This window comes from Pelophylax lessonae (genome assembly GCF_965119305.1).
Source record: "Pelophylax lessonae genome assembly, chromosome: 8".
Taxonomy (NCBI): Eukaryota; Metazoa; Chordata; class Amphibia; order Anura; family Ranidae; genus Pelophylax; species Pelophylax lessonae.
Genome location: NC_138775.1, coordinates 150,662,565 through 150,806,743, shown reverse-complemented (window position 1 = coordinate 150,806,743; position 144,179 = coordinate 150,662,565). Strand labels below are relative to the sequence as shown.

The 144,179-nt window shown below is 43.3% G+C and overlaps 1 protein-coding gene across 2 annotated transcripts; it reads left to right on the top strand.

The window, feature by feature from the left end:
* The first annotated feature begins 25,662 nt into the window (after positions 1 to 25,662).
* Positions 25,663 to 142,633, top strand: EDEM3 (ER degradation enhancing alpha-mannosidase like protein 3). 2 transcript variants are annotated; one of them, XM_082265425.1, is made up of 21 exons: positions 25,663 to 26,007; positions 37,431 to 37,476; positions 52,341 to 52,441; positions 58,436 to 58,475; positions 58,660 to 58,772; positions 60,548 to 60,701; positions 66,293 to 66,427; positions 72,730 to 72,835; positions 73,963 to 74,060; positions 82,289 to 82,414; positions 84,710 to 84,793; positions 90,080 to 90,163; positions 90,276 to 90,400; positions 91,093 to 91,258; positions 96,727 to 96,881; positions 97,288 to 97,441; positions 119,449 to 119,643; positions 125,641 to 125,806; positions 128,099 to 128,284; positions 132,943 to 132,990; positions 141,532 to 142,633. In XM_082265425.1, exons 1-21 carry the CDS (start codon positions 25,877 to 25,879, stop codon positions 141,906 to 141,908), a joined length of 2,790 nt encoding a protein of 929 aa, XP_082121551.1. In that variant the 5' UTR covers positions 25,663 to 25,876; the 3' UTR covers positions 141,909 to 142,633. The 2 variants fall into 2 exon arrangements, with proteins under 2 accessions (XP_082121551.1, XP_082121552.1); XM_082265426.1 differs by lacking the exon at positions 132,943 to 132,990 and having other exon boundaries at positions 25,665 to 26,007; positions 141,532 to 142,631.
* Positions 142,634 to 144,179: the final 1,546 nt, after the last annotated feature.

Sequence of the window (144,179 nt, the reverse complement as noted above, 5' to 3'; positions counted from 1 at the left end):
GGTTCAGATAGGCCACAGTTGTTGTGTTGTCTGATAATATCAGAACCTCTCTGTTCCATATGAGTTTCCGAAAGGCTTTTAGGGCTTTTCCTACTGCCTTCAGTTCTCTGAAGTTGGATGAGGCTTGTGCTGTTCGTTTGCCCCATATTCCCTGGGTTTGTGCCCCCTCTAGGTGGGCTCCCCAGCCTCTGGTACTGGTGTCTGTGTTAATCCTTAGTGGGTCCCACTGATCCCATGTACAAAAATTCAGCCTAGCGCTCACTTCGAAGGGGAAGACTGGCGTGCTGCTCTCCTCAGGCAGGGAACTCCAACATGGGTACATAGAAAAGAAAGGAAAAGGAGGCGCAAACACCTAGTGCATTACCCGTGGTCAATATTTGCAAATTTTTAATAAAAATGCCAAATGCATACTCACAGACGTAAAGATAAAATCATGTTACAAGCATCCACCATGTGTGAACTGGAACAAGTCCTTCAGTCAGGACCGCTAACGCGTTTCGGGGGTCAGGCCCCCTTCCTCAGAGCTTAGAGGAAGGGGGCCTGACCCCCGAAACGCGTTAGCGGTCCTGACTGAAGGACTTGTTCCATTTCACACATGGTGGATGCTTGTAACATGATTTTATCTTTACGTCTGTGAGTATGCATTTGGCATTTTTATTAAAAATTTGCAAATATTGACCACGGGTAATGCACTAGGTGTTTGCGCCTCCCACTGACCCCATGGCCTGCCTTCCGCTAGGTTGTTTGAATTGGTCCACCATTCCAGGGAGGTCTGGACCTGTGGAGTGAGGACAACCATTTCGTCTAGCGACTCTATTCTTCTGTCCCAAGAGGACAGATGGAAGAACAGTAGTTCTCTTGCATGCAGCTGTGCCCACACAATGGCTGGGATACTGGCTGACATAAGGCCTAAGACTTTTAATACTTTTCTCCTGGGGCAGGATTGAGCATTCTTTAAGTCTAAGACTGCTGAAACTATTTATTCCCTCTTCTCTTTGGGAAGAAAGAGTTTGTGACACCTAGTGAACCTGAAATCCCAGGAAGGATTGTACCTATGTTGGCACCAGGGACGATTTTTCCCAATTTAGAAGCCATCCTAACTCTTGTAGGGGGGTTATTACTTGCTGGGTGTCTGTCTTTAGTTGGGCCTCTATTTTTGCAAAAACCAGCAGGTCATCCATGTAAGGGATTAGAGCTATCCCTTGATCGTGTAACCAAGCCACTGCTTCCGCTAGGATCTTGGTAAAGATTCTTGGACTGGAGGTTAGTCCAAATGGTAGTGCCCTGAACTGCCAGTGAGAGGTTCCTTTCTCTGTCACTATTGCAAACCATAGAAACGGCTGATGATCCTGGTGAATAGGAACATGCAGGTACGCATCTTTTAGGTCCAGGGTGATCATGAACACATCTTTCAGTAGGTTTTTTCTTACTAAGTAGATGGTCTCCATATTGAATTTTTTGTATAAAAGGAACTTGTTGAGGTTTCTCAAGTTTATTATCAGGTGATGTTTCCCTGAGGGTTTTGGGACCACAAACACGTGGGAGTAAAACTCTTGGAAAAACTGTTCCTTTGGTACTGGGATGATTACCAGTTGTTCCGCCAGTTCCTGAATCTCTAATAGTAGGGCTTGCCCTTTTTGAGTTCCCTTGGGGACATGTGTAAGGGTTACTGTTGGAGGGGGTATTGATGCAAATTTCAGTCTGTAGCCTTTTTTATGGTGCTGCAGATATATGGGGAGACTGTTATCTCTTCCCAGCCGGAAAAAAATTTACTCAGTCTGCCCCCTACTTTGACTTTTAAGTCATTTTCTATCCTTTACAGCTGAGGTGGAAGGAAAGGACGCACTGTTTCTTGATCTTTCCTTCCGAAAATCCCAGATCTTTGAAGGTTCCCTTTTCCTTCTTTGCTGTTTATTATCCCTGGGGCCACGAAAAAAATTCCTGTTAGCCTCTCTAGGTTTTGTGGGAAATTTCTTCCCTTTTTCTGAAGATCTGGAAAGGATATCGTCCAAACCTGAACCAAACAAAAGGGTCCCCTCAAATGGAAAACCACAAAGCTTGGTCTTGGATGTGAGGTCACCTTCCCACTCCTTAAGCCAAATAGCTCTTCTGGCTGAGTTCAGGAGAGCTCCTGTTTTGGCAGATGCTTCTGATTCTAGTGCGGCATCTGCCAGGTAGGCCACTGCCTTACTTATCACCGACAGGGAGTCCTGGATTTCTTGGGTTTTTGTCTGAGACAGACTTTTACTGAGTCTATTCACCCAGGAAAATGCATTTCTGGCCACACAGGAGGCTGTTAGACCTGAAGCCATAGTAGCTGCATTGGCATCCCAAGCTTTTCCCAGTAAAGTTTCTGCTTTTCGGCTCATGGCATCCTTGATGCTACCAGCATCTAGAAAGGAGAGATCTGATTTTAACCACTTGCCGCCCGCCCCCCGTCAATTGATGGCGGAGCGGTGCGGCCATTATCCTGGGAAGACGTCATATGATGTGATCCCAGGATACAGGGCAGGCGCGCAATCGCGTGCGCGCCGCCCTGCACTGCCGGTGTCGGGGTGTCCCCGGGACACCCCCCGTCACCGGCAGGGGGGAAACAGCCAATGGGCGTGGCTGTTTCCCACGTGATCGGCGGTGTTCCAATGACACAGCCGATCACAATGGAGGCGCCCACAAGATGACCTCGCATGCGCGATCGGGAGCACGCAGCGCGGTCATGTCGGTGGCACTGTGTTCCCTAGGAACACAGCTGTCACCGGCGGTAGTAAACAGTCCCTGACAGTGACTGTTTACTATGTGATCGGCTGTGAATCCATTCACAGCCGATCACAAAATGTAAACAAAGAGCAGTAACTGACTGTTACTAGCTCTTCTCCCCTCATACAGCTTCCAGTGTGAGGAGAGCAGAGCTAGAAACAGTGAGTTACTGCTCTGTGTACCTGTCAAAAGTAAAATAACACTAATAAAGGTCCCCACACAGTCCTCAGCCCCCCCCCAATGTCACCTGTCACCCAACAGTCACCTCATCAGTGCTCAGAAATTGACACCCATAAGGCTACGTTCACATGTGAGCGTAGCGATCGCGGGCAGAATCACTGCGATTCTGCCCGCGATCCGGAAATCATTGCAAATTGCGGGACGCCTGTGCGTTGCCCGTTTTTTGCAATAGCACCCCAAAACGCTGTGCGATGTTGCAGCGATTTCCACCTGCCAAATCGCGGTAACATCGCGCAAACAACGCATGACGCCCAAAAAAGGTACAAGAGCTTCTTTGGGGCGTCACGCGTTGTTTGCGTGAAGTTACCTCGATTCGGCAGGCGGAAATCGCTGCAACATCGCACAGCGTTTGGGGTGCTATTGCAAATCACGGGCAACGCACAGGCGTCCCGCCATTTGCAATGATTTCTGGATCGCGGGCGGAATCGCAGTGATTCTGCCCGCGATCGCTACGCTCACATGTGGACATAGCCTAAAGTTCACCGGTCACCAGAGACTGCCATCAGTACCGCCGTGCACCATCGCCCGTCACCTGTCACCCATCAGTGACCATCGCCCGTCACCTGTCACCCCATCAATCACCGTCACCTGTCACCCCATCAGTCATCGTCATCTGTCACCCTATCAATCATCTTCACTTGTCACCCCATCAGTGATCGTCATCTGTCACCCCATCAATCATTGTCACTTGTCACCTCATCAATCATCGTCACCTGTCACCTCATCAATCACCGTCACCTGTCACCCCATCAGTCATCGTCACCTGTCACCCCATCAGTCATTGTCACCTGTCACCCCATCAGTCATCGTCACCTGTCACCCCATCAGTCATCGTCACCTGTTTGCCATATACATGCAATCACTTACTGACCGCCTAACGACTATATGCGTCGGCCATTAAAAGCTAAATAATGGGGTTATGGCAGCAGATAGCCCCCATAACCCCGGTAGTTTTTGAAACGGCGGGCGGTCGGCTTTCAGATAAGGGTGGTCCCAGTGGTGGATTCGCCACAGAATTACCCTTACGGTGCAGGGGAAGAGGTGCCCCCCCCCCCTCCTGTCGCGTCCCAGACGTTTTCCCAGCTTACCGGACCCGCCGGCAGCGGGGAAAACTATCCGGTCCCGGATCCTCAGAGACAGGAAGTCGAGTGAGGGCAAGATGGCCCTCACTCGACTCTATGGTCTTGGAGGACCGGAGCTACGTCAAAAGACGTTGCCTAGCAACCGGTTTAAAGGGCCGCTTTTTTTTTTTTCCTCTTTCAACAATTTGTTTTTTTTTTCTTTTTTAGTGTAGTTGTGAGGTGTGAGGTCTTTTTGACCCCAGATCTCACAATAAAGAGGACCTGTCATGCCTATTTCTATTACAAGGGATGTTTACATTCCTAGAATGCCGGACAGTACTACTTGGATGTTAGGCCTCTGTATGTGGCCAGGCTGTGAAAAAGTCTCACACATGTGGTAGCGCCATACTCAGGAGGAGTAGTAGAATGTGTTTTGGGGTGTAGTTGCAAGTATACATATGCTGTGTGAGAGAAATAACCTGAATACCTCAATTTGTAAAAAAAAAAAATCTTCATTTTACAAAGAGTTGTGGGAAAAAATGACAACTTCAAAAAACTCACCATGCCCCTTATTAAATACCTTGGAATGTCTACTTTCCAAAAAGGGGTCATTTGGGGGGTATTTGTACTTTCCTAATGAGATAGGCCTTCAGTACATCAGGTGTGGTCAAGTGTGATCAATTTTCAATGATTAGCACCATAACTTGTGGACTCTATAACTTTCACAAAGACCAAATAATATACACTTATTTGGGTTATTTTTACCAAAGATAAGTAGCAGTATAAATTTTGGCCAAAATTTGTGAAGAAAAATTACTCATTTGCTAAATTTTATGACAGAAACAAAGAAAAATGCGTTTTTTCACAATATTTTCAGTCTTTTTTTATTTATAGCACAAAAAATAAAAAACCCAGTAGTAATTAAATACCATCAGAAGAAAGCTCTATTTGTGTGAAAAAAAGGACACACATTTTTTATGGGTACAGTGTTGCATGACTGAGTAATTGTCATTCAAAGTGTGAGAGCGCTGAAAGCTGAAAATCAGTCTGGGCAGGAAGGGGGTGAAAGTGCACTGGAGGCAAGTGGTTAAAGGGGAATCTCCTCTTCCAGGAGCTCCCTTTATTTAACCTGTTCTCAGGTGATTGCCATTGCTGAAGAATCAAAGTCTTCAGTGAATGGTGAACATGAAAAAACTCTAGAGGGACACTTCCCTATTCCTTTGTAGAGTTTATCCTGTGCCGTGGGTTCTCTAGGCAAATCAGGTATCTCTTCTGAGGCATATGAACCTGCATATTTTCTAACCCAAAAAGGTTTTTTGCCGACTCTGCCTCGTCTGGGGCATCTGAGTCCTTATCCCCTTCAGCCTCTGAGCAGGATGGGGAATCTGAGCGGCTCTCCTCTGGAGATAAACCTTCTGTCCTGACTCGAGTTGGGGGAAGGTTTTCTGTAGTTTGGTGTAATACCTGACTGTCCTGCTCTAGATAGAGCACTTTCCTGAGAAGAAGTCCCTTCCACTGAAGAGGGATCTATAGGGTCCACTCTATTAGCTCCTAGAGTGGACCTAACTCATCATAGTGGACAGCATTTCCTCCTGCATTGTCTTAAAAAAAGTCTTTCATCATTCCTGAAGTTTCCATTGCTGTCATTCTATAAAGGCATTTATAGCAAAAGGCCTTAGTGTGGGAGCTGGGCAACTTATCTGAGCAATTACCACACTTCCTATGAACAACGTGCCCCGACAATGCTGGTGTAGAGACAGAGGTTTCTTGTGGACCGCTCAAGGACTCTGGAAGACAGGATACAAGATAGTATAAGTATCACCCTTCCTATAATAAATTATGACATGAGGACCATAGAAATAACATGGTGGGTTCGACTAAGTTCAAGGAAATTACACAACTTCCAGGTATTTGTTGGTAACCAGCAGTCTTAAAAAATGCATAGACCCAATAAGGGTTACATGTTCAGCACTTACCCTGCTCAGGCCTGGGTTTGGCTGCCGACACCTGGAGCTGCCTCTCCTCTTCCTTCCCCGGAGGATGAGTCGTGGAGGGCTTCATTTCCACAGCAGACATCCGAGCTCCGATAGCCTTAGATTCTGCTTTGCCGCTCGTACGTGGCTCCGGCGTCTCCTCCACGTTCTTCCGCTTTCCCGTGTCGCGCGTGTATGACGTTGCGCCAGAAGTTCCGGTTTTGAAGATGAGGATTGAAGTGCCTGTCCGGTGGGAAATTCAAAAACCTTTGGTGGAGGAGAGCTGCTGGCGCCGGATCGCAAGACCTGGAAACATCCCCCAGGTGACCGAGGGCTTGCACCACATTGGGCGACCTGTGAGAAGCCTGGATGGGGCAGCAGGCAAAGCCCTGCTCGTGGGGTCCCCCAGGGGGAACCCGTGGCCTTCCGCTGAACCTGGCTCACAGGGTTACCTTTCGACTCCAATAGTCTGTAGGTTAGTAATAACACACGTTTCTTGTAGGAAGAAACACAATCTAAACTGAGGGCCTGAGGGAAGGGTGGGGCCTTTTAACTAATCTTGATTGTGTTTCCGGTAGGAGGAACCTCTCATCTCTCACTGTTGGGCCGTCCTGGAAGACGAGGAGAGAAAAACGTTTTTAAAGGGACAGTGTAAAAAATACAAGAAGAAAAAATAAGAAAAACAAAAACAAAAAGCACCTCGTCCCTCTGTGCTTGCGCGCAAATGCGAACACATACACAAGTCGCGCCCACATATTTATATGGTTTTCAAACCGCATGCGAGGTATCACCACGATTGTTCAAGCGAGAGCAATAATTCTAGCACTAGACCTCCTCTGAAATGCTAAACTGGTAACCTGTAGAAATTTTTAAAGCAACGCCTATGGACATTTAAGTACCAAAGTTTGTTACCATTCCACGAGCGTGTGCAATTTTGAAGCATGACATGTTAGGTATCAATTTACTTGGCGTAACATTATCTTTCACATTAGAGAAAAAAATTGGGCTAACTGCTGTTTTCTTATTTTTTTTTTTTATTCACATAAGTGTATTTTTTCCAAAAAAATTGCATTTGTAAGACCGCTGTGCAAATACGGTGTGACAAATATTGCAACGATCTCCATTTTATTCTCTAGGGTCTCTGCTAAAAAAAAAAACAAATCTAATGTTTTGAGGGTTCTAAGTAATTTTCTAGCAAAAAAATATTGATTTTAACTTGTAAACAAGTGTCAGAAATAGACCTGGTCCTTAAGTGGTTAAGATTGAACTAGACAATGTCAATACTAAAAGGGCAGCACTTTTTTTTCCATAAATAATGGCATCCATACCTGACTGTATTCTGTGATATTAGACATGTATTATTGTACGCACTTTTATAGGTAATACTTTGGTACTTTGGTGCTTTGGTGGGGGGGGGGGGGGCTCCCATGGAAGAGCAATAGAGACTAAGATAAGAAGGCAGCCAGCATCACACAGATGCTTTCATCTTTCACAGTGCTGGAGCCTTGAGACGCTTAAGGGGGGAGGTGGGCGAAGCCAAAACTCACTAGGCGTGCGGCGGAAGAGGAAGGTGGCGGCTCCGCTCAGTTTGGACTCGGTACTGGGAGTAATACTTTGAGGGGCAATTGCCCAGTTGTCCCCCCCCCCCACCCTGGATTCGGCCCTGGTTCAGCAGGAACCAGCCAAGTTTCGACCCATGTAAGGGCGGGTTGGTTTTACAATAGCCTATTCGAAAAAGTCTGCACGATCAACACTGAAGTGACATCCGGCAGTGCTGATCAGTGTATTTTGACAGCAGGGAGCTTTCCCCACCATCAGAATACAATACCTCGGCAGGAGTGATTTCCCCATCCACATTAAGTGTGTGGGAAGAGTTGATCGAAACAAATAAAATAAATCATGTATGGGCTGCTTTATTCTGATGGATTAAATGGTATCTGGTGCATGCATCTTAATACTACGATCCAGGTTAGAAACACCAAGAAAAAATGGGAAGACATAACTAAGGTTTAAAAATCAGGTCAACATTTATTTTTTAGCTATATTCAATGACTCCATGTTATAAAGAATGGTAGAGGACAGTCCTTCAAGTCATCAGAAAGGGGCTACATCTTTTTGTTTACAAAAGATTTTATTAGAAAGTCATAAAAATTTAACACAGGTCAACCATGTATCATCGTACAAAAAAATTAACATTGCATATAGAAAACGAGGAAATTGCAAGTATCAGAAGAACATTGGTCAAAGAAAAATACAGCATATCAAATAGACCGTTGCCAGCATCGGGTCAAGACCTTCATATAAGACACACCATAAATCTTTTGAAGCAAAATAAAGTCTATATACATTCATCCCAGGGATCCCATTTAGCATGGAAAATCATCATTGAACCATGTAGGGAATGAAATATCCTTTCCGTTAACTTGATGCATTCCATTCTGGATAGTACCTGAGGCCATAATAAGGTGTCTGATCGCCAGTTAAGGACAATCATCCAGTGGATGGAACACATCAATGTGTGGATCAGATTGGAGGTAGAGTAGGGGACATCTGGAACTTTCACAAAAAGTAGACAGATCTTTGGTGAGAGAGAAACCGATGAACCTACCAGTCTAGATACAAGCCTTTGTGCCTGATCCCAGATGGGCCGCAGGAGATTGCAGCTCCAAAAGAGATGGAGTAGATTACCTTCTTCCGGACAGCCCCTGTAACAGTGAGGGGAGACTGATCTGTAGAATGTGTGAACCAGGGAGGGGGTCAAATACCATCTGGTAAAGAGCTTAAGAGGAGTCTCCCTGCATGCACTAGATCGTGAGCATTTGCGCATGTTGGAAATCATATGGTGCCACTCAGGGACAGAGAAAACACAGTCAAGGTCTTGCTCCCATTTAATCATATATTTGTGTTTATCTGGGAGAGTGAGGGCTATTAAATGCGAGTATAATAATGATATCAACCCTCTATTTCTGGATGAGGAAATACATATGTTCTCAAAAACTGTAAAAGGTGGGTTCAGTGATAGAGGACCTTGCAATTGAAAAAATGCTCTCAGCTTAGTATAGTTGTCCTTTTCAGAGCTGGGGAGTTTGTGCAGGTCCACCAGTTGTTCAAAGGTACAAAAAATGTTGCCCACTGAGAGTTTTTTAAAGTTCACCAATCCTCTGGTTATCCATGCAGATAAGTCATCTCTGCTCAGCGGGAGTGAATGGGAACCAATATGTCTCAAGAAGGACGTCAGGGGAGAGACTTGAGACATTAGATTAAGGGGGGGTCTTCAGTTTTAACCACAACCGGTAAAGATGATTAATTATTCGAGAGGGAGCACGGGGAGACCGAGGCCTGTTCAAAGGAGAGCCAAGGAATTCTGTCTGATTCTGCAGTCCATTGTGCAATTTGTATGAGCTTAGCTGAGAGGTAATAGGACCATAAGTCTGGGATACCCAGACCACCTAGGGATTGGGGGGCATAGAGAATGTGATTATTAAATCTAGATCTCTTACCATTCCAAATAAATTTAGAGATCTCCCGCTGAAAAGAGATAACATGAGATCTAGGCACATTGACCGGCAGAGTTCTGAAAAAAAACAAGACCTTTGGCAGAATAATCATCTTCGTGGCCAAGACTCTGCCCAGAAACGAAATGTGGTACGAAGACCATGTCTTTAACAACAAGCCCAGTTTCTTAAACACTGGAGGGAAATTTGAAATGAAAAGTGACTCATAATGAGGAGTGATTTGAACCCCCAAGTATCGAAATGATCTCGTACACCATGTGAATAAAAAACTCTCTCTTATGGAGACCTGCATCCAATTTAGCAAATTGAGAGCATAAGAGAGCATTTAGAAAGGTTCACCCCTAAGCCCGACATGGAACGAAATTTCTCCAACTCGGTTAGCAAATGAGGCAATGAAACATGAGGTTTGGACAGGAACAGTAACACATCATCCGCATAAAGACTGAGTTTAAATTCCTCCCCCCCTTGTGGTACCCCGTAATATGGGCATTTTTCCTGATGGCCATTGCCAAAGGCTCGATCGCCAGGGCAAACAAAAGGGGGGAGAGAGAGGACATCCCTGTCTCGTGCCCCTTTGCAACTGAAAAAAGTTGGAATTACACCCAGGGAGGCGAACTCTAGTCTGCGGGGACTCATACAGAGCTTTGAAGCCGTGAATGAACCTGTCACCCAGACCGTATTTGGGTAGAAGGTGTTCTAGATAGGGCCAGCTAACGCTGCCAAAAGCCTTGTGAATATCTAAACTCACAAGGCAGGTAGGAGATTTGCTAAGATTAGCATCATGGACAATATTGGCGACCAACCTAATGTTGTCTTAGAGCTGTCTCCCTGGTATAAAACCCGTCTGATCTTGGTGAATCAATTTATGAATAATAGTGGACAATCTGTTAGCTAAAAGACGGCCAAAGAGTTTAAGGTCGTTGTTCATGACCGAGATGGGTCTATAGTTTTGAGGGAGAGAATGATCTTTATCGGGTTTTGGAATGAGGGACATGTTAGCGAGGAGCATTTCCTCTGGAAAGCTTCCTCCCTGAAGGACGTAGTTAAATAGCTTTGTTAATCTAGGGGCTAGGATTGGGGCAAAGGATTTATAATAAGAAGAGGAAAACCCATCAGGGCCGGGGGCGGTGGACGTTTTCAGTGATTTGATCATTTCTAAGACCTCATCGACCGTGCAAGGTGCTTCCAGTAAATCTTTTTGGGTATCAGAAAGGGACGGGACCGACAAACCATCAATCCAGGGGTGAAACTCGTTTAAAGGCAGCGTAGAAGGCACTGAAAGAAGATCTTTATAAAAGTTTGTAAAAATATCTAAAACTTCCTTAGGGTGTGAAACGACCCTTCCATCAGGCCTTCTAAGCTTGTATACGTGAGTAGGTCTAGTTGTTTGAGTTAATTTTTTAGCAAACATAGTAGATGTAGAATTGTTGTGAAGGATAAAATTGGCCTTGGACCACCTAAGAGCCTTTTCTGTATTATTGGAGAGGATATCATCCAGGGCCTTTCTTTTCGTGTAAATCTGGTCTAATAGGGTAGAGGAGGGAGAGAGACTATGTTGGTTATATAATTGATCTAATTCTTTCGTGAGAGATTTAATGTCAGAGAATCTAGACCTGTTCTTGGCTGAGGCTAGTGCAATCAATTTACCCCATTCATTTGATCATCAGTTTTGCAGGTTAGAATGCCTGTGACAGTATGAAAAAATGTAAAAAAAAATTATTTTTTTTTAATTGCTTTATTTTTCAAAGAATCGTGACCAAAAATTACAAACTCGCTATGTCTCTTACTAACTACCCTGGACTGCCTACTTTCCAAAAAAAAGTACTTTTCTGGCATTTCAGGTCTCAAGAAATGAGATAGGCTGTCAGTACTTCAGGATTGATCAGTTTTCAGATATATATATACCATAGTTTGTTGACCCCTTATCTTTCCTGCAGACTACAGTAAATAATAAACACTGATTTGGTTTATTTTTACCAAAGAAATGTAGCAGAATAGGTTTTGGCCTAAATTTATGAAGAAAGATTATTATTTGCAAACATTTATAACAGAATCTAAAAAAGAAAAGTGTTTTTTTTTCCCAAAATATTCAAACTTTTTTAGTTTGTTTTGCACAAAAAAAAAAAAAAAAATGCGGTGATTAAATACTACAGAAAGAAAGCTCGATTTGAGTGAAAAAACTGATAAGAATTTCATATGGGTACAGTATTGCATGACCGCTCAACACAGTGCTGAAAGCTGAAAATTGGCCTGGGGCAAGAAGGGGGTAAAAGCTTCCAGTATTGAAGTGGTTAAAGCGGAACTAAACCCTCCACCTACATTAATTATTAACTGCGTGACAAAAATTGAAAAACCCACCAATATATTCTCTAGGGCCTCTACTTTAAAACATATATAATGTTTACGGGTTCCAAATAATTTTCTAGCCAAAAAAAAATGATTTCTACATACAAAAAGTGTCAGAAAAAGCCGGGTCCTTTCCGCATTAAGGCTGTCAGTAGATCGGCCTCCACAAATTCAGAAGTGCCTAAAAATGGAGAACAACTGAGCATGTGTAGAGCAGGGTGAGGCAGTGTAATACTGGATTCTAAACTGTATGGGCACTTATTTTGATTTTTTTGCAACAGGTCAGCATGAAGTCATCTTCTAGCACGACTTAATTTTTTTACTAATGTTCCACTTTAAAGCGGAACTAAACCCTCCTATTCTTTTCAACCAAGAAGAGCTACCATCTTAGCCTCTGTTACCACTTGGAACAAACGCTATAGCCAAAAGATGGCAATAGCCTTGGGACTCAGCTAATATCAGATTGGGGTAAAGGGCCAATCACAGCAGGCCCTTTACCACGTGATCAGCTGTCAGCCAATGACTGCTGATCACGAAAGTAAACAGAAGCCGGTTCTCTGCTTTTTTCTTCCCCCATGCTGTCAGCGTGAAGAAAAGAAGAAAGCTGTTAACCAGTGCTGCTAATCAGTGCCCTCCAGTGCTGCTAATCAGTGCCCATCAGTGCCTCATTATCAGTGTCACTTATCAGTGCCCATCAGTGCCACCCATCAGTGCAGCCTCATCAGTGCCTCCTGATCAGTGCCCACCAGTTCCGCCTCATTAGTGCCCACCAGTGCCACCTATTAGTGCCCATCAGTACCACCCATCGGTGCAGTTTCATCAGTGTCTCCTGATCCGTGCCCACCAGTGCGGCTCATCAGTGCCACCTATCAGTTCCCATCAGTGCAGCCTATTAGTGCCCACCAGTGAAGTAAAAAATGTACCTGTTTGCAAAATTTATAACAAAACGTGAAAAAGATTTTTTTTTTTCAAAGTGTTTGGTCTTTTTTGTTTGTATAGCAAAAAATAAAAAACCCAGTGGTAATTAAATACCACCAAAAAAAGCTCTATTTGTGTGAAAAAATGCAAAAAAATTCATATGGGTGCAGTGTTGCATGACCGCGCAATTGTTATTCAAAGTGTGAGAGCGTTGAAGCTGAAAATTTTACTGGTCAGGAAGGGGGTATAAGTGCCTAGTAAGCAAGTGGTTAAATGGGCAACTTCCATGGTGCTGCACACGTGATCAGTTATGACACCAGTCATTTGATGGTTTGACAGTTTGGTCAAGAGCACAAGTAAACATGACAATTACAATCCAAGCATGCCGGGAATGTAACCGTTTTTTCTTTTTTTACTTTTAAATCAATGGGTTTCGTTCCGTTTAATATTTGTAACTATTTTAGGAAACCATTAAAGCTGAATTACACCCACTGATTTAACTGTTTCCCAAAATGATTACATTCAGGGCATGCCATGCTGTGAATGATTAAGCTCATTTCACACTGGGGCGACTTGTCAGGCGAAGTTGTGCTCCATTCAGTGCAATGGAACCGTTCTAATCAGAGCGACTCAAGTCGTTCGGACTTAGAAAAAGGTTCTTGCACTACTTGGGGGCGACTCTGGAGCGGCTTGCATTGACTTCTATTAACCACTTCCTTCCGCTGGACGTCATATGACTTTAAGTGGGAATATCTGAACAACGCCTGCAGCTGCAAACATCATTCAGATATAATTTTTTATGGCCGGCGATTTCCTGCACCATAAGAACAATTATTATAGCGGCTGTTATCCCCCCCTTCCCACCGCCCTCTGGTGCTTCTACTGGCTCGCCTGTGCGATCGGCAAGCTGGAGAAGGAATCCGCCAGCGGTGGAAGTACACCATAGAGTCTGCTGAGGACCAGATGGTCCCCGGCATTCTCTTTGACTCTTGGAGGCCTGGCAGTTGTCAATACTGCCGAGATCTCGGCTCTATAGCTGAGATTGTTTTTTTATTTTTTTTATTGCAGGCTTTCTAGCCTGTAGGAGAGATCTGAGGTCTTATTGACCCCAGATCTCCCCATAAAGAGGACCTGTCATTCACTATTACAAGGGAAAGTGTAAAAATAAAAAAATAAACAATAATAGAAATTATTTTTCTAAATGCCCCCTGTCTCTGGGTCCTCGCACGCAGAAGTGAATGCATGCTTATGTTCCGGCCAAATACATAAACGGCATTCAATCCATACATGTGAGATATCGCCCCAAACGTTAGAGCGAGAGCAACAATTCTAGCCAAAGACCTCCTCTGTAACTCCAAACTGGTAACCTGTAAAAAATGTTAATGCGTTGCCTATGGAGATTTTTAAGTACCGAAGATTGAGGTTATTCCATGAGTGTGTGCAATTTTAAAGCGTGACATGTTAGGTATCTATTTACTCAGCGTAACATCATCTTTCACAATAAACCAAAAAAATGTGCTAACTTTAGTGCTTTTTTTTAATTCATAAAAATGTTTTTTTTTTTCCCATAAAAATTGCGTTTGAAAAATTTCTGCACAAATACCGTGTGACATAAAAAGTTACAATGACCGCCATTTTATTCCCTGGGGTCCCTGCTAATATATATATATATATATATATATATATATATATATATATATATATATATAATGTTTGGGGGTTCTGAGTAATTTTCTAGCAAAACAATTATTATTTGTACATGTAGGAGCAGAGTGCCAGAAATGGAACTGGTTAAAGAAGTTGTTTCAAGCCCTGCAGAGTTGGGCGACTTTGAAGCCGCCCCAGTGTGAACCGAGCCTTACTGTCACATTTACCTATGCTCCCAGCCATCAGATGAAAGGCGTCATGTCTGATCACATGTGCAGCACCATCAGTGGCGGTTCTACATTAAATTGCTCCCCGGGCAAGACTCCCTCCCGGCGCCCCCCCCCCCCCCCCCAAAAAAAAAAATAACATGACAACATAACAATAAATGCAGAGTGCCACAGCATTGTTGCCCCCCAATAAATGCAGAGTGCCACAGCAATGCCCCCAATAAATGCAGAGTGCCACAGCAATGCCCCCAATAAATGCAGAGTGCCACAGCATTGGTGCCCCCAATAAATGCAGAGTGCCACAGCAATGCCCCCTTTAATGCAGAGCGCCACAGCAATGCCCCTTTTCAATGCAGAGCGCCACAGCAATGCCCCCTTTCAATGCAGAGCGCCACAGCAATGCCCCCTTTCAATGCAGAGCGCTACAGCAATGCCCCCTTTAATGCAGAGCGCCACAGCAATGCCCCCTTTAATGCAGAGCGCCACAGCAATGCCCCCTTTCAATGTAGAGATGCCACAGCAATGCCCCCTTTCAATGTAGAGATGCCACAGCATTGCCCCCTTTAATGCAGAGCGCCACAGCAATGCCCCCTTTCAATGTAGAGATGCCACAGCAATGCCCCCTTTCAATGTAGAGATGCCACAGCAATGCCCCCTTTCAATGTAGAGATGAAACAGCATTGCCCCCTTTCAATGTAGAGATGCCACAGCAATGCCCCCTTTCAATGTAGAGATGAAACTGCAATGCCCCCTTTCAATGTAGAGATGCCACAGCAATGCCCCCTTTCAATGTAGAGATGCCACAGCATTGCCCCCTTAAATGCAGAGCGCCACAGCAATGCCCCCTTTCAATGTAGAGATGCCACAGCAATGCCCCCTTTCAATGTAGAGATGCCACAGCAATGCCCCCTTTCAATGTAGAGATGAAACAGCATTGCCCCCTTTCAATGTAGAGATACCACAGCAATGCCCCCTTTCAATGTAGAGATGAAACAACAATGCCCCCTTTCAATGTAGAGATGCCACAGCAATGCCCCCTTTCAATGTAGAGATGAAACAGCATTGCCCCCTTTCAATGTAGAGATGCCACAGCAATGCCCCCTTTCAATGTAGAGATGCCACAGCAATGCCCCCTTTCAATGTAGAGATGCCACAGCAATGCCCCCTTTCAATGTAGAGATGAAACAGCAATGCCCCCTTTCAATGTAGAGATGCCACAGCATTGCCCCCTTTAATGCAGAGCGCCACAGCAATGCCCCCTTTCAATGTAGAGATGAAACAGCATTGCCCCCTTTCAATGTAGAGATGCCACAGCAATGCCCCCTTTCAATGTAGAGATGCCACAGCAATGCCCCCTTTCAATGTAGAGATGCCACAGCAATGCCCCCTTTCAATGTAGAGATGAAACAGCAATGCCCCCTTTCAATGTAGAGATGCCACAGCATTGCCCCCTTTAATGCAGAGCGCCACAGCATTGCCCCCTTTCAATGTAGAGATGCCAGCGTTCCCCCCCCCCCCCCCGCGAGACCCGTCCGTGCCCTTACCTCACTTCTCTTCACGTCTCCTCAGTCCTCCCGCGGCGCCTCCTCCTCGGCCAATGGCGTGGGGTTTGCCTTTCGGCCAATCAGGAAGCGGGAGGACCCGCTCCCTGATTGGCCAGGAGGAGGATCAGTGTGACAATAGTCATTCGCTATTGTCACACAATGGGCGGGCTCGGGGGAGCAATGCTCTGCTCCGCGGCCCGGGCATGCCGCCCCCCACGTGTTATGAAAAAATGCTGCCCCGTTCGCCCGTGCCTAAAACCGCCACTGAGCACCATGAAAACAGGTATTTCCACTTCAAATTGGTGGGTTTATTTCTGCTTTTAGAACTTGTTCACACCAGGTGTGGCTCAGCATAGCGTGTGAATTTACGTTTTCGCATGCTGCATTAATAAACGCGCTGCCTGCTTCACATATGCACCTGTTCTATAAATACTTAATGTCACCCCCATGCTTGTAGCAAATTAAATCAAAGGGCTGCCCTAAAACGTGACTCTTGATACTGGGGAAAATGCAAAAAAAAATGTCCTTTCATAGTGTGAACCAACTCTCAAGCTCACTACACACATTACAATTTGATTGTACAATCTCCTTTAGATCAACCAACAACTATGTAGAGCCAGTGGTGTATTTAGGTTTTTGTGCTGCCCTAGGCCGGACTAAACTCGTGCACCACCTATGTCCTGTCAAGGCCACACCCCTTCCTGTTTCAGACCCGCCCTGTCATCTGTAAACCACACACCTTCCTCTTTAGGCTCCACCCCTTCCTCTCTGTACATTAAAAATGGGTACAAAGTGCCTACTTGTATATTTTGTTGTTTTGTATGGGAACGTCTGTTCATGGGAGCCTCCTGGGGGCCCCCACTAGGCAGCGGGGATGCCAATCCACAAGGCCGCAATTGACGCTGGGCACCCGCGATCGTTCCGCGGTGAGAGAGAACGACGGTCTGCTGTTGTAAACACAGCAGACTGTTGTTCTCTTTGAAATTTCACAAACCCCCTCCCCCAGTTAGAGTTAGAAAACACCCCCTAGGCTTACACTTAACCCTTTTATCACCCCCGGGTTAACCCCCTTCCTTGCCAGTGTCCTTATTACAGTAACAGTGCATATTTGTAGCACTGATTACTGTAGTAATGTCACTGGTCCCCCCAAAAGTGTCAAAAATATCAGTTAGGGGTCCAATCTATCCGCTGCAATGTCGCAGTCCTGCTAAAAATCACTGATTGCCGCTATTACTAGTAAAAAATAAATAAATAAATAAAAATTACAAATCTTTCCCCTAGTTTGTAGAAGCGATAACTTTTGCGCAAACCAATCAAAATACGCTTATTGGGATTTTTTTTTACCAAAAATATGTAGCAAAAAACAAATTGGCCTAAAAGAATTACATTTTTTCGATTTTTCAATTTTTATTGGGAATGTCATATATCAGAATGTGAAAAACAATATTTATATTTATATATTTTTTCTGAATTGTTGCTCTTTTTTTGATTATAGCGCAATAAATACAAATCGCACAGGTGATCAAATACCACCAAAAGAAAGTTCTACTTGTGGGAAAAAAAGGACATTAATTTTTTTAGGGTACAGCGTCGCACGACCATGCAATTGTCCTTTAAAATAATGCAGTCCTGAATCGCAAAAAATGGCCTGGTCATTAAGGGGGAAAATCTTCCAGGGCTGCGGGCATTGTGCAGGAGATGCAGGGGCCGTGGGCATGGTGCAGGGGCTGCAGAAGATGCAGAAGATGCAGGAGCTGCGGGCATGGTTCAGAAGATGCAGGGGTTGCGGGCATGTGCAGAAGATGCAGGGGCTGCAGACATGGTAAAGGAGATGCAGGGCTGTGGGTATGGTGCAGGAGATGCAGTGCTGCGGGCATGATACAGGAGATACAGGGCTGTGGGCAGCATGGTACAGGATATGCAGTGTTGCGGGCATGGTACAGGAGATACAGGGCTGTGGGAAGCATTACCGGAGACGCAGTGCTGTGAGCATGGTACAGGAGATGCAGGTATGTGGGCAGCATGGTACAGGAGATGCAGGAATGTGGGCAGCATGGTACTGGAGATGCAGTGCTTTGGGCATGGCACAGGAGAATCTCCTGTACCATGCCTGCAGCACCTGCATCTGCTGCGGAGGAGTCTCACTTACCTTGAGGCGCCTTACATTTAAATTGGCACCATTACATCACCGCGCATGCGCCACCTGCCCAGGAATAGCCAAACGTGTACCGGCTTCCCGAGCGGCGGCGGCGCATGCGCAGTATGCATGTCGGCCGGCCGCGGCCATTTTTTTTCTAGCAGCCAGTGCAACGGATCTGGGAGAGGAGAAGTTTTTCATCTGAAAACAGCCAAGATCTAGTTATGTATTTTATATATACACTGAACAAAATTATAAATGCAACACTTTTGTTTTGCCCCCATTTTTCATGAGCTGAACTCAAAGATCTAAGACTTTTTCTATGTACACGAAAGGCCTATTTCTCTCAATTATTGTTGACAAATCTGTCTAATCTGTGTTGGGGTCCTTTCACACAGTCCGCCTCCATAGGCAGACTCCGTGCTGCTCAGCGGGGGATCGATACACTGATCCCCGCTGAGCAGGCAGGTGACAGCTCCCTCTCTGCTCTGTGTGTGGAGAGGGAGGTGTCAGAGCCCCGCTGCTCTCTATGGGGAGATCGGATGAGAGCGGACCGCCTGTCCGCTCTCATCCGATCCCATCTGATCAGATCCCCTGGACGGATGGAAAATAGGGTTTCCGGATTTCACGGACAGGATTAGATGAGGATGGCAGCGGGTTTCGGCGGACATGTCACAGCTGCCATCTGCTGCCCCATAGGGATGCATGGAGGATCCGATCAGATCCGTCTAAAAAACTGACAGGCGAATCTGATCGGATCGTTCGTGTGAAAGGACTCTAAAGCCCCATACACACGATCAGATTATCGAACGATCTGTCGTCCGTGTTTTGTGGCATGCTTGTCTGATGTGGAAAGTGAAGAGGTTATTTTCATACGAATTTTCCCGTACGACAGAATTCTACTTCAGAAGTGATGTCATGTGCTGGATTGTTTTTATGTATGTGTTCTTTTGTCTCTGAGCATGCCTAGTCTTGCTCTTAAGATTTTTTTCCGTCGAAATCTGTACTAATGAGACGAAAATCAGACGTTGTTTTGACGGACGACAAAAACTATATAGCCTGCACATCAGGATTTTCTCACCCGAAAAGTCGGAGACGGCTGTCGAAAACACCATACTAACAATCCGAAAATCGGCAGATCGGTCGTCGGACGAATTTTACCTACAGATTTTCTTATCGTGTGTACGGGCCTTTAAGCCCCGTACACACGTACCGATTGTCGGCCGCAAATATTCGGCCACCGAACGATCGGCCGATTGTCGGCTTGTTAGTATGATGCTTCCAACAGCCGACAGTGCATTTTCGACCGAACAGAATCTGTCCTGCAGGCATTAAAATTTTTGTACGCCGACAACAGAACGGCCGATTGTGCGTCAGTCAGTACAGATTTCGGCGGACAATCAGCAGATTTGCAAGACTGGGCATGCTCAGAGAAGAAAAAACACACGGAAAGTAAACCATCACATGACATCACTTCTGCAGTCGGCTGTTGTTGGCCGACAAAATTTGTGTGCAGTCTTTTGCACTTTTCAGCGGACAGGACAGCCCTGGACAAAAGACGGCCGATCGTTTTCAGCCGACGATCGGTACGTGTGTATGGGGCTTTAGTGAGCACTCCTCCTTTGCCGAGATAATCCATCCACTTCACAGCTGTGGCATATCAAGATGCTGATTAGACAGCATTATCATTACACAGGTGTGCCTTAGGCTGGCCACAATAAAAGGCCACTCCAGTTTTACCCCACAGCACAATGCCACAGATGTCGCAAGTTTTGAGGGAGCGTGCAATTGGCATGCTGACTGCAGGAATGTCCACTAGAGCTGTGTCCCGTGAATTGAATGTTCATTTCTCTACCATAAGCCATCTCCAAAGGTGTTTCAGAGAATTTGGCAGCACATCCAACCGGCCTCACACCCGCAGACCACGTGTAACCACACCAGCCCAGGACCTCCACATCCAGCATCTTCACCTCCAAGATCGTCTGAGACCAACCACCTGGACAGATGCTGCAACCAAGGATTTGCATAACCAAAACATTTCTGCAAAAACTCTCAGAAACCATCTCAGGGAAGCTCATCTGCATGCTTGTCGTCCTCATCAGGGTCTCGACCTGACTGCAGTTTGTCGTCATAAACCCACTTGAGTGGGCAAATGCTCACATTCAATGGCATCTGGCACTTTGGAGAGGTGTTCTCTTTGCAGATGAATCCTGGTTTTCACTGTACATGGCAGACAGGGTGTATGGTGTTGTGTGGGTGAGCGGTTTGCTGATGTCAACATTGTGGATCGAGTGGCCCATGGTGGCGGTGGGGTTATGGTATGGGCATGCGTATGTTAATGCATGTTCCCATGTTGCAAGGTTCTTGTAAACAATTCCTGGAAGCTGAAAACATCCCATGGCCAGCATACTCACTGGACATGTCACCCATTGAGCATGCTCTGGATCGGCGTATACGACATCGTGTTCCAGGTCCTGTCAATATCCAGCAACTACACAGCCATTGAAGAGGAGTGGACCAACCTTCCACAGGCCACAATCAACAACCTGATCAACTCTATGCGAAGGAGATGTGTTGCACTGCATGAGGCAAATGGTGGTCACACCAGATACTGACTGATTTTCGGACCCCCCCCCCCAATACAGTAAAACTGCAAATTTTAGAGTAGCCTTTTATTGTGGCCAGCCTAAGACACACCTGTGCAATAATCATGCTGTCTAATCAGCGTCTTCATATGCCCCAACTGTGAGGTGGATAGACTATCTTGACAAAGGAAAAGTGCTCACTAACACAGATTTAGACATATTTTGAACAATATTTGAGAGAAATAGGCCTTTCGTGTACATAGAAAAAGTCTTAGATCTTTGAGTTAAGCTCATGAAAAATGGGGGCAAAAACAAAAGTGTTGCTTTTATAATTTTGTTCAGTATATGTACAGTATCTCACAAAAGTGAGTACACCCCTCACATTTTTGTAAATATTTTATTATATCTTTTCATTTGGTAACACTGTAGAAATGACACTTTGCTACAATGTAAAGTAGTGAGTGTACAGCTTGTATAACAGTGTAAATTTGCTGTCCCCTCAAAATAACTCAACACACAGCCATCAATGTCTAAACAACAAAAGTGAGTACATTCCTAAGTTAAAACATTCAAATGGGGCCCAAAGTCTCAAAATTATGTATGGCCACCATTATTTTCCAGCATTGCTTTAACCCTCTTGGGCATGGAGTCCATCAGAGCTACACAGGTTGCCACTGGAGTCCTCTTCCACTCCTCCATGATGACACACGGAGCTGGTGGATGTTAGAGACCTTGCGCTCCTCCACCTTCCATTTGAGGATGCCCCACAGATGCTCAATAGGTTTTAGGCCTGGAGACATGCTTAGTCAGTCCATCACCTTTACCCTCAGCTTTTTTAGCAAGGCAGTGGTCATCTTGGAGGATTGTTTGGGGTTGTTAGCATGTTAGAATACTGCCCTGCGGCCCAGTCTCCAAAGGGAGGGGTTATGCTCTGCCTCAGCATGTCACAGTACATGTTGGCATTCATGGTTCCCTCAATGAACTGTAGTTCCCCAGTGGTGGCAGCACTCATGCAGCCCCAGACAATGACACTCCCACCACCATGCTTTACTGTAGTCAAGACACACTTGTCTTTGTACTCCTCACCTGGTTGCCGCCACACACGCTTGACACCATCTGAACCAAATAAGTTTATTTTGGTCTCATTAGACCACAGGACATGGTTCCAGTAATCCATGTCCTTAGTCTAATTGTCTTCAGCAAACTGTTTGCATGCTTTTTGTGCATCATCTTTATAAGAGGCTTCCTTCTGGGAAAACAGCCATGCAGACAAATTTGATGCAGTGTGCGGAGTATGGTCTGAGCACTGACAGGCTGACCACCCCCCCCCCCCCAACCCCTTCAACCTCTGCAGTAATGCTGGCAGCAATCGTACATCTATTTCCCAAAGACAACCTCTGGATATGACACGGAGCATGTGCACTAAACTTCTTTGGTCGACCATGGTGAGGCCTGTTCTGAGTGGAACCTGTCCTGTTAAACCGCTGTATGGTCTTGGCCACCGCGCTGCAGCTCAGTTTCAGGGTCTTGGCAATCTTATAGCCTATGCCTTCTTACAGTGCCTTGCCAAAGTATTCGGCCCCCCTTGAACTTTTCGACCTTTTGCCACATTTCAGGCTTTAAACATAAAGATATAAAACTGTAATTTTTTTTGTGAAGAATCAACAACAAGTGGGACACAATCATGAAGTGGAACGAAATTTATTGGATATTTCAAACTTTTTTAACAAATAAAAAACTGAAAAATTGGGAGTGCAAAATTATTCAGACCCCTTAAGTTAATACTTTGTAGCGCCACCTTTTGCTGCGATTACAGCTGTAAGTCGCTTGGGGTATGTCTCTATCAGTTTTGCACATCGAGAGACTGAAATTTTTGCCCATTCCTCTTTGCAAAACAGCTCAAGCTCAGTGAGGTTGGATGGAGAGCGTTTGTGAACAGCAGTTTTCAGTTCTTTCCACAGATTCTCGATTGGATTCAGGTCTGGACTTTGACTTGGCCATTCTAACACATGCATATGTTTATTTGTGAACCATTCCATTGTAGATTTTGATTTATGTTTTGGATCATTGTCTTGTTGGAAGACAAATCTCCGTCCCAGTCTCAGGTCTTTTGGAGACTCCATCAGGTTTTCTTCCAGAATGGTCCTGTATTTGGCTCCATCCATCTTCCCATCAATTTTAACCATCTTCCCTGTCCCTGCTGAAGAAAAGCAGGCCCAAACCATGATGCTACCACCACCATGTTTTGACAGTGGGGATGGTGTGTTCAGGGTGATGAGCTGTGTTGCTTCTACGCCAAACATAACGTTTTGCATTGTTGCAAAAAAGTTCGATTTTGGTTTCATCTGACCAGAGCACCTTCTTCCACATGTTTGGTGTGTCTCCCAGGTGGCTTGTGGCAAACTTTATATGACACTTTTTTTATGAATATCTTTAAGAAATGGCTTTCTTCTTGCCACTCTTCCATAAAGGCCAGATTTGTGCAGTATAAGACTGATTGTTGTCCTATGGACAGAGTCTCCCACCTCAGCTGTAGATCTTTGCAGTTCATCCAGGGTGATCATGGGCCTCTTGGCTGCATCTCTGATCAGTCTTCTCCTTGTATGAGCTGAAAGTTTAGAGGGACGGCCAGGTCTTCGTAGATTCGCAGTGGTCTGATACTTCTTCCAATTCAATATTATCGCTTGCACAGTGCTCCTTGGGATGTTTAATATTTTTGTATCCAAATCCAGCTTTCAACTTGTCCACAACAGTATCTCGGACCTGCCTGGTGTGTTCCTTGTTCTTCATGACACTCTCTGCGCTTTAAACAGACCTCTGAGACTATCACAGTGCAGGTGCATTTATACGGAGACTTGATTACACAGAGGTGGATTCTATTTATCATCATTAGTCATTTAGGTCAACATTGGATCATTCAGAGATCCTCACTGAACTTCTGTAGAGCTGCACTGAAAGTAAAGGGGCTGAATAATTTTGCACGCCCAATTTTTTCAGTTTTTTGTTTGTTAACAAAGTTTGAAATATCCAATAAATTTCATTCCACTTCATGATTGTGTCCCACTTATTGTTGATTCTTCACAAAAAATTACAGTTTTATATCTTTATGTTTGAAGCCTGAAATGTGGCAAAAGGTTGCAAAGTTCAAGGGGGCCGAATACTTTTGCAAGGCACTGTATTTAGAGAAACTATTATTTTTTTCAGAATCCCAGAGAGTTCTTTGCCATGAGGTGCCATGTTGAACTTCCAGTGACCAATATGAGAGAGTGAGAGCGATAACACCAAATTTAACACACCTGCTCCCCATTCACACCTGAGACCTTGTAACACTAATGAGTCACATGACACCGAGGAGGGAAAATGGCTAATTGGGCCCAATTTGGACATTTTCACTTAGGGGTATACTCACTTTTGTTGCTAGCGGTTTAGACATTAATGGCTGTGTGTTGAGTTATTTTGCAGGAACAGAAAAATGTACACTGTTATACAAGCTGTACACTCACTACTTTACATTGTAGCAAAGTGTCATTTCTTCAGTGTTGTCACATGAAAAGATATAATAAAATATTTGCAAAAACCTGAGCGATGTACTTACTTTTGTGAGATACTGTATATATACATAAATATGGCAGGGGGACATTTTTACTGTCTTGGGGGTTATATCACAACGTAGAGAAAGTATGGGTTTTAAGGGTCAATTGGAAAAAGGAAAACCAAGAATCCATATTTTAAAGTAGAACATTTTATTGAATTGATTCCATAAAAAGTATAGTGTGTACATGAGGGATCACTGAAAGACACGAGAATCCCCCATATATTCACCAAAAACATTAAAAATAACAGCACAGAAATATATCCCTGATAAGGGAATAATACATGCTTCAAGCTGATGTTGGTGCAAGAAGTCTTTGTTGATATTCGGTTTGAATGTCCCAATGAGCCAACGCGTTTTGCATCGGGCTTCGTCAGGGCCAGAGAGACCGAGCAATACCGATATTTCTTGCTGTGTGTGGGGATATTGATAGTAGGCTGGATATATAGACTTCTATATTAGTAGATATCTTGTGACAACGGCTGGTGATGTAGACCAGTCTAGATATTATTTCTTCAGCTGATATAGATCACCCGTATTGAAGCCGTAGTCTTTTTCACTCTATCTAGGTACCCCCTCCTAGTGGCTAATACTAATCAAGGCAACGCTGTGTTCTGGCTAATTAGTTTAGTGTCAAAGGTATGATTCTCTATCCCATAATAGGGGTCCCCCCATTCTGTCTTCTCTCCCCGATTCTCCACCTTTGGGCTGGTGAACCTATGAGTGTGAATTCTGGCACACTTTGCCAGTGAAGTGCTCTGCAGAGATCGCAGCTTCATAATCTGTCAGTGACAGATTCTCTGTGTGCAGAGATGATCAGCAGAGAACATGTTCTCCATCATCTCTGTTTTATAAACCAAAAATGATCCAAGGTAAGCTGTGATCATCATGGTCGCTGCTCTTCTCGGTTCCATAAACGGACATTATATACAGTCACACTGTAGCCTACTGATCCGTGTATACTGCTCTCTGACCACCTCCACATCCATCCTAGCCCGGCCCACACACTGCCCAGGAATAAACATACTCCTGCTCCAATAAGAATCCTGCCTTCTTTGTGTCACCGCCCACCGGATCTCCGGCTCCACGTCACATCTATGACTCCAGGCAGAACGCTGGTCTCTGATTGGATCACGCTCGTCCCGTCCCCGCACGTCATGAGAGCTGCTGAAAGCCGGAAGCAGCGGGCAGCTGGTGGCAGAGAGTGACACTTGAAGCTGGGCGACACTCGGTTGGCCAGGCCCAGGATACACAGGCCTCGGAGACACTCAGGCATCTCCTTACTGGACAATGCGCTCACTACGGGCCTAGCGGATACGGACAGCCTGGACTCCAGTATGAGCTTCTCAGCGGAAGAACCCCGGACATGGGGCACCGTGTGGAGACATCTGCTCCTTTACCTCATGTGCCAGGTGTTGGTGCGGACGGGGCATGCTGCTATGACCAAGGAGGAGAAGTCACAGCTCAGGTGGGAGAATGGTGGGGTGTGTGTGTCAGTTTGGGAGGAGGTGGTATTGTTATTGGAGGAGATCACATCTGTACTGATTTCATCATTACCAGGAGCAGCTTCCGGGTACCTCACACTTCCTGACTCTCACATCCCTATGTATGATATCTTATTATAAACTTTTTTCTGTTTTATAGTGGAGGGAAAATACCTCAGTGTCAGTGATCATTATGAGGGGAAAATATCTTGGGATCAAAAGGAGGGGAACTATCCCATCATCAATATGAGGGGAAAAATGAGCTGGGGAGGGGGGGAAGTACCATGGTGAGTGGTCACTAGGAGGAGAAAATCCCGGCGCCAGTGGGAAGGGGAAACGTCCCGGCGCCAGTGGGAAGGGGAAACGTCCCGGCGCCAGTAGGAATGGGGGAAACGTCCCGGTGTCAGTGGGAAGGGGAAACGTCCCGGCGCCAGTGGGAATGGGGGAAACGTCCCGGCGTCAGTAGGAATGGGGGAAACGTCCCGGCGTCAGTGGGAAGGGGAAACGTCCCGGCGTCAGTGGGAAGGGGAAACGTCCCGGCGTCAGTGGGAAGGGGAAACGTCCCGGCGCCAGTGGGAATGGGGGAAACGTCCTGGCGTCAGTAGGAATGGGGGAAACGTCCCGGTGTCAGTGGGAAGGGGAAACGTCCCGGCGCCAGTGGGAAGGGGAAACGTCCCGGCGCCAGTAGGAATGGGGGAAACGTCCCGGTGTCAGTGGGAAGGGGAAACGTCCCGGCGCCAGTGGGAATGGGGGAAACGTCCCGGCGTCAGTAGGAATGGGGGAAACGTCCCGGCGTCAGTGGGAAGGGGAAACGTCCCGGCGTCAGTGGGAAGGGGAAACGTCCCGGCGTCAGTGGGAAGGGGAAACGTCCCGGCGCCAGTGGGAATGGGGGAAACGTCCTGGCGTCAGTAGGAATGGGGGAAACGTCCCGGTGTCAGTGGGAAGGGGAAACGTCCCGGCGTCAGTGGGAAGGGGAAACGTCCCGGCGTCAGTGGGAAGGGGAAACGTCCCGGCGCCAGTGGGAATGGGGGAAACGTCCCGGCGTCAGTAGGAATGGGGGAAACGTCCCGGCGTCAGTGGGAAGGGGAAACGTCCCGGCGCCAGTGGGAATGGGGGAAACGTCCCGGCGTCAGTAGGAATGGGGGAAACGTCCCGGCGTCAGTAGGAATGGGGGAAACGTCCCGGCGTCAGTAGGAATGGGGGAAACGTCCCGGCGTCAGTAGGAATGGGGGAAACGTCCCGGCGCCAATGGGAAGGGGAAACGTCCCGGCGCCAGTGGGAAGGGGAAACGTCCCGGCGTCAGTGGGAAGGGGAAACGTCCCGGCGTCAGTGGGAAGGGGAAACGTCCCGGCGTCAGTGGGAAGGGGAAACGTCCCGGCGTCAGTGGGAAGGGGAAACGTCCCGGCGTCAGTGGGAAGGGGAAACGTCCCGGCGTCAGTAGGAATGGGGGAAACGTCCCGGCGTCAGTAGGAATGGGGGAAACGTCCCGGCGTCAGTAGGAATGGGGGAAACGTCCCGGCGTCAGTAGGAATGGGGGAAACGTCCCGGCGTCAGTAGGAATGGGGGAAACGTCCCGGCGTCAGTGGGAAGGGGAAACGTCCCGGCGCCAGTATTCACTAGTAGAGTTATATGCCCTGGTGTCAGTATGAGGGGAAACTGCATGCCTCTGTGTCAGTGGTCAGTATGAGGGAAAATGCCCCAGTGTCAGTGGTCACTAGAAAGGGAAAATGATCTGGTGTCCCTACCAGAGGAAAATTCCTCAGAGTCATTCTGCAAGTGTTATAAGGAAAAATTCCCTGGTATTGCTATGAGGGGAAAATGCCACGTCGTCAGTAATCACTAGGAGGGGAACCCCCCCCCCCCCCCCCCGGTGTAAGTGGACAGTAGGAGTTAAAATGCCCTGGTGTTTCTATGAAGGTAAAATGACCCAGCGTCACTATGAGAAGAAAATGCCCTGGTGTCAGTGGTCACCACTAGGAAGGGTGAATGCTCTGGTGTCACTATCAGTGTTAATTTTGGCAGCAAATTTCAATTTAGTTTTAGTCTTAGTCTTAGGACTAAAATGGCATTTTAGTTTTAGTCCTATTTTAGTCTTCTGCAAGTGTTTTAGTTTTAGTCGTATTTAGTCGACTAAAACTCCAGTATATTTTAGTCGACTAAAACGCCCTACATTTTAGTCGACTAAAACTCATTTTAGTCATCTATAATCAAATGGGTGTAGTTCAATTGTAATTTGCAATGCATTATTTAAGCATTTCTCTACAATTTCCAAACTCATTATATACTACTGCTGGTCCTGGAGTGAAAAATCTAATATGTTATTATTTATGCTTTGAGCATGCACCAGTGTTAATTTTTGGCAGCAAATTTCGATTTAGTTTTAGTTATAGTCTTTTGACTAAAATGCCATTTTAGTTTTAGTCGTATTTTAGTCATCTGAATTGTGTTAGTCAACGAAAACGTTTTAGTCGGTTTTAGTCGACGAAATTAACACTGGTCACTATGAGACGAAAATGCCTTGGAGTCAGTGGTAAGTATGAGGGGAAAATGTCTCGGAGTCAGTGGTAGGTATGAGGGGAAAATGCCTTGGTGTTGCTATTAGGGGAAAACCTCCCCCCCCCCCCCCCCTTGTCAGTAGAAGGGTAAAATGCCTCAGTGCCAGTGGTCAGTATGCAGGGAAAATGCACAGGTGTTGGTGGTAAGTAATAAGAAAGGCATTCCATGCTCAGGAATAGGAGGGGTGCTCTGTGGGAGAAATGCACTAGGGGCTTTGGATAGGTTTGAACTGTAGTGTGTCATTGTGGGGGATGGGGGTACTTAGGGGGGCTGGGGGAATATGTAGCAGGCTGGCTGGCTCATGGCAGAATGAAGGACTGGAGGTCACTGTGGAAGAGTGTCTTCAGTGGATTTTCTTTCCCCACTTACTTCAGACCCGCTAACAGTGAAGTGAACCTTCTTCCCCGAAGGCACCTGTACTGATAGCAATGTTGCAGCTGCTGTACATCTGAGGAGGTTTTTATCAGTGATCCTTCCCTGCGAGATGCCTAATGTAACAGTAATGAAAATATAAGGCAGTCTGTGAATGGGCAAGGGGAGAGGTGGGGTGGATAAATGAAGTACGGCTTCTGTGTATGGAGGCGTCTGCTCTGGAAGTGTAGTGTGAGCTATACTGTCTGGCTTCAATGGAAGTGTAAATTGTAAAGAAATGGTAGCAGTAAGATACACCTCATTGGTTAACTTTTTTTTTACACAGCACATTTTATTTAGAAAACAGATAGCTTGGACTTCAACATAAAGTCAGTCGCTGCCCCACCACACCCGTACCTTCTATTACCTGCCATAGGCTTCATGCAAAATGTCATATAATTCACTTTATTTTGCCATTGTTGAGGTTTTTTATTCTCATGTCACATTTTTCTTGCACAAACTACAGTAGCTGTCAACCTTGTCCAGTGAGCAGATAATGCATCATTACTTTTCAGAAGTTCAGTTGGATTTTCTTTCTGATGAATCCCAGATCATTGTTTAAAGGTTGCAGATAGTTAGTAAGCCACTCTGTTGTACAGGTAACCCTAATAATGGCTAGCTAGTCATCCTACTACTGAGCATGGACTACCACTAGTCCATGTATAGCACAGTGGAGTACATAGCACTACCCCCCAGCCCCCACCTTCACTGCTGCAGCCACCTAAAATAAAAAAAACTTCCAGGTCTAGGGCAAACAAAAAATCAGTCCTCGGGGACATGCTGTATGTCCAGGTTTGAGCATTGTCACATTGGGTATTGAGTCTAGTCCTATGCAAAAACACTCTCTATTGCGAAGGATTTTGGGGAAATTGTAAACGAATTATCTCTCTCCAAGCACAACATTTCCAAAGCTCCCCATTACAATGCTTGCCTGATCAAACTTTCTTGTTTTCAGTAGTGTCCATTTGTGCTAGAACTTCGGACACTTCTCTCTGCCACCATAAGTGTTGTCTCCACCCCAGACACCATCATCTGCTTATCAGCCATATGTTGTGAAATTGTAAAAAACTTCCTTCTTTCTACTACTCCTAAAGTAATTTTAAACCCTCAGTTTGTAAGCACTTTTTTGCGGCTGATTTGATCACTTACTGGGTATGCAGCTTCTTTATCTTTTAATCCTTTCCTTTGTTCCTGTTTGTTTTAAGCTGGTGCCATGATCACTGCACTCGTTTTCCAGTTTCAGGGTGGTTTCTTTTCCTCACAGCTTCTTATGGAGTCAGCTTTGCATGCAAGAACTGGAGTTGTCACTCTACATTGTGTTCATTAATAGAAACACACAGCCCTATAGCCTAGGAGAGTCACTTAGAGGGATTGTTCAGGCTGAAACCCTCTTTATCCTCATGTATGGTGATATACTGTATATGTGGGTTGTAGTGTAAAGTTATTTACACCCTGATGCATAGTGTCCAGCAGGAGGGATTCTTCCATCCACACCTTTTTTTTATGTAGGCTGAACGAAATAATTCTTTCTATTCGTTTATGGCTAGCTAGGTATTTACATGTCTCATTCTATCACATATACCAAAAATGAAAGGAATATTGCTCCGTTTATGACAGAAGATGGAGCCATGCAAATCATTCCTTTCCATCCAGTGTCTAAATGGTCAATTCAGAGCTGTTGGCGTGTAGTGCAAATCTAGGCTGCCATTATGGAGCCATTTATTTCATATCCATGACTCAGGTTTGGGACCCAATGAGTAAATATAACCATTAAAGCAGTAGTAAACCCTAGAGCAGTGATGGCTAACCTTTGGCACCCCAGATATTTTGGAACTACATTTCCCATGATGCTCATTAACTCTGCAGTGTAGCTGAGCATCATGGGAAATGTAGTTCCGAAACATCTGGGGTGCCAAGGTTTGCCTTCACTGCCCTAGAGGGACAGCTCAACTCAGTTTCAAACAGTGTAGACTAACTTACTATTTGGCGTCTTTAAAACATTTTCAAGACATGCCGCTTAGGAGATATTGCTCTCTCCATCTGTCCATACCGTCACTCACTCATGCGCACCAATGATGGCACACGGAGTGTTCTGCCTATCTGTACATCAATGTTCTGTCTTTACATCATTCTGTTTCCTTAGCACACTTGTGAAATCCCACAAGACTTATTTACTTACTTTCATTCCGCATGAGAATTACCAATACTTGGCTTACTTTCATTGCGCATGAGAATTACCGATACTTGGCTTACTTTCATTGCGCATGAGAATTACCGATACTTGGCTTACTTTCATTGCGCATGAGAATTACCGATACTTGGCTTACTTTCATTGCGCATGAGAATTACCAATACTTGGCTTACTTTCATTGCGCATGAGAATTACCGATACTTGGCTTACTTTCATTGCGCATGAGAATTACCGATACTTGGCTTACTTTCATTGCGCATGAGAATTACCGATACTTGGCTTACTTTCATTGCGCATGAGAATTACCGATACTTGGCTTACTTTCATTGCGCATGAGAATTACCGATACTTGGCTTACTTTCATTGCGCATGAGAATTACCAATACTTGGCTTACTTTCATTGCGCATGAGAATTACCGATACTTGGCTTACTTTCATTGCGCATGAGAATTACCAATACTTGGCTTACTTTCATTCCTCATGAGAATTACCAATACTTGGCTTACTTTCATTCCGCATGAGAATTACCAATACTTGGCTTACTTTCATTGCGCATGAGAATTACCAATACTTGGCTTACTTTCATTGCGCATGAGAATTACCAATACTTGGCTTACTTTCATTGCGCATGAGAATTACCAATACTTGGCTTACTTTCATTGCGCATGCGTGAAATTCCCACACTGACATTTGCAAAATGGAGAAAGTGCAGGAGGATAAGGCTTTAGGAGGTTTCAGCAAAAATGGCACCAGCTTTGGCCGGAACAGACCGATATAAGAAGCTGCAGAAATTAGTAACCGGAATTATGACGTTCTAGCTTATTTCTCTGTTTATAACTACATTATAATTTGGTATTCTGCTATATACAGCTTGAAATCAATAGTTCTATAGTAGTATAAGAATCACTGGTGTATTCTATACTATACACCAGTGGTTCCTGGTGTGCATTTGGCTGTTTGGGGTGTAAAGGAAAAAATTGGCATGGCTCCACCCATTGTCATGTGACTGTTCTAAGAAGGATTTACTGTGCTATTAATGGGTTCAGTTTGAGGGCCTTTTTTGATTTATTTGAGGATAAGGAGAAAACAGAAAAGCACCTCCTAAGTGCAATATTTTTTTAGCACAGGATGGGTGATTTAAACAATGAAACCCTCACAAGAGGGAGAAGATAAAAGGCTCATAGATCAGAGTTGGCTTCCCGGTGGAGTACATGCACGTCAATTCAAGTAGCAACAACCGCGATGCAACAGGGAGGAAAGACCGGCTGCTCCGTATCGTTATGGATGACGGAGGTGGAGTGCAGCGTCAAGGGAGGCGATTGTCGTAGTCAGGACACTGAAGACACAACGTGTTTCTGAGCATACGCACTACTTTTTCAAGTGCCTTAGAGGCGCTGTTCTGTTCCTTATCCTTAGCTTTACAGAATCGGCTTCTACCTCCTGAAAAGAGCTTCAGCCCTAAGTGCCAAGCGTGCCTTTAGTCCTTGTACTGTCCCTCCCTTGTTATCCTTCCTTTTCCCCCTACATTGAATTTCATGACCGAAATCCTAAATGGACGTCTCTTGTAGTGCTGCAACGACTCGTCTACGTAATCGATTACGTTGACTACAGAATTACGTTGACATGCGTGAAAGGCGTTGACATGTCGCACGTGATGTCAATACGCCCCCTGCTCGTGCCGGCCGTTCTCCTCCCCCTCCTCGGAGTGCATGAGACTGACACTGAGGCGTGAAAAGACTGGGAGATAAGGTAATCATGCAGGCATCAGTTTACATTGTTCCCACATACCTCAATTGTATGCCAAATCATTTAACTCTTGCCCGCCTGCCTGAGGAAATCCTATCGGCAGCTTCTGCTAAAATACTAAACGAGGCTTCCCGGAGGAGCATGCGCGGGTCACCGTCCGTTATCAGTCCTGCCCGGCTCCTCATCCATTGTTCTATACCAGTGTCATAATGGGGGGGCTTCCTGTGTCCTGGCTGCGGTGGGGATTGCATGTTCCTGCAGCTTTCTATACATGAGGGACAAGCTGAGCGGTTGCCATCATTCCCCCCCCCCCCCCAAATAACAGAAAAGTCCAGCAGTTACCATCAATCCCCAATAACGGAAAAGTCCAGCAGTTACTACCATCACCCCCTCCCCCATAAATAAAAAGTCCAGCAGTTACCATCATCACCCCCGTACTAGAATAATGGAAAAGTCCAGCAGCTTCCATCTCTCTCTTCCCCAATAAAGAAAGTCGAGCGGTTACCAACATCTAACACCCCCCCTGAGGAATGGAAGGTTACCCCCTCTCCCACACTGTAAAATGCAGACTAGTCTGGTGGGATATGATTAATAAATCCTGTATAATGGGGGGGCCAGAAATTGTTCCCTTTTTTACATTTTATTTTTGCCACTTCATTTTTGTATACTGTAAAAACTTCAACCACATTGAAGTATTTCTTTGGAAAAAAATTAAAAAAAGTTGAAATATTATATTAGAAGTTGTACGTATCATGTAAAGTTATTCAAAGGATTAATTAGCTAATCAAAAAAGTACACTCCGATTTAAGCAAATAAATAAAATAAAAATAATCGTTAGATTAGTCGACTAATCGGAAAAATAATCGCTATGATTAGTCGACAGACAAAATAATCGTTATTTGCAGCCCTTGGAAAGCACTTTACTGGCTAAATTTTAATAATCCATCAGTCAGTTTGCTGCCCCCCCCCCCCTTATTCTCCTTCCCTCCTACAATCCTTTTATTGTATAGTATATTTTATATGGACATTCCTTTGAATTAACTTTTATGGACTGTCGCCTTTTTTTTTATGTAGTCCTTTTTTTAAGTCCCCTCTCTTTATAACGTTAGTGGTTATAGGTTGGTCTTGGGTCTTAAAGTGGAACTAAACTTAACTTGTAGAAAACTGCAAGCTTGCAGCTCTTTATTGCAGAAGAGACATGCTATGCTTGCAGTTTTCTATTGAAGGTACACTGAGCTGCACATGCACAGCTCAACGTGCATTTCCGGCTATGCCAGAATGACTGACTGCCATGTGCATGCGAAGGGCGACGTCATGCCCCGCCGGCCAATCAAGAGGCCAAAAACCCAGCAGCTGGGGTGAAGATGATAACCGCTGGCAAAGGGAAGGTTGCATCGCTGAAAGGTTGTGATGAGTATGTTCTGAAGTTTAGTTCTGCTTGTCAGGACAACTGTAATGTGATATGTAATGGCTCCTATTTACTGCATAGAGCTTCTATCACCGGACTCCCAGATCTAGTGCAGGTTCTAGGATAAGCCTGTCTTGCTATGTAATGCTACAGTGGTTTGCTCATATTTTTAGGAACTGTTTTGGGGATTTTAGTAGGGCTAGGTTCATACTTGCAAAAAAATCCTAATGCTGACACCAATGTGCACCAACGTATGTATAACTTTAATGTCTTTAAGGTGCGTTACAAAACGCACTCCAAAAGTCTTCCAAGTGATTTCAGCTGACTCCGCCTCCTGAAAGTACATCTCTCAGCTTCTCTATATTTCAGAAGGCAGGCCCTGGGAATTTCTGTGACACAGCAGTGCCTACTCACCGGTCATGGTGACTATGTGTCACAGAATTAAAGGAAGTAAATGTTTGAGGATCTTAAAGTAAATTTATAAACTTGAAGATTGTTCAGATAATTAGGAGTAGGCTAGAAATAATTGAAATATAAAGTGCAAATGAATGACCATAGATAAACTTTAACATAGTGGGCAGTGGGTCAGTGACGATCTATAAAGACAATGCAGGCTCTTTAAACCTTCAGTATGGCAGATAGGAGACACAAAGCTGGTACTAAGCTGCAATATTAGCATATGACATTTAGGATGCTCAGTATTCCCGGGTTACTGCTGGAGGAATTGGGATGCCACCCTCTCCAGTGGGGAAGCCAGGTGCAAGGAAAGGATATGTTTTTTAGGTTTTTTTTTTTTTCTTTCTGCTTGGTAATTGAAGATGGTGTTGTATGCAATAAAAGGCATAGACCACTTATTGCAAGGTCCACTTTAACCAGAATATGCAGTGGTGCAGTTGCTGACTTAAGCAGGCCATAGACGATTCGAATTTCGTTCGAAAATCGTAAATGGCAGTGTTATCAAACGATTTTCGTATCGTTAGTGTGGTATGTAAAACGTTCGATTTTTCGTACGACAGCAAAAATTCACATATCCAACATGTTGGGTTTTTTTGCGAAAATCGGCCGAATTTCGTATCATTAGTGGGGGAGTTGTATGATTTCGCCTAACAAAACACAGAACAGTAGGGAGTGTGTCCGGTAGAGATGTGGTTAAAAGGCACAAAAAATAGTGTTTTGTCGTACGATTTTCGGCTCACATTGATGGTACACTCGATGATGTGCACGAGTGCCGCTTTCGTTTATCGAACGATAAATCGTACGAAATTCGAATCGTCTATGGCCTGCTTTAGTTACAGAACATGCAGAACAATATTGTAGATTGGTTAATGAAAAAAATATTTCCAACAAAGTGTATTGATCAGTTGTTATTATCAAAAGGTAAATGCACTTCTGTTGGTTGTTTTTTAAACCATTTTCTGCTGTACCCAAAAATAGTTTTGGTTTTAGATCTACGTTCTGTTGTGCATTTAGCTGATTGCTGGTTTTCAGCTTTTACATAGCAAATAGCTGTGGATCAAAGTTTCTTATCTAGTGGTACTGGGTATTTGGCAAGGTAAAATGCACTCTGTGATTGGAGGATGGGTTGGTGAATGTCACAATCTCTCCTTTAATCAGAGCACGTTGCATCCATTGAAAAGCATTATAATGTGTAGTGCGCTAATTCTGTGAAACCTATAAACATAAATATGTGAACAATAGTGACACCAATATCATAAATAAATAGGGTTACATATAAAACATAAAAGTCCATGAAATTCATAAAAGGTCCATATATGCAACAGTTCACATAAGTCCTTGAATGAAGAGATCCCAATACCAAACAAGTGATTTCAATGAAAACAAATAAGGAAAAGGTGTTTCAAGGTGCAGGTATTCCCCTTACCAGACGGGTAAAAAATAAGGTGCAATACATCTCCAAACAAAAAGATGCGTGCAGTGATATAGAAAGCCCAGCTCTGCCCACCTCGTGGCCGGTTTGAGAGTAGATAAACTCTTACCAGATGACCTAAAACTTAAGGTGTATGGATAACTTCTGGATATCTTTCAGCTCAATGGTAATGACCGTCCCCCAAGCTTGCGGCTCCCTGTTGTCCCTTTCACCTGCGAACACCTGGATGAAGTTTCACTTCCAAGGGACAACAGGGAGCCGCAAGCTTGGGGGACGGTCATTACCATTGAGCTGAAAGATATCCAGAAGTTATCCATACACCTTAAGTTTTATGTCATCTGGTAAGAGTTTATCTACTCTCAAACCGGCCACGAGGTGGGCAGAGCTGGGCTTTCTATATCACTGCACGCATCTTTTTGTTTGGAGATGTATTGCACCTTATTTTTTACCCGTCTGGTAAGGGGAATACCTGCACCTTGAAACACCTTTTCCTTATTTGTTTTCATTGAAATCACTTGTTTGGTATTGGGATCTCTTCATTCAAGGACTTATGTGAACTGTTGCATATATGGACCTTTTATGAATTTCATGGACTTTTATGTTTTATATGTCACCCTATTTATTAATGACATTGGTGTCACTATTGTTCACATATTTATGTTTATAAGTTTCACAGAATTAGCGCACTACACATTATAATCATTTGTACACTTAATTATCCTCACTGGGTAATCAGATTTTAGTTGCAGCTTTTTCATCGATTTATTTATCAGCGCTCCCTGATGGAATGGAGGAGCTGGAGGGCGAATGACCCGCAGTGCCCGATACTCCGATTGCCGCTGACCGCACTGTACAGGGTAGAATGAAAGTCAGAGTTGTACATAATGCTGCAGCCTAGACACATGGGATATTCGTAATTAGTGTGGATTTATTTTTACTTTGCACGTGTCAAAATAGTTTTTGGCCAGTGTTCGTTAAGGTGTTGGTGTAAAAATGTTGATATTCGATTTTGAATTGATCAAGACTGTAAGCAAAATGAATTACTTAGACTTCAGTACATGCAAAGTTTAATATTTCTTAAATCCTACTAGTTTTTGTTTACAGTAACTTTAAGCATGCAATTGTATAATGATGTTTTATACAAGGTAATGGATAAGCAATGCACACATTTTGTTTGTACATTTGAGTTTTTTGCATTTTTTTTCAGGGCTCAAGTGCTGGAAATGTTTGATCATGCATATGGCAATTATATGGTATGTATACAAGATCACTTTTATTCCATCCAAACACTTGGTCTGTATTATTTAAGCACAGTAAATGAGTGTTTTTATCATGGGAAATATACCACCTGTTTAAAAATAATGAAGGTCATCTCTGAGTTCTTTGAACTTTAGATCTACAGTATGTCACCTGAAACCTCATTTCCTATCAGAATTGGGAGAAATGGGAGACAAACGGGCTTATGGAGCCCGTACATAGAGACTTGCAGACTGGTCTACTGCAGATTGACCTCTGGCCAAAACATTCAGCCAGTACATACCTAAAGTCTGGCTCAGCAGAGAATTTGAATATTCCTGTTACCATATAGTAGAGGAGGAAGGAGTAGTGGTAAAATATCACTCATATGAAGGTGGGGCAGTGGAAATATGTTTAACCAGTCAAAAACAATTTCTTTTAGACTGGTCAGCCAGTCAGAGTCTGCCTTTGTATATAATCATGAGCTTGTTCCCAGGAAGTGTCAAATCTCGTGAATTTCGGTTTTGTGACCCCCCCCCCCTTCTTCCTCTTTCTTCTCTCTTTCTTCTCTCTTTCTTCTCTCTTTCTTCTCTCTTTCTTCTCTCTTTCTTCTCTCTTTCTTCTCTCTTTCTTCTCTCTTTCTTCTCTCTTTCTTCTCTCTTTCTTCTCTCTTTCTTCTCTCTTTCTTCTCTCTTTCTTCTCTCTTTCTTCTCTCTTTCTTCTCTCTTTCTTCTCTCTTTCTTCTCTCTTTCTTCTCTCTTTCTTCTCTCTTTCTTCTCTCTTTCTTCTCTCTTTCTTCTCTCTTTCTTCTCTCTTTCTTCTCTCTTTCTTCTCTCTTTCTTCTCTCTTTCTTCTCTCTTTCTTCTCTCTTTCTTCTCTCTTTCTTCTTTCTTTCTTTCTTTCTTTCTTTCTTTCTTTCTTTCTTTCTTTCTTTCTTCTTCTTTCTTCTTCTTTCTTCTTTCTTCTTCTTTCTTCTTCTTTCTTTTTTTTTTTTTTTTTTCTATAAAAAAAAAAAAAAAAAAATGGCTACTGCATTACTTATAGTAAGCTGTCTAAATCCATCTTGTATCTTGCACTGGATTGGCTTCATGTAACAACTGTGGGAACAACAAAATTTATAATGAAGGTATAATGGACAGCCACTGAAATATCTAGTGAATATTAAGGCCTCACGCACAGTGTCAGATGTTTTTTTTGCAGCTTAAAAACGCCCCTCCATGTTATTTCATGGCCTCATGCACACACAGACATTTTGAAGCTGTAAGTGGCATAGGCGTTTTTAAGCTGCAAAAAAAGTCCCAGGGCCAGCACATTCTGATTACCGGAGTTACAGCTGTAAAAACGTCTGACGCCGCTAAAGGCTGCTAAACGTTGCTTATACAGCATTAGGCCGCGTCATACATTTTTTTTTTTTTTTGTTAAAATCAATGGGTTCCCATGTGTGTTGAGTTATTTTAAGGGGACAGAAAATTTACACTGTTATACAAGCTGTACACTCACTACTTTACATTGTAGCAAAGTATAATTTCTTCAGTAGTGTGACAGGAAAGATATATAGTAAAATATTTACAAAAATTTGAGGGGTGTACTCACTTCTGTGAGATACTGGATATAAGGAAATTGATAAACATTGAATTTTGCACACTTACCCTTTGCTGGGCTATTATATTCTGACAGTCCCTAGTGCTGGCTGTCAGAATACCTAAACAGTGGCTGCAAACGGTTGATAACTTTTGGACCTACTCTTTTGTAAGGGTGATTGACATCTTATGCTGCTCTGCACCAAAAAACCTGCTTTTGTGCCCAAAGATTGATTTTTTTTTTTCTGAATCTCCTGGTGCTCCTATTTTATTTCTATTTTTTTTAATTTCAATAAATGTTCAATTAAATTTTACTTTATAAATTTTTAATACTTATTTAATTTAAATATTATTTAAGCACAATAACATTTCATTTTAGGTGCCCAGGGCTGCCCTAGGTCTGCTGTGCTCAATTATGAAAAAAAAAAAGACTAGTTTTACCACAAAAATCATTTGCCCCCTCCTTCCTTAACCTAAAACAGCAGTCTGAGGGTGTTGTGCACATGTCGCGGCTGCAATAATTTGCTTTTCAGCCCAAATTAAAGCCACTGTCATGCTCGATGGCCGATATCGTCATCAAACATGACATATTCAAGTGAATAGGGTTGTGTTGCAAACACCCAGTAAAGCACGTGCAATGCATGCACATGCAGTGCAGCAGTGGGGGCTTTCCATAGTTAAAAAAGGGAGCGAGTTGGTGACCATCTCCCTCCTGCCAATCAACTGCCATCTGAAATGTGATCCATGATAGATCACTTTTCAGGAGGTGGCAAGAGCTGCTACCAGTGTAAATGAGCCCAGTCTATGAAAAAAGCGATGGCATACAAAATGTCACTAAATATTTAAAGATGGAGACATGCATGAAACAAACCACAACAAACATCATATTCCAAACTACTGTATACAGTTAAAGAAGATGGGACAAAATACTTTTAGTGCTTTGGGGTCAAATCACTAAAGATTACTCATTTTTCAGAAATCATTTTTCAGAAATATTGCATAAAGTAAGTAAATTCATCAAAGTAAAATATTAGATATGAAGTAAATGGCGCACATTTGTTAAAATGGTGAGATCAATAAAGTCAATTCACTAAGAAACACATTTGTTTTATCACCTGGTTTTTGCTGGTTGTATTTTAGAAATATATAAAATAACAATTAGACCCCATTCACACTGACGCGACCAGAAAGTCTCCTCATAAGGGGCGACTTGTTATCGCGACTTTCATTGCAACTTTGCGCGGATACAGCGCGACTTGTATGATAGACGACTTTGTACGACTTTGTATTTGGCCAATCAGAATATGATGGTTCTGGGTCATGCTCAATCACACCAAAAAAAGTTCTTAAAAATTGTCGTTTTTGATAGAGAGCCAATTATTGAAAAAAATGTTGGAAAAAAAAATTAGATTTCTTTGGATTTAGTGTCGGGGGGGGGGGGGGGGTCTAAAAAGTGTACCTGTGAAGTTTCAGCACAGGGATGGGGCTCCGCTCCACCTGGGCATTTTTGTTGCAGGCATTTATCGGGCATTTTTTAGGCGTCTTTGGAGGCAGGCATGACTTTTTTTGGATTTAGTGTCTGGGGGGGGGGGGGTCTAAAAAGTGTACCTGTGAAGTTTCAGCTCTGTAGCATGTCCATAACCAGAAAAAAAGATCATTTTTCTTAGAATTTTTAGTAGCACAGGGATGGGGCTCCGCTCCACCTGGGCGTTTTTGTTGCAGGCGTTTATCGGGCAGACACTAAATCCAAAAAAAGTCATGCCTGCCTCCAAAGACGCCCGATAAATGCCTGCAACAAAGTATTTTTAATAAATATATATATATATATATATATACACCAATTTTTTCTCCATAGCGTGGATATTATTGTCAATCACGTATCTCTAATTTTTATTTTTGGTAATATTTTTATTATAAAAGTTAGAGGGCACGATAAAATTAATGTGATATTTGAATTCTCAAGGTGCCTTTGTTTTAGCCCCCGTTCACACTGGGGCGACCTGTCAGGCGACCTGGTCACCTGACAGGTCGCCGTAGGTCGCCTTGCATTGAGAAGCTATGGACCCGTTCTAATAGGAGCGACACAAGTCGCTCCGACTTAGAAAAAGGGTCCGGAGCTTCTTTGGGGCGACCCGGAGAGACCTGCATAGACCTCAATGTTATGAAGTCTGTGCCGGCCGCTCCGAGGTCGCTGTGCGAGCAGCGCGCCGCGACCTCGGAGGTCTCCCCGGGAAGTAGCGTCGCCCCAGTGTGAACGGGGCCTTAAAGGTAATTCTACATGTGGTTTGATACACAAACAAATACAAAACTTCCCAGTACACTTTCCAACTAGTCAGGAATTTTAGGTTAAAAACAGATTTTTTGTTGCATGTATTTGAAAAAACAGGTAAAGCCAAGGTAGCAGGTACCTACCATGTTTCTCCGAAGATAAGACCTACCCTGAAAATAAGACCTACTGTGATTTTCGGGGAGGGCTGCAATATAAGCCCTAGTTTTAAAGTGTTTGTAAAATCCTAGAATCCACTCTATTACTGTATTATATAATGTCCAATGTGCGTGTTTCTGTAATATAATTCTGTCAAATACCTTGGGTACAGGGCTGCTCGGCACTCTAGCTGATCTCCCGCTGCTCTCCTCCTCTTCTCCCAGCTGTCAGCGGGGGATCTCAGCCCCTCCCCTCTGCAGTGCTCAGAGCGTGCAAGAGCGCTCCGGCGGGTACCGGAAGCACCGAGCGGCGCTTTAATGAAGGTATTCGGCACAATTATAATACAGGAACACACTCATTGGACATGATATAATACCGTACTAAGAGAAGAGTACTCTTGCGGGTCACGAAAGCGCTGAGCGGCACTGTAATGTAGGTATTTGGCACAATTATAATACAGTCAGGAACACACCCATTGACATGATATAATACTAAGAGAAGAGAGCTCTGGCGGGTCACGGAAGCACCGAGCGGCTCTGTAACTAAGGTTTTTGGCACAATTATAATACAGGAACACACACATTGGACATAATATAAAATAATAAAAGAGTGGATTCTAGGATTTTACAAACAGTTCACACAATGGATTCCTGGCAGGCAGGGAGGGAGAGGGGAGAGTAGACCGCACATTGCAAGTTAAGATTTGTCCCAAAAATAAGCCCTACTGTGTCTTTTGGTGCCAAAATAATACAAGACCTGGGCTTATTTTCGGGGAAACATGATAGAGTTGTCTACACCACTCAGCTTTGTCTGCATACCGAGGAGTTCTGATAAAGTAAGCTCTGACAGTTAGTGCTGGAGCTCAGCTGCTCCCTCTTGGCTCCCATCCATTTTCTACTGGGCCATTACTCATTGGTGGTGTGCCTCACTAGCCAGTAGAAATGTGTGGGAGGTGGAAGGGGAATCACTGTCAGAATGTGAATCTTTCTTTACATGCTAACAGCGGCACGCCAACTGGGGGAAGGCAGTGGTACTAAAACCCTGCTTATATTTGGGCATCTCTGGGAGCCTGCTCTTCATACTGAACAGCAGCTTTAACATGGCCGAATGTGAACACCCCAAAAAACAGGTTACTTCATAGAATAATTCACCTTTTAGCTTATCAAATGGTAAACCACATGTTTTTGCTGGATGTTCTTATACCCCCTAGAGTTGTTCTTGCTGACACTTTGTAGTGAATCACCAGAGGTTTGGGGACATGACAACTTGCAGAGGACATTCTTCACAATCCACATCCACTGTTTGTCCCTCCTTTAGTCCATCTCACCTCTGCCACACTGTTGCTGGATCCTGTGCATCCTCCCCCTGGGAAATTTTCTACTTGTGCTCTTTTCTCAGCTCTTTACTGTTACTTGATGCTGCCCATGTTGCTGTAAAGGACAGTTATGTTGGGCTAACATAATGCAAAGCTTAAAGAGTAACTCCACTTTTGTTGAGGAAAAAAACATTGCCCTCTGGGTGATCTGTGAACATTGCAGGGTTTTTTGTAAAAAAAAAAAAAAAAACTTTGTTGCAGACCCAAACCTTTTTACTCTGAATGAATAGCTGTTTGTCTGTTTCCACGTTCAGAGTGAATCTGTATGATATAGTGGTTTTATAATTATCAATCAGCTGTTGCTGCACCTGCAGAGCCCTGAGGTCTCCATCTCTTTAGATGTGATTTTCCTTTTGGAGAATGACCTTTTTCTTGGGGGGATACTCAAAAGCTGACTTGTATTTTAGTACAGACTTCTGGGAAATTTAGTAAGCCAATCACGCAAGTAAGAAATGACATATCAGGTGAGGAGGTGTTTTGTGTAGGGAACGCCTCCAGGTAGCCATATTGCATTGCATTTTACAGAAAATTACAGAGCTGCAGATTGAAAAGGAAAGATCTGTGTTTTTTTTTTATTTTTTTTAATCCATGAAAATATGACTTGTTCTGCAATGCTTTATTTTTTATTTGCTCATTTTTTCCCCCGCAAAAGTGGAGGTAACCTTTTTTTAAGGTTAACTGTAAAATATTAATTGGATTTCTCTGAACAGAGGATATACTCAAAAGTCAAACTGTGTTTTTGAAGGCTCTCCTAGTAAAGCCCAACACCTACTTTTGGGATGCAATAAAAAAAAAAAATGTAGAGGTTGAGCATGTGTAAAAATGTTATTTTTAATGGAGAGGAGGTAATATTTATCACCTCCCCTTCTCCCCCATAACCTCTTTCTGATAGCTCAGGGATTTATGTACATTGGCCCTTGGGGTGCATCATCGCTAACATTGCTTTTACTGCATGCAATGCTTTTGGCTCAAACAATGCTGTTTGAAATGTCACAATATCCTACTTCCATCAAGCTCTGACTTCATGTATTTATTTTTGAGGTGTTGCTTGCAGTAGCAGAACAATGCAAATATGAGCTGCCCTTGTGTGTCATGTTCCAACTTGGAAACCCATGTTTGTTTTTATCTAGGACTAATTTGTTCATGCAATTTTTTGTTCTATTACTCCCTGATGTTCCTTAAGCCCCGTACACACGCAGCGATTGTCGGCCGACTGATCGGCCGTCTTTTGTCCAGTGTTGTTTTGTTGGTTGAAATGTGCTCTAGACTGCACACGAATTTTGTCGGCCAACAACAACCAACTTCAGAAGTGATGTCATGTGCTGGTTTACTTTCCGTGTGTTTTTTCTTCTCTGAGCATGCCCAGTCTTGCTCATCTGATGTTTGTCAGCCGAAATCTGTACTGACTGAGGAACAATCGGCCGTTCTTTGTTGGCTAACAAAAATTTTATAGCATGCAGACCAGATTTTGTTCGGCCGAAAAGTCGCAGTCGGTTGTCGGAAGCATCATACTAACAAGCCGACAATCAGCCGAACGGACGTTGGCCGAACATTTACGGCCGACAATCGGTACGTGTGTTACGGGGCTTTATTCATCAGCAAACTGGCCTGCATTCTCTGGGAAATCCAAAAGAGTGTCTGCTGATTAAACACTGCAGTAGCTCATCAGGCAGAATTTAACCATTACTGGACCACATACAGTTAATTATTGGCATTGTCTTTGAGTTTAAAGCTGAACTCAGAGCAGTTATTAAATAAATGCATCTCTGTATTTATTAATACATTCTTATTTTTTATTTAGACTTGGTATCAGCCTTTTGAAATCCCATGTACAGCTGCACTCTGGGAGAATTTTCAGACTGAGAGAAGGAATGGCAGCACCAGCAGCCAATCAGCTGTGCTGACTTGTTAACATAGAACATATTGACAGAAGGAGAGTAGAGTGACAGGGAGATGAGCTCATCAGTCTGCCGCTTCTCCATCACTGCTCATTCACAGGCTGGGGGACAAGGCCTAGTTTTATTGTGTGGCAGAGAAGTGTAAATCTTAGACCCTTATGGACAAGAATATAGATTATTTGCCAGGCAGAACAGCTTAAATACCTGTAGTCTATCTTCTGAAATGTATTTTAATTTTTTAAAAATTTTGAGTGTACAAATAGGGTGATTTATATACACCTGGAGAAAATAAAATCTTCAAAAAAAAAAAAACACATACCTACACTGACTGAATAAATGTTTTGTTTTAATTACTGGGAGAATAAAGGGAGAGCTGACCAATCACTGTGGACACATTTTTCATCTCCAATTTGAGCACTTTTCTTCTAAATTTTGCACCATTGTGTTTATATAGGATCATCATAATATAAAAATTCTTGTGTATGTTAATTAAAAACATTCTTACTATGCCTAGCCTTTATATGGACAAGAGAACACTTGTAATGAATGTGACTTCTATCTCGCTACAGAATGTGCCTGAATCATAGACTCCCTACAGTCTCTAATGCCATTAAATAAACCAAACGCTCCTTGTAGCCTGAGAACATTCAAGCATAGCAGTATTTTTCAAGTGTTAAAGTGGTTGTAAACCCTTATATATACCCAGTGAAGTGAATAGCCTCAGGTGATACAGAGATGAAACAAATCTTCCTACAAAAGTTTTACTTGTGTATCTGCTGTCTTTCTTTTTCTACACCCAAAAGTGCAGATTGTGTTAAAAATCGTTCTTCATCTGCCAGCAGTACATAGGGAAGGGTGGAGAGACTGCACCTACACTCTGACTGCACCTACACTCTGTCGTTTATATATGAACCCGAGAAAAGCCGTGAACCTCAGAATCATGGCTGATCTCTGGTGTGTACCAGTTTATGTAGCTGGGACGAAGAGCGGAGAACATGTTCTCTACTCCTCATCACAGTACATGACCGTTCTGTCACAAACTGCCAGTTTATGAAAGTGAGATCTGAAGATCTCACTGCCTGTTACACTGAAATCTCTCCATCCCAGGTTCTGCAGCTCATAGGTGGAGAATCTGGGAGAGAAGCTGGTGACTTCTTTCTTCCTATATACAGTGGGTACGGAAAGTATTCAGACCCCCTTAAATTTTTCACTCTTTGTTATATTGCAGCCATTTGCTAAAATCATTTAAGTTCATTCTTCTTCCTCATGAATGTACACATAGCACCCCATACTGACAGAAAAACACAGAATTGTTGACATTGTTGCAGATTTATTAAAAAAGAAAAACTGAAATATCATATGGTCCTAAGTATTCAGACCCTTTGCTGTGACACTCCTATATTTAACTCAGGTGCTTTCCATTTCTTCTGATCATCCTTGAGATGGTTCTACACCTTCATTTGAGTCCAGCTGTGTTTGATTATACTGATTGGACTTGATTAGGAAAGCCACACACCTGTCTATATAAGACCTTCCAGATCACAATGCATGTCAGAGCAAATGAGAATCATGAGGTCAAAGGAACTGCCTGAAGAGCTCAGAGACAGAATTGTGGCAAGGCACAGATCTGGCCAAGGTTACAAAAAGATTTCTGCTGCACTTAAGGTTCCTAAGAGCACAGTGGCCTCCATAATCCTCAAATGGAAGACGTTTGGGACGACCAGAACCCTTCCTAGAGCTGGCCGTCCGGCCAAACTGAGCTATCGGGGGAGAAGAGCCTTGGTGAGAGAGGTAAAGAAGAACCCAAAGATCACTGTGGCTGAGCTCCAGAGATGCAATCAGGAGATGGGAGAAAGTTGTAGAAAGTCAACCATCACTGCAGCCCTCCACCAGTCAAGGCTTTATGGCAGAGTGGCCCGACGGAAGCCTCTCCTCAGTGTAAGACACATGAAAGCCTGCATGGAGTTTGCTAAAAAACACCTGAAGGACTCCAAGATGGTGAGAAATAAGATTCTCTGGTCTGATGAGACCAAAATATAACTTTTTGGCCTTAATTCTAAGCGATATGTGTGGAGAAAACCAGGCACTGCTCATCACCTGTCCAATACAGTCCCAACAGTGAAGCATGGTGGTGGCAGCATCATGCTGTGGGGGTGTTTTTCAGCTGCAGGGACAGGACGACTGGTTTCAATCGAGGGAAAGATGAATGCGGCCAAGTACAGGGATATCCTGGACAAAAACCTTCTCCAGAGTGCTCTGGACCTCAGACTGGGCCGAAGGTTTACCTTCCAACAAGACAATGACCCTAAGCACACAGCTAAAATAACGAAGGAGTGGCTTTACAACAACTCCGTGACTGTTCTTGAATGGCCCAGCCAGAGCCCTGACTTAAACCCAATTGAGCATCTCTGGAGAGACCTAAAAATGGCTGTCCACCAACGTTTACCATCCAACCTGACAGAACTGGAGAGGATCTGCAAGGAGGAATGGCAGAGGATCCCCAAATCCAGGTGTGAAAGACTTGTTGCATCTTTCCCAAAAAGACTCCTGGCTGTATTAGATCAAAAGGGGGCTTCTACTAAATACTGAGCAAAGGGTCTGAATACTTAGGACCATGTGATATTTCAGTTTTTCTTTTTTAATAAATCTGCAACAATGTCAACAATTCTGTGTTTTTCTGTCAGTATGGGGTGCTATGTGTACATTCATTAGGAAGAAGAATGAACTTAAATGATTTTAGCAAATGGCTGCAATATAACAAAGAGTGAAAAATTTAAGGGGGTCTGAATACTTTCCGTACCCACTGTATCAGCACCAGTGGGTTAAAAATTAACATAAAACCTATTATATATACTGTTTAAAATAAATAAAGACACACTTTGAAAACACATCCGATCTCAACTGGGAAAAATATGCTGCATATCTATACTGATATAGACTGGGTAATGTGTTAGGAACGAAAGGATGCCACATTGTTTATTGGAAATTTAAAATTTTCCACCTAGAGAGAATTAAATTCAAAGATATCCCAAAAATCAAAGTGAAAAAATGATGCAGCAGGCTATTCATTTTGCTGAAATTTCATTGCAGAAACTCAAAATGGTTCTTAGTAGTTTGTATGGCTGACAACATCAGGGAATGCTCCTAATGAGATGATGAATGGTGTCCTGGAGTATTTCCTCCCAGATCTGGACCAGAACATCACTGAGCCCCTGAATAAACTGAGGTGCAACTTGGTGGCGTCAGATGGACCAAAACATGTCCCAGAGGTGTTCTTTTGGATTTAGGTCAAGTGAGCATAGGGGCCATTCAATTGTATAAATTCCTTCATCCTCCAGGAACTAGCTGCATACTCCCACCACATGAGGCCAGGCATTGTAAAGCACTAGGAGGAACCCTGGACCCATTTCACCAGCGTAGGGTCTGACCATGGATCCAAGGATTTCATCCTAATACCTAATGGGAGGCAGGGTGCCATTGTCTAGCCTGTAAGAGGTCTTTGCGTCCCCTCATGGATATGCCTCCCCAGACCATCACTGACCCACCAGCAAACCAGTCATATGTTGTTACAGGCAGTGTAACATTCTCCACAGCTTCTCCAGACCCTTTCACGTCTGTCACATGTGCTCAGGGTGAACCTGCTCTCATCTGTGAAAAGCACATGGCGCCGGTGGCAGAGACCGGCCAATTCTGGTGTTCCATGGCAAATGCCAATCGAGCTCCATTGTGCCCGGCAAGGAGCATAGCGCCCACTAGAGGACTTCAGGCCACCCTCATGGAGTCTGTCTCTGACCAAACTATCAGAAACCTTCATATTAGTGGACTGCTGGAGGTCGTTTTGTAGGGCTCTGGCAGTGTTCATTCTGTTCCTTCTTGCACAAAGGAGCAGATACTGGCCCTGCTAATGGGTTAAGGACCTTCTATGGCCCCGTCCAGCTCTCCAAGAGTAACTGCCTGTCTCCTGGAATCTCCTCTCTGCTCTTGAGACTGCGCTGGGAGACACAGCAAATCTTCTGGCAATGGCACGTATTGGTGTGCAGTCCTAGAGGAGTTGGACTGACTGTGCAACTTCTATAAGGTCCAAGTATCACCTCATCATACCAGTACTGACACTGACCCTAGCCAAATGCAAAACAGAAATGATGAGTAGGGGAAAAAAAATGCCAGTGCCCTCTACCTGTAAAACCATTCCTGTATGGGGGTTGTCTCATTGCTGCCCATCTAGTGCACCTTTTGGTAATTTCAATAATATCAAAGCAGCTAAACCTGATTAACAACCCCCTCTGCTCAGTTAAGTAGCGGAGGGGGTGGTTGTTTATTTTCAGCTGCTTTTTGGTGTTCATGAAATAGGTGCACTAGATGGGCAACAATGAGATGACCCCCCCAAAACAGGAATGGTTTTACAAGTGAAGGCCACTGAAATTTTTTTTCCCTTCTCCTTTTTTTTCTGCTGTTTTTCACTAGTTCTGCATTTGGCTAAGGTCACTACTGATAGCATGAGGTGTGGAAACAGACTTCATAAGGGTGACCTGAGGGCCAGACATCCTCTAGTGGGCCCTGTGCTCGACACTGGAGCACGATTGACATTTGCCCTTGAACACCAGAATTGGCAGATCCACTACTGTGCTTTTCACAGATGAGAGCAGGTTCACCCTGAGCACATGTAACAGACATGAAATGGTCTGGTGAAGCTGTGGAGAATGTTATGCATCCTGGAACATCGTTCAGCACGACCTGTTTTTTGTCAGTGATGGTCTGGGGAGGCATAGACCCTGCCTGCCATTAGGAATCAGGATGAAATCCTTGGACCCATTGTCAAACCCTGCTCTGGTGCAGTGGATCCTGGCCTTCTCCTGGGGCACAACAATGTCCGTCTTCATGGGGCAAGAGTACCCTAGGACAACATCTGTCTCATTTGGAGCATGCCCAGACGTTGTCAGGCATGCAGACAAGCACATGGGGGCCATACAAATCTGATGTGTTTTCAAAGTGTACCTTAACTTTTTTGAGGTGTGTGTGTTTATATGTATGTGTGCATGTATGTGTGTGTAATATATATATTATATAAAATATACAATTGCATACACGTCCTTACATGTTCCTTTAAACTTTGGTTTCAACTTTAAACTCTGCTGCACTGTAATCTTACAATATCTCACGAGATTAGAGGCAGCCCTCCCACTTTTACATGTATCTCTGCTGTTTGCAGGGGGAAATCTTTTTCTCTCTTCTCAGCTTCATAAACTGGCTGCAGAGGAGGTAATTTTAGTCTGAGAGCTGCTGAGAACTGAACTAAAAAAAAAACTTTTCCGTTTAATAAACTTACACCTATGTGAGAGCTGATTGGAGGAAAGGGATACCCCCCTCCTCCTCATTGGCAGAATAACAAAGGAATATGCAGAGCTGTAGTCTGAATAGACCATCTCCATGCTTATCTCTCCCCCCCTCCCTCAACACACATTTTTAACTCCTGTTATCTCTTGTGTTAGAGAACTTGTCAGAAATGACTCCTGCTGATAACAGTGGAACGAAGAACCAGAGAGAAATTACACTTCGAGCTTTGGAGAGTGACAAACATTACAGATATATGTGCTTTATTCAAATTTCATGAATGGGATTTACAACCACTTTACCCTTTTTAAAGTGGTTTTAAAGTCAGAAGGTTTTTTTTTTATCTTAATGCATTTTGATAAAAAGCCTTCTGTGTGCAGCAGCCCCCCTAATACTTACCTGAGGTCCATATCAATCCAGCAAAGTCCACGAGTGCCTCCGCCGTCCGGGACTCTCCCTCCTGATGGGCTAAGACACAGCAGGGGCACCATTTGCTCCCGCTGCTGTCAAAGTTAGACCATCGGGAGAAAGGGGGGACGGGGCTGAACTGCAGCTCTGTGTCTGCATGGATGCACAATGCTCGGCCTGGGTGCCCCCAGAACAAGCTGCTTGCTGTGGAAGCACTGAAATGGAGGGGGGGGGGGGGAGCCGAAGAGGGACATGAGAACAGGAGAATCTGGGCTGCTCTGTGCAAAACCATTACACAGGGCAGTTAGGTATAACAGATTTGTTACTTTTATAGAGAAAAAATATATTTTACAATCCCTTTAGGCATCAGTTTTCACTAGAAGCAAAGCTTCTAAAAGAAAAAAAAAAAAGTTAATAATTTTGCATAACATTGTGCAATTTGCAGAATCAGATTGCATGGGTGTGATCTGGTCACTCTAGTTTAAAGTGGAACTTCGCTCTCTCAATCAGCATTGACTATTTTTAATCCTTGTACTGCTAGCATTCATAAATAGATGGGGAAAATAAAAAATAAAAAAAAATCCATATCCTATTTACATGTTTTAAACTTTTTTGCCTATCCTAGGCAAATTTATGTCACTCATCCCAAGAAACTTCAGTACGGGAGGAGGTGTTTTCTCAGCTAAGCACACCCTCCTGTCTGCATGCCTAAACTAAAGGCAGATGGATTTCAAGAAGTGAATGCTATATGAATCGCCAGCCTTTGCTCAAGATAGCCATGGCCTGAAATGCTAGGGGGTGTTTTTCAAAGTTTTCTCAGCAAAATAAAACCTGGAGACATGGGTGGATGGTTCAGTTTGCTTTTGAAAATAATTAATTCAATAGCGTTTTTGGTTTGTGGTGCTCAGATGCAGTGTAGTTCTGCTTTTAAAGAGAAGTATAGCCAAAGCTATTTTAGCTATACATCTCCTGTAGGTCAAAGGAGTGCATTTCGTTCTGCATTCCTGTGATCCTTTTTTAGCCAACAGCGGGCTAGAGTACGCTATTGTCTGACGTCACTCACCCAGTCCAGGCTCAGGAAAGATCCCGACCAAATGGTTGGTATTCACCCTGAAGCCTGGACTGGCAGTGGCTAAGCCTCTTAGCGATCCGTTGAGAGCCTGAGCCAGCCCCTTGCACCCCCTCCACGGCCCAGCACCCCAGTGAGTGCTGGAGGGGCAGAGCAGAGAGCCACTGACTTAGTTTACTCTGAAATGTTTTGCTCTTGGCTGATCCTCAAAGTTGTTCCGCACACAGTTCTGTCGATGTAGCAAGTATGTGTTCTTTTAGCACATTTAAAAATGAACTGTTACAATGTTAAAAATGTGTTGCCGTAAATGCTAACCTACTAACTGATAGGATGCAGCATCACAATTCTTCGGTTTAACCACATGTAGAGGAGTTGCAGTTTTCCTTCTCCGCAAGCGTAATTAGTCACATGTTCAGCCTAGCACTAGTCACATTACAATTGATGTAGTACATTTCCTGAAATATTAAAGGGAAAAAAACCATTGTTAAGGGTGAATAGTAGTTCTTGTGTAAAATAGGCCACCAAGCCCTTGATGTGTAGTACATTTTTTTTTCTCAGTGAGATCCTTTCAAAAGATGGTAGTAAATGCAATATTTCATAAGAGTAAAAAATACAAAAAAAAAAAAAAAAAAAAAACCTGATTGGTTTATTTTCAGTCTTTGTGGCTAGGCAATCATAACTGGCTTTTCCTCTTTTTGTTTTTAAAAGGTTGTGTTTTTTTTTATTTATTTATTTTTTTTTTTTATTATTTTATTTATTATTATATTTTAATGATCTGTTCTGCTTACTAACTAGCAACATGCATATCCTGCTGATGAACTGATGCCTTTGACGTGCCGTGGCCGAATACGTGGGCAAGAACCAAGCAGGGGAGATGTAGATGATGCTTTGGGAAAGTAAGGCTCCTTTAATATTTTAACATATCCTCACTGCATGCATAACTATATTAAACTGTGTTTGTTTTGCATTTTTTTTCCTTTCAGCATCTGTCTGCAGTTAAACCTTAAAGGACGAGAAAGCTTGCTGTTCCAGTTTAATAGTTTTACATTTTTTAAAGCAGCCTAGTCTGCTTCCCATAGCCTTATGGTGCCAAAACATTTTTTCTTTAGTGCAAGGAATGCATTAAGGTAAAAAAAAATCAGTTTAGCTTTTGTATCCACTTTGTTTGTGACGGTACTCACCATCACCAGGGGTGAAAGACAGATACTTCATGGTTTGGATTGCTTCAAGTGGGACAGTAATATTTGTCAGCAATATCTCTCAAGAAATATGAAGATTTAAGCCCACTTTACACTGTGAGACCTATAGCTTGTTACCATGAAGTCTGTGATACCTAAATAATCATAGCAATACGTAGATGTATATTCCATGTACTTCAGTGTAGGAGACAGACAGACAGTCATTTGGCAGTCTTGTCCTATTGTCTATCTATTGAGCTGTGATGTGGTTTGTTTTAGTCTCTCTGTTTGATTGTTAAATGTTAATGACTTGCATTGTTCTGTCCAGCTGGCTAGATAATTAGTTCAGGTTAATTCTGTTTCTGTATACAATTTCATCTGCATATGATAATGTAATCAGGCAGAGGGGAGGGATTGTGTACACTGTATGGGAGTGATTGAGTGTAAAACTCTGTTTTATTGGATTGTGAATTTCATGTCCTATTCCCCACAAGGTTCACCTGGGCGGTAACCTTGTGGAGGGAAACTGTATAAAAGAGCAGCTGTACCATTTTAAACCGTTCTACTTCACCCTCAATCTAGAGTTCTGTCTCTCATTGGGGGAATCTACTACAAGGGATTGCTATGCTCTTCATACTCCCTTGAATAATCGCCAAGCTCTTGTAAGAGCTTGTTCCTGCTTCCCTCTCTGGGGAAAGAGAGCTTCACCCACTGGAACCTGGAGCCTTGTGTAGGTCCAGGGTGGGTAGGAGACGGTGAGACCCCCAACCAAGCTGCAGCGGTTCGTGGGGTCTGCGATGGTTATTGTGTCTGGAGTGCTTGGAGTCCTCGGGAAGCACTAGGAGTATCCGTCAACGGAGGTACCCAGTCGGGGTGCCAGTTGATCCGTTACAATGTTCATGGTAGTTAAAGTGGTTCTAGAATCCAAAATCTTTTTTTTTTTTTACCTCCCCACTTGGTGGATTCACACCTCCTGGATTGAGAGCGTGCCCACACAGGTGAACCTTCAGCACTGTATTTGCTGGGGGGGCACCCGGTAGAAAGGAGAGCACCAGCAGGGGGATTCCAGAAGAGGATGTAAGGGTTTGCTCTGTGCAATACCATTGCACAATAATCGCATGCTAAAAATCTGACATGCTGGTTGTAAGTCAATCGATGGATCAACTTTGGTGCAATAAGCCTGTCCATAGATGGATTGAATCTCTTCCGGTCGCTTCTGATCTAACCAAGATTTGAACTATATATGGCCAGATTTACACTTTTTCTTTAGCCATGCATTCAGTTCTCAAAGCTCCCCCTGCCTTTCAGGTGTTGCACATGGCAAAGGCAATATTCTAGAAAATGTATACCAAATAAATAAAGAAAAAGGTGCGCTGTTACAGGCACTGTGTAATAACTAAAATACTAAGTGAGTTGCTGCTCCCACCAATTACAAATACTCCTATAACTTGCTTTGCAAAAAATTGGAAGGAAAGTGGTGTGCTACTCATAATGGTAAAACATCATGATAATCATCACAAATAGATGAAAAAGGCATCAAATGAAATAACTGTCATGTGACAAACAATATATATGTAGATATAATAAATGCACAAAAATGCAGTCAACAAAAATTCATGAGTCTGTACATTTAACAAAGTGCTTCTTATGTAGTATCTTCAAGTGATAAGTGACTCCAAACCAAATTTGTGCGGTGCTCCTTAATAAAGACATAGCTCATTGTGCTGAATTCTTTTCACCAAAAAACACCTCTGTGTGCAATGGCTGCTCACCTGCAGCACAAAGGGAATGTGCAATATAAAATCAATTCAAGGATCCACCTAGAGCTCCTTTTAAGTTCCTCTAGACTCCTTTTTAGTAGCACTGTATGTGCAGCTCCACGATCACATACATGAAAGAAAGTGTCTCGTAGTGTAGTAACATTTTAAAATGTAATATTAAAATCATTCCAAAAACACTTACATTGTATAGAGAGTGCATAAGCAGTGTAACTCGTGTCAACTAATGCCGCTGTCTCTCATGGCAGACTGGCTCCCCAGCTTCATGGCTTCAGTACAAGATCGTACTCGATTAGAGGAGCCAGTGACGTCACGCTCGGCTGATCAAGTGCGAGTTCGTACTAGGAAGCCGGGAATCCGGTCCGCCACGGGAGACAGCAGCATTAGCTAACAAGAGTTATACCGCTATACAGTTGTGCTCATAAGTTTACATACCCTGGCATAATTTATGATTTCTTGGTCATTTTTCAGACAATTTGAATGGTAACACAAACTTTTCTTTCACTCCTGGTTAGTGGTTTGGCTGAAACTTCTGTGTTTTACTGTGTTTGCTCTTTTTAAATCCTAATCACAATTGAAACTACCCAAAAGACCCTGATCAAAAGTTTACAAACCCCAGTTCCTAATACCATGTATTGCCCCCTTTAACATCAATGACAACTTGAAGTATTTGGTGGTATTTGTGGATGAGGCTCTTTATCTTCTCAGATGGTAAAGCTGTCCATTCTTCCTTCCAGTTCTTGTAAATTCTTGGGCTGTCTTGCATGGACTGCACGTTTTGAGATCTCCCCAGAGTGGCTCAATGATATTGAGGTCAGGAGACTGAGATGGCCACTCCAGAACCTTCATTTTATTCTGCTGTAGCCAATGACAGGTCTACTTGGCCTTGTGTTTAGGATCATTGTCATGTTGGAATGTCCAAGTACGTCCAATGCACAGCTTCCGGGCTGGTGAATGCAACTCTTCCTCCAGTATATTTTGATAACATACTGCATTCATCTTGCCATCAATTCTGACCAAATTTCCTGTGCCTTTGTAGCTCACACCTCCCCAAAACATCAGGGATCCACCTCCGTGTTTCACAGTAGGAATGGTGTCCCTTTCATCATAGGCCTTGTTGACTCCTCTCCAAATGTAGCGTTTATGGTTGTTGCCAAAAAGCTCAATTTTGGTCTCATCACTCCAAATGACTTTGTGCCAGAAGGTTTGAGGCTTGTCTCTGTGCTGTTTGGCGTATTGTAAGCGGGATACTTTGTGGCATTTGCGTAGTAATGGCTTTCTTCTGGCGACTCGACCATGCAGCCCATCTTTCTTCAAGTGTCTCCTTATTGTGCATCTTAAAACAGCCACACCACATGTTTTCAGTTATTTGTGGGTTTTTCTTTCCAAAACTATTTTCCTGGCAGTTGTGGCTGAAACTTTGGTTGGTCTACCTGACCGTGGTTTGGTTTACAGAACCCCTTATTTTCCACTTCTTGATTCTGAACACTGCTGATTGGCATTCTCAATTCCTTGGATATCTTTTTATATCCATTTCCTGTTTTCTACAGTTCAACTACCTTTCCCCGCAGATCTTTGACAATTCTTTTGCTTTCCCCATGACTCAGAACGCAGAAACGTCAGTGCAGCACTGGATGAAAGATGCAAGGGTCTGTCAGGAATCCAGAAACTCATTGACCTTTTACACACACACACACACACACACACACACACTACAAGCAAACAGATCACCGGTGAGGATGGTTACCTTTTTAATAGCCATTCAAATCCCTTTGTGTCAACTTGTGTGCATTTTATCAGGCCAAAATCACCAGGGTATGTAAACTTATGATCAGGGTCATTTGGGTAGTTTCTGTTGTCATGATTTAAACACAGTTGACTGATAATAAATGGCTTCAGCCAAACACTAAAGTAGGGTACAATCTATAAAAAAATCGGGCGAAAGATTGTCCGATTTTCCTCGTTTCACAGCAAATCGGAACCGATGAACGAAAAATTGTCGTACGTCAAAGCCTTTTTTTTTTGTTTCTTTTTTCTGATCACGCGCAGTCTTTCTTTTCTGTTTTTTTTTTTCTTGTACAAAAATCGTACGAAAACAGTACACATTAAACGAAAATTGTTTGTTTTCCCTTTACGAGAAAAATTTTGGAGTTTGTCCCTTCGGGAATTTTCGTACGAAAATTCTGAATCGTCTGTAGAAAGTTCTGTACACACTGTACGAAAATTGTACGAAAATTCTTTGGACGAAAATGTTCGCCCGGTTTTCTTATAGTGTGTACGAGCCTTAACCACCAGTGAAAGAGAAGTTTTTGTGTTTATCATTCATAATCTCTGAAAAATGAAATCATTAATTCTGCCCGGGTATGTAAACTTATAAGCACAATTGTAAGCACTCTGTATACAATGTGAGTGTTTTTGGAATGTTTTTAATATTACATTTTTAAATGGTACTACACTGAGACACTTTCTTTTATGTGATTGTGGAACTGCACATGCTGTGTTACTGAAAAGGAGTCTAGAGGAATTTAAAGGAGTCCTAGGTGGATCCTTGAATTGATTATATATTGCACATTCCCTTTTGCGCTGCAGGTGCCAATGAAATACTAATTACTAGGAAGAGAAGCAAAAAAATGCATGAAAAAATGCACGTTATGAGCTTTTAGGTACTCCTATTGAAGTTTATAAGGGCCGAAAAATGCTGAGAGGCTCGTGTACATTTTTGAGTGACAAGCGTCAAGGCAAGACTATGCTCGGGGTGAACTGGAACAGTTGAATTTAATGTGAATCTTGATGTTGGGTCTGGTTTGGGAAGTGTGCTTCAAATCACTCAGATGTGAATGGGGTCATTACTATGTTATCATGCTGGCTTACAAAAAAAAAACACATATCACGGTCTATATAGGTAAGTACATTTTGAGTGTTGTATTTATTTCTCTAATATGTCTGAAGACAAAGGCCCCTTTCACATGGGTGATCCGATCCGCCTGTCAGTTTTTTCAGGCGGACCTGATCGGATGCTCCGCTGACACCCGCTGCCCCATAGGGATGCATGGAGACATCTCCGCTGACACCCGCTGCTATCCGATCCGATCCTGTCCATGAAATCCGACCCATGGAAACCATATTTTTCATCCGTCTGGAGGATCGGATGGGATCAGATGAGAACAGGCGGTCCATTCTCATCCGATTTCCCCATAGAGGACATCGGAGCTCTGACAGCTCCATCTCTGCACACAGAGCGGAGACTGAGCTGTCATCCGCCTGCTCATCGGGGATCGGCGTATCGATCCCCCACTGAGCAGAACGGACTCCGTCGGGTGGTGCGCCCGTGTGAAAGGAGCTAAAGGGGTTTTCTTTTCTGCTGTGATTTAGTTAAAGTATAACAAAAGGCAAAACTATTTTGTTTGGATAGAGTGAAGAATTGGAACACTTGTCAGTTTTTATTGCTGTCTTTGCCCCCGAGATTCACCCTCTTTATTTGTCCTGTTTACCATTATCATTGAAAGTAAAAGAAAATCTCACATTTCGGTTTGTCCCCAGAAAAGTAATGGAGGGGAAATTTTCCAATAGGGGCACTAGTTCTGGTGATCTGGGGGTCCCCAGAGAATTCCTTTTAATTTTCAGGGATTTCCTCTCACTTCCTGTTTGGCTATGGGACAGGCAGTGAAGTGAAATCTCTTTCACTTGTCCCCAGTGGGACACAGATGGCAAAATAATTCTGTTAGGGGTTATATAATAACCCTTCATAGCTCTATCCAAAATGGGAAAAAAAGTTTTATAGTTCTACTTTAATCTTTTCTTGTTTCATGTCTTTCCACAGCGATGTGAGCTGAGCTGCTCTCTTATTTTAGACCAAATTGAACAGACTAACTTGCATTTGTGTGTTTGTATATTACCCTTTTATAAATGGCTTCTTTATTCTTTCATTCTGCAGATTTTCTCTCACTTTAATTGATACTTTGGATACTCTAGTGGTAAGTTTATGATGTGTCTATAACTTGGTCTGAAAAGAATACTGTACATCTGTTTGTTTGGTTTTTCTTCTTTTTTGTTCGCTCTTGTACGGGTGGTACTGCTTTTGCTGTTTTTTTGTCCATTTCAAAACTTCTGACCATATATGCATATCGGATTTTCTTAGCATCATCATTTTATTTTTAGGTGCTAAACAAAACCCAGGAATTTGAAGATGCTGTCCGAAAAGTAATTCATGATGTTAACTTGGATAATGATATTGTGGTTTCTGTATTTGAAACAAACATTCGAGTTTTGGGGTAAGTGTAAACTTCCAAGATTTTCTACAGCAATATTTTATGTCCTTTTACATTATGGTGAATGCAGCACTAGTGGGAACAAACTCCAATCTCCTCTGGAACTGTGGCAGGAATGTTCTGGTGCTGAAATTGTGTAAAGATAAAGAAAATGATTAGTGATCTATAATTAAAATATCGTTCTGGCTTATTTGGGCTTCTAGTTTTGAAATAATTACTGTACATTAAAGCGGCTGTATCCCCTGTGGAGAAAAAAAAACATGCAGAACAATGGCATAATGTGCTAGTATGCATCGCATACTAGCACATTATGAAATACTTGCCTTAGAACAGTGTTTCTCAACTCCGGTCCTCAGGGCACACTAACAGGCCAGGTTTGCAAGAAAACTGAAATGCATCACAGGTGATATAATTTGTTGCTCAGTGATTGCAGTATTCTAGTCTGCATCTCCCCCAAGGTAATACTTAAAATCTGGCCTGTTTAAGTGCCCTGAGGGCCGGAGCTGAGAAACACTACCTTAGAACGAAGCCCCCACACGATCGCCCGGACACCGCTGAGGGAGGTGACGTTCCCTTGGCGTCTCTTCCCGGGTTCTCCGGCTCTGTGAGTGACCAGAGCCGCGATGAGGTCACTCCCGCGCGTGTGCACTTTCCGGCAAGGAGCTCTGAAGGTCCGACAAGATACGCCAGACCTTCAGAGCGCATGCGCCACTGGTGGCAGCGGCTGCATGCAAGGTGAATATCTCCTAAACCGAGCAGGTTTAGGAGATATTAATTTTACCTACAGGTAATCCTTATTATATATTTATTATTATGTATTTATATTATTGTATAAAGCGGAGTATACTACTGCTTTAAACAACATGCGCAAGCGCAGACACGCAGCATGATAATAGAGATCTTAATTTTCAACCACTTAGGCTCCATTCACTCTTGTGCCGGAATGCACAACAAAGCGCAGTTTTGCCTTGTGTCTTGGAAATGCACTGCAAACGCATGTCACACTTGCTATACCATTAATGATTAATGGCACCCCAAGCATGCTTCACAATTGAGAATTTTGTTCCCTAGCAAGCATGCAGCGAAAAACGTCTCCACACCCGAAAAAGTTCTGGAGCTTTTTTGGCGTGTAGGGCAACCCATTCAAGTGAATATGCCCTATGTACGAGTGGAGATGTATGCAAAAACATAAGAAGGGACGTGGGTTTCCACTACACGAAAATGTGAATGCAGCCTTAGGTTTCATCTAATAAATAAAAAAAAAAACCAAAAAACTGAAAGTAGGTTGCGTTCTACAATGTTTCCTTCTTACTTTGTTCCACTTATCATCAATCATCCCCAGTGTTTTGACTAAATGGAAACAAAGTGGAGTTTAGTATTTAGCTTTGCTGAAAACAATGCAAATATACATTTTCATAAAAAAAAAAAAAAAAAAAAATATATGTGTGTGTATGTATATATGTGTATATATATATATATATGGATATTGAGTATGTACAGAGGAATGGTGGTGCATATAGCATTGTATTGGCACCTTAAAACAAGGTACTACATGTCTCACTCATTATTCTCTCAAAATAGGAGGTTTATTATTTTGAGAGTGCAGATCAATAAAGGAACAGTGGGTTCCTTTTCATCCCCCTCATTAGAACTGGTTTGGCTGTACATTTCCGTATGTATGTATGTATGTATGTATGTATGTAAATATATAGTAAATTGTTTCTTATTTTTATTTATTTTTTTTTTGCACCCGATCATTATTTATTCCTATATTTCAGCGGCCTCCTTGGTGGACACTCTGTTGCTCTGATGCTGAAAGAAAAAGAACAACAAATGACTTGGTACAATGATGAACTCCTACATATGGCTAAGGAGCTTGGTTACAAACTCCTTCCGGCTTTCAACACTACAAGTGGTCTTCCTTATCCAAGAGTATGTCTATCTATTCAGAAAACTTTCATAGCCAATTGATCTGCAGTGGTTAGAAGTCCACATAATTTAATTTAACACATTAGGGAGGTGTACACAATGCAATTTTAATACATAGCATTGTTAATTGTTCATGTTTCAGTCGAAAAATCGCACATTTTTGTTTTTCTTTTTATGTCCTAATGTGGGCAGTGTTAGAATGTTGCTTGAATAAAAGTGACTTTGACCAAAATGACTCGATTAGGCTGGCTAATCTAGATCCAGTGGTTACCCCAGTCTGGCCAGCAAGTGCGCGCAGACCTCAGCTCCGTGCTAGGTTGGCCGCGACATAGCTCCACCAGACGGGGGCTGGTCTGCGAGTTAAGTGTCTCGCGAGGTCACATACGAACGACCGGGTCACGGCCTGTGTTGCAGCCCGAGACCAACCTATTTAGATGGCGAGAAGGTTTTGTCTGAAGTGGTTCCCGCCTGGTAGGGTGAGTAATTGACCTCCCCCCTCTCCCCCTGGAGGGTTTTGGGGTGGACGCAGGCCCCTCCCTGGGACGGTCGGACCTCCAGGTTCCCCTCCTTTCTGTTAGGCCCTCTTCCTGAGTCTGATGGTCCTGTTGGTCATCTATCCCCTCATCCCCCTTCCACCTATACTGGGGTTGTATAGTGGTCTGGCTACCTCCTGGAGCTCGGACAGGGTGTTGTACTGGCGATGGGGTTGGGGGGGGGGGGGGTGCGCTGTCGGTGACCGGACTATACCTGGTGGAGTCTCCTGCCATGGCCCCCCCTTCTGGATCTTTGTCTTGCCTGGGCCCTAGGGATCCCTCCTGAGTCCCTGGGAGCCTTGTGGAGCCGCCATTTTGTTGTAGCCTATTTGCTGTATAGGCTGGCGGCCATGTTTGTGTAGCCGTGGCTGGCATTTTTCGTTAGTCCTGTATTGAAATCAATAGCGGCCATTACTGTGCAGCCTTCTGGGACTTTAAAAATTGAGGACGCAGCTGCGGCGGAGGCCCGATTCCCTTTGGCATTTACAAGCCATCTAGAACTGCAAAGGTATTTTCGTTTCCTGCCTATTTTGACAGATTAGTCTCAAAAGAGTGGGAATGCTCAAAACGTCCCTTTTGTGGTCCCTAAGCGATTCGCTATGAGGTACCTCTTTGAAGAGTCACTCCCTATGAAATGGACTGTACCACCAGTGGTGGATCCTCTGGTTTCCAGGTTGAATAAGGCAAGCATTATTCCGGTAGAAGAACCGCTGACTTTTAAGGATTCGGCTGACCGAAAGCCGGAGGCTGTGGCCCGCAGTATGTTCGCTCTGGTTGGCTTGGCAGTATAACCCAATAGACTGGTCTTCACCATTGCCCTGGTTTCATAAACTCTGAACAAGTGGGCTAAGCTTTTAAGCTGTAACCTGGAGGGTGAGCAGCTTTCCCCTGCCTTTGCTGAGCTTACTGACCATTTAGTCCAAGGGCTGCAGTTTATTTGTGATGCCTCTTTGGATGCGGCTCCCCTGCTTTCTAGACTGTCTGTCTGTTTAGGCAGTGGTTCTTAGGTTTGTTTTGTGGCTCAAATGTTGGTCGGCAGACCAGACCTCTAAAAAAGCCTTAACTGATCTTCCTTTTCAAGCAGATCGCCTGTTTGGAGCTACCCTTGATGACTTCGTTAAGAGTCTCACTGGGGGGAAAGAGCACCTTTCTTCCTCAGGCTAGTTAAGGGTAAGGAACCTCGTCGCAGACGTCGCCCGTCCTTCTTGGCTCACAGGAAGATTTTTCGTCCCTCAGGGTTGGCTGACATGGGTGCAAAGCCTTTAAAGACCTCTTTGGTGATCCAAGCGGCCTTGGTCTGGCAAGTCCAAAGCCGGTTTCTCCAGACCCACAGACGAGGCTCCTTCTGCATAAGGGTACACTCTCACCCGTGCCTGGGCTGAGAGGGATGTCTTTGCTGGTTTCTGGACCTGTGGACTTCCCTGGTGCAACACAAGTGGGTCCACAAAGTGTTTGTTCTTACCCTCCGGAAAGGTTCTTTCCTTCCAATGTGCGTCTGTCCCTGGACAGATTGCAAGCCCTCTTTGGGGCGGTGGAAGACCTGTTGCTTCAAGAGGTGATTGTTCCGATTCAAACCTGTTCACAGTCCCAAAGAAAGAAGGTAAGGTGCCAATTCTGGATCTCAAGGCTCTGAACTGCTTTTTGCTGGTACAGAAGTTCCTAATCGAGTCTATTCGCACGGTGGTGGTATCCCTGCATCGGGGGGATTTTCTTGCCTCTATCGACATTTAAGGATGCCTACTTACACATTCTAATCTGTGTCTGTAACCAATGATTCCTCTGCTTTTCCGTGGGAGAGGAACATTTTATCAGTTTGTGGCATTACCCTTTGGTCTCGCCTTTGCTTTTCGGGTCTTCACAAAGGTGTTTGCCCTGGCATTGTTATGCCAGTCAGGGATCGCAGTGCTGGGCTATCTAGATGACCTTCTCTTGTGAGGATTCTCCTACTGCTCTGATGGACAACGTGGACATCACTATACCGACTCTGAGGGAGTTTGGCTGGCTTCTGATTTTATAGAAGGCTGCTCTGATTCCTTACACAAAACAGAACTATCTGGGTCTCACTCTGGACTCGGCTCCAGCCAGAGTGTTCCTTCCTCTGGACAAACTCCTGAAGTTGCATGCTGTGTTTCATCTTTTGCTGTCCAGCAGCTGGTCATCCCTCCGGACTTGCATGAGGGTGCTAGGCCTGATGGTTTCTACCTTCGAGGCGGTCCCGTTTGCAAGGACCTCGTATGGAACTGTGCAAAGGGAGATCTTGGCCAAATGCGACAAGTGTCCAAAGTCTCTAGACAATCCAATCCAGCTGAGCTGAAAAACAAAAGGGTCTCTGATCTGGTGGCTTCACTCTCCAGCTCTTCGCCAGGGCAAATCTTTTCTTCCCCTGTATTGGACAGTGGTTACCACGGATGCCAGTCTGTCTGGGTGGGGAGGTGTCCAGGGTTGGGACTCCGCTCAGAGTTTGAACATTGGAAGAGCCCAGACTCGCGATCAGGCTGTGCCTGAATTGCTAGACGGATCGCCTTCAGGGGTGTCCGGTGCGAATCCAGCTGGACAATGCCACGGCCATGGCTTATGTCAATCACGAGGGTGGAACAAGAAGTGTATTGGCAGCATTCTTTGGTGGGCAGAACGGTTTGTTCGGCTCTCTCCACTGTACACATTCCAGGGGTGGAAAATTGGCAGGCGTATATCTCAGTCGGCAGGCGTTCGACAAAGGGGAGTGGTCCCTTCATCCGGAGGGGTTTCATTAGATGTGTCTACAGTGGGGCACCCCCGAGGTGAAGGTGGAACTGTTTGTGTCCCAGCTTAATAGGAAGGTGCACAGGTTTGTGGCACAGTCACAGAATCTGCTAGCGGATGCCACAGACGCGCTGGTGGCCCCCTGGGGCCAGTATAGTCTGATTTACGCCTTCCCTTCTCTCAAGCTCCTGCCAAGGCTCTTGCACAGAATTGAGGTAGAAGGAATTCCGGTCATTCTAGTGGCTCCAGATTGGTCACGCCGGTCCAGGTACGCCGACACCCCTTGGAGACTACCTCTCAGGGAGGTTCTGCTGTCCCAAGGCCCAATCTTCCATCCTGCTTCACAGTCGCTGGCTTTGACGACTTGGCTGTTGAAAGCCAGATGCTGAAGGATAGAGGTTTGTCTGGGTCGATGACTTCTACTCTACTGAAAGCTAGGAAGTCTACTTCCAGGAAGATCTACCATCGTGCGTGGAAAGCGTACATTTCATGGTGTGAGTCACTTGGTGTTCACCCTCGCTCTTTTTTTGTGGCTTGGCTCTTGACCTTCCTTTCAACGGGGGGTTTAGCAGAAGTTGGTCTTGAGTACCATTAAGGGCCAGGTGTTGGCCCTGGCGGTCTTCTGTCAACAATGCTTGGCCACGCACTCTCTGGTGCGTATTTTTATTCAGGGGATTTGACATTTGACTCCACCAGTGCGGTCCCTACTCCTGCCTTGGGATCTCATCTTTCAGCTCTACAGATGCCTCCCTTTGAAAAAATTCAGGAGATTCCCCTGTTTACGCAATCCCAGAAGGTGGCCTTCTTTGGTGGCTATTACCTCTGCACTCAGGGTGTCATAATTGGCGGCATTGTCTTGTCGTTCCCCTTATTTGGTGGTTTACAAAGAGAAGGTGGTTCTTCTCCCCTTTCTATCCTTCCAAAGGTTGTCTCTGTTTTCCATCTGAAGGAGGACATTGTGTTGCCTTCCCTGTGTCCCAGGCCAAAACATCCTAAGGAAATTGCATTGCATTCCCTGGATGTGGTTTGGGCTTTTCAGGTGTACCTGGCTGCTACAGTGTCTTTTAGGAAGTCAATCTCACATTTTGTGCTTACAGATAGGCCTCGAAAAGGACTATCTGCTTTATCTGCGACCATTTCTTGATGGCTCAGACAGCTGGTGACTCAGGCCTATTCGATTTAAGGGTCAGGTTCCTCCTTTTCCTGTGGGTGCTCACTGCTTCTTGAGCCTTCTGTCATCAGGCGTCAGTAACACAGATGTGCAAGGTGGCTACTTGGTTGTCGGTGCACACTTTTACAAAATTTTATAAAGTAGATGTGTTGGCATCTGCAGATGCCTCTTTTGGCCACAAGGTTTTGCAGGCTGCTGTTTAGGGGGCTTGTTGCCTCTTTGGGGCTGTACTGTTTCAAGTGGGCTCCAGTTGTTTTGGTTGAGCTCCTGTTACCTGGTTGGCTACAGTTTAGCCTTGGGAATTTTTTCTTGCTGTTCCCACCACTCATGTTTAACACTACTTTGGGATGTCCCAATGGTCAAGACAATCAGGAGCTATGTGCGTCAATGAAGGAAAGAGAAAATGGGATTTTTGACTTACCGTAAAATCCATTTCTCTGATGTTCATTGATGGACACAGCACCTACCCCTCTATGGAGTTGTAATTCTTCTGATACTGCTTCTAACAAAATGGAGTACCTATAGCAGAGCGGGGGAGTATACCTCCTGAGACTGCCCATAGCCAAAGTAAAGCTATTTTAATTTTTATATATATATATATATATATATATATATATATATATATATATATATATATATATATATATATATATATATATATATATAATATAATCCTTACGTGACACCCATTGAACTTTGTAGCGTGATATTAATACAATTATGATACCCTTAAGTCAGTAACATACACTCTTGATTATTGACCATAGACCAGTATTGTACTCACCACATATGTATACACCTTTTTTTATGCAGTGGTATTCATTTATGAAAAGCTTTACAGTAAACATTTAGAAATTGCATTCCTCTTGTCCATGTGACTTCTCCTGCAAATAAGAGACAGGTAGAGTTTCATAAAACCTTTTATCAAATAAAATCTTTGTTTCCTGTAAAAAGCATATGAAAATTTTAAGACAAATTTTGTGAGCAAAGCTGTTTAAAAGTTTTTAAGTATTGACACCTTCATATCCTGAAAAATTTGATATGATCATTATGCTCATTAGGGGGACTGTCCCCCAATCATGAATGTATTTAGAATTACATTATTTACCATACTTAGTTAATATATAATGTGCTCTCATTCCTGCAAGGTTAATTTGAAGTTTGGAGTTCGAAGACCAGAGGCACGAACGGGCACAGAAACTGACACATGTACTGCATGCGCAGGAACCCTCATCCTTGAGTTTGCTGCACTCAGTCGCTTTACTGGAATACCAGTGTTTGAGGTATGCCTTTAGGCATTTCCTAATATTTTCTGTTTTGACTGTGTCTTTGTTGTGTCTTAGAGGCATTTATCTGTCTCCATTTATTTTTCTATTTTTATTCTGCTACTACATGTAAGCTGTTCCCACTTCAGCAGCTCCCAGCTGCTCTCTCTCCCTGTGACAGCAGTACCGGAGAAGTTCCTGCAGCTGTTGGCTTGTAGTTCTCAATTAACTACCACAGCGCTGTTGAGCGCTATAGTAGTTCATTGAGTCTTCTTGCAGTGTGAAACTGCCTGGCCATACAATGTATAGGGCAGACAGGCAGACAGCTCACACTGACAGTCTGCAGGAGACCTACATGACATCTGTGATGTGCTGATCAATGGTGTAATGCTTTCCAGGCTGCTAAAAAAAAGAAAAAAAAAATGCACATTTTTTTTTCTTTTTTTTCCTGAAATAAAATGTGCATATGTTTATTTCTTTCAAAAGTGAACTTCTCCTTTTATAGAATTTCCTCTGTTAGCTATAGTGTTCAGCAGCCAGTGGGACCTGTGGCTACTGAATACCCAAACGGTGACTGCTTCTAATTGGATGCAGTCACTGTCAGCTGACAATTTACCACTTGGCCACCCAAAACTCGAACTTTGGCTGATTTAGCAGGAATTGGCTGAAATTCAAGCAGTGTCCCCCTCCCTGGGACCGTACGAATTTCGATCCATGTATAGCCAATGTGATTGAACAGAAGTTGATCTACCAATCTACTTCTGTTCAACCTCCTTGATGGAAAAAAGCCACTCGATCACCGAAGGCAATAGACTGCAGCACTGATCAGTGTGTTCTTACAGCGGGAAAGTCTCCCCACTGTCAGAATAAATAACACAGCGGGGATGATTTCCCTCATACACCTCAAATGTGTGGAGGGGAGAATTGAGTCAATGTTTTTTGTTAAACTCTCTGTCAGAATGAAAAAACTGGCCCATGTATGCCCAGTTTTAAGAGTACAGCTGTCTGATAACTGGCAGTAGTCTTGAGCCAGATAGACCCTTTCATAAACAGACATATCATTTGTTCTTGAGAATACCAATGCTGAAGGAAACCTGTAGTAGAAATGGTTGTGGTAGGCACCACATTGGTAGATCTGTTTAGTACCAGCTTTGGGCCACAATCATGAATAATTTCTTTTGTAGGATAAAGGGGTAATGCATCTGTACGTATTTCAACTGCACATGTGTTCTCCTAAAGGGAAATTATTTTTTGATGTATTTTAGATAAACATGTTAAAGTGATCAGCTTTAACATAAATAATCCTTTAGACATTTTTTTAAAAACCTTGTTTCTCTTACGTCCTCCGACAGTCGCCGCCTCTTCATATTCGTCACATATGGGGTATTAGACTTTGCTCCGAAGGAGTAGCTAGGCAACAGAATATGTTAACAATAAAGCTTTTAACATATCCCACCCTCAAGGGGTGGTCCCCTCAGTCAATACCCTCCTACTTCCTGCAACCATATCTCAGTTTTAATGTCTAGCTTGTCAGGAGTGGCTGGCTTTTTCTGTGCTGGGGCTTTCTGCCCCAGACTCTTTCTTCTTTTTAAAATTTTGTTTGAGTTTTCTCTCTACCTTTACTTAGCTGTTATTTTTGTCAGCATTAGTTAGTTCTTCGGATGAAGAGGATCACGCAGACTGGGTCTCGGGCTGATCCCCCTGATCGCAGGTCGTGGGTCAGTGGCTTCCCAGTCTGCCATCGAGCGTTCAGCCAGGTAACGCTCCTGGCACAGTGAACGACCCATCCCTGTTCGGTGCAGGGATGATTGGTGAGGTGGCTACCTCACTGGACGCTGTGCGGTTTCTTAACCCCCATTTTGTGCGTCTTGAATGCGACTCTCCCTGCCTCATGTGCAGCGGCTTGTTCGCCTGTGCGGGTCCCCCACGCCATGTGAGGTAAGTGTATTTATGTGGGGACCTGTCTGTCTGGGGGGGTGTCAGTCTGGGACTGTGTAACCTGCCTTTAATCACACTGCTTGTCTCCCTATCTCTCGGCTGCATGCTGTGGGCTGCAAGGGGGGGGGGGGAGATGTGTGACACTGTCTGTGTCAGGCTGATCAGTGTGTGAAGCTGTGTGCTGTGGGGCATGTTTTTTGGCATGTTTGGGCACTATACAGCGATCGCTGCGGCGATCTGACATGTATTCTGATGCTGGAATGTAATGTGTGTTTTTTACTGCACTGTGGAGCGGCGGTTTCGGCGCCATTTTGCCTACACCCGCTCCGGCCGCATGTTTTACATGCATGGCGGCCATTTTCTTGTAGCCTCCATAGGCTTACATAGAGCGCCCTGGCAGCATCACTTCCTCTTTCCAGGAACACCGATCGAGGCAGCAGCAGCGGCGAGGGTCTCCTCAGGTTTTACCCTTCTGTTCTTGCTATCCATTGCCTGTGTTCAGTTTGCATATTCCCTGTGGGGGTCTTATTGTGCTTGAGTGTGGTGCGGTGGGCTGCACTTGCTTGAAAGGGGCAGTTAACCCTTTGTTGTCTGGCATTACAGGGGCAATGGATTCTCAGGAGGGAAAATTTCCTACAGCCTTGGTGGAAAGCCAGGGGTCCGCTGTCTCCCCCCCAGGGGGGGATTTGGCCACTATTGTGGCTGGCCTTGCTGCTCAGGTGCAGATGCTGGTGGCTGCTCAATCTACTAAAAGGCCCAGAGTTGCTCTTTCCTCTGATTCTGAGGGTGAAGGTGATAGGGCTGTTATGGCGGGGGCCTCCTTATCGGGGTCCCGCTCCTCTCTTGATCTAATAGGGTCTGAGGTGGAGGCTGAAGTTGAGGGGGTTGATAATTCTCCCCCTGGCTCGCCTGAAGAGCTTGCAATCATGGATGAGTTGATTGCTTCCATAAAGCAAACGCTGCGTTTGCAGGATGAGGTGTGTCCCCCCGCCGCTTTGGCGGCTTATGGGACGCAGAGAAAACGCAGGACGCCGCAGGTTTTTCCCTGCAATGATGATTTTCAGCGCGCTGTCAAGGAACAATGGCGCAATCTACGCAAACCTTTTGCTGTACCAAGTAGATTCAAGCTGCGTTATCCTTTCTCGCCTTCCACTGATGAAAGGTGGTGTGTGCCACCCCCAGTGGATCACGCAATTGCGGTTTTAAACAAAGCCACTGCGATTCCGGCAGAGGATTCCCCTGTGTTCCGTGACGCCACGGATAGGAGACTAGAGTCTCTTGCCCGTCATACTTATTCTGTTACGGGTTCTATGCTTAAGGCTCTGTTTGCTTCTCTCATGGCGGCCCAGGCGATCGCAAGTTGGACGCAGATGCTTAGGCGCGTCCTAGTGGCCGATTCGGCCTCACCAGCGACCCTGGATATGGTGGATCAAATCCACCAGGGTGTCATGTATCTGTGTGATGCGGACCTGGACCTGGTTCCGTTGGCTGCACGTGTGCACAGTGTGGCGGTGTTGTCTCGCCGCCTGATTTGGTTAAAATGTTGGTCGGTGGACCAGTCTTCACGTAAGACCTTAGCCAATCTGCCTTATGATGGGTCTCGCCTTTTTGGGGAGTCCCTGGATGTGTTGATTAAGGGGATCACCGGGGGTAAGAGCACTCTCTTGCCCCATTTCCCCAAAGCTAAGGGAGCTTCTGGGAAGAAGCATGCTAATTTTCGGCCCCCTCAGGGGTCTTTTCGTGCCTTTCGGCCGCACTACAAGGGCAAGCCGTTCAAAGGTCAAGGCTCTCAGAAGAAGCCCTGGTCTGGTAAACAGAAGTCCGGCCAATCCGGATCTGCAGCCCATAACAGTGCGGCCTGAAGGGGCGCCCTCACCCAGTTTTGGGGTGGGGGGACGCTTGCTCGGTTTTCTTCAGCCCTGGTTGGCCCGTGTGCGGGACAGATGGGTTCAGGAAATCGTTCGATCTGGTTACAAGATCGAGTTTCTCTCTCGGCCGGAGAGCAGATTTTTTCCCTCAAATCTTCAACTGTCTCCAGAGCGTTTGCGGGACCTGCACCTGGCGGTGTGGGACCTGAGGGCTCAGGGAGTGGTGGTTCCGGTGCCTCATCGGGACAGATTTCGGGGGTTTTATTCCAATCTGTTCACCGTGCCCAGGAAGGAGGGCAAGGTTCGTCCAATTCTGGACTTGAAGGCTCTGAACCGCTCTGTGCGGGTTCGCAAGTTCCGCATGGAATCCCTGCGGTCGGTGGTGGCTGCCCTGGTTCCGGGGGAATTCATGGCCTCCATCGATTTGAAGGATGCGTACCTTCACATCCCCATTTTCGAAGGTCACCAGAGGTACCTTCGATTCGCCATTGCGGAGGATCACTACCAGTTCGTGGCGTTGCCTTTTGGTCTCGCCTCGGCTCCGCGGGTCTTCACCAAGGTGCTTGCACCGGTTCTGGCATTGTTGAGGGCCCAGGGCATTTCTGTCCTGGGGTATCTAGACGACATCCTGGTTCGGTCTGCGACCAGCCAGGGTCTGGAGGAGGACCTGTCTGTCACGATGCAAACTCTACAGGAGTTTGGTTGGACGATAAATTTTCCAAAGTCGACGCTGAGTCCGTCGGTTCGTCTTCCCTACCTGGGAATGATTCTGGACTCGGTACAAGCGAAGGTCTTCCTGCCGGAAGACAAACTCAAAACTCTTCAGGAGGAAGTCAGGGACGTTCCGCACTCGTCTTTAAGGACGTGCATGAGATGTCTGGGATTGATGGTCTCGGCCTTCGAGGCGATTCCCTTCGCCCAGTTCCACACGCGGGGTCTCCAAGCGGAGATCCTGTCCAAGTGGGACGGGCGACCTCAATCTCTGGATCTTCAGATCTCGTTGAGTCATCGCACCAGAAGAGACCTTCTGTGGTGGCTCCAGTCCCCGATGGTGTCCGGGGGCAAGTCGTTTCGTCCTATCTCGTGGACGGTGATCACCACGGATGCCAGCCTGTCGGGCTGGGGTGGTGTTCTGGGCGTTCTGTCTGCCCAGGGGACTTGGTCGGAGGGAGAGTCTTCCCTTCCGATCAACATTCTGGAATTACGTGCGATAAATCTCTGTCTTCATCGCTGGACGGACCGGCTGCAGGGCTGCCCGGTTCGGGTGCAGACGGACAATGCCACGGCGGTGGCCTACATCAACCACCAAGGGGGCACCAGGAGTGCCCGGGCGGCTCGAGAAGTGGCCGACATTCTGTCTTGGGCCGAGACTCATGTCCCGGCGATAACGGCAGTTCACATTCCGGGGGTGGAGAACTGGCAGGCGGACTATCTGAGTCGCCAGACCCTGGATCAGGGGGAATGGTCTCTTCACCCGGCTGTCTTCCAGATGTTGTGCGCGAAGTGGGGTCTTCCAGATGTGGACCTGTTCGCGTCTCGTCTCAACAACAAGGTGAGAAGGTTCGTGGCAAGGACGCGCGACCCTCGGGCAGACGCGTCAGACGCGTTAGTGGCCCCGTGGCATCAGTACAGGCTGATGTACGCGTTCCCACCGATTCAGTTGCTGTCCAGGTTCCTTCGCAGGTTACTCTCGGAACGCAGCACGGTGATTCTTGTGGCACCGGACTGGCCTCGCCGGTCCTGGTACGCAGACCTCGTGAATCTGGCGGTCGACGCCCCTTGGCGTCTACCTCTTCGAGACGATCTACTGTCTCAGGGACCGATTTACCATCCTGCTTTACAGTCGCTGGCTTTGACGGCCTGGCTGTTGAGACAGAGGTCCTGAAGGAGAAGGGTCTCTCTCCAGAGGTCGTTCATACTTTGATCAACGCGAGGAAGTCTTCCTCGGGGAAGGTTTATTACCGTACTTGGAAGGCCTATTTTGCCTGGTGTGAGTCCAGGGGGTTTTCACCCCGCACGTTGTTAACATATTCTGTTGCCTAGCTACTCCTTCGGAGCAAAGTCTAATACCCCATATGTGACGAATATGAAGAGGCGGCGACTGTCGGAGGACTCAGAGAAAGGAATTTTACAGGTAAGATTTTACAAAAATTCCGTTTTCTGCTAGTAACAGACTTCGTCATATGTGTAATTTTCATTTTGCTCATAGTTCCACAAGGTAAGTGTTACAATAAATACAACATGTGGAATCACTCAAGTACTGTAGACTATAGTAAACACCTGTTGAAATGTCTATTATGAGAAACAGCAGAGATGAGAGAATATTCTTATTTATTGGTGTGGTGAGAGGGAAAAGTTCCAACCCTTTGCTATGTGCTATTTAGCAAATGGGTAGTGCTAAATGTGGGTAAAGACAAATGTAAGCCAGCATTATTTGTAATTGTCAAAAAATTTTCATTTATGAAGAACTTTTAGAATGATTTGCTTACATTTACTTTTATTTTTCCTGAACAGGAACATGCACGAAAGGCGCTAGATTTTCTGTGGGAAAAAAGGCAACGTAGTAGCAATTTAGTTGGCGTAACAATAAATATTCATACAGGAGATTGGGTACGCAAAGGTAAGTAAAACTGTTAATTTAGCACCAAACTTTAGACCAGTGTTGATTTTTTGGAGGAACATGCACTCTAAAGATTTCACCAAAATAAAATTGAATAATTTAAAGACCTTTTTTATTTTTTATGCCAGTTGCATATCAGACGCTGATGTATCAAAAAGGTTTGTTGTGTTAGCAGGAAAATTTCCTGTTTCCTTTAGCAACCAGTTAGGTAAGCCTTGGATGTAGGAATGGTTTTTATAGACCAGAAAGGACTTCCCACAGCACAATTTTCATATGTTGTGCACACAATGAGACCATTCCAAGCCATTAGGAGGGGAAGTATGGCCAAAGCTTTGTAAAGTAAGCTGACGTCACAGAGCCACTCCAGGCTCTGGAAGGATCCCGACTATATTGTCAGGATTCACCTGGCTGCCTAATCGATAGCTGACTCCACTCCATCTGAGAGCCAAAATTAGATGCGCCTGCATCCTCTGAAGCTCAGGGCTCCAGTGAGCGCTGGAGGGGCAGAGCAGGGATCAGGGACAGCTGATCACTGCTCTCTGCTACAAGAAGACCAAGAATTGAGCGATGAACAGTCATGTGATCACTCAGTTCTCAGGCTTAGAGCTGACGAGGGACAGCTGCAGCATCAGTATCATAGAGGTAAGTATAGATTATTTTTTTTTTTTTGTTTTTATACCCCGAACTTCTCATTTTTTTTCATTCACAAATGTATTTATTTTTTTCCCTCACAATACGTTTTTCTATACAGTGAAGTGCCCTTGTCCTATTTAAAGAGCTTTTACCAATAAAGCCATTCTTTTGTTTTAAATTTTGCAAAATAACTTTTTTGATTAGTATCATAAAAATGTCAAACCTCTGTCTTCAGAATATTCATACTTGCTCAAGTATAGGTATAGATATAGATATATATATATATAATATATATATGAAATAATAGCTTATTTTATTTAAACCAAATGCTAAGTCTGGTATTGGTACATACAGGCCCTCTAGTTTGTTCTCTAGAAAACTGTTGGCATCAGATTAAGCAAAAGTTCTTCATTTATGGTCACATTGTTTATGACCTGTTGTCTACACCATATTTTTTTGGAAATGTTTATAAAAAATGTATTTTCTCTTTTAAGACAGCGGTGTAGGTGCAGGAATAGATTCTTACTATGAATATTTACTGAAGGCCTACGTACTGCTGGGTGATGACAGCTATTTGGAAAGATTTAATACAGTAGGTGGAAGACCAATTTTAATGCTTCATTGTGTAACATGGCAACCTAGCAAAAAGCATATATATATATGATCATGTTTTTTTTTTTTTTTTTTTTTTTTTTTTGCCTCTTAAAAATGTAATCAAGTCATTGTAACCCAATATATGATATTGCCCGGACTACAGCCTGGCTTTCAAAATATTAGGCTTTTGCAGTCACGGGCACCTTAACCTCTTCCTGCTGGCCATACTCATATGTGTGCCCATCAGATGGGTGGGCTTTATTGCCAAGGGTCCACATATATGCATTTGTAATAAACCGCTTACTCTGCCGAGAGCATGTTTGTGCGCTCTCAGCACAGTATTGGGAAGCCCTCTATGCATACTTGGGATCAAGTGCTTCCAGTCATGCGACTGCTGTGACAGCAAACCACAGCGGTCACATGTTTGGAATGCCCGCCTTTGCCTTACGGCATTTCGATCCTCTTATGGGGCCGGAAGGTGGTAGGGAGAAGGGGTTAATGAAGAGGATTTTTTTGCTCCCAATATAGCTAGACTCCTTTTAGCTTAAATAAATACTGGACCCTATTTCATAAACTTTCCAATTTTGCACAGACAAAAAGTGCCACACTTTTCTTTAGCCCCTCAGTTATGTACATTGCCACTTGCGGCCCCTCCTACTTGAGAAAGTTAATTTCCTGTCTGTCTTGCTAATGTTTTGGGTTGCTTATCTAGAGTGGTAAGGAATTGCTTGTTCTTGGCCTTTAACTCACAAGTATTGAACACAGACACAACCAGGAACAAGCTTTTTTAGAATTAGATAAGCAAAGGCAGTCCTTGTATAAGGGAATGTATAGTGAATTGTATAGTGAATTTCTAACTAATTTTAGTATCTGGACTAATTCATAACGTTTTACCTATTTAAAAATGTATTTTTTGTAAAGCACATATGAAATATTATGCAGTATATGAATATTTTGTATTTTAGTTTACTTGTAAGCCAGTAGGTGGAGCTTTACTTTCCTTTTCACATTTTTGACTATCCATTTTATAATCTCTTCTGAAAGGAGTGCATGGTTCACAGAGCTCAGTAGCATAACCACTTCCCCTTCGGATTTATTTTGGCTATAAATTTACTTGAAACGTCTAGAATATTATGTTTTCTGGATGTAGAGAACAAAAAAAGTGTAGTTGCAATTTTTGCGTCAAATCTTTTTCTTTTTTTTCTTTTGTCTATATTTACAGGAAAAACAATAATTCATTTTTAATGTACACAAACACAATTGAGCCCCAGATTTTATACAGAATAAAAGATGAGGTAGCAATGAATACATGGATAACAAATATGTGAAGCCCCAAAATGGAAAAAAAAATGCACCCGAATTATCAAGGTGATGCTGATAAATACCTCTACAGCTCATCACTTTAGCGTTAACTGTAAATGAGGGACCTAGAATTATTTCTCTTACTCCAACGCGCATACCCATTATGTGTTGCGCAGTTGTTTACATACGTGTGTGTAGTAAAAAAAGAGGTGTATCGCTAAACATGTGTCAGATAAAGTCCATATGCATAAGGAAAGGCCAATGTTGTCCAAAAAATGCTTAACCCTTCTGTGATTGATAGAGGAACAACCACCACTGTCACCCAATTGTGAAGCCTCTTACCGGATTGAAATGACCCTCATTACAAAGGCCAATATAGCAGGGGCTCTCACACAGATGGTACTATCCTAGGCCTAATAGTCTCCTCACAGATCTTTACAGTGCGCCAGATAATGTTACCTCTCGAAAACCAACAGTGTCAGTAAAACTATTATTGTCTGTCTTGTTTAGCTGTGTAACTTTGTAGAACATGATTTTCAAACTAGATCTCCATCACAGACAACTAGCCTGTTAACACACAGTTACTTAGCTGTAGATTGTAAAGACATGTAAGGCATACGTGTGTGTGCCTTACATGTGCTTTTGTAGGCATGCACAGAATTTTTATTTTCTTTTTTCATATGTTACATATTTAAACACATTTTCACCTCTGTGATAGCATTGGACAGGTGATAGGTACTCCTTTTTGGACTGTTCGCCCCTAATGTCCCTGCCCTCTGCTTCAGTGCATCTGCTGTGTACCTGTCACACAGGGAATATACCAGGATTTTGATAACTGTGAATCAGAAATGCTCAGAGCCAAGTGCTTCAGGGTTTACATCCCCAGAAGTGAATGGGAACGGGGTGTTCCCCAATTCCCTTCTGCTCCCCATCCTCACCGTGTTTACTTTGGTCGCGGGCTCCCTGGAGGAGCAGGAGATCCTGGGGACCACAAAGCAGGGATTCTGGCAGGGGGTCAACACCAACAAGTCACATAAAAGTGATCAGATGGATCCACAGCTGCCCAAATCACTAATACAGAGTCAGGAGCAGGCTGAACTAAACTGAAACAAGCTCCTGCTTGCTACTGCAGCCATTAGGTTGTTTTTCAAGTGGTTCTAAGGGCAAGACATTTTTACATTAATGTGCTCCTTGCATTAAGGTAAAAAAATGTACCGGTTTTTATACTTCCCAAAGTCCTTTCTCAATCCAGAGCTATGCTGGTCTGTAGTGTTCTTCTCTGCTCCTGTCAATCAAATTCTTTTAATCATATTGCAAGTGCAGAAAAATATCTATCCAAGGGTAAACCATTCTGTTTTTTTGATTTTTTTTCTCCCTTCTCTTTATACTTCTAACTGTTGTGGTATGATATTTGTGTGTGTGTGTGTGTGTGTGTATATATATATATATATATATCAGGGTAAAAACATACAAAAATAAATACTTAAATCTAGCCCAAAACCCATTAGGTTTTCATCCTAGATTGTAAGCTCTAACCAGCAGGGCCCTCTGATTTCTCCTGTTTATTGTATTGTAACTGTACAGTCTGCCTTAATGTTGTAAAGCACTGCGCAAACTGTTGGCGCTAAATAAATCCTGTAAAGAAATAATTAAAATGTATTAAATATTGCTCCCACCTACAGGTAATAGAAATAACAATTTTAACCTGACATGGAGCAAAAGTCCTATTGTTCCTAGATCACCTATGTTGGCTACACACCACGAGTGATGGTGTTATCAGTCTTCATCTAAAAAAGAAAAAAAAAATAGATATTTACAGTATCTCACAAAAGTGAGCACACCCTCTCACATTTTTGTAAATATTTTATTATATCTTTTCATGTGACAACACTGAAGAAATGACACTTTGCTACAATGTAAAGTAGTGAGTGTACAGCTTATATAACAGTGTAAACTTGCTGTCCCCTCAAAGTAACTCAACACACAGCCATTAATGTCTAAACCGCTGGCAACAAAAGTGAGTACACCCCCAAATGAAAATGTCCAAATTGGGCCAAATTAGCCATTTTCCCTCCCCGCAGTCATGGGACTTGTTAGTGTTACAAGGTCTAAAGTGTGAATGGGGTGCAGGTGTGTTAAATTTGGTGTTATCGCTCTCACTCTCTCATACTGGTCACTGGAAGTTCAACATGGCACCTCATGGCAAAGAACTCTCTAAAGATCTGAAAAAAAGAAATGTTGCTCTACACAAAGACGGCTATAAGAAGATTGCCAAGACCCTGAAACTGAGCTGCATCACGATGGCCAAGACCATACAGCGGTTTAACAGGACAGGTTCCACTCAGAACAGGCCTCGCCATGGTCAACGAAAGAAGTTGAGTGCACGTGCTCAGCATCATATTCCAAGGTTGTCTTTGGGAAATATACGTATAAGTGAAGGGGTGTGGGGGCAGCCTGTCAGTGCTCAGACCATATGCCATACAACACTGCATCAAATTTGGTCTTCATGGCTGTCGTCCCAGAAGGAAGCCTTTTCTAAAGATGATGCACAAGAAAGCCTGCAAACAGTTTGCTGAAGACAAGCAGACTAAACACATGGATTACTGGAACCATGTCCTGTAGTCTGATGAGACCAAGATAAACTTATTTTGGTTCAGATGGAGTCAAGCGTGTGTAGAAGCAACCAGGTGGAGAGTACATAGACAAGTGTGTCTTGCCTACAGTCAAGCATGGTGGTGGGAGTGCCATGGTCTGGGGCTGCATGAGTGCTCCCGGCACGGGGGAGCTACGGTTCATTGAGGGAACCGTGAATGCCAACATGTATGTGACATACTAAAGCAGAGTATGATCCCCTTCAGAGACTGGGCAGCAGGGCAGTATTCCAACATAATGACCCCACACACCTCCATGACTAGCATCGCCTTTCTAAAGAAGCTGAGGGTAAAAGTGATGTACTGGCCAAGCATGTCTCCAGACCTAAACCCTACTGAGCATCTGTGGGGCATCCTCAAACAAAAGGTAGAGGAGCGCAAGGTCTCGAACATCCACCAGCTCCGTGATGTCATCATGGAGGAGTGGAAGAGGACTCCAGTGGCAACCTGTGAAGCTCTGGTAAACTCCATGCCCAAGAGGGTTAAGGCAGTGCTGGAAAATAATGGTGGCAACACAAAATATTGACACTTTGGGCCCAATTTGGACAATGTCACCTAGGGATGTACTCACGTTTGTTGCCAGCAGTTTAGACATTAATTGCTGTGTGAGTTATTTTGAGGGGACAGAAAATGTACACTGTTATACAAGCTGTACACTCACTACTTTACATTGTAGCAAAGTGTAAAGTATAACTAAAGGCAAAACTTCTTCTTTTAGTTTTAGATGGAGTGGAGAGGGATTGGAATGCTTGTGAGTGTTTATTGGTGTCTGTGTCCCCGTTGGGGAGATTTACCCTCTATTCACCATTATCATTGAAAGTAAAAGAAAATCCCAAATATTTGGTTGTCCCCAGAAAAGGAGGGGAAATCTTCCAATTGGGATGCTAGTTCTGGTGACCTGGGGGCCCCCAAGGAATTCTCTTAGCCCCCATTCACACTAGCACGACTTGTCAGGCGACTTGGTCGCCTGACAAGTCACGGTGGGTCGCTCGCCATTGATTAGCACAGGAGCCGTTCCAATAGGAGCGACACAAGTCGCTCCGACTTAGAAAAAGGGTCCTGTACTACTTTGGGGCGACCTGGAGGCGACTTGCATTGACTTCAATGATATGAAGTCTGTGCAAGTCGCGCCAAGGTCGTGATGCACGATGTGCACCGCGACTTCACAGGTCGCCCCACCAAGTCGTGTCGCCCCTGTCTGAACGGGGTCTTAAATTGCAAAGATTTCCTTTCACTTCCTGTTCTGGCTATGGGACAGAAAGTGAAGGAAAATCTCCTCAACGGGGGACAGATGGCGGGAAAAAAAAAAATCTGACAGGGCTTCTAACCCTCCCTTGCTCTATCCAAAATAAAAAAAAGTTCTCCTTTAAGTCTATCTATTGATAGGCCGCACATAAAACTATTAAAGGAAGCCTGTACTGGGAGAAATATGAAGGCAGCTGTCCAATGCCTAAAACTGCTAGTTGCAAGCATGCAGATCAAGAAACTCAGAAGTCAAAACTTGTAATTTGCATAAATCTCCCAAATCAGTGACTTGGAAAGTACTGAAGCCATTGCATTAGCATGGTAGCCAGTAAACTAGTATTTGAATAATCTCCAATGGCAGACTTGACTTCTTAGTATGGGTTTTTACTAAACGCATTTCTAGACCAAAAATCCTGTGTTGACTGTAAAAGCTGTACATTCCCTGTTCTTATTTCTTATGTGCGACCTGATGACTTTTACTTTCAGATGTAGCATGTTTCTGCAGGACTGTAAAAAAAAAAAAAATGATCCTGGCCTTTGCATGCGTGGGAAATGACAGCTCATTTGCGGTTGGGGGTGCGGTAAAACCACGTGGTTGAGTTGTTTTTAAACACCCCTCAAAAGCCCCCACTTAAGCTGCAAATGCATTGGCTGGAAAAGTATACATGCTGCTGCCACAATGCTTCTTGTTGTGGTCAGAATTATACCCCTATTCATTTTAACAGGGACAGGCCACAACTGCGATCAATGCATGTGGTTGCGGCGTGGTAGTGTGGCATTTTAGAGGGTTAAAACCACATATCTCCTCACTGTCTGTCAAACCCCTCCCAAAAGCGATCCATGCGTGGATCACTTTTCAGAGGAGCAGCATTCCTTGCTGCAAGTGTAAATGGCACTCTTAGGCTCTGTAAAAACGGGCTTGTGCTCGTAATGGAGCCAATTTGTACAGCAAGTGTCTAAAAAGAGTTTGCAGCCTGCTTCAAGCAGCTTAAAGCTCCTTTTATGCCCCATTTAGCTTTAGTTTGGAGAGGTTAAACATAGATCTTAATAGGAGTGCTAACTGTCACTTTAATAAAGCTGCTAGCAGGCTTCAGTTAGCTTTCAGCACCTTTTTATAAAGCTTGATTTAAAGTGAGTCAGCACTCCCATTAAGATCTGTGTTTAATGTCCACTTCCTTCAACTGATTTTTGTTTTAAATGCTTCAGCATAGTTGCCTAAATGTTGCTGAAACCTTTGCCAATGTTTGTAAAAAGTTTACTGTATACAGTCAGGGGAAAGCATTTCTAAGACACTATTTAAAATTCCAAAGTGCCTCCATACAACAAATGTCTGTGCATAAACGGGTACATGAATCTGCGGCATGCACTGAGATAGGAGGGTCCATACAGACATTCTGCTGTCAGCGAAGTTGCTCCTGCAGCTTTCGTACAGTACAGCATTGGGCAGTTTTGTATATGGAGGGCAGAGCCTGATGAGGTTTCAGACACTAGGTCCCCATCAGGTCTGCTCCCCTTGTGATTGACAGCAGGCAATGGGCAGAGCCTTAGCGAATGCCCTGCTATTGGGTTTGGAAGCTGTCCATTGCTTGCTGGCAGTTACAAGTAGAGAGCAGACCTGATGGGGAACTAGTGTTTTGGTGTTTCCTCAGGCATTGTCCACTGCAACGACAGGTAGAGAAATCGGTGGCAAATACAGGGTGTACAGGGAAAGACACGCTGGCTGTCTCTTTACTTCAACTTAGTAGGTCCTGATTACCTCCAGTTTCATTATCTACAAACTGGGGTTCATTTATTTTTGAATTGGGAGCATTGATGGTGCCACTTTGTAACAATGGAGCTATTAAGAACTACCTGAATCTGCCGCACTTGTTGGCAAAGTTACCGAAAGGCAGTAGGGATTTTTGAATCTGGTGCAGAATGATTTAAATGGCCATAGCTCCAGAAAACTGTCGGCCGTGCTTTGTTTCATTCCTCCAATTGTTCTTTCATATACCAAAGCCCATATGTACAATTTATTAATACTGTATGTTTCAGAAACATGTTCATTATGCAGTCCAAATAATCTTTTAAACAGCCTTGGTTGGTTGGTTAGTTGTATTTAATGTCTGTGTGTAATTGCTTAAGCGTAAGATGATAATCATTTTACCTGATCAGTGTACATCATGCAAATGGACCGCATTCTACATCATGCAAATGGACCGCATTCTACAGCGACAGACTCGCGTTTGCTGTCGGTCAGCCAGTTTTTTGTCAGTATTGGGTTATTGCTGAGAATATCTGTACACAATCTCTCTTCCGATCAAATAAGCATGTGGTCTTTAATAATCCAAACATGTATGTTTAGATTGCGATCTGCTCAAAACATTTTTCTGCAGTTACATTGTGCTTTCAATACTAACCACTATCTTGTGCCTATGGCTGATGGTCATTCTGCACGGAGATAATGTTTGTATGAATTGCGGTGTATGATTACTGGAAGGAAAATTATCCCTTGTTTAATACTGTGTCATTGTACTTTTCCAGGAAAGATTGTTTTGGTCTGTATGCAATTACAAGCATTGTTTTATTCTTTTAATAAAGAGGAATGTGGTGTTAATGGTCACAGCTAGTTTAACATAAAGTGGATGTGCGTCCCATAGTAGCCAGTTACAGAGACGCTTTCCTTTTTGTTTTGCAGGTTAGATAATGTATGCTAGCATCTTGTGTCTATTGAGGTCTGATGTTGGGTTTTTATTTTTTTCTTTTTGTAGAATTATTGCTGGATTTTTTTATTTATTTTTTTTAACTTATTTGATCTGATATGGTGGTTTGCTAGTCAACTTCTGGCTTATTGGCCAAGTATAACTGTTCCATGTAGTACCAATATTTAAAGTATTAGACATATTTTTGGGATGTGTTTTACACAATTTTCAGCCAAATTATATTGATGAATGACTATTTTAGGTGATTACTTTTTGGAATTGAGTTGTTTTTTGTGATTTTTGCTGTATACATGTTATACATCTCAATTTTCTCTTTCATTATGTAGCATTACGATGCCATTATGCGGTACATCAGCCAGCCCCCACTTCTACTTGATGTGCACATTCACAAACCAATGCTTACTGCTCGAACCTGGATGGATTCTCTGCTTGCATTTTTTCCTGGTCTTCAGGTATGAAACCACAACTTCTTTACCATGGATTGTATGTTATAGTGATTATTAATTTAGAATTATGAATACTAGATTACCTAAAAATTAACGTTAAAAGTATGACCAAAGCCTTTTTGACCATACTTCTGTTCTGGGTCACACACTCGTGACCATATTGTCAAGTTCTACCCAGATGTCTGATTGACTTCAGCTTTTCGTGCACAGCTGAGAGATAAAGAAAGATATGTGCACCCCCTCACCAGCCTTGCACTCCAGTCAGTGCAGGAGGGGCAAAGCTGACTGACAGCCACTGCTTTGGGCATTGAGCTGACCGAGAACTGGATGATTAGAGATCATGTGATCGCACAGTTCTTACACTTGACGGGGGACAGCTGCAGCATTACACCAACGCTGCAGCATCACACTGGCGCTGCAGCGTGGAGGTATGTAGGTTTGTGTTTTGTTTTTTTATCTACCTCAAACTTCTCCTTTAAAAATAAAAGTGTGTTTTAAAGGTGAATTCCTGGTGTGTGATATTTTTACGTGCAAAGTATTCTGTGATTGGGTGAGGTAAAGACATTGTTTTACATTTTAAAGCATGCAACAGGAGGTGATGGAACAAGTACAGGCAATGTTAACACCCAAAACTCCCAGGTGGACGGTTAGGTCCTGTTTGCACTTTAACCTATCGGAATCTCATGATTTGCCCGCAATTCTGGATTGTGCTGAAATCGCAGCAAATTGCTTTTTGAATGCCTTTTATTCCTAATGACACCCCAAACGCACCATAAAAACAGTGTTTTGTTGCACGCCAAATAGAGCTGCATGATTCTGGATTAAAAGAATAACCAATTTTTTTTTTTTGCTTAGAATAAAGATCACAATTCTCGGTGTAACATCATCTTTCACATTATACAAAAAATTTGGCCAACTTCACTGCTTAGTTTTTTTTTAAATTTATTGAAGTGTTTGAAAGACTGCTGCACAAATACCGTGTGACATAAAATATTGCAACGACCGCCATTTTATTCTCTGGGGTCTCTGCTAAAAATTATATATATATATATATATATATATTATAAAGGTTTGGGGGTTCAAAGTAATTTTCTAGTAAAAAATAATGATTTTTAACTTGTAAGCAAGTGAAAAAGGCCTGGTCTTTAAGTGGTTAAACTGACCTCCTTTTCAGACCGAAGTTTATCTCTTTGATCTAAAATAACAAAATGATACAATGTTTCTATTTATCTCTCAGCACTGGGCAATGTTGATAAACATTTGCCATCTTTTGTCGAATAATGTATCCCGTCGGATAAGACCTCTGACGATCTGCGCATGCGCAGTACGTAACATCACTCTATTGATCAGCTGGTGTGACGTCAACACTGCGCATGTGCAGATCTTCTGAGGCCTTATCTGACGATCTGCAAAGCGCAGAGGGAGAATCTAATTGTCAGATTCTGCCTCGCTCTCTCTGTGCATGCACTTGAGCGATGTCCTAGGTGGAGTCACAGGCGGAATACTATTGCTGTTGGGTGGATTTGGCTGTGTTGCAGCACGGATTCCGACTCCAGTCTGGCATATGTGCAGAGAGAAACAATTAGATTCTCCCTCCGTGCTTTGCAGGTTGTCGGATAATGCCTGTGATGAACTGCGCATGTGTAGTGTTGACGTCACAACAGCTGATCAAAACCTCAGCTAGAGTGACGTTAAGTACTGCACATGCACAGCTCGTTGGAGGCAATGTGTGAGAGTATGCATTATTCGACAGAACACCGGCTGCTATTTTTTTGACAACTGCTCTGCATTGAATCGTGGAAATGCTGGATTAAGTTCACAAGGGGGGTTTGAATCAAGATCGCAATTTTTTTTTTTTTTTTAACAAATCGTGCTGCTCTAATGCCAAATCACCCTGTCCAAAAACGCGCCAAAGTCTTTAGTCTTTAGGTCAGCCCATTAAGTTAAATGGTGTTATTCCAGCAAAGTGACGCTCTGGTGTCTTCAGATGTGAATGGCCAAAGTTGGTTATTCCAGCAGGGAAATCATGCACCACTTTAGAAAGGATGACTCTTTTTATTCCCTTTCTAACTATTTCTATAATTCATTTTTTTTTGTTTGTTTCAGTGATCACGGTTCACAGTGAAGGCATTGCTAACCCTTTAACAAAATGTATAGATTATCTTTTGTAATTGAAGTTATTCCAGAGCTCAGTGATTTGATTTGAAAATGTCTGTTGTGAACAATTTTTTGTTTTTTTGGTTTTTTTATTTAGTGGCTGATTTAGCAAATTTACATTCATGATTTTATATTGTTCCTTAGGTATTAAAAGGAGATATAAGACCTGCTATAGAAACTCATGAAATGTTATATCAAGTCATCAAAAAACACAATTTTTTACCAGAGGTAAGGAATTTTTGTGCATGTCTATACATATTTTGTGTTTAAAGTGAACAGGCGTTACTAATTCCCTTCTCTATGCTTACAGTAAGGCCTCATGCACACTGAATTTTATCAAAATGCCAGTAGAAAGCTGTAGCTGTAGAAGGCGTTTTTCACAAGGGGCATTATCAGTTTGTGGTATTGACCTTTGGTCTCCCCTCCGCACCCCGGGTCTTCACAGGAGTGTTGGCCCCAGTGCTGGCATTTTTTTAGTCAGCGGGGGATCGCGGTACTGGGGTACCTGGATGATCTTCTGCAAGCGGAGTCTTCGACTGCTCTAATGGACTACTGGAGATTGCTCTGTGAACTCTGAGGAAGTTCGTGGGAACCTGAACATTCAGGAGTCTGCTTTGCTTTGGTTCACTCCACAAAAGATGGCCTATCTGGGTCTGACTCTGGACTCAGCCTCAGCAACAGTGTTTCTTCCTTGGGGAAAAACTCCAGACATTGAGGAAGCAATTCAGCCTCTGTTGTTCAGCATACGGTCATGCCTCCGGGCTTGGGTGCGGGTCCTAATGGTGTCCACCCTCCATGTGGTCTGTTTGCACAGTTCTACACAAGATATTTGCTACAGAGATTCTGGTGAAATGTGACAAGGATCCATGGTCTCTAGAGATGGCTTCGTCCTCTGGCACTTCGACGGGGAAATTCCTTTCTCCCCTTGTACTAGACAGTTGTCACCAGGGATGCCAGCCTGTCAAGGTGGGGAGGCATCCTCAGCAGTGATGTGTTCAGGGGGTCTGGACTCTGGCAGAGTCCAGACTGCGGATTAATGGTCTGGAACTCCGAGCGATCAGCCTTTGTCTGGCTCATTGGACAATTCGTTTTCAGGGGTGTCCGGTACGACTTAATTTGGACAATGCCAAGGCCATGGTCTGTCTATCACCAAGGGGGCACAAGTAGTGTCCTGGCGGCTCAGTAAGTAGCAGGTATTCTAAGGGGGGATGACCAATTCGTTCCAGCCCTTTCAAATCTCTGCCACGACTCCTGTACAGGATCAAAGTGGAAGGGATTCTGTCCAGTCGGACCCCGCTGGTCTTTGTGCGCCGATAGGGAACGACTGGTCCCCCGATGGTCCTTGGGGACTTCCTCTCAGACTGGGGAATCCTCTGCCACAAATGGTAGTAACTGCGGGGAGTATGGCTACATTTAAGAGACTCTTGGGACTTGCATCTCAAGGATCAAAACATTGAGGGGTATGGGAAATGATTAAGACCACACACCTACACTGGTTGAACTGAATGGACTATTGTCTTTATTCAACCTCAACTACTATGTAACTACGTTCATAAAAAGTCTACACACCCCTGTTTAAAATTTCAGGTTTTTGTGAGACAAAGATAAAAAATTTCAGAACTTTTTCCACCTTTTAATGCGACCTATAAACTGTACAACTCAGTTGAACAACAAACTGAAATTTTTTAGGTGGAGAAAAGTAAAATTAAAAAAATAAAATATGGTTGCATAAGTGTGCACACCCCTAAACTAATACTTTGTTGAAGTGCCTTTTGATTAGATTACACCACTCTCCTGTGCACAGCCCTCTTCAGATCACCCCACAGATTTTCAATCAAATTCAGGTCTGGGCTCTGGCTGGGCCATTCCAAAACGTTAATCTTTTAATGGTGAAGCCATTCCTTTGTTAATTTGGATGTATGCTTTGGGTCCATGCTGAAAGATGAAGTTCCTCTTCGTGTGCCAATATTGACTGGTATTTGGAACTGTCCATAATTCCCTGTAACTTGATTAAGGCCCCTGTTCCAGCTGAAGTTAAACAACCCCAAAGCATCATGCTGGCACCGCCATGCTTCACTGTGGGTATGGTGTTCTTTTGGGGATGTGCAGTTTTTGTGCCAAACATATCTTTTGGCATTATGGCCAAAAAGGTCAAGCTTGATTTCATCAGACCATAATGCATTTTCCTACATGCATTTTCCTACATGCTTTTGGGAGACTTCAGATGTGTTTTTGAAAAATTTAGCCGTGCTTTGATGTTTTTCTTTGTAAGAAAAGGCTTCCATCCTGCTACTCTACCTCATAGCCCAGACATATAAGGAATATGGGAGATTGTTGTCACATGTACCACACAGCCAGTACTTACCAGATATTCCTGCAGCTCCTTTAATGTTGCTGTAGGCCTCTTGGCAGCCTCCCTGACCAGTTTTCTTCTAGTCTTTTTATTAGTTTTGGAGGGACGTCCAGTTCTTGGTAATGTCAGTGTTGTGCCATATTTTCTCCACTTGATGATGACTGTCTTCACTGTATTCCATGGTATATCTAATGCCTTGGAAATTCTTTTGTACCCTTCTCCTGACTGCTACCTTTTAAAAATCAGCTTTTGCTGTAGGATGCAACTAAAGCCTCGTACACACGCAACGGTTGTTGGCCGTGAATTTTCGGCCAACGTCCGATCGACCAATTATCGGCTTGTTAGTATGATGATTCCGACAACCGACTGCGACTTTTCGGCCGAACAAAATCTGGTGTGCATGCTATAAAATTTTTGTTGGCCGTCAACAGAACGGCCGATTTTTCCATCAGTCAGTACAGATTTCGGCAGACAAAAATCAGATGAGCAAGACTGGGCATGCTCAGAGAAGAAAAAACACACGGAAAGTAAACCAGCACATGACATCACTTCTGAAGTTGGTTGTTGTTGGCCGAGAAAATTCGTGTGCAGTCTAGAGCACATTTCAACCAACACAACAACACTGGACAAAAGACGGCCGATCGGTCGGCCAACAATCGTTGCGTGTGTACGAGGCTTTAGAAGATGTCAGAAAAGACCTACTAGACCAGCTGAACTTTATTTGGGGTTAATCAGAGGCACTTTAAATGATGGCAGGTGTGTACTGACTCCTTTTTAACATGAGTTTGAATGTGATTCCTTAATTCTGAACACAGCTACATCCCCAGTTATAAGTGGGTGTGCACACCTATGCAACCACATTATTTTATTTTTTTACTTTTACCCCCCCCCCCCCTTTAAAAGATTTGAGTTGTACAGTTTATAGGTCACATTGAAGGGGGAAAAAGCTCTGAAATGATTTATCTTTGTCTCTTGTTTTTTTTAAATCACAGAAACCTGACATTTTAACATTGTATGTAGACTTTTTATTTCCACTGTAGGTATCCTTAAACAACGGCCTATTTCCATACTGTATTGACAATAATTTACTTCCTCTTATTCGTAGATTAAAACCACAATCACGGCTTGGACTAAACTACCTTTTAGGCAGAATCAACATTTTTAAAATGTATCTTTTTGCCACGCTTCCTCTGTTCTTGGCAGCTCACCGGTCTAGGTCCCTAAACAGCGGTTTTGAAATCATCACTCCCTTATCCTATGGGCAGGCAAGCCAGCAAGAATTGCTAGGGATACACTACAGTTGCCCCTGTCTGATGGAGGACTGGTTATGCCCAGCCTTCAAACATTATTTTGCATTCCAACTGTCTCATGCACTGGTGGTTTAACCCGAATACAAATAATGCAGCTACTGCCCTAGAGGCAGCAATTCTCACTTCATGAGTCCTTGCAAAACCTTATCCATCGGCAGGCGGGCGATGTCTCTCCCAATGCTCCACTATAGCATAATCCACGTCTTCGTGAAATCCACTCCCGGGAGGATGTCTTGTTCTGGGCCACATACGCGGTCGCACAATTGTATAGAGGGGGATCGTTTAAATCTTGCGGATTTTAAACGTGAATACCGTATACCTGGCACTGCAGATTCGACATACGTCAGTTGCTGAGTTCAGGTTGTCTGTTTTCTTCTGCGTTTCGAGGCTTGAGCAAATGCTTTCTCAAATAGATCACTCTAAACTTATTACAACTCCCTAATACACATTACTACCAAACACCTTGAGAGAACTATCTCGGATTGGCGACGGGACATGTGCGATCTCATAGTGGAAGTGTGGCGGTAAATCTTACCCCTATGGCCATCTCTGCCGAGTTAGGGTTGCAAACAAATTCTCCATTGTTCCTATTATACCCCCTATGTTCTCTTTTGGATGGGTAGGCTCGCATCACCCAACTGTACCAAATGTCCCGGGAATGTAGACTCCTTTTACCATATGGTTTGGGACTGTCCTTGTATTCAATCTTACTGGTTTGAAATCACTAATTTTGCTAGCACAACCTTCCAGATCCGCGAATATTTGTAATCCTTTACATTGTTTATTGGGATATATTGAAGAGGGTACTCTTCCTACAGGGAGGAAAATACTTTGTTTTTTGTTTTTGTTTTTTTGTTTTTTTTTTTCTTTTTATGCTAAAAAAAAAAACAAAACATACTTCTAACCTGGAAGTCTGCAACTTCTCCCTTCTCCCTTTTTGCTTACTTTGATTACGAAGGTTCTTCCAATGTATAAATTAACTTATGATTCAAGAGGCTGTTTTTAGAAACTTGGTCCCCCTGGTTAGATTCACAGGCTATGGTGGCTCCAGAGTAGCCTTTGGTTTTCTTGCATTCCTGTATATGTACTTTTGTTGACCATAAGCTATATCGTGCATAGTTTATTTTCCACCTTCTATCTTTTGCAGTGTTTGGATAAAGTATATGAATGTTCTGGTCTCGTTTTCTGCAATAGGATTACTTGGTATAGATGAATGGAGCTCTCTTCCCCCCCCCTTTTTTTTTTTTTTTTGTTGTTTTGTGTATTTGAAAGGGCTGCATCTCGGCACATTGTTTTGTTTAGCATGTTCTGTTGTACTACTGCTGAACTTTGGCAATGGATGTATTGTTCATAAAGGTTTAATAAATATAACCCTTTAAAGAAAAAAAAAAAAAGTCTCATGGCAAGCACCCCCTATGTTTTTCAATGACAACCATTCAAATATGTGCGACTTAAAGTTGCAGAGAAATTCAAAAGGTTCCTGCACCACTTTGGTCAGACTTTCATGCGGCTTGAGTTCCATAGACTGCAACGTAAAACCTCAAAAGTCGCATGAAAGTCCCACATGAATGTTATAAATGCAAAAGTTGTCCATTATCATTGGTCAAAACCTAAGTTGCATCCAAGTCGCACCCATCCACAGCTGCATCATAATTACATCAAGGTTTCACTCCAAATTTGCACAACTTTGGAGTTGCACAAGTGTGAATGGAGCCTTATTGTTCATTGAAATGGATGTAAATAATAGGATTTGTTGTTGCTCTTGCAGTGTGTAAATATTTAATTTATGTGTGTAAATATTTTATTGTTCACTGATTCATTGTGGTCAATTAAAATTTATGACTCTTTCAGGCCTTTACAACTGATTTCAGAGTACACTGGGCGCAGCATCCATTAAGACCTGAATTTGCAGAGAGTACATATTTCTTGTACAAAGTAAGATATGCCTAACTACATTTATAATTTTTCTTGGATCTTTGTAATTGCTGTGAATGTGACAATTGTCTTACCAACAAATCTGATGTCCTTTTTGCTTAAACTGTTACAGGCGACTGGGGATCCATACTATTTGGAAGTGGGAAGAACAATTATTGAAAATTTAAATAAGTATGCTCGTGTTCCATGTGGGTTTGCAGCTGTTAAAGATGTACGTACAGGGAGTCATGAGGACAGGTATGCCATACTTATTTTTTGCTTGAAGCATTTATGATAAAAAAACATGACAAATAGTATCACTATATCAGGCATGTGTAGGCAAACCATCATAAACAAATGGAGGATATTGTCAAGAACATTGATAAATTCGTACGCAGAAAGTTCATAGGCTGCTAGTGTCCAGAACATGAAGGTGTGTGAGCATGTAGCATTCTTTATTTACTTTGTATATTAGGCGCATCATACCTTCCCTTTTGTTCTACCAAGCATTGGCAATCCAGTCCCCATGTGTGGTGTTTTGTGTTTTTTTTTTTTTTTTTTTTTTTTTTTTTTTAATTTATAACATTTTTGTGAGGATAATGCAGTAATATTAGTCATCATATGTATTATTTTGGGACCCTAGATAATCATGGACCAAAAATAAATTATATTTTTGGGTTGGCATATGGAGTATAACACTTTCTGCTCATTTGGAATAGTCATTTTGGGGGCTTTTTTTGTGAAGCTATGTACAGTGATGATCTACAAAAAAAAAAATGCGTTGGCAAGAAATTTGTTTTCAGTTAATGCTATCATATCCGTGAAACATACATTTTATCTGGGTGATGTTTGTTACTGCATTTTACACATTTGCCTCCTTTACTTTTGTGTGAAGGCATATACATTCAGACACAACCAGAGATAATTTTACTACAACTTTTTGTTTTAAGGATGGATTCCTTTTTCCTGGCAGAGATGTTTAAATATCTTTATTTGCTGTTCTCTGAGAGGGAGGATCTTATATTTGATATAGAAGATTACATTTTTACTACAGAAGCACATCTTTTGCCTCTGTGGCTGTCCACTGCAAACCACTCCAAACAAAAGAAAAACATGGTATGTATTAATTTTTATTCATTGATAAATCAAGTCCTTGTGTAAATCGGAAACAAAAAGTTGGTGTTAGGCTTAAGGTTTTTTTTTGGGTATCGAAATACCCACTCCAGGCAAATTTCTTAAACTATAGGAGCCCTGGCTTGCTGTACCGGGTTTAGCCCCCCTCTCCATGGTCATAGGTTACTACAGTGTTAACCTAAAAAGTTATTGCTATACTATTAATACGTGGTAGGTTTTTCATTATCTGGCCCTTGTAATGTGATGAGAGTACAGAGTACTGGGTGAAAGCAGATGATTTTGTTTTTTTTTTTTTTTTTTTTTTTTTTTGGGGGGTTTTTTTTTTGGGTCTTGTTTTTTGCATGACTGAAAGGTTCCTTATGAAACACAGTAGTTTTTTGCTAAAAATTATTTCACATACATACCTGAAACCTTTGGATTAGAGTGAATTGTTACTGTGTTTGCACTGTGAATAACAAGGTGATGCTTTGCTGTGTTTGTTCAAAAGCTGGAAGGCTAATTCATGTCTGACTTTGCTCTTGAGTTTCATTTTTGTTATATTTTTACTTTTTTACCAAAAAAAAAAAAAAAATTGAAAATTTCTAATAAAAACAATTTGACAAAAGGTTTGATTGGGGTTCATAATGGATGTTAAAGTAAAGCTGGGAATACACACTCAGTTGTTTGAACGAAAAAAGAAAAGAAATGACAGATCCTTGCATTAACACAACTATGTGTGATCCAGGGATCTCTCCCACTGAGCTGTAGTATTCTGATGGGAGGATTCCCTCCTATGCCAGAATACACTAGCAGTTGCAGCCAGTTCTGATCGAATGCTGGTTTTCCAACATGACCTTTTGTCAGAAGCCGGTCTAACTTCTCAGCTTCTGTTTAACAGAGAAAAGTACACACATATCGAAAGTCGTCCAGTTCTTGCTGAACCAGGCGACTTTCGGTATATGTGTACCCTGCTTTATTGGGATATAGGATTGGGGTATGCTGAGGGAAGGTTAAGGTTTAGGATGAGGTTTAAGTGTTAGGAGGAGGGCAGGAGCTGAGGCATCGCCTAGGGTTTAGGTTGACTGATAAGGGTTCAGGTACAGCTGCAGAGGGCTATGTGTAAGGAGGTGCTTTAGTTCCAGGGGCAATTTACCATTGTGCATGTGACACAGGAGCTGAAGGATTTTTCATTTGACACCACAAACTACTTACTGAGAACGAATGTGTAGCCTTTTGGGAAATTACAATTCCCAGCAGGATGGGGCATAGTGAGACTTCTCTGAGTCACAGGTTATAGATTCTGACCTTACTGTACTGTCAGATGATTATATTTGTACTCCGCACCAGAAGCCTGTCACTGGCAACTTTCTTCACAAGTCCGTTGGCACAGAGACCCAGTGTAAACAGGGTAGCGGGCCATTGTTTTATCCCTACACTAAAGCACTTTCCCTAACCTTACACTGGCTATCCCTCTAACAATTTAAGTGATCCCGTAACACTTAATCACTTCAATACAGGGCACTTTCACCCTCTTCCTGCCCAGGCCAATTTTCAGCTTTTAGCGCTGTTGCAATTTGAATGACTATGATGGGTAGAACTGATGAGGGCACTGGCAGGCTCCCTGAGGACTAATTGGCATCCCTGGTGGCATGGGTGGGCATCAATGGTGGCTCTAGTAGCATCCCCCAAGGGTCTGCACTGGTAATCAATGCTCTGATTACCAGCACAGACCCCCCCTGTCAGGAGAGCTGCTGATCAGCTCTCCTCTACTCGCGTCTGTCAGGCGCGAGCTGAGGAAAGCCAATCAACGGCAGTTCCTATTTACTATGTGACCAGCTGTGATTGGACACAGCTGGTCACATAGTTAAGAGCCTATGTCATGGGCTCTTTTCCAGGATCGGAGATGCAGTGTGTCAGAGTGACACACCGCACCACCGATCGCCGCTCTGCGCGCCCCCCTGGACGTCATATGACGGCCAGTCAGGATAGAGCAACCACTTTGCTGCCGTCATTTTGCTATATGACGGGCGGCAAGTGGTTAAGCTTCTCTAACCCTAAATGTTATCCTTCTCTAACCTTAATTCTTAACCTAATTTCTAAAACAAATATTACTTCTTTCCTATTTTATTTTTTCAGTGCTTTCCTTTTACATGAATTCTCACCAGGAATATTACACTGTTTGTGAGCCACATGTAACACCTTTTGTGGCTTGAGGCCAGTTTAAATTTTAGATTTCAATATTTTTATTGAAATTGAAATATTAGTACAATGTCCTATAAGGCACAATCTTTGAACAATAATGCAAATAGATGTGAAAACTAACACAAAAATTGGAATGTATATCCCTCAAAATATTCATAGATATAAGACCTCCTGATATTAAGCCAGGAGATCTCATCAGTAAGCCATCTCGGTAGGAATACCAGTAGAGATAGCAAAACAGAATAGTAAGATACAAATGATTATCAATAGGGTTAAGGAATACATGCCCAATCCACTAGGGACTGACTGCGCGATATTCCATCAAGCCATTTTGATATGTGATACTGGTAATGGCTATGTCACGGGGAAAAGAGAAAGGCGCAGGGAATGGAGAAGGGGAAAAAAATGGGGATAGAATCCCCTGTGTACATTCCTATGAGTATCATCAGCACAGAACTATATATTCTGTCAAACGCCTTGCAGTTATTGAAGATATCAGACAAGATAAGGAGAAAAAAGAGGGGGTAGATCCAGGAAAGGAAAAGGGAAGAAAGAAAGAAGTAGGAGAGGAAAAAGAGGGCCAGCCAGAAATTCATTAAGTTACAGATAAATCTCTTATCCATGGATCCCATGTTGCATCACTTTTTTTTTAGTAGAGTTGCGAAGAATACTGGTAATGCCCCGTACACACGTGCAGATTATCTGAAGACTTTTGTCTTCAGATTTACCTTTTCTATGTAGTGCAAGGGCCTGCCGGATTGCATACAAATTGAAAGGTTTAGGTTTGACCTCATATTATATTGTTTTGGTAAATCTGCAGACAAAAGTCTTCAGATAATCTGCACGTGTGTACGGGGCATTCGTCTTTTGTTAACCATGATCCATCTAAGTTTATTCTTCACATATTCAAGGGGAACCATTGACTGACTGCTTCCAGTATTTAACAATAGTTATTCTAGCTGCTAAAAATGTATATTGAGTCATATTCGATTTTTTTGGGGACCTCATCATTAAGTTTTTGAAAAAGCACTGGTTTCGGGGATCTATGAGTATCAACCCCTGTCACTAAATGTATCAAGTTAAATATTCAGATCCAAAATCTGGGGTGACTACAGGGCACTGCCACCAAACATGATACATTGTACCCATCTGGCCACAGCGCCTAAAGAAAGTGGAGGATGCAGATGGGTGCATCCTCGCAACTTTGGTTGGGACCAAATACCAACGTAAGAGTGTTTTATAGTTTACTTCAAATAGTGTTATGTTAGTATATAATTTGGATAAAGCGTAGGAAATATCTTGCCAATCGGATAATTCAAAAGTAGTATTCAAGTCCCGTTCCCATTGATTCATATAAGAGAGTTTAGTAATCGGGTCAGTGATAGTGGCGCGTATACCGTAGATATCCGTCCCTGTAGTAGGCCTTTTGTTTGACAAGATAGTTCAAAATTTGTAAGTGTAAGGGGTCTCTCTAGCAAATTAAGTTTTAGATCGTATAAAAGAGATAAGCTGAATGTATCAAAATGTTTCACTAGAGGGCATTTGCAATGCTTGACTTAGTCACCTATCCTAAAGAGCCCCTTGTTAAGCCACCATAGGAATGGCATCGGAGTCAGTCCGGGGAGAATTTGGAGTTTGCACAACAAGGGGGCCAGCAGGGTATGTGGAGCTGACAGGGGTTTTCCATGTTTTACTCCATCCCAAACTGCTAGTGAATGAGACCGAGTTGGACATAAAATAGGGGGGCAAAGACAGGAAGCCACATTAGAGAACCAATGGCAAAAGGGCACAGTTTTAAATTTTAACTAAATAGTTCTACATCTAATCAAAGAAATACTTTCATATTTCACAATGTAAAGAAGAATTCCAACTATGGATATTGTATACATAGTAATGTTGGTCCAGCTTGGACCAATATAAACATGTATATATAAAATATGTAGCCAATCCCCCTGGAAACCGAGATCACTAAAGGAGACACTGCTACTTTATTCATCTCCACTTGCTTCCAGTTCCCATGCTGAGCAGCTGCCCTGTGAACACAGGAGGTGGGCCACTCAGCACCAGTGCTATTCAGAGATCTCTTAGCTTTTTTTTAATTAATACAAAGCCTTCTCTGAATGGAACAGGTAGAGAGGCGGGGCTGTGACTGTATTTCCTTCATGCACAGTGGTTATTTAGGTTAACTTTAAAGAGGAACGCCAAGGTGTGTGTGTACACACAATATAGGTGTGTGTGTGTGTGCGTGTTCTTGCCACTGGATTCGCAGTTTGCCTTAATCTTGTAATTCACAAAACCTCTGCCTCACATAGCCACAGTCAAAGGGCAGTGCTTTTTCAGATTTGCAGCCTCCTTTTCCCTGCCTGCTCTTTTGACATTGAGCAGCAGTAAGATGATGCCTTTTGTTGACCATTGATCAGTAGGTGACAGAGGTAGCTTTGGTGGGAGGTGTTTATTCATCTTTTAGACATTTCTTTTCACGTAGAAGATTGTGATTGTCCTGGTTGCTTTTTACTGTATCTGGTTTGTGCTTTCTATCTGTCGTTTTGATAATTAAAGTTGTAACATTTAAAGATGACGTTTTTTTTTTTTTTTTTTGAATGATGGGTGAGTACACCACCATACACATTAGTCTAAGAGTGTGTATTTTATTACCTGCAGGCTTCCCTGCTGTGCCTCCCTCACAACTGTCACATTGTTCTGTAAATATGTAGTGGAATTCTGTCATTCAACTGCTCCAACACCCATTCATAGAAAATTAAGCATCGTGGGAGTGTAGTAATAAAAGTTCTGTCATTTAAGGAAGGGGGCAACTTTTCGGTGTAGCAGCAGCTGCAGTTCACTTCCATTAGCGTCAGAAGACAACAGCTCAGGACCGTATCCAGCGGCTCTGAAAAGGCACAGCAGAGAAGATTTTTAGCAGAAGTAGCAGCCTGCGGGTAATGGGATTCCCTCATTACAGAAAAAATTTACAAAACTTTAGCTTAAAGCCCACTTTTTTGGAAATGGGTTTGAATTGCGAGACTTGCTGTACAGAATTGCATTTTTGTGGCAAATAAAACTATTTAACGTTTAAGCATTGCAGTGATGAGCTGTGTTTACTCAAATAAATGAGTAGACGCAGCAAGAATGCGGTTACAAATACGAATCTAAGTTTATATTTTTCTTAGGTTTTCCTGCACTTGATTGGTAAGCACATAAATAGTCATGTTATAACTTGGTAAGAGTAAAGCTTGTTTTAACTGAATGATTGCCTTAATTGCTTGCAGACTACACAGTATACAGAGCTTGATGACAGCAACTTTAAATGGTCTTGTCCAAATACACAAATCCTTTTTCGTAATGACCCTTTGTATGCTCAGAGTATTCGTGAACCCTTTAAAAATGTGGTTGACAAGAATTGTCCTCGTACTACTTTAGGAATGTGAGTCATATTTTTTTTTTTTTTTTTTTTATCAAATGTATAATAGTTAACCTTATAACATGCTGAATTTGAGAACATCATTTGATTATATATATATATGTGTGTGTGTGTGTGTGTGTGTGTGTGTGTGTGTATATATGTATGTATGAATATATGTATGTATGTATGTATGTATGTATATATATATATATATATATATATATATATATATATATATATATATAATGTATATGTATATATATATATATATATATATATATATATATATATATTCTACACTGTGTGTGTGTGTGTGTGTAATAAATGTATATATGTGTGTGTATATATGTATGTATGTATGTATAGACACAGTCGTGAATTACAGGATGCTGTATTGTGTGGATTACACCACTAAACTCTGTTGTAGGGATGAGCTTTCTGGCAATAGAAACCGACCACCACTGCGTGCTAGAGATTTCATGGCCAGCAACCCTGAACATTTGGATATCTTGAAGAAAATGGGCGTCAGTCTTATTCACCTGAAGGATGGAAGGGTTCAGCTAGTCCAACATGCCAATCAGGTAAGCAAATTGTGGCTTTTTTTTCTTTTTCTACACCCTGCACATATTTGTAAAAGTGGATGGTTCATTTAGTTTTGTAAAATGTTAAAGCACTTGAAATAAACTCTCTTCAGCATTTATATACAGTATAGTGGTAGATAAGTTAATAAATTCAGGCATTTTCTGTGTTTGATGGCTCTTATAATTGTGAAGTCCTAATCATTTTTAGTTAATAACACAATTAACATTTTACGTCACCATATGTTGTTTACTGCGCAATGATTTAAACAGTTGGTTATTATTTAGCAAAGAGAAAATGATCAGATTCTTAACTAGAACTGAAATTTCTTTAATGGCAATACATCATGCATATGCATTATCTAGCTGCTAATAAGGCTTGTAGAGCAGTAAGGAGATATTTGTAACCCACTATAAAGAATGAGTTTGCTTATGTGATCTTTTTGATGATTTTTTACTTTTTGTCAGTCACTCTTAGTAATTTACACCTGTATTTTGGTGAGTTAAGTTCTTGGACATTGGATCAGACAATTGTCCTGACAGACTGATGTCCAATATCCTAAAAATGCTCTGGATTTATTATTATTATTATATAGGATTTGATTTATATAGCGCCGACAGTTTACGCAACGCTTTACAACTTGAGGGTAGACAGTACAAATACAATACACTTTAGTACAGTAGGAATCAGAGGGCCCTGCTCGTTCGAGCTTACAATCTAAGAGATTTATGCTCCGTCAGTGATTTCAAGTCATTTGGTTCTGATAAAAAACACACCATTAAACCTAATCTACCATGTTTTACATTTGGGATCTAGTTTTTGGTGCTGGCGCACAGCTTTTGTCCACAAAACATTGTTCAAATAGTGTTTTGCAAATGTTAAGCAAGAGGTTTTTTTTTTTTTAACTGTAGAACAATGATCTCCTCTGTGGTAAAGACTCCAAACAGAGCAAGACCTAATTTTTCCCATGTGCAAAGCATTAATAAGATCCCATCTGGAATACGCTGTCCGGTTTTAGGCAGCAGTTCACCCAAGAAAAAAAAAAAAAATATTGGGGAACTGGAGTGCAGAGAAGGGCAACAAAACTGATAAGCAGCATAGAGGAGCTGAGCAATGAACGGAATTTATGCTCTCTTCAGGAGAGGTGTTTAAAGGAGATTGGATGTACAATCACCATGTATAAATACATACATGGTTCATATAGTGAACTTGGTGCAAAATGATTCACTTTAAGTACTGTACTTGTATTAGACATTGTCAAGAACACTAGACTGTGAAAGTGGGAGCATGTACCTGTTATAAAAAGGTACCCACTCCCAGGAAGAATAAAAAAAAAGTTTATAGAGGAGGGACCTTCACTTAATCAAGTGAAGTTTTTACTTAGATATATGAAATGTGTGTCCCATATCTATTTACGTTAGGCTTCTTTTGTCATCTGAATTGTGCATAATATCCTTGCACTGGTAACTGAAGAATGCTGGTAGCACTGGTAACTGAAGAATGCTGGTAAAATTGTTAAAGTCTGCAAATACCTTTTGGCTGTAAGGTAATCGGTCTCAAGACTTTTTCGAAATTTTGAACCATTTTCTAGACTTTTAGCGGCGACTCTTCTAAGATATGGTACATCAGCAAAGACTGTTTTTGTTCTCTTTTTAAATATGTATCAGGGCAGGTAAACCCATGATGAATTGACTGAAATAGTTGGTCTCGGTTGTCCTATCTTAGGTCAAAGCAGCTGACATTTGCATATTAGTATTTAGAAATATTTGTTGCTGCTATATATACACCTGATAACTTTTATCTCCACAAGACAACACAGTACCTGTCCCATGTGCTTCCTTCCCAGTACCTTGCTCTCCTTTTGAGCCTTGTGTCACAACCGCTGAATTCAGGAGCAGTTCGCTAGGAACACTTTAAGGTTCATATGGGGGGTTTTTTTAAACTCTGCTTTATGCAATTAAAGAAACATTTAAAGTGGTTCTTAAGGCAGGAGGGTTTTTACCTTAATGCATTCTGTGAATTAGGGTAAAAAAAAACAAAAACTTTCCTTGATCAGTTCCCCCCAGCTCTCATCCTAATTCTTGCCTGCGTCCAGTCTTATTACAGCGCTGTGCCCGAGAGCAGAAGCACTGCTCTTTCTCTCCTCATAGGACTCGGAGCAGGAGACATTGGCTCCCACCGTAGTGCCTATCAAATGTGACAGGGGTATAATTCTTGCAGCAGCTGAGAAGTAAAGTATCACATTCCCGGCATCTTCCTTCCCATGGAGTGGTTGAGATGTGGTAAAAACTCAGTTCTGAAATGTTTAATGTTGGGCAGATGGTGGGGCACTTTTACCACTACCCTTTTAGCTTCTCTAAATAATGGTTCCCCTCTCCCCACAACTAAATGTCTAAGCGCACTATTTTTTTTTTATTTGAGAACGTGCAACTACTTAAAGCGAACTTAAGAGCCTATTCACATTAACGCGACTTGTCAGCCTGACGCCTGACAAGTCGCGATATGTCACGGTCCATTGAGTAGTACAGGACCCGTTCTAATAGGAGCGACACAAGTCGCTCCGACTTAGAAAAAGGGTCCTGTACTACTTTGGGGCGACCTCGGAGCGACTTGCATAGACTTCCATTATGTGAAGTCTCTGCAAGTCGCGCCGAAGTCGTGTCGCCTCAATGTGAATGAGCTTCATTTTTTCCTAAATTAAAATAACAATCCTCCTCTTCTGGGGTTCTCCGCTGGCGCTCCAGGCTCCTCCTCTTTTGGCAAGTGCCCCAGTGGAAAGCTGCTATGCTTAATAAGAATGTAGCCCAATACCACTGGCCATACGGAGTGGCCCACTAACATTGCCTATATGTGGATTGGACTCCATTATAATCCGTGAGAAGATCCTTTAGTGGACTTTGATCAATATTTAACTATACACTATTCCTGGAATATATTCTACCAAAGGATCCCTTTTTGGAATCCTGAAGAACCTCAAGTTATAAGTTATAAGTTGTATATTATAATATGAAGGAGGAACTTTTATGTTTTTGATGCAGTTTATGTAGACTGTGCCTCTCACTGGGGCACATACATCTATCACATTTTTTCTCTTTTTCTTTGCCCCTTTTCTATGGGGATTGGGGGATGTTTACACAACTTCCCTGCAGATGCCATGGTTGTGTCTTTAATAATTGGCCATTATGATTTGATTTCATTAGTGGGATAGTGGGTTTTGTATTTTCCAGATAATAAGTGCCGGTTACCACTTGTGCGATTTTACTGCGAATGCGATGTGTTATGAAAAGTCTATATTCGCATGTATTCCCAAAATACATTGTTTTCGCGACGGTCGTTCACATCTATGCATTGCGATTCAGATGCGAATTTAATGCGATGATGATAAGGGTTTTGTGCGAGTTTACAGCGCTGCATTGCGAATTTAGTCTCCATAGACATCAATGTAAATCGGTCTGGAGTCGCATTACCAGTTCAGATATGAGTGAATTCTTATGTGCAAATTCTTATTTTTTTTTTTTTTTTTAGTTTTCCCCTCAGTTCCACCCCTCCTGAGCTTAATTAACATAATCAACGCAATCAATTTTCATTACAATTGCGCTGGTACTATTAAAAAACGCAAGGTAAACTCTCCCTGCAAATTCGCATTGCAATCGCACCTGTTCGCAATCGCACAAGTGTGAACTGGCACTTAGTGTTTAATAAAGTCCTTTTCTATATTGTTGCATGTGTCAGACTACTTTGCTAGGTCCTTTCATAATATATTTATCTAGGGATACATTGTACATTTTTTTTTTTATCACATTGAGGTTAAGCTCAGTCTGGTTTTTATTTCTTTTTTTTTTTTTTTTTTCTTTTTCTATTTTATTTGAGAATGTGCATCTCTTTAAAGTGACATTAAAACTTCATTTAAAAAAAAAAATTAAATAACAAAAATATTGTACTTACCTGCTCTTTGCAATTGTTTTGCACAGAGCAGCCCCGATCCTCTTCTTCTCGGGTCCCCCGCCGGCGCTCCAGGCTCCTCTTTTGCAAGTGCCCCGATGGAAAGCTGCTTTGCATGGTGGCACCCTTGTGTGCTCGCTCCTGAGCTGCCCTGTCTGCATCTATTGAGACAGAGCGGCCGGCTCAGCCTTGTCCCCCTCTCGCTCTGCACAGCATTTGATTGACAGCAGCTCCTATCAATCTGCCCAGGGAGGAGGGAGACAATGGTGAGAGCCGCTGCTCTCATGCAGATTGCTGGATCAGGCTCAGGTAAGTAGATGTGGGTAGAGGGGAGTTTTGCATCACAGAGACGTTTTTTCACCTAATGTATAGAATGCATTAAGGTGAAAAACCTTAAGACTTTAGAGCCACCTTAATGTTAGTGCCCAATACCACTGCTTCTGCACATACAGTACATGCGGTAATGGCGCCTTTAGCAGCCTCCAATGCATTGTTTCAACTCATTATTTTATGCCGCATGTGTGGCTTCTCTTCTCCATGTTGCCAGATTCTTACTGCTTCTGTGTATATGTAGCTTCTCTGTGCTATAGTGCTGGTCTCTTCCTGCACCTGCGCAGAAGTAAACTCAGAAGCAAGTTGTTGCTATACCTATAAGGAAAATCCTTTTATATTATTGACTGCATTTCTCTACTTTTAATGTATAGGACATCCCTGACCTACAACGCCAATTTCAAAAAGGTCAGGACGCTGTGTAAAATCTACATAAAAACTGAATGCAATGACTTGTAAATCTCATAAATCTATATTTTATTCACAATAGCCAATAGAAAACCTATCACATGTCTAAACTGAGGAAATGTACCATTTTCATAAAAAAAAAAAGGTAATTTTGAGATTGGCAGCAGAATGTCTCAAAAAAGCTGGGACAGTGCAGCAAAAAGCTAACCAAGTACAACCCCAATTCCAAAAAAGTTGGGACATGGCCATGTTTACCACTGCATTAAGATAATGTAAACATTCTTGTGCAATCTCCTGTATGTTACTCCAATATTACCCGTATTAATTTCATGTTCTTAATGCTGCTGCCAACATCAGCTAGTGTTACACACACTCCACATAAAGTTTCTCTATTAGTATAAGTAACTCTATTTTTGGATGCAGTGGTGCATGCACCTACACATTAAACCTGTTTTTTATGTGTCTAGTTACCTTTAATAAAATAAAAAAAACTGCAAAGAAGAAAACCAAGAAATACTTTACATAAATTCATAAATGCCACCCTGTGTAAAGTGTGTGGCTTTTTAAACTAGTTTACACTTGGCAGCATTTATAAATTTATGTAAAGGATTTCCAATACACAGGCAATCTTTTCATTTTGTTCTTCCTCAATAATTAAGGTAAACAGACACATTTGACACATGGGTTTTAGTTTGTAGATTTATGCAGCACTGCATCTGAAAAATATACAGTATATGTTTACTATGGTGTCGCATCCCCTCTTCTAACAACTGCCTATAAATGTCTGGAAACGAAGGAGATCAGTTGGAGGTGTTTTGGGAGAGGAATGTTTTCTAGTTCTTGCCTGATATAGAATTCTACCTGCTCAACAGCCCTGGGTCTTATTTGTTATATTTTTCAAATATTTTTCTATTCCTGAAAGATCTGGACTGCAGACAGGCGAACGGGCCGGTTAAGCACCCGGACTCTTCTACCACGAGACCATGCTGTTCTCATGTGTGCAGTGTAACATTGTCCTGCTGAAATATGCAATGACTTCCCTGAAAAATACTTCATCTAGATGAGAGCATATGCTGCTCTAAAACCTGGATTTATCTTTCTGCATTGATGGTGCCTTTTCAGATGTGAAAGCTTACCCATTCTATATGCACCCCCATACCATCAAAGATGCAGACTTTTGAACTGAGCTCTGATAACCAGCCAGAAAGTCTGTCTTCTCTTTAGTCCATAGGCTGTGACTCCCATGGTTGCCAAAAAATGTCAAATTTTGATTCATCTGACCTCAGAACAGTTTTCCACTTTGCAACAGACCATTATAAATGAGCTTTGGTCCAGAGAAGATGGCAACATTTCTGGATCCTGTTCACATATTGGTTGTTCTTTGCATAATAGAGCGTTACCTTGAATTTTTGGATAGCACAATAAACTGTGTTCACAGACCAGTGATTTTTTTATTTTTTTTTTAGACCTATCCCTGAGCCCATGCAGTGATGATCATCACAGAATCATGCCTGTTTTTAATGCAGTGCCGTCTGAGGGCTGGAAGATCATGGGCATCCAATATTGCATTTCAGACTTGTCCCTTTGCACACAGAGATTTCTCCAGATTCTCAAAATTGTTTGATATGTATTGTAGAAGATGATATATTTAAAGTATTTGCAATTTTATGCTGAGGAACATTATTCTGAAATTGTTACACAAACTTTAGATGCAGCTTTTCATAGATTCCTGAATCTCAGCCCACCCTTACTTCTGAAACACTCTTCTTCTGAAAGACTCTCTAAGATGCCCTTTTAATTCCAAATCCTGTTATTGACCTGTTGCAAATTGTTCTTCCAGCTATTCCTTGTTAGAACAACTTACTTTGCTAGCTTTTTGTTGCCTTGTTCTAACTTTTTTGAGCCGTGTTGCTGCCATCATTTTCAAAATTCCCTATTTTTTCATGAAATTGTACATTTACTCAGTTTAAACATTTGATATGTTTTCTATTTTCTGTAGTGAATAAAATATGGGTTTATGAGATTTGCAAATCATTGCATTCTGTATTAATGTAGATTTTACACAGCGTCACAATGTTTTTGAAATTGGGGTTGTATTGCTGACCGCATACAACTGTGTGCACAGTAACTTCATACCCAGCTCAGCATCAATCACTAGACAGGTGAATAAACCTGTTTTACGTAATATACTTGAGCTGTATAATGAATTTAATGTTAGTATCTGCCCTAGAGCGATGCTTTTGAAGTTATCCCTGGTTTTACAATTTTAACAACATCAGGATACTTGTAACAATAAATCTCCTAAGGGAGGATAGACACTAAGGTCCAGCATGGACTCCAACTAAAACTTTGCTTTCCAGGCACCAGTGTTTGAAAATGCAGGGCTGTTAATGGCCTGTTCAGGAGGAACTATCAAATGAAAACTTTTATGAGTTTGCTTTGAGTATTCAAGAAAAATTGTGAACTATGCCATAGATGTGCCTTCTAATGTTAATTTGCTGGATCGAAATACTGAAGGACACTTTGCAGACCTTGTAGGTATCACTGGTGTGGAGACATGTACAGCAGGAATTCTCAATTGTGCACAAATTACTGCTGTGTCTAAAAATATTCAACCACAACACAAAATACCAAAGAAACATTTTGTTTTTGCCCCATCTTGCAACATGGGGTTTATTCGCATTGAATGAATGTACATGCAATTTAACTAGACATATAGTTATGCAGATATTCTATAAATGAACCCCTAAGTGTAAGGATCCAATTAATAGAAGTAGCCTAAATTCCAAAATTTTCAACCTGATCCAGATCATTATCAGGACTTTGGGAATGCTGAGATTTACAGCTTTTCTCAACCGGTTTATTTTCACCAGTCTTGATTTTCCAAGAGCAAGTAGTACCACTGACATACTGTAGATTGAATGAGTGTAACAAGCCATATATGGTAATGCATCATTTGTCATAGATTTAGGAATGCCTGGTCCCCCTGTGGTTTACAGCTTGCTTTCTATTCCATATATAGCCACATTGTAAGCAGTTCTTAAACAAAGGTAAAATGGAATCACATTTTGAAAGTCAATCAGACAAAGCTCCAGAAAATTCCAATGGGTTTCAATTTTTTTTTTCTCATCATTTTGCAATATCTGTTTTCAGAGGGTCAACAGTTCTCTGCCAAAACACTACAAAAATTCACATTTTGCAAACATATTTTGTATGATTTTTGACAAATGTGTAGAATAATCGGTTACATAACAGTATTCTTGACAGGACATCTTTGGGTTTTTGAACAAAGGACTCCAGACACCTCAATAAAGGCATGTGCTGAATAGAAATAAACCTGCACTATGGGTTAAGTTTAGAAATACCACAATTTAATTTTAATCAGTTTTTGCTATCTAGCTTGAGAGGTTCACAAAATTAAGCTTTACCTACATAAAATCTCACTTTTTGGTATGATGATTTTAGGAGTAGTGGCCTGGTTTTATCCTAAAGCCATGTAGGGCTTAAAGCTGCATTAAACCAAAAAAACAAAAATGTAATATTTTGCAGCTTTTCAACACTTGTGTGGTGGTTACGTTGTTGTGTTGTGTTGTGTTTTTTTTTTTTTTTAAGGATTTTTTTCCTTTTTTATATCACCTGGTAATCCAGCCAGTAATACACATCCGGTCTTCGTTTGTCTGCATTCTGAATGAAGTAGTGAAATGGACACCTTCTAACATCTGCATTGTCATTCTTTGGGGAGGGTAGTGTTAGACTAGTAGATCAATGAATTTGACTAACAAATTGAAGCTGAACTCCAGATAACACTTTATAAGCTGCTACAGAAAACGGTTATTTTCTTCTTTCGTTTGACGGACACAGCACTCCATAAAACATAACTACTGGATTATGTTGTCTCTTCCAGGAGTAGAACTAGGCAGAACAAAAAACACCTGGCTATGCCCCATGGGCTGTCCTCAGCTTGGTATACAACCCCCCTCTCTGCTCTAGGTAATCAGTTTTAAACTTTCTAGTCCGGAGTAAGTATCTAGGCTCCCAGCTGGGATCTTTTGGTCCTAGCAATTTTTTCTCCTTCCTTATATCTTGTTTGTTTGCAGATCTCCAGAGAGAAAAAAAATCAACTGCCGGGCTGGATAATCTAGATCCAGTGCCCCCCCCCCCCTTAGCCCAGCCAGCGAGCTCATGCAGATCGCAGCTACGCGCTATGTCAGCCGCGACATAGTCTTACAGAGGCTGCCCCGCGAGTTAAACGTTTAGCAGGGTCGCATATGACCTGGCTTGGGTCTGAGTTGCAGCGGTCCCTTGGCCAACAGGTCCCCTACTTCGGTGGCAAGGGTTCTGTCTGGAGCGTTACCCGCACCATGGAAATCTAAGTACAGTCCCCCCTCTCCGGTAACCTCCAAGGACGGTCTGACCTGTCTGCATGTTCCCTCCTCCCATTCTTAAATCCCTCAGTGAGCTGGGCTTCCCCCACTCCCTTTCCCCACTGTCTGGATCTGGAGTCTGGTGGCGGTCCCAGGGCAGCGGATGCAGCGGAGACTCCCTGGGGTCTCAACCCCTATCCCCACTCTGTAAGGGTTCTGGGATAGTGTGTCCCCTGCCCTGGTAGTCTGGAGGGGTCTCAGTGTAGAAGACCCCTAGGTGCATGCCCTACTGTTTCAAGTGTGGGTATACGTAGTGCATGGGGGCCCCAGTGTAGAGTGTGCAGTGGAGTCCCCCCTAAATGTGCATCCTACCTTCAGGGGTGTCCCCTTGCAGAGGGCACAGGGAAGATCCTGGAAGCATACTATAGCGTCTGTAGCTGATAACAGCCACTTCTCTTTCGTTCATTGATGGACACCGCTCCATATCTTCTTGACCGATGAGTTTATACTGCTCTCCATAGGAGTAGGAAAATATTTTGACCACGCCTATAGGGCAGTCCCAGGGGTTATACTCCCACTTCCTGCTATAGGACTTTAGTTTTTTTTTTCTGCCTAGTCAGGAGTATGGACCTAGTTCCTTGCTGGGTTCTCTGGTTCTGGAATTTTTTCCTTTTTAAACTGAATTTTTTATTTTTATTATTTTCTGTTTCGTTTTGCTCAGTTCCATACCAGGTCTCAACAGAAGGAGATCCTTGTCAAATGGAACAAGAACCCACAGGCTCTAGACAATCTGATCCTGTTGAGCCGGAGTACAAGGGGATCCCTGATCTGGTGGCTACGATCTCTGGCCCTTCTAAGGGAAAATCCTTTCACCCCCTGTACTGGACGTTGGTCACAACGGATACCAGCCTCTCCGGATGGGGAGGTGTCTTGGGTACGGATCCGGCTCAGGGGGTTTGGACTTCCGGGGGAATCCAGTCTGCTGATCAATATCCTGGAAATTCAGGCGATCAGGCTTTGCCTAATTCATTGGACGGATCATCTGCAGGGGCGCCCGGTGAGGATTCAATTGGACAATGCCACAGCAGTGGCATATGTCAATCATCAAGGGGGCACCAAAAGAGCCTTAGTGGCCCGGTAATTAGCCGGCATTCTAACATAGGCACAACGCTTTCTTCCAGCCATCTCTGCCGTGCATATTCCAGGGGTGGAAAATTGTCAGGCGGCTTACCTCAGTTGGCAGAAGTTGGATCAGGGAGAATGGTCTCTCCACCAGGAGGTGTTTCATCAACTGTGCCTCAGATGGGGGACTCCTGATGTGGACCTGTTGGCCTCTTGTCTCAACAGGAAGGTGCAGAGGTTCATAGCAAGGCCTTGGGATCCTCTGGCCGATGCCGTGGACTCTTTTAGCTCCTTGGAGCCAATATTGTCCGATGTACGCATTTCCTCTGTTGACTCTTCTGCCGAGACTTCTGCGAAGGATCGAGGCAGAAGGGATTCCAGTCATCCTAGTGGCACTGAACTGGCATCACAGGACTTGGTACCCAGACCTAGTACGGCTGTCCCTTGGAGACTCCCTCTCAGAGAAGATCTGTTAACTCAAGGACTGATCTTCCATCCTGCTATACAGTAGTTGGCTTTGATGGCGTGGCTATTGAAAGCCAGGTGTTGAAGGATATAGGGGAGTCTGAATCAGTGATTCCTACACCGTTAAAAGCTAGAAAGTCTACTTCCAAAAAGATTTATAGAGTCTGGAGGGCTTGCATTATGTGGTGTGTCTTTGGGGTCCCCCCCCCCTGTTCCTTCTCAGTGTCTCACGTCTTGGAGTTTTCTCCAAAGAGGTGTGGATCAGCTTTTTGGCCTTGGGTACCATCAAAGGCCAGATATCGGCCCTGGGTATTTGCTTTCAACACCCGTTGGCCACAAATTCCTTGGTCCACCACCTGGCTCCCCCTGTGAGGTCTCTGTTGCCTCAGTGGGACCTCAATTTGGTGCTGCGGTTCTTCAGAAACCACCTTTTGAAAATATTTGTGAGATTCCTCTGCTGATTTTGACACAGAAGATAGCTTTCTTGGTGGCTATAACTTCTGCGCGCAGGGTGTCGAAGCTGACTGCATTGTCCTGTCGTTCACCTTACCTGGTGGTTCACAGAGACAAGGTGGTGCTTCGTACCGGTCATTTGTTCCTCCCTAAAGTCGTCTGTGGTTTCCATTTGAATTAAGACATTGTGTTGCCTTCTGTATCCTAAGCCTAAGCATCTTAAAGAGATTGCCTACATTCTTTGGATGTGGTTTGGGGCAATCAGGGTGTACTTGGCACTGGCGTCAGTCTTTCCGGAAATCGGATTCTCTATATCCTTATGGCTGGACCCCGTGAGGGGATGGCGACCATTTCCAGATGGATCTGACAGACGGTGGTACAGGCCTATTCCATTAAGAATCAGGATCCTCCTTTCCCTGTTAAGGCGCATTCTTTGAGGGTGGCCTCATATGCAAGGCGCCACATGGTCGTCTGTGCACACTTTCACAAAATTTTATAAGGTGGATGTGTTGGCATCTGTGGATTTCTTTTGGCTGCAAGGTTTTGCAGGCCGCTGTTGGAGAGGTTTAGTCCTATTTGAGGGTGTATTTGTTATTTCTCTTACGTCCTCCGACAGTCGCCGCCCATTCACACAGTCTTCACTTATGGGGTATTGACTTCATCTCCACAGGAGTTTCTAGGCATAAGACTTGTAAAAGAACAATTCATCTGCATAGTCGCACCCATGGGGACTGTCCTTCTAGTCCAATACCCCCCTGCAATAGCCATCCCAATTCAGTTTGTCTTCTGCCTAGCTTAGGAGTGGATAGGCTTCCCTGTGCCGAGGCTACAGTCTCAGCCTTCCTCTTTTTCTTTTAGGATTTATTTTCAAAAGTTTTTTTTTTTTCCTTTTTTTTTTTTTTTACATTGCTAGCTGTTTATTTTATCAGCACTAGTTAGTGGATCTTCGGATGAAGACGGCGTTTGCGGAGCTGGGAATCGGACTGACCGTCCTGGTTCTCCAGGACAGAGGGTCAGATGGAATCCCAGCCCGCCATCGAGCATTTCGCAGGCTATGTGTTCGCCCTGGCCTCCCAAATGACCCATCCCTGTCCATCCGGGATGCAGCCATGTGAGGTGGCTACCTCACTGGACACAGCATAGGTTAGTCCGTGCACTAATGGTGTCCTGCGTTCTGGCTGGCGGCACTCCCCTGCCATCTGAGGGTGGGCGGTTTCCCGCTTGATATGAGGCACCCCACGCCATCGGGTACAGGTAAGTACATTCTGTGTGGGGCCTCTGTCTGGGGTCGGCTGTCCTGTGTGTCTGTGGTGTCCCCTATGTCTGTGTGCGTTTTTGGGCTCCCTGATCCGGTCCCTGCGGGGGTTTTATTCTCTCACAGCAGTGATGTGTGGGGTTTTGGGGGTTCCTCTCCTAAAGGTCACCTTGGGTGCATTGGAGGTGCAGACACATGCGGCGGCCACTGCGGGGTTTAACACCGCTGGTCCGCCATTTTAAGTGTGGGCAGTATGTCTGGCTTCATTATGGGCATTTCTACAGCATGCTATGTAGTGGTTATGGCGCCTTGCGGCGCCATCTTGCGTGTGGCATTCGATCGTTCGGAGCACATGTCTCTTGCCGAAGCCTCCCATTAGTTTCAATAGGCATCCATTTTCCCTTGGCCTGCAGCCTAGTTCAGCCTCCAGCGGTGACATCACTTCCTTCTTTCTCACCGAGCCGACCGAAGAAGCTGGTAACACACTGGGGGGTTCTGTCCTGCTGTTCTTTTCCTGTCCTGCTTTGTGCAATCTTCCTGGTCAGTTTTGTCCCTGCGGGGGCTCTGTGTGTCACAGTCTCTATAGCGGTGTGCTGTGGGGCTCCGCGGCACTCTTAAAGGGCCAGTTCAAAAAAAAACTTTATTTCTGTTATGGAATCCCAGGACAGCTAATTCCCTTCAGCTTTGGTGGGGGATTCAGGGCCCTCTGAATCCTCTACCGTCACTAATTTGGCTGCTGTTGTGGCAACTTTAGTGTAAAAAAATGGATGTGCTGATGTCTGAACGTGCTGCTAGGAAAAGGCCTAGAATTTCCTTTTCTTCTGATTCTGAGTGTGACGTGGTTGCTGTAGGTAGCGTGGCCCTTTCAGGGTCTCGCTCTTCTCAGGACCCGCAAGAGTCTGAGGGGGAGGCGGAGGTTGCAGAGGTGGATGATTCCCCCGCTGGGTCACCCGAGGAACGCGCAGCTATGCATGAGTTGATCCTAGCAGTAAAGGAAACACTACATTTGCAGGATGAGCCCACTCCTCCGGGCGTTGTGTCCTCTTTTGGTACACACAGGACCCGCAAGACAGCGCAGATTTTTCCTTGCCCCGCAGAGTTTCACCATAAGGTGAATGAGCTATGGCGTAATTTAAAACACACCTTCGTGGTGCCTAAGAAGTTTCAACTTCTCTACCCTTTTGCGGCTACTACGGCTGCGTGCTGGTGTGTGCCTCCTCAAGTGGATCACACGGTGGCCAGGTTGAGCAAAGCTACCCTGCTCCCCGCCGAGGACTCCCCGGTGTTTAGGGATCCTACTGATAGGATCCTGGAATCTCTTGCCCGACATTCCTACATGGTGGCGGGTTCAATGCTCAAGCCTAATTTTGCCTCTGTGATGGTGGCTCAGGCTGTGGCGGATTGGACCAAGGTGCTCAAACGCACCCTCGTGGCCGACAATGCCCCTCCCACTACAGTGGAGATGGTGGATCAGATTTATCGTGGGGTCATGTATTTGTGCGATGCGGCTCTAAATGAGGCCCCTTTGGGGATACGCCTGTCCAGTGTCGCTGTGATTAACCGTCGCTTAATCTGGTTGAAATGCTGGTCGCGCTGACCAAAAATCCAGGAAGACGGTGGCTGACATCCCCTATGCGGGGTCTCGCCTTTTTGGGGAATCCTTGAATGAATTGGTTAAAGGAGTCACTGGGGGTAAGAGCACTCTGCTGCCCCAGAATCCTAAGGGCAAGTTTTTCCACGGTAAGTGGGGCCCCTCCTTTAAACCTACTCAAGGGTCCTTTCGTGCCTTCAAGGCGCAGAACAAGGATAAACCCTTCAATGGCCAAGGTGGTCAGAAAAAGCCCTGGTTTGGCAAACAAAAATCCGGCCAGGCTGGGACGGCGGCTCAGTCCGCCTCTGCCTGAAGGGGCGCCCTCACCCGTTACAGGGGTGGGGGGACGTTTGCGCGGTTTCCTCCAACCTTGGCTGCTCTGACTCACGGACAGGTGGGTTCAGGAAATCTTCGGTCAGGGTACAAGATCGAATTTTTTTCACAGCCGGCGAACAGATTCTTTCCCTCAAATCTTCATTTGACCCCAGGGCGGTTACAGGACCTACATCAGGCGGTGCAGGATCTTCTCGCTCAGGGGGTGATCGCCCGGGTGCCTCATTGGGACAGGTTTTGGGGTTTTTATTTGAATCTGTTCACTGTGCCCAGGAAGGAGGGCAAAGTGCGTCCGATTCTGGACTTAAAAGCGATGAACTGCTTTGTGCGCGTTCGAAAGTTCCGCATGGAATCACTCCGCTCGGTGGTGGCCTCCCTGAATCCGGGGGAGTTCCTGGCCTCTATAGACCTGAAGGATGCGTATCTACACATCCCCATTTTCAAGGGTCTTCAGAGGTATCTCCGATTCTTTATCGCGGAGGAACATTACCAGTTTGTGGCGTTACCTTTCGGTCTCGCTTCGGCTCCAAGGGTCTTTACCAAAGTGTTGGCGTCTGTTCTGGGCCTGTTGCGGGCACAGGGCATTGCGGTCTTGGGATATCTGGACGATCTCCTGTTAAGATCGAGTGCCAGTCAGAGCCTGCTGCGCGATCTGTCCACTACGGTCCAGACGCTTCAGGAGTTCGGTTGGACAATCAACATTCAGAAGTCGACCTTGTCGCCTTCGGTTCGTCTCCCGTATCTGGGAATGGTTCTGGACTCTGCTCAAGCAAAGGTGTTCTTACCGGAGGACAAGCTCCGGACCCTACAGAACGAGGTCAGGTCCTTCAGGGACAACAAATCCTCGTCACTCAGGACCTGTATGCGGTCCCTGGGGTTGATGGTGTCGGCCTTCGAGGCGATACCATTTGCACAATTTCACACGCGATCTCTTCAAGCGGAGATCCTGGCCAGGTGGAGACTACCTCAGTCCTTGGATCTGAGAGTGTCTCTGAGTCGCCAAACCAGAATGGATCTCTTGTGGTGGCTTCAGTCCCCGGCGGTGTTGGACGGAAAATCCTCCCGGCCAATTCTGTGGACGATAATGACCACGGATGCCAGCCTGTCGGGTTGGGGTGGCGTTCTGGGCAACCTGTCTGCCCAGGGCACCTGGTCGGAGGAGGAATCCTCCCTCCCGATCAACATTTTGGAATTGAGAGCGATCAGGCTGTGCCTGATCCATTGGTCGGATCATCTTCAGGGCCGTCCTGTATGGCTGCAGGCGGACAATGCCACTGCGGTGGCTTACATCAATCACCAAGGGGGCACCAGGAGTGCCCGGGCGGGCCAGGAAGTGACCAGTATTCTATCTTGGGCCGAGACTCATGTCCCGGCGATATCGGCAGTTCACATTCCGGGTGTGGAGAATTGGCAGGCCGACTATCTGAGCCGCCAGACCCTGGACCAGGGGGAATGGTCCCTACACCCGGAGGTGTTTCAGAGGCTGTGTGCGAAGTGGGGATCCCCGGATGTGGATCTGTTCACGTCTCGGCTAAACCACAAGGTGGAAAGGTTTATGGCAAGAACGCGCGATGCTCTGGCAGACGCCTCGGATGCGCTGGTGGTGCCTTGGCGTCAGTATCGACTGATCTATGCCTTTCCTCCGATTCATTGTTGTCCAGGTTCCTTCGCAGGTTGGCTTTGGAACAATCACTGGTGATTCTGGTGGCGCCGGACTGGCCTTGCCGGTCCTGGTACGTGGACATCGTTCACCTGGCCATAGAGCCTCAGTGGCGGCTGCCAATGCGACAAGATCTGCTGTCCCAGGGACCGATCTTCCATCCTGCTTTACAGTCGCTGGCTTTAACGGCCTGGCTGTTGAAAGCCAGGTCCTGAGAGACAGGGGTCTCTCCTCAGAGGTCATTCCTACTTTGATCAAGGCTAGAAAAGCCTCTTCTGGTAAGATTTATTACCGTACATGGAAAGCTTATTTTGCCTGGTGTGAGTCCAGGGGTTTCTCTCCTCGTTCCTATTCGGTGGCAAGGGTGTTGGCTTTCCTTCAGACTGTTGTGGACCAGCGTCTTGCATTGGCCACGATTAAGGGCCAGGTCTCTGCACTGGCTATTCTTTTCCAGCGCCCTGTGGCGTCTAATTCCTTGATTCGCACCTTTTATTCAAGGTGTGCGTCACTTGGCTCCTCCTAGAAGGGAGCCCTTACCACCATGGGACTTGAACTTGGTTCTGTCCGTGTTGCAGCGTTCCCCTTTTGAAAACATCAGGGAGATTTCGTTACTTATGCTATCTAAGAAGGTTGCGTTCCTGGTAGCGATCACTTCTGCTCGCAGAGTGTCCGAGTTGGCGGCGTTGTCTTGCCGTTCCCCTTACCTGGTGGTTCATAGGGATAAGGTGGTCTTGCGACCAAATCCGTCCTTTTTGCCAAAGGTGGTGTCGGAATTCCACCTGAATGAGGACATTGTTTTAACTTCGCTTTATGCGAACCCTAAGCATCCAAAGGAGGTTGCCTTGCATTCCTTGGATGTTGTCCGGACGATCAGGGTTTACCTGTCGTCGACTGAACTCCTTTTGGAAATCGGATTCTCTCTTTGTAATTCCTGAGGGACCTCGGAAGGGTATGGCTGCGTCTGCAGCAACCATTGCCAAATGGATCAGACAGATCATTGTACAGGCCTATTCGTTGCGGGAACGGGTTCCTCCCTTCCCTGTCAAGGCGCATTCTACCAGGTCGGTGAGTGCGTCCTGGGCCTTCCAGCGTCAGGCCTCGGTGGCCCAGGTGTGCAAGGCTGCGACTTGGTCGTCGGTGCACACCTTTTCCAAATTCTATAAAATTGATGTTCTGGCGTCAGCTGATGCCTCCTTTGGCCACAAAGTTCTCTGTGCGGCAGTGCCATAGGGAACCCTGGGTTGTACGGGTCCCCCATTGGTTATTTGTTTTTCTGGGTTGTTGCTCATGTTGAGCCCTTTTTTGTTACCCAGAAGGTTACCTTTCTGTGCATGTAAGGTTCCTTTCTCTGATGTGGGTACTGCGTTGCTTTTCTGGCGGTTACGTTGACCACCCCTCATGTCTACACTGCTTTGGGACATCCCCATAAGTGAAGACTGTGTGAATGGGCGTCGACTGTCGGAGGACGTAAGAGAAAACGGAATTTTTGTAAAATCTTACCGTAAAACTCCTTTCTCTGAGTCCTCTAACAGTCGCCCCCCCCTCTTTTGGGTTTTTTTTATACACTATCACTGCTTGCGACCAAACTGAATTGGGATGGCTATTGCGGGGGGGTATTGGACTAGAAGGACAGCCCCCATGGGTGTGACTTGTAGATGTATTGTTCTTTTACAAGTCTTATGCCTAGAAACTCCTGTGGAGATGAAGTCAATACCCCATAAGAGAAGACTGTGTGAATGGGCGGCGACTGTCGGAGGACTCAGAGAAAGGAATTTTACGGTAAGATTTTACAAAAAATCATTTTTTTGTCAGGTGAGCTCCAGTTGTTCCTGGTTGAGCTCTTGTTTTGCCTGGTTGACTATTTTTAGCCTTTGAGAAGTGTGTTTTTTCTTGCTGTGTTATTCCCACCCCTCATATTGACACTACTTTGGGATGTCCCATCAGGCAAGAAGATATGGACCTGTGTCGTCAATGAACGAAAGAGAACTAAATTTTTGTCTTACCATAAAACCCTTTTCTCTGATGTTCATTGACGGACACAGCACCCGCCCCTCTATTGAGTTGGATTTTTATGTTCTTCTGACACTGCTTGTTACAAAACTGAAGTACTATAGCAGGAAGTGGGAGTATACCCCCTGGGACTGCCCTATAGGGGTGGTCAAATTTTTTTCCCACCTAGTGTCCTACTCCTATGGAGAGCAGCATAAACCCATCAGTCAAGAAGATATGGAGCTGTGTCCATCAATTAACTTTAGAGAAAAGAATTTTACGGTAAGACAAAAATCCTGTTTTTCCATTAGTCTGGCTGGTCTCTGGCTGGCGGCCATGTTTGTGTAGCCCAATGTCACAGGACATTTTCCCTTAGTATGGGTGGTCTCCGGCTGGCGGCCATGTTTATGTTGCCCGATGATGTCACGGGGGGCCATTTTCCCTTAGCCTGGCTGGTCTTCGGCTGGAGGCCATGTTTGTGTAGCTCGATGATATCATGGGGGCCGATAATTTTTCCCTCAGTCTGGGAGACGCTGGAGATGTCCGAAGCCTCGTGGGGATGCTGAAGCTCTTCCTTCTCAGTTTCCTATTCTTGGGCCTGGGACATGAACAGGGATGGCGTTCATGATGATGCTGGGTTTGAATTCTTGGCTTCTCTCCAGTCAGTAGGGTGAGTCCTTTGGGGTCCCTGTTATCTTTCTCTAGGTACCCTGAGCCCTTGAGGGGATTCTTTAGTGGTGCCAACAGATCATGTTTGTACTGCAAGGTCTTCTTTGCCTTATGGAGCCTCAGGGTCACCTCTCCCCCACTGGCCCCCTCATGTAGGTGGCAGGTCCCTCGGATCCCCAGCTTCCCATGGTTGCACTGATGGTGGTCCTGCAGTACTTAGTGTCCCAGGTGGAAGAGGCAAGTGGGAAAAGGTCCAGAAGGAAGTGTCCCCCGCCTTCCCCTGCTCAGCCTGTCTCATTTAATTCTGAGCCTGATGTCGCCGTGGACGCAGCCCGTTTAGGGGGCTTAATATTACACCCCAGATCCATCCGATAGTGAGGATGATTCCTCCATGGTCGCAACAAAGGCGAATGAAAAAGCTCTGGTAGACGCTCTTATCACTGCAGTGCATGAGACTTTAAAAACGGAGGATGTGGCTGATGTAGCCATGTATGTGTCGTTTGGTACGCATAAGTCACCTCGCGCGCCAAAGGTCTTTCCTTACTGGCCTAATTTTGATAGGTTTATTGTAAGGAATGGGCACAACCAAAATTACCGTTTATGGTCCCCAAATGTTTTGCTGTATGTTACCCTTTTGAGGAGTCACTTTTAAAAAAGTGGACTAGTCATCAGTTTTCAGGTTAAATAAACCAACCATTATCCCAGTAGAGGAATCTCTGTCCTTTAAGGACCCGGCTGACAAGAAATTGGAGGCTGTGGCATGCAGCATGTTTACTATGGTGGGTTCGGCATTGTGGCCAATCTTTGCCTCAGTCCTGGTTTCTCAGACACTAACCGAATGGGCCAAGCTTTTACACCAGGGCCTGGGGAGTAAGCAGGTCCACGCTGCTTATGTTGCTTTAGCTGACCAGTTTGTCTATGGGCTGCAGTTTATTTGTGATGCAGCTTTGGATACAGTTCCTGTGCTGTCCAAACTTTGTTTCTGCGGTGAGAGAAAAAATTATTCAGCGCTGCTACTACTAATACTGTTAATCGAACTGAGTGTGCAAATAAGCAGATGTGCAAACAAACTGCAATAAATTATACCAGCAGTATTTTTGTAATCGTGCAATCAATCAAAAATTCAATAAATCTATCAATATAAATATCCATATGAAAAAGATGTGTCCATACAGTACAAATTCAATAAATAAAGTGTCCATTCAGTGCAAAATTAAAAAGGTGCTTCTGTGCTCCACTTGATATAAAGTGCCAGGTGCTCCCCCTGTGGTTCCCTACTTACCACAAGACGTTATTAGACTGGCAATGTGCATAAATCCTTGTGTGCGATCACAGCTCCTTTGGAGACACAGCCTTGGATGTTCACTCAATGGGAGAGATCCTTAGAGATAGCCATTCTTATATCTAGAGTCCCCTCATAAAAAATAAGATGCCATCCATAGTGAAGTATGTATATATGAACAGTTTATTAAATGAAGAAACCTACTTACAAAAAGTGCAAGATAAGCAGACAAAGCACGGCGCGGTGGTTCGCTGCTCTCGCAGCGTGCGCTCCACCGGCCGGAAGTGATGTCAAGGTATGCTCAGCCAATCGCTAGACGTGTTTTGCCATCCAATCAGGGCGTCTTCTGTAGCTGACGTACTGAGTGTCCGGGGAGAATTTATATCGGCAAGACACTCCTCCCATCCCTCCTTCATACAAACGGCGGGGGACTGATAACTACTTGATACTTGCCAATAATAATACTAATAATAAAAATTATAATCTGCACATTTATGCGGATCGTAATTTTTATTATTAGTATTATTATTTGCAAGTATCTCTTGCCACCATGGGATTTAAATTTAGCACTTTCGGTTCTCCAGAAACCTCCATTTGAGAATATTCGGGAGATTGTCTACATTATCCCAGAAGATTACTTCTTGGTGGCTATTACCTCGGCCCGCAGGGTATCCGAATTGGCGGCATTATCATGTCGCAGTCCCTATTTGGTGGTCCATAGGGATAAAGTGGTTCACTGTCCCTGTCCATCCTTCCTGCCCAAAGTTGTCTCTGACTTCCATTTGAATGAGGACATTGTGTTCCCTGCCTTGTGTCCCAAGCGGCTCATGCCAAGGAACTTGCTTTGTATACCTTGGATGTAATTTTGGTATATCTGGCAGCTACCGAGTCGTTTCGGCGGTCAGACTCGCTTTTTGTGGTTACTGACAGACCAAAAAAAGGGCTGTCTGCTTCTTTGACTATCAACTCCAGATGGATCAATCAGTCAGACTCTGGCCTTTTCCATTAAAGGTCAGGTTCTACCTTTCCCTGTCACGGCGCATTCTACTTGCTGAGTGCTTCTTGGGCCCTCTGCCATCAGGCATCAATATTGCAAGTTTGCAAGGCGGCCACTTGGTCGTCGGTGCATACCTTCACAAAATTCTTTAGGGTAGATACTTTGGCATCTGCGGATGCTTCTTTTGGCCACAAAGTTTTGCAGGCTGCTGTTGAAGAGGGGCTGTTCCCTCTTCAGGGTTGTTTTTTTTCTTTAAACCTAAATTTTTTAAGACGGGGCTCCTGTGACCTGGTTAAGGCTCCTGTGTGCTGGTTAAGGGCACTTATGTTTAGCCTTGGGTTATTTTCCCCACCTCCTTTTTTTTTTTTTTTTTTTTTCCTTTTGGCACTGCTTTTGGACATCCTAGTAGTTATGATTAATGGAGCGCTGTGTCCGTCGATGAACGAAAAAGAAAATGTGATTTTTGTACTTACAGTAAAATCCATTTCTCGGAGTTCGACTGACACAACACTCACCCCTCTTTGGAGTTCTTATACTTCTAATACTGTTTTCTACTAAACTGATTACCTAGAGCAGAGAGGGGGGTATATACCAAGCTCATGGGCATAGCCAGGTGTTTTTGTTTTGCCTAGTCCTACTCCTGGAGGAGGCAATATCATCAATAAACTCTGAGATATGGGTTTTACGGTATTTTTTCCTCTTTGGGATAAAGGTTTTATGGCTGACCATTGTGAGCACCCCTGTAAGTGTTAAATTGGTTGTCTCAAACCCCTAACTGCTATTTTTTGTCTGTATGGTCTGTTAAAATAAGGTAAAAAAAATAACAGAATTGCTGGCTAAATCACAAGGTAAAAATAAAGGCAAAAAGTCTTAAAAAATTAACGCAACCACCACATCTAAAACAAAAAAATTGGTAAGCTGCAATTTAATATATTTTTGTTTTGGGGCTTCATATTAAAAAAATTGAAGGACTGTAAACCACTCCCTGTTATAGTTCTTGGATTTTTTTTCTACCCATCGTAAGGTCTTATGCCTCCTGCTACAAAATAATTGTTTTTACTATTTCACATTCTCACAAAAATCAAATAAGCTGTTCAAATAATGCATGGAAAACTTAGGGTGATGTAAATGTTGTTAACTCTTTTCTAGGCTGCCAGCTCTGTAGATGCTGAAGATGGCTTGCGTTTTATGCAGGAAATGATTGAACTCTCCAGCCAACAGCAGAAGGAACAGCAATTGCCACCGCGTGCAGTTCAGATAGTTTCTCATCCATTTTATGGAAGAGTGGTATTGACTGCAGGGCCTGCTCAGTTTGGAATGGATCTCTCCAAGAACATTGCAGGGGTATGTGAGTTCTGGTGTTTAAAAAACCTGTGTTAGCTGCCTGGAATCCTTACCTGAAAAAAAATATAGTTTGCCATTAGTGACCTTTAAAAATCGCAGTTGCATGGCTGTCATGCTGACCGAGTTGCGGTTTTAATTTTAGTTGATGCCTGTCTCAGGACAGGTATGCAGATCGCAAGTTCTAACAATTAAATAACTCAGCGCATTGAAGTGATGGGATTTGCAGTGGCAGTCTATGTGGTGGTGGCCTCTACTGATTTATTTACTAAATTGCGGTTTCCCAAATGGTGGGAAAAGTAGTATTTGTTTATCGTACATTATGGAACACAGAGCAGCCATAATAATTATCTGGGTTATATGCCACCTATAGGTGAATGGACACTGGCAAACCAAAAAGAGAGGAACCTATATAACCCCTCCCATACAGGAAGTACCTCAGTTTTTTTTCGCCAATGTCTTGAAGGTGATGGTCATGGTTGGAGAAACTCTCCAGGTTCTAAGGATATGGTCCCGGATAAAGATGTTGCAGAAACCAAGGGCTATGTGTCGAATCCATCTGGATGGTGATATACTAAAATGGATGGTACTCGAGCCTCGATAGATGGAAGACTGCGAGGTGTTGCCTGTAATGTGACCCTTTGGGCACTGGACCCTGGGATCTGGACCCTTAGACTGACTCTAAAGACGATCCAGGAGGGTGCTCTACAGGTCTAAGGGAGTGGCCCCAAGATTATAGTGGAACCCAGTACTTGAAGGTTCACAGGTGACAGAACCTGCCATGATGGATGAAGCTTGGATTCTAGCTATAAGCAGGGTCCCGCAGCAGGATTGATAAGTAATTTTTTTACATTGTTACCTAAATAACGCTTATCAGTTTGCTAAAATTTGTGTCTCCACTAGAGGGCAGTGCTGTCTAGATCAGCTGTGATATGCATACCTTGAATGCCTGACATTTTGAGCAGAGCCAGCCTCCCTAAAAGCCTGTTGTGCAGCGGGAAATAAATTCCCTACCCGCGCATCTGGTCTCACATCCGGCGCCTTCTGTGGCTGTTCCCTGCCGCTGTATATGCGGCAGATCAAAGCATGCGCAGCCTTCGTCACGAACGTGTGGTGTGCATGGGGAACTGGGGGCGTGTCGTCATGCTACGAGCATGCACGCGGGAGAGGGGCGTGCATGTAGCACGCCGTGCAGACACAGTAATAAGGAGGAGACAGCCAGTGCGTTTGAGGAAGTGTTAACGGCAGCGTGGGCTCCTGGAAAGAGTTGGATGGGACACAGAGCAGCTGCAGCTGGGCGCATGAGTCACTGTGGGTGGATAGATGTAGGCATCGACAGGTTTTGATATTGTGGAGTAACTGCGCTGTGAATGTTTGATAGCTGATGCAGCCTAACACAAGGATTGAGGGCACTAATGGTGGTACCTCAAATTTTTTTCGCTTGAATCAATGCCCTCCCGGTAGTGGAGGAGTCACAGCAGGAAGGGGCCGCCGCCGACAGGACAAGTGTGTCGCCGACAGGATTGGAGGATCATAGCCATGCATCCTCTGTGTTAACCTCCCCTGAGAGCCAAAGACGACTGGCCAATCTGAGCCATTATGGTTGTCAGGCATAGTAGCTACCTCTAGTGCTTCTGCCTCAGCCTACTTCACAGAGGATGATTTGACATCAGCTTTAACTGGCCTAGAGGGAAGGATAGCTGGCATGATTGCTTCAGTATTGCTAGGAGGGAAGGAAACGTGATAGATCCCCCTAACCTGAGTGATTAGTACAGTACTGAGTATAAGTACAGGATTGTGCAGAGGATTCAGTAGACGTAGCCGTAAGTGACCTAAAAGAGGGTCAAGCTGAGGATTCCACTTCCCGGGAGTCAGGGTCTAAGGAACCATTTTTGGCCTCCCAGTCTGAGGTTGTTAATTCAGTCTCTCACTGAAATTGTCCGGTCTGGATTTAAGTTACCTCCTTTAGAGGTTTCTGAAGTCTCATTTTCTTCATTAGGCTCATTACTCCCTCCCACAGAATGCTCAGGCTTTCCCTTTGCACCCGCTTTTTTAGCTTTTAATGCTGATTAGGATCACCCTGATAGGGTTTTTGTTCCTCCCAAAAGGTTTTCTCTGTTGAATCCGATGGAGTAAAAATTTAAAAGAGGTGGAGTATGCCAACGGTTGATGCTGCTATTTCTTCAGTGAATAGAAATGTAACTTGTCCTGTAGGACAATGCCCAGGTTTTAAAGACCCAGCGGATAAGAAATTAGAATCTTTACTAAAGGCTTCTTTTGCTATTTTTGTGTCTGCAGGACAAATGGCAGTGGCAGCTATAGGGATTTGTCAGTCTTTGAAAGACTGTGTTAAATGTTTAGCTAAGAGTATTCCTTCTAAGGGGGAGACTGCTGAAGAGTTAGAAGATTTGCCTTGTTCTTTGTATTTTGCAGTAGATGCCCTTAAGGACTCCATACAGTAGGTGTCACGTTTTGCTCTTCTGTCAGTACATATGCGCAGAGTCTTGTTGTTAAATTAGCCTGCGGAGTCACCTTGCAAGAAGTTAATAGCTGGTTTCCCCGTTCAAGGGGAATGCCTATTTGGTGACAATCTGGATAAATATATCCAAAAATTTTCGGGGGGGGGGGGGGGGGAGGGAGAGTGCACTTCTACCAGTTAAGGAGTAAATGTCCTCCTTTGAGGTGTCTAATGCTCCGGTATCCAGTACTTCGAATTCTAGGCAGTTTCAATAGCCCCAGCCATCTGGCTCTAGATGCAAACCTCCAGGTCAAAGGCAGAAGAAGCCCTGGATCCAAAGGCTTAAAGGGGCGCCCCCATTAAGGCTACTACAGTTCTCGGATGCCTGGGAAGAAGTGATGCAGAACAGCTAAGTTGTTTCCACGGTGTCACAGGGGTACAAGCTAGATTTCCGGGTGTTTCCTCCCTCTTGGTTTTCAAGGTCCAACGTAACCACAGATCAGTTAAAGAGAATTTTTTTTTTTTCAGGCTCTAGACCATCAGGCAGTGATTTCAGAAGTTCTGGCAGATGAGAAAGTCAGGGGCTTTTACTCAAATCTTTTTGTAGTCCCCAAACCAACGTTTTGAATGGAGTCGATTCGCTCAGACATTGCTTCTCTGCAAGGAGGAGAATTTTGGCATCCATAGACTTCAAAGATGCATACTTGCATATGCCAATTTTCCTGGGCCCACCAAAAGTTTCTGCGGTTTGTGGTGAGAAACCGCCATTTTCAGTTCATGGCTTTGCCCTTTGAGTTAGCCACGGCTCCGCCAGTGTTCACAAAAACTCTGCCTCCGGTATTGGCAATACAAAGATTTCAGGGGATAGCGGTTGTAGGATACCTGGACGATCTATTACTTCTAGATCAAGTCGGCTTCAAATCTAAGCCAGATTGTGTCTCGAGCAGTTCAGTTTTTAGAACATCTGGGTTGGACTCTGAACTTGGCAAAATCTGCGTTACAGCCGGTTCAGAGTCTAGAATATTTGGGTCTCCTTGTGGACACAGTGCAGGCAAAAGTATTTTGCCGCCAAGAAAGGTCCATGCCGTGAAGAATCTTCTCCGGAGAGGGAAGAAATACCCTTCTGTACGCCTTTGCATGAAGTTGCTAGTAAAGATAATGTAAAACCAGAAAGAAAGCCTGTGCGCTGCCAGAAGGTATTAGATATCAAAGCAGAGGCTAAAATAAATAAAAGGGTGAAGAAGAAAAAAGCAGCCAATTCTGTATTTTCACAAAATACTAGATCAAGAATATAGAATGAATCGGCGCTGATTTAAAAAAACGCTGAAGAATAAATAAATATCTGGGTATCCTAAAACTGTATGTTTATTCGTGCATCAATGTAATGTATTACTACCCAAGGTGCAAGTGACAATAAATAACTAAAAGATGAATAAATAAGTGATCCCTCAAATGGATTCCACAGAGGTGAGTAAAGGTGATTGTGAATCAGGGTGCCAATCATACATAAATAAATGAATAAATAAATATATCCAAAAAATTTGTGAAATAATAAAAATGCAAATTCTTAGTAATCTTCACATATAAAGTCCAAACAGAGATCAATATGTCCACTCAGTAAAATAAATATGCAGATACTAAATATAATCTTGTGCAATACTCTGTGCAAAAAAACAAGAAGTGTGTATCCTTCTATTGGACCATATCCATATGTGACCGGAAATAGTACATAAAAAATGTGACTGGTAGTGATAGTCCAAAAAATATTATGTGACTGTGATATTTAAATCCAAATTGTGATCATGCAGGGTGAGCAGGAAATCCAGAGATACAAACATATAGGTGCAATGGCACCAAGAGTCAGAAGGAGGTGTGCCACATCCTATCTTGGCGGAGAAGGATACAGGATAGTTCCAAACTGTACTCCCTCCACAGTTGATGCCTTTGAGACAAGTGGAATAATTGGCACCTGTAGACATCCAGGATGCCTGTGTTTATATTCCCTTTTATCCACTCGGCTCCTTTTTCACTTTGCAGTAGGAGACAATCACTTCCAGTTTGTCTCATAGACATTTGGCCCATCCTCTTCTCCTGGAGTATTCACAAAGGTACTTGCAACCCTTTTTTTCACTTTTAGGAACTCTGGGCATCCACGTCGCAGGCTTTCTAGACTATCTTCTGAAGGACTCATTTTACTTATAGCTATCTGCAAACATCCACAGGACTAGTCAAATGCTTCAGGCTTTCTGCTGGGTAATCCGCTTCCAAAAATCTGCTCTCCAACGTTCCTTTCACCTGGTACACTGGGGCCTATTTCTAGGCACAGCCCAAGCAAAAGTCTTCCTTCCAGAAAACAATTTGCTCTCTACCAGAACTGGCAGTTGGGACTTGAGATCAAAGAGAAACCCCTTTGTGAGATTCTGCATGAGAGTTCTAGGTCTCACAGTGGCCTCCTGTAAGGGCTATTTTATTTGAGGCCCAACACAACTTCTTGTTGGCAGAAAACAAACATGCTTCTTTTCTCAACCTGTTCATGCTCCTGTCCAGCCAAGCAACAATTTCCTTAGCTTAATTGGTTTCCAACCCAGCCTTAACAATGGGAAAGTAATTTCTGTCATAATTACTGGAAGTTGATTACCATATAGATTCCAGTTTCTTCAGCTGGGTAGGAGTTTCCAATCCCTCACATTTCAGGGAACATGGTCACCAGAGTGACCGTAATCGTTTTCTTTTTTCTTTTTTTTTTTTTTTTTCTTTTTCAGTTAAATACAGTGCCCAACATTGTATTTTTTACTTTCTTTCCTCTACTCACAGCTGATTGCTTTGAGGGGAATGACTTCAAAGGGTGCAGCCTTTGTTTACGTGATTGGTCACATCGATCACACAGTTACAGGGCCAATGAAATGGGTCCTGTTGCTTGATTTGTGACTTGCTGTGTCCAAAGAGCACAGCAATCACAGGTCAAGCCACTGTGTGGCTGCGAAAATGAGGACGTATTAGGTTAGAAATCATTGAAATGCAATGTGAACATTTATATTGGAATTTTCATTTCGATCATAGATACGCTTTAAGAACAGTTGAGCAATGCATCCATTCAGCTCATCTGAGCATTGTTTCTGACAAAATGAAAACCCTAAATAGGTGTGCCTAATAGAATGACCTCTGAGTGTAGATCACACAAATAATTGTTGAATTGGTGGTAAAGTATGCTGCTGCTATGTTCTAGCTTTTGTTTTTACATAATCAACTATAGTAACAATAGAGCAAGCTGGAATATTATGGATGCAGTACTTAGAACTTAAGCCTAGTACACCCTCTGTTTTCTTTGTTCAACCCACCAGGTTGAAAAAAAAAAGGAGCCGTATGATGTAAGTACAGCGCTGAGCTATTGTGTTCTGACAAGGGGACTGCCCCCCCCCCAGCATGTGTACCAGTCTTTACCCTGTTTTGTAGTTTTATGCTTTGGTGGGGTTTTTATCCAGATCCAAATTTTGGAAAGAAAATAATTTTGTTCCTGGTTTGTTAACATTCTGTTTCCACAGACCCGGGGCTTTGTAGCCAAAGCTGAACCTTACAGTGGCTGCTCAGAAGTAACAAACTCTGAAAACATAAAAGGAAGAATTGCACTTATGCAGAGGGGTCAGTGCATGTTTGCAGAGAAGGCTCGAAATGTACAGAAATCTGGAGCCATTGGAGGAATTGTTATTGGTAGGTGCTTGGAAAAGGTGACGGTCCTCTATTCTGCACTTATGTTCTTACCTTGCTTGATGCTCTTCCCATCCAGAGTTATTTTTTCTCTGTAGTTCATTTTTCTACATTTGATCATTGTGTAGCTTATTAAACTTTAAGCTAAAATTACTGTAATTCTGTCTGCTCAAATTTCTTTTTTAAATGCAGGCAGTAGAAGAATTGAAGAATTGTGGAACAGGAGAGATTGAGCTGTGTTATGTAAATATCCACTTTCTAGATGAAGTTGGTGCCTAGGCCCACCTTATTATTGGCAATTGAGGTGACATTTCACACTAATAGGCCTGGAAAGAGATGCAGGAGCACCAGTTTCACTTAGGAAGGGATATGTGTTACAAAGTTACTTGGATTTAGAGGCTTCAGGGACACCAGAACACGTTTGAGGCTCATAGACTTCAGATTGTCTTAGGTCCGTGACTCCTAAACAGAGAGCAGATATCACCCTTTGTTATATGCTGCTAAGCTGCGTTCATTGAGTTACAGTGCATCTGGAAAGCATTCACAGCGCTTCACTTTTTCCACCTTTTTTTTTATGGTACAGCCTTATTCAAAACTGGAATAAATTCATTATTTTCCTCAAAATTCTACAAACAATACCTCATGATGACAAAATGAAAGACAATTGTTTAAAATCTTTGCAAATTTGTAAAACCATAAAAAAAAAACAAATCACATGTACAGAAGTGCATTTGTTGAAGCACCTTTGGCACCAATTACAGCCTCAAGTCTTTGAATATGATGCTACAAGCTTGGCACACCTATTTTTGGGCAGTTCCTCCCATTCGTATTTGCAGGACCTCTCAAGCTCCATCAGATTGCATGGGGAGCATCTTTGCACAGCCATTTTTTAGATCTGTTCTGAGATGTAAAATCTGGTTAGCTCTCTGGAGCAGGTTTTCATTAAGGATGCATCTATACATTGCTGCATTCATCTTTACCTTGATCCTGACTAGTCTTCCAGTTCCTGCCGCTGAAAAACATCCCCACATTATAATGCTGTCACCACCATGCTTCACTGTAGGGATTGTATTGGCCAGGTGATGAGAGATGCCTAGTTTCCTACAGACATGACGCTTGCCATTCAGGCCAAAGATTTCAATCTTTGGTTCATCGGCTCAGAGAATACTGGTCTGAGAGTCCTTTTAGGTGCCTTTTGGCAAACTCCAGGCGGGCTGTCATGTGTCCCTTTTACTGAGGAAAGGCTTCCGTCTGGGCACTCAACCATACAGGCCTGATTGGTGGAGTGCTGCAGAGATGGTTTTTCTTCTGGAAGGTAATCCTTTCGCCACAGAGAAACGCTGGAGCTCTGTCAGAGTGACCATTGGGTTCTTGGTCACCTCCCTGACTAAGGCCCTTCTCCCCTGATCACTCAGTTTGGCCGGACGGCCCGCTATAGTAAGAGATCTGGTGGTTCCAAACTTCTTCAATTTATGGATGATGGAGGACACTGTGCCCATTGTGACCTTCGACGCTGCAGACATTTTTCTGTACCCTTCCCCAGATCTATGCCTCAATACAATCCTGTCTTGGAGGTCCACGGAAAATTCCTTGGACTTCATGGCTTGGTTTGTGCTCTGACATGCACTGTAAACCGTGGGACCTTATATAGACAGGTGTATGCCTTTCCAAATACTGTCCAATCAACTGCATTTACTGCAAGGTGGACTCGAATGAATTTGTAGAAACCTCTCAAGGATGATCGGTGGAAGCAGGATGCACCTGAGCTCAATTTTGAGTGTCATGACAAAGGCTGTATATACTTATGTACATGTGATTTTTTTTTTTTAATACATTTGCAAAGATTTAAAATAAACTACTTTCACCTCATTATGGGGTATTGGTAGAATTTTGAGGACAATAATAAATTTAATCCATTTTGGAATAAGTAACAAAACAAAATGTGGGAAAAGTGAAGCGCTGTGAATACCTCTTGGATGCAGTGTATGTAGTTTGTGTAACCCAATGGAGTCTTCCCTTCCTAATGTACCCCTAAAATGTTAAAGCAAGTATATAGATTACAGCCCTTATGTTTGCATCTTCAGTTGCAGCTGCTAAATTTCTATTCTGGAAGACTTCTTTAAAAATAGACCCGTGGCAATGTGTTCTTGCTAGCATTAGCAATGCACCACTTTTATTTGTTTTTTTTCTGGTATTACCTTGGTTGTTTACTATCACACAGTCTGTCTTCTATAAAGTACCTATACAATTTTTTTTCCCCTGCTACGTATGCTTATCTGTATATTTGTATTGCAGACGACAACGAAGGTAGCAGCAGTGACACAGCTCCTCTGTTTCAAATGGCTGGCGATGGGAAGAATACTGATGACATAACAATTCCTATGCTGTTTTTGTTCAGCAAGGAGGGAAATATCATTCTTGATGCAATACGTGAATACCAAGAAGTGGAGGTTCTGCTGTCTGATAAGGCCAAAGATAGAGGTAAAATAGTCTTATCATGAAGCATTTACCCTCCTTTACAACCCCTTTAAATTCCCCATATCTAGTAAAGTCAGAAGGTTTTTTATCTTAATGCATTCTATGAATTATGATAAAAAGCCTTCTGTGTGCAGCATCCCCCCTAATACTTTCTCTATCTCTATCCAGCGATGTCCACAAGTTCCGTGACTCTCCCTCCTGATTGGCTGAGACACCGCATCAGCGCCAGTGGGGAAGTCGATCCACGGGGCCGGCGGCTGCGATTGCCCCCGGGCACCTGCGATCTCTTCCCATGAAGAGAGAAAGGCAGTCTCCTGTTGTAAACAGAGCAGACCGTTGTACTCTCTGCTATCAACACAGAGCTGCAGTGTTCCTCCTATTTAGGAACACAGATGTCTATGTTGTCACAAGCCCACCCCCCTCACAGTTAGAAAACACCCTTTAGGCTCACATTTAACTCTTTGATCACCCCTGGGTTAACCCCTTCCCTGCCAGTGTCATTATTACAGTAACAGTGCATATTTTTAGCACTGATTACTGTAGTAATGTCACTGGTCCCCCCAAAAATGTCAGTTAGGGGTCCTGTGTGCCGCAATGTTTTGTTTTTGCAATATAAATGAAAAATTACCGAATTACAGAACTGATCAGCAGGTCCAGGTCATAAAACATTGGCCTGGAACTGATGACTGATCAGTTCTGAACCGAATCAGGTCGCTGTGGGAACGGCGGGTGTGCGATCGCGCATCACGTACCTATACGTGATTTTGCAGTATACATGTGGTGGGCGGTCCAGAACTGATTAAGAGAAGCTTTAATGCTTTTACAGGTCATCAGTTTAGAGTAAAGTGATACTAAACCATACATTTTGTTTTCTCTTTTAATAACAAACATGTTTTACTCAACTGCTCTTTGCAGTTGTTTTGCACAGAGCAACGTTGATCCTGCCCTTCTGGGGTCCTCTGCCAGCGCTCCTGGCTCCTTCTCTTCATTAACTGCCCTCATAAAAAGTTGCTTCCAAGGAGGGCTCTCATGCTGGCTTGATTCAAGGCATCGCTGCCAGCATCTATGGATACAGACCTAGGGTTTAGGCTAATGGCTCCCACTGCTATCCATCTGTCTTATAAGGAGGGAGAGAGCACAGCGCTGGATTGAGATTGAGCTCAGGTAAGTAAAAATAATGGGGGGGGGGGGGGGAGTTTCTTCCTGATCACGGAAGGTTTTTATCTGAATGCAGAGGATTCATTAAGGTAAGAAACCTCAAGCCTTTTGAGCCACCTTATCTAATAATGATGGTCCTTGAGGTTTTTGCCTTCACTCTGGCATACACAGCAATATGAAACATGTAGTGCAGTCAGTGTTTTCATACATAGTCTCCCCTGATGTAGCATTTTATGTTTGTGTAGGTGTTCATGGGGGGGGGGGGAGATGGAGGCTGACAGTTTCAGTCACTTTACATACAATCCTGGCTGCAAGGAGATTATCTGCTTTCAGGTGAAAGTGATTGCCAGTTGTACACCTGTCTGATTGCTTTCACAGATCCCTGTCCATCTAATAGACTCAGTAAAGAGAACCTGTCACAGCACAATGCTATAGCATGTGTGGGAAAATGTCACACCCCAATAAAAAAAAAACTGTAAAATGTTAATAAAGGGGGTATTAAAACTAAAAATGTAAAATATTGCAGCTTTTTTTTTGGGTGTACATAGGCCTATTGGTGTTTATTTCACGTGGTGTTCACCCCTCTGCTTTTCGACATCCCAGTTTTAATGATTAAAGAGACTGTGTCCGCTAGTGTAGAACAGTGAAAATAGTATTTTTGACTTACCAGTACATTTTTTTTTATTTAGAATACAATATGGTTTCTCTCCTCTGTTCCTATTGCTTGCTAGAGAAAAGGAGGCTAGTTTAGAGTGGAACGGGTTTTAAAGAGGGATGTCCCTGCAGTCACCTGAATGTAGCTACATATAACCCAGTTTCAATGGGCTGTCCTGTCTCCCTTACTATACTCCAATAAATTTGATTTTGTAGGGTCCACATCTGCCTGGGTAGGAGTGTTGGGAACAAAGTCTCAAAAAAAAAAATCTTTAGAGAGTTTTAGGAAAGCGTTCATTACCTTCAGACTCTAGCACACAATTGATACTTATTTTTCTGGAAGGTGTCTTTTCCATTAACTCTCTCTCGGACTTTGCAGGTGAAAAACATCCTAATTTTCTTTCTATAGATTTCACAGGGTTGCCAATGGAGTAAGTCCCCGTTCACACTAAGGCGACCTGTGAGGTGACCTGGTCGCCTCACAGGTCGCCGTAGGTCGCCTTCCATAGGGAAGCTGCGGACCCGTTCTAAAAGGAGCGACACAAGTCGCTCCGACTTAGAAAAAGGGTCCAGAGCTTCTTTGGGGCGACCTGAAGGCGCTGCCATAGACTTCAATGTTATGAAGTCCGTGCCGGCCGCTCCGAGGTCGCGGCGCACTGCTCGCACCGCGACCTCGGAGGTCGCCCCGGGAAGTAGCGTCGCTTGTATGTGAACGGGGCCTAACTGTCAACAAGAGAATACATTCACTCTTGTACTTTTTATTTATTTATTTTAATTAAACTAATAAACATCTTCTACTTACCTGCTCTATGCAATGATATTGCACAGAGCAGCCTCAAACCTCTTCTTCTGAGGTCCCTGCTCTTCTTCAGTGTCTGTCCCCATAGCAAACCACTTGCTATGGGAGCAAACATGCAGGCTTGATCCTGAGCTGGGCTGCATGCGTCCATAGACATACACAGTGTGACTTAGCACTGCCCCCCACTCCCTCCTCACAGGATTTGATTGACAGCAGCAGAAGTCCATGGCTCCCACTACTGCATGAGTGGAAGGAGAGTGTAGAGAAGGCATACAGCCATGCGCAGCGCTTAATCGACTGAGTATTTAGGAAGGTGGTGTTACACAGCAAGTTGCAAATCATTTTAGTTATAAATGTGCAACCTAAACTAGTGGATTGGTTTTGGTCACACTTCAGTTATAGACTTGATTGTATTTAGTAACCGGCTTCAAGGTGAAAAAAAAAATAGATGCTGTCCGTTGACGAATTGTCATTTTACAGCAGAAGTAAATTGCCAGAGCAAATGTCACATTTTGACCCCCCCCCCCCCAGGATCTTTTTACCATATTTGCATATATTGTATAGGGTATAGATGCGCTGATCAAGTATGTAGATTTAGACTAATTCCTGACTATGGGAACAATTGAATGGAAATAATAAAATAAAGTGAGCTATGACTGGCCGTTTTGCCTATGTATTATGGTTCGTATGAACACGGGCTGGTGGGCTCCTCTGTATACTGAGTCCTCCTTCACATGATACTCACAGCTGAGATGATCACTACATCAGCTGGTCAGCTCAGTGAGCAGAAACAACATATAGGGAAAGGAAGAGGCTGATAGTGCACTTACATCAATTCAAAAAATTCAAGTGAAATGGGTAAAAATGACACGGCCACCTGCAGTGCGGACCCTGCAAGGTAACATACACTGGCGACTCCTGTCCAACATGTTTCCCCCTCTTACAGACTTCAACTGGGAATGGAGTGTGGGTCCACACTGCAGGCGGCCGTGTCACTTTTACCTATTTTGCTTGAATTTTTTGAATTGATGTAAGTGCACTTCTTTCTTTTAATAAACCTTTTGTTGTAATGGTAATGCACTCAGCCTCTTCCTTTCCCTGCATGTTTTTTCTGCTCACTGAGCGGACCAGCTGGTGCAGTGATCCTTTCAGCTGTGAGTATCATGTGAAGGAGGATTGAGTATACAGAGTAGCCGACCAGCCCGTGTTCATACGAGCTATAATACACAAGCGAAACGGCCAGCAAACAGCAACGGAGAGGCATATCCATCCATCCACGGAGAGTGATAACCATCCATCCACGGAGAGGTCCGGTATCTCAACACTGCTCACCTGCAGCCAGCTATTGCCTTAGTCCGTCCTCATTTTGGATGTCATCTGATATTGCACCTTTATTGCCGAATCTATTAAAGACTGTTACACAGTTTCATAAAACCAGAGACTGTCATTTTACACGATCGATGTTATTTGTAGCAGTTTTTATTGACTTTAATGATTTTATAACTTTTTACACCTTTCATGTCATCAAGACTGTACACGTGGCTGACTGAATGCACTGCTCAGGATGCTCTAAAAGACATGCAGGTAGAAGATTTATAACAGAAAAACAAAACCATTTCTTCTGTCATAAAAAATAAACCTGGCTGTCAGCACTTAAAATGGACTATGCTACCTCTTTAAACATTCAGCTTGTTTCCTCAGCTCTAGAATCCCAGGCATTACAGCTTCCTTTACTGTATACAAATGTGTGTATGTATGTATGTATGTATGTATATATATATATATATATATATATATATATATATATATATATATATATATATATATATATATAATATATATATTTTTTTTTTTCTTCAGAATCTGTAACGTAAAAATGAATGATCATCTTGCAAAAGCAAACTATGATTCAATGTATTTTAAAAATGCAGATCTATTTCACTTGTGTACAATTCTTAATGTGTTTTAAATATAGTAATCTGCACAATGAAAATATATATGTTCATCATATGTTTTCCCTTCTTTACTTGTGCTTCTCCTGGAATTTCAGCTACCATTTTTAAAGGTAAAATTGTCCCAAACTACATTATTGATGGCAGTAAGTATTTGCAGCTAACAACATTGCGTTTTTGTATATTAAGGGCTTTTGTCCACTGGCGTTGTGTTCCTACGTTTAAAGTACGTTTGGAGCACATGTCAAATGCAGGATAGCAAAATTCCCATTGACATTAATTGAGTAGTGCACATGGCAGTTTAAAGGCTGCATTGGACCTGTTTAACACTGGGTTTCTTTGGATACAGTTTGTCCTATTAAGGTCTGTTTGAACTGCAGACAAAACAGATCAAGCACAGCCTCTTGTCAAATGCTCTTTTTCCATTCAAATGCTGCTACATGCTTTTGAATGGAAGATGCAGCATTTGACTTGAATGCCCGTCAGCATGAACCCTTATATACACACACATTAAGGGAATGCCAACCAAGACATTATAGTTTTGGGGACCACTGGTAGAACCACTGTCAGATTTATTGCTGTCTCCTTACTAGGCTGGTTCACTTGCACTTCCTGCTCTGGTGACTTTTTCTCGGTGGCCACTGCTTATTTGAAGTGTATAACTGAGTGAAAGAATACAAAAACATATTCAATGAATTGCTGCAATACATGCACGTTCCACCGCGTTTTTGTTTCTTTAACAACTCTGCTGCCGAAAATCGAATGCGCACCTAAAGTGTATAGGAATAATGTCACCAACTTACAAGCAAACCTGAATAGACTGTTTGGGCAATTATGTGGCAAATAAGGTTTATTGTTGATAAATGTAAGGTTATGCACTTGGGGGCTTAAAATATACATGCATCATAAAGGGAATCATCAAGGAGGATATGGGTGTTTTTGTAGATCGTAGATTAAAAGCTGAATGCCAGGATATAAGCAATCCCAATTTTACTTACTGAAGCCACAGTAACCTGATAATCCTTCTCTCTTCTTCTGTTTACCTCCTGGGGTCCTTCTGGTGTCCAAAACCCTGCCTGCTTGATGTGCAGACCTTCTCTTGGTGGAGGCAATACTTTCAGTAGCCAGGACCCTCTCTCATAGGCTCCAAAGGCTGGAGAACTCACCAGGGCAGTGAGGATGATGAGCAGGGAAAAATATTAGCTTGGTTCATTGAGGAAATTGTGACTTTGATCCATTAAACTGCTGTATGGCTTAGGAAGAGGTGTTTAATATCAAGGCTGAAGAGTAAGGTAATTGATGCACAATGCAGTATTTACATTTCATCCTTTCTTGGAGTTTGGCTTTATTACTAGCATGCAATGCCAAGCTGCAGTTCCTAAAGCAAACAAAATACTTTCTTGTATTAAAGAAGTATAGACTTAAGAACGTTTGACATAATTGTGCCCCTATACATACAGTGCCTTGCGAAAGTATTCGGCCCCCTTGAACTTTGCGACCTTTTGCCACATTTCAGGCTTCAAACATAAAAATATAAAACTGTATTTTTTTGTGAAGAATCAACAACAAGTGGGACACAATCATGAAGTGGAATGAAATTTATTGGATATTTCAAACTTTGTTAAATAAAAAACTGAAAAATTGGGCGTGCAAAATTATTCACCCCCACAAAAAATTAGTTTTATATTTTCATGTTTGAAGCCTGAAATGTGGCAAAAGGTTGCAAAGTTCAAGGGGGCCGAATACTTTCGCAAGGCACTGCGGCATTAGTGAGACCTCATCTGGAATACACGGCTTTGGGGTGGGGGGGAGGTTTGGGTGGTGTCCAGCTGGAAAAAGAAAGGGGTTCTGTCATTTACCACAGGCCAGTGGATATTGTGAGACACTTGTGATTATTTTGAGGCGAATGAGGACAGGGGGCTGAACTGTGCACTGGATGGTTTCGCCCACTGCCCATAGGAGGTGGGAGGAACTGGTTTAATTGATACTAGTATATATTTGGGTTTGCTGTTGACAGGATCAGCTCTGATGAAGGGAGCTTGACTCGCGAAACGCGTTAGCGGTCTCATCTACAAGGACGTGTTCCATTTCATCTGTGGTGGAATCTTTTAATGCGATTTTATATTCTTCTCGTCTGTGAGTATGCATTTGGCATTTTAATAAAACATTTTATACGGTGACCACAGGTAATGCATTAGGTATTGCGCCTCCTTTTCTTTCTCTTATGACTCCCCCTCTCCCCTTTTGGCGGTATTTTGGGGTAGATGTGGGTAACCTCCCAGGGACGGTTGGACCTGCCTGCAGGTTCCCTCCTCCCATCCTTAAATCCCTCAGGTAGCTGGGCTTCCCCCACTCCCTTTCCCCCCTGTCTGGACCTGGAATCTGGTGGGGGGTCCCAGGGCAGAGGATGCAGCGGAGACCCCTGGGGTCTAACCCCACTATCCCCACTCTGTAAGGGTCCTTTCTCTTTAGTTTCCTCTTTCTCCTCAGTTTCCTCCTCCTGTGTCCGGAACACATGAACAGGGATTGACGTTCATGGTGATGCTGGGTCAGAATTCTAGGCGCTCATCCAATCGGTAGGTTAAGTCCTTGGGAGTCCCGGTTATCTCTCTCTCTCTCTCTCTGCTGATGGGTATCCTGAGCCTTGGGGGGATGCTTTAGTGGTGCCAAAAGATTGTTTTTGTGCTGCAAAAACTTCCTTTCCTTATGGAGCCTCAGAGTCACATCTCCCCCCCACTGACCCCCTCATAGAGGTGGCTGGTCAATCGGAACCCCAGCTTCCCATGGATGCACTGACGGTGGTTCTGCAGTCCTTAGTGTCCCGGGTGGAAGTATCGTGTGGGCAAAGGCCGGGAGGAAGCGTCCCCCGCCTTTTCAGTCTGTCTCATCTGACTCGGAGCCTGATGCCGCCGTGGACGTGGCAAGGGGGGCTTAATATCACACCCTCAGATCCATCCAGTGGTGAATATGATTCCTCCAGACGCTCTTATCACTGCAGTGCATGAGACTTTAAAAATGGAGGATGCAGCTGATGTAGCCACGGACGTGGCTGTGTCGTTTGGTACACATAATCCACCTCACACTCCAAAAGTTTTTCCTTATGTGCCTTATTTTGACAGGTTTTCCTGTAAGGAATGGGAACAAACTAAAATTATCTTTTGTGGTCCCCAAAAGTTTTGCTGTACGTTACCCTTTTGAGGAGTCACTTTTTAAAAAGTGGACTAGCCCACCAGTGGTGGACCCTCCTGTTTCCAGGTTGAGCAAGGTTACCATGATCCCAGTAGAGGAATCCCCATCCTTTACGGACCCGGCTGACAGGAAAGCAAAGGCTGTGGCATGCAGCATATTTACTATGACTGGTTCGACATTGCAGCCAGTCTTTGCCTCAGCCCTGGTGTCTCAGACCCTAACTTAATGGGCCAAGCTTTTGGGCCAGGGCCTGGAGGGTGAGCAGGTCCCCGCTGTTTATGTTGATTTAGCAGACCAGTTGGTCCATGGGCTGCAGTTTATTTGTGATACAGCTTTGTATACAGCTCCTGTGCTGTCCAAACTTTCAGCGGTGGCTTAACAATTGGTCTGCAGACCAAGTCTCTAATAAAGCTCTCATTGATCTGCCCTTTAAAAGCGATCGCCTGTTTGGGGCTACCCTGGATGACCTCTTTAAGGGTATCCCGAGGTGGAAGAGTACCTTCCTGCCATAGTCTAGGAAAGGGAAGGAGCCTCGTCCCAGATAGCACATAGAAAATTATTTTGTGTTTCTGGGATGGAGAATAAGGGAAATGGATCTTTCAAATCTTCCCCGGAAGGTTCCAAGCATCCTTGGTCTGGTGAGCCTAGAGCTAGCTTCTCCGGACCCGCAGACAAGACTCCTACAGCATGAAGGTCTGCCCTCACCCATTATTGGGGTGGGGGGACATCTTCGCTGGTTTCTGGCCTTGTGGACCTCCTTCATGGGCGTCAAGGGGATTCATGAAATTATTATTTTGGGGGTACCCAGAAAGGGGGACAAAGCTTGTAATTTTTCAGGTTTTTTAGGTCCTGAGTCTCCTTGTGTGTATTTAATTCCTGGAAAGGTTCAGGGGATTTCTGAACTACCTCCCTATCCCTGTCCAGGGAATTGATTTATCTAGGCCTGATTCTAGTTCTGACCAGGGTGGTCCTTCCTCTGGACAAACTTCAGGAACCACAGGCCATGATTCACCGGCAGCTGTCACACAGATAGTTCTCTCTCCCATTTTGCATACAGGTTCTGAGTCTGGTATCTACCTTCAAGACAGTATGTTTGCACAGTCCTACATGCATCTCCTTTAGCAGGTTTGGCTCCACAGGAGGATACTGAGGGTCGTGGCGAAATCACAGGTTCCTCTGGCAGACGCCACACCAGTTGTCCCAAGGGCTGATCTACCATCCTGCTTTACAGTAGCTGGTTTTAATATCTTAGCTATTGAAAGCCAGGTACTGAGGGATAGAGGTCTGTCTGGATCAGTAATCCCTACCATGGTGAAGGCAAGGAAGTCGTCTTCCAGCAAGATATACCATCGTTCATGGAAGGCGTACATTTCTTGGTGTGAGTCGATTGGCACTCATCCTCAATCCTTTTCTGTGACTCGGATCTTAACCTTTCTTCAATGGGGCATTTTTCAGAACTTTGCCTTGAGTACCATTAAGGGCCAGGTGTCTGCCTTGGCAATCTTTTTTCAGCGACCCCTAGCCAAGCATTCTTTTGTTCGTATCTTCATTCAGGGGGTTTGACATGTGGCTCCACCTTTCTCTTTTGCTGCCATGGGATTTAAATTTTGTGTTTTCGGTTCTCCAGAAACCTCCATTTGAGAATATTCAGGAGATTCCCTTGTCTACGTTATCCCAGAAGGTGACATTCTTGGTGGCTATTGCAGGGTATCGGAATTTGAGGCATTATCCTGTCAAAGTACCTATTTGGTGGTCCATAGGGATAAAGTCGTCGTCCTTCCCTGTACATCATTCCTGCCCATAGTTGTCTCTGACTTCCATTTGAATGAGGACATTGTGTTGCCTTCCTTGTGTCCCAAGCGGGCTCATCCTAAGGGATGTGGTTTGTGCGATTCAGGTGTATCTGGCAGCCACTGAGTCCTTTCGGAGGTCAAACTCGCTTTTTGTGGTTACGGACGGAGCAAGAAAAGGGCTAGCGGCTTCTTCGGCTACCATCTCCAGATGGTTCAGACAGATGGTGTCTTAGGCTTATTCCATTAAAGGTCAGGTTCCACCTTTCCCTGTCATGGTGCATTCTACTCTGGCGCTGAGTGCTTCTTGGGCCTTCCATCATCCGGCATCAATATCGCAAGTTTGCAAGGCAGCCACTTGGTCGTCGGTGTATACCTTCACAAAATTCTATAAGGTAGATACTTTGGCATCTGCGGATGCTGCTTTTGGCCGCAAAGTTATGCATACTGCTGTTTAAGAGGGGGCTGTTCCCTCTTGAGGGGTGTTTTTCCATTAAACTTTTATTTTTGAGATGGGGCTCTTGTGACCCGGTTAAGGCTCCTGTGTGCTGGTTAAGGGCTTTTATATTTAGCCTTGGGTTATTTTTCCCACCCCTCATTTTTCTTTTGGCACTGCTTTTGGACGGGCCAGTAGTTATGATTTATAGAGTGCTGTGTCTGTCGATGAACGAAAATGGGATTTTTGTACTTATCATAAAATCCATTTCTCTGAGTTCATCGACAGACACAGCACCCATCCCTCAATGGAGTTCTGATACTTCTAATACTGTTTGGTACTAAACAGATTACCTAGAGCAGAGAGGGGGGTTATATACAGCTGAGGATGGCCAATAAGCGTAGCTAGGTGTTTTTTGTTCTGCCTAGTCCTATTTCTGAAGGAGGACATATAACCCAGTAGTTATGATTTATGGAGTGCTGTGTCCGTCGATGAACTCAGAGAAATGGATTTTATGGTAAGTACAAAAATCACATTATTATGTTTAACAAAAAAAAAAAAAAGATCCCACAGTGGGAGGAACAGAAAAGAGAAAGTAAAAACTTAGTTGTTGAGGCTGCAGTCACCCAAAAGAATGGGAAAACGCACAAGTGTTTGCAAGTGGAGAAACCCCAGCTCCACGCAGAGAAGAGGTGGTCACTCTCTAAGTCTCTCACTTTCAATGATAAAGATAAACAGGAAAAATAGAGAGGGTGAATCTCCCTAACAACGGCACAGACAGCAAGACTGCATTTAAAATGTAAAGGGTGTTCTAATCTCTCTCCACTCTATCAAAAGCTGGAAATAGAATTTGTTACACTTTAACATTTAATTAAAAGGTAATGTTCACCATCAGTCAAATTGCCAAAACTTTTGAAGTGTTTACTTTTTTCTTAAGCTCTTTAGAATCGTTATTGTTTTAAAAAAAAAAAAATGGCTTTTGCACACAGACACAATTTACAGTGTGTGCACATACAGAGAAAAATATAGCTGTAGTTGTGCTGCCCAAGAAGCCATAGCTGCAGCTTAATATTGCCCAGTGCTTATATGCTGGCAGTGGGGTTTTCTTGCATGTGTGTATGGGGGTATTTTTTTAAAACTTTACATTTTTACATTTAGAAAAATACACCAGTGCAATTCCACCAAAAATATGCAGCTATTGCTTTTGGGCACCACAATTACAGCTGTTTTTTACTCTGTAGCACATGTGCCGTAAATTAGTGGGAGCCCTAACTATTGTTACAGTGCTTTAGAGAGAACCACCTCAATGGTATGGTGATATGGAGCCTTATTATATATGGATGGCAGCACTCTGCTCTTTGTTTCAGAGAAGTCTGAAAGAATTTCCCAACATGATTAGTATAATTGTCTGCTGGGAAAATGACATCTTCTTCCACACAATCCTAAAAGGGTCCTTTAGGAACTTTAAAAGTCTGCATGTATACATTCCTTGCTACATACCTGGTAAAAGTAGTCCTTGAGCAACTGGGCAAGTGACGGTTTGTTTCTGGGCTGAGATGATACCATCAGTCTGCTGCAAGCAGAAGGAAGCATTTATCTCCAATGTACATGATGCTAGGTCCAGCTTTAAGTCAAATGAGGTGGCATTTCTCTACAGAATGTTCTGTGGAAGTTGCCTATACTAGAAAACGCAAAATATCCACACAGCTGAATAGTTCCATTGCCTTGTTTGAGTGTAGTTTGTATGCACTTTTCCATTATCTGTAAATCAGCTGGGGCCTCCCATAAGCTTCCATAGAAATCAAAGCAAAATGTTTTTTTATACGCATGGTTATTTAAGAAGTTATTTCATTAAGGTTGTAGTTTGTCGAAAGTCTTGGGACGATTAACTGCAGGCAGAAAGCCCTATTGAAAGCCATTGTAGGCTGACCGTTTATGCAGCTGTTCATGGCCGCTCGCATGTAATTGCTCAAGCAGCAAGTACCTTTGAATGATTGGCCCTGGATGCTGGCTTCCTGCTTCCAGGGCCCATTATTCTATAGGTAATTGCTGTAAATGGGTGCTTTCAATGGGGCTTCCCACCTGCAGCTGATCGCTAGAAAGCCCTGCTGAGTCCCCCACAACTAATCACTAATTTGCAAGTGGAAATGAGGTCTTAAGCTGGCCATAGATGGATTAAAAATGTGGCCAGTTTAGAAGCAATCAGTCAAATTTTGATCCATCTATAAGCAGGCTGATTGTACAGAAGTCGATCTCTTGATTGACTTCTGTACAGCCAGCCTGCTGGAAATTTTTCCGCTCCATGGGTGCATTCTGACAGCGGGGAAGCCTCCTTGCTCTCAGAATACAATAGTTCCGTGGGAAGGATTCCCCCATCCACCTTGAATTAATTTTCATTTGTTCAGATTGCTAGTTGAACAAAAGAAAATAAATGCTGTAAAACCTGCCTTTGAAACTGCAATAGATCATCCTTTAATCTGCAGGATTTGAATCTTGGATACAGAGGCTATTTGTTTTTAAATTCATTTTAGCTTCATGAATGGTCTACAAGTGCTGTGACCACCTTAGATCTGCCTGATATTGCTGACTTGTGAATATGTACTGCTGACTTTAAAACCTATTATTTAAAAACAAAAAATAAGAATTTTACAATATTATGTGGCAACTGGCAGGATCACAAAAAAATAGCACACCTAAAATGTAAAACCACTACATTTGGACTACTTGTAATCATGGTAGAATGGGAGATTTATTAAAACTGGAATACTCTGAATCAGGTGCATCTGTGTATGGTAGCCAATCCACTTCTAAATTCGGTGTGTTCTATTAAGCCCTGCAAAACCTGTAAAGTGATTGGTTTCTCTGCAGAGCTGCACCAGATTTTACACTCTCCACTGTTAGTAAATCTTCCTCATATTTCCTATGACAATTTGTCAAGGGACTGAAACGTATTTCTGTAATTGCATAGTAAAATATACTTTTATCACAAATCATTGGGGATTGTAGCGGCCGCCCCCCTGGGAAAGAGGGGTTTCGCCGCCAGAGATGTTCTCTTCCCCCTAGTGTGAGGGATGCTTTAGGGTGAAGCAGGAACTGTTTCAAAAAATGGTCTATGAATAGTAGTACAAAGCGGAACCTGAAAGATAGGTCACGGTTAAAAAGTCTATTGTCAAATTGTAAAAATTATCTTGTATAAACGAATGGTGTTGCTTTTGGACCTTATGGTATTATGAGGAATTATTTTGCACTAAACAATTTTTTGCTCTATTTAGATTTGGAAGAGGAGAGTGGTACACAGAAAGCAACAGAAAACGACTCTCGAAAAGATGTTCAGACAGAAACTTCATTATCTCAGCAGAATTTAGCAGATACCCAGGACTCTGAAGAGGAAACCGTATCAAAATCAAAGTCTGAAACTTCCCAGCCCCACAAAACTGACAATTCTCTTCATCCTAAGAATGAAGATGTCTCACCAGACAGTAAACCTGCTCTTCCTGAAGATACACAGGGCACTGGAGATGAGATTCATAATTCAGAAAAAACTAAAACTGATAAATGGGACAAAAAAGTGCAGCCAATAGCGTCCATATTGGCAGATTGGAAAGAAGATATTGAAGCTTTTGAAATGATGGACAAAGATGAACTATGACCAAAATAACTGAATTCAGAACTCCTATGGAAATGGTATTCAAAGCCTTCCCTAAGGGAAAGCGCTTATTGTTAACATTGTACGTGAAGGATCATACCTAGCATTGTCTTCTGTGAGATTTTATTGGGTCCACAATCACCAAGGCATGACGGTTTCAAATGTTTTTAAGGATCCATTGAGTCTCAACACTTCATAAATGATATGTGAAAGATCAAAGTTCTATTTTTATGACCTGCCAAGTGCTTTGTTAAAGTAGAAAAGTGAATGCTTATAGCATTTTTGAAAGACGTCTATCCTCATTTTTGTTTTAAATTGAGAACTGGGTTTGGGTATATTGTTAGGTTTATTTATTAAATTGTTTTGACACTTGTGCAAAAAGAAGTCATCACAGCAGTTCTTGAAATCCTGAATTCTTCAGGGAATTTGTGATTGGTTATGGACCTAAATATAATTTTGTTAATTTGTAACTGTGATTGAAACATGAAATTATATGCATTTTTTTTAACAACCAATGGCAAAGGTAGCAATATTCAACATGGGCAATAGGGACCATAATGCTTTCTTTCATGTTTAATTTTTTTTCTTTTTTAATTTAAAGCCATATTTCTACATCAATCTGTAAAATGAGACGTATTGTATAAAATATCATTCTAATTTTCCATCTTAGAAAAAGTGGGTACTATATAAAAAGGGATTTTTTTTTTTTTTTTTTTTTAACAGGTTTTTGAAACCATACCTTTTAACCCCCCCTCCAAATTATCAACGGAAAGTAGAGAACCCCCAAACTAGTTTAAAAAATTGCTGAAACTTTCATTATGTCAGATATGAGTATTTGTATTTTTTTATAACGGAGAGCTGCGGAAATGGCAGTCATAATGGTTACCAAAAAGGTACAGCTAGCAGGTGCAGATTTGTAGTTGTAAATGAGGAAAGCTGCACTGTGGCATTTAACTGCGTTGTATGGTTCAGTAGCTAATTTTTGTCCAAACAATCCAGTAGCAGCTTCATGTTGCTCACCGCCATAGTAGTTTAAAGCTTCATAGTGCAGCAAACAACATCTGAATACTAAAATGCAGCAAGGGTAAATAGTTATTAAATATAACTAATTTATTACATTGTGTTTTGCCTTGGATACGCAAGTTTTTTTTGTGCATTATTTGCTGTTAAGCAGTGAGATGTTGGGTTTAACAGCTGCAAAAAAAGTATTAGGTCAAGTCAGAACTTTTTGAAGGAAATAGCTATGGTACCACGAAATTTACAATGGCAAGAAACAAGGATCAGATTGACAGCTCTAATGTAGTTGATGGTACATTATGACGCATAATATTGTTGGAAAAACAATCCTGTTCATAAATGTCTATAGCCCTTCTTTTTTTTTCTATGGAATAATCCACTTTTTGACTATCTATTTCAAGATTTTGAAGAAAGGGCTACATTTTAATGTACTTGCCTGCTAATTATTCTATAATAGGTTAGAACATGGGGTACTTTTACATTTTGCCAGAACTTTGTTTTGATCAAAAAATGTCTCCAGTATGAAAGAAAAATACTTTATAGATCATTTTTATTTTAAACATAGGTGTATTTCTTTTAAAGCTTAGAATGTACTTGAGTACATTTTGTAAATGATTGTGAATTAATCTTCAAATTCAGTGTCATAAGGCTATGCATTCTTATTATACTGAGAACAGCAATTCAAGTGGAACTGAAAACTGTAAAGATATTCTGTTATAGGGAACATATAGAAATGTTACTTGTGCCTAAGCAGTACCCTGAAAAGTGTACCTTTTTTATTCTGGAATTCCTCCTAATAAAAAGAAAAAATAACATTTCACTTCCTGGTATGTGAGAGGACCTGGGCACTCCTGTGCTTATGCCTCATACTTTTATATCTGCAGTGTCAGAGCTAAGTCCTGTGCTTCAGACTGCTAATCTCAGGAAATTTGGAGTGAGATTTGGTGATGTCACTATTGTGTCGCTCACTGTTCTCCTTACTTAGAGGCTGTGATGTAATGGTGTAAAACCCTGCCTCTATCATGATGGCACACATAGAAACAGTGCAGAACTGGTGTCTAGTCATTTGCCCTCTGCCTGCATTTTTTGGGTACAGCTTCCAGAGTTCAGTTCCTCTTTAAGTTAACATCTGAAATCATTACACAAATGATGTGAATTTTCAAGCTGCTATTGTTTTAAGAAAAATTGCTAGTTACATTGAATAACTAACAAGTGAAGTATTTGATCATTTTCTTTAGCGCCACCTCTTTCTGTTGT

Coding starts and splice junctions, on each gene's coding strand:
- EDEM3 (XM_082265425.1), top strand. CDS start 25,877: ATGAGCTTCTCAGCGGAAGAACCCCGGACATGGGGCACCGTGTGGAGA. Junction 37,477..52,340: donor ATGCATATGGCAATTATATG/GTATGTATACAA, acceptor CTTACTAACTAG/CAACATGCATATCCTGCTGA. Junction 91,259..96,726: donor CCAAACAAAAGAAAAACATG/GTATGTATTAAT, acceptor AATTGCTTGCAG/ACTACACAGTATACAGAGCT.